General features: G+C 46.4%; 2 protein-coding genes and 2 long non-coding RNA genes across 8 annotated transcripts; 3 read left to right on the top strand and 1 right to left on the bottom strand.

Moving 5' to 3' along the window:
* The first annotated feature begins 6,769 nt into the window (after positions 1-6,769).
* On the top strand, positions 6,770-24,507 carry UBE2B (ubiquitin conjugating enzyme E2 B). Of its 2 annotated transcripts, none has more exons than XM_058848976.1 (6): positions 6,770-6,900; positions 9,931-10,011; positions 10,735-10,760; positions 11,786-11,875; positions 13,077-13,165; positions 24,218-24,507. In XM_058848976.1, the coding sequence occupies exons 1-6, from the start codon at positions 6,857-6,859 to the stop codon at positions 24,281-24,283; spliced, it is 396 nt and encodes a 131-aa protein (XP_058704959.1). In that variant the 5' UTR covers positions 6,770-6,856; the 3' UTR covers positions 24,284-24,507. The 2 variants fall into 2 exon arrangements, with proteins under 2 accessions (XP_058704959.1, XP_058704958.1); XM_058848975.1 differs by lacking the exon at positions 24,218-24,507 and adding an exon at positions 13,949-15,221.
* Positions 24,508-40,005: 15,498 nt separating this feature from the next.
* Positions 40,006-61,418, top strand: LOC131584150 (uncharacterized). 2 transcript variants are annotated; one of them, XR_009278666.1, is made up of 4 exons: positions 40,010-40,202; positions 42,244-42,404; positions 48,699-48,967; positions 56,282-61,418. It is a non-coding gene; the product is annotated as an uncharacterized LOC131584150 (long non-coding RNA). The 2 variants fall into 2 exon arrangements; XR_009278665.1 differs by lacking the exon at positions 56,282-61,418 and having other exon boundaries at positions 40,006-40,202; positions 48,699-54,328.
* On the bottom strand, positions 44,996-64,899 carry LOC131584151 (uncharacterized). Its single transcript, XR_009278667.1, has 3 exons — positions 63,220-64,899; positions 47,532-47,716; positions 44,996-45,877 (listed from the first exon to the last, which is right to left on the bottom strand). It is a non-coding gene; the product is annotated as an uncharacterized LOC131584151 (long non-coding RNA).
* Positions 61,866-133,693, top strand: JADE2 (jade family PHD finger 2). 3 transcript variants are annotated; one of them, XM_058848957.1, is made up of 13 exons: positions 61,866-62,253; positions 64,906-65,022; positions 68,600-68,657; positions 71,106-71,191; positions 82,560-82,717; positions 98,728-98,897; positions 107,834-108,045; positions 111,738-111,905; positions 112,407-112,523; positions 117,987-118,448; positions 122,890-123,007; positions 126,754-126,882; positions 129,126-133,693. In XM_058848957.1, exons 3-13 carry the CDS (start codon positions 68,600-68,602, stop codon positions 129,986-129,988), a joined length of 2,541 nt encoding a protein of 846 aa, XP_058704940.1. In that variant the 5' UTR covers positions 61,866-62,253; positions 64,906-65,022; the 3' UTR covers positions 129,989-133,693. The 3 variants fall into 3 exon arrangements, with proteins under 3 accessions (XP_058704940.1, XP_058704939.1, XP_058704942.1); XM_058848956.1 differs by lacking the exon at positions 64,906-65,022; XM_058848959.1 differs by lacking the exons at positions 64,906-65,022; positions 126,754-126,882.
* Positions 133,694-142,458: the final 8,765 nt, after the last annotated feature.

Genomic DNA, 142,458 nt, shown 5'->3' with positions numbered 1-142,458 from the left:
AGAGCCTGCTACTGGTGAAAGCTTCACTGGGTTTTCTTCAACAGAGCGCTTCACCCATTTTGTTTGAGTTTTTGTGGTGTTAATCAGTTATTAAAAATGTCTGGTATAACCACGAGCATTCTGGATTTGTAAAAAAGCTTTTTGCTTGTCATTTATTTTAAGACTTAATGAACAAGCTCTCTTTTTGGAAGAAGACATTTTAGGTATGTTCTTAAAAATGAAATAGAGCAAGCTAGTAAAAAAGAAAATGCATCTCAATTAGATTTTTCTTCCTCCATCTGTTCTCTCTAATCTTTTTATGGAAAGAAATTGCCTACTGGATTTTTGATTTTGCTTAATGGAAATGGCGAAACTTAAATCCATTCCCAATCTCACTGACATCAGGGGAAACAAAATTCTGTGTCTAAACAGAACACTTTTTTTAACCATTAGCATCTGCAACTGCATCTCAGTGAGTATGGTAATTATAACATCAGTGAATTTAAATTAACTGAAATACTTAGAAAACTGTGGACTGGCACTTGCACTTCTGAATCTCTTTGGCATTCCTGAAATTCCCAACTTCTCTAATTAACAATTTCTGGTATGCCACATTCTTCCTGTGTGGACAACCCAATTAAACCCTGTAAACTCCCCATATGACTTTGTGGCAACAGACAGTAACTGGATGGGATTTCTAATAGGAAGTGGGTTTTCTAATAGGAAATGGCATTTCCAGTAAGGCAGTGAGCTGGGGGGGAAAGGGGAAACCTTATCATTGCATTTTTTAGGATGCTGAACTTCAGGAAGTACCATCCCTGAAAATCCTGGGCTCTATAAAAACCTCCAAGGTTTTTTTGGAAGTATCCTATCCAGCAGCTTGACAAACAAGACATTACAAACAGACAATAAATCAGATGGTTAAAACAGATGTAAAGATTGCATACCATATTATTTTTTTTTGCATCCATGTGGGGATTGGTAGAATATGTTCCAAATCTCTAATCAAAAAGCCTACTATCTTCAAAAATGAAATGAATCCAAATATCCAACACTGCTGTGTTCCTCCCTGTGCTTCCTTTCAGAGAAGAAGGATATGTAAAAGCAGATCCTTTCTGCTGACTTATTCTGCTCTATAAATTGTATCTGAGGTTTGAGACTAAGGGAATTATCCTGGTTTGTCATTTACCTCCATGTTTATAGTTCAGCACTGCCAGAATAACTACTGCAGGGTACTGTTGTTATAACTATTACTACTACTACTACTACTACTACTACTAATCAATATCTAAAGCATGAGTGAGAGCATGACTTAGGACTTTTCTCTCCACAGTTCCAAACCTCTACAGAATTTCATAATAGTAGGTGGACAATACCAGAATTTTACAAAATGCAGAATAAAGTCTTTAGTGGAAATTAAGTACACACTGGGAAAAACTTCCAAGTCACCACGTTGTTAACCACGTGTGCTATGTCTCCAAAGTTCCATATTGTTGCTTCCTCACTTTTCCAGCATTTTCCCTTGCATTGCTCCATAGAAAGCCCTTGTTACTGATCATCCAGCGGCTCAGTGCCAGCACTGATGGATGTTTTTGGTATGGACAATATGGAAAACCGTCTGCAGGGCAAACAGGCACAGGTTACCTGGGAATACATAGATTACCATCTTCTACACATTTTTAAAACAACTCTGCTGTTTGGTTTATACCATAACAGTGCAATTTTTAAAGATAAACTTTGCACTGCTTTGACTAAACTGGAACCAGAACATAATGGTAACTCTGACCTTACATGTAGGCACACTACATGTCACCATTTTAATTCAGCTTTTATATGATTATTTTCTTTTTGCTAATGTGGAACTGTGCAGGAAACTGCTTTTTCTATATCAGTTGAATTAGAGGTGCCATCCCCCTCCAAAAACTCCACACATATATTTTTCATGCATAGGGACTTTTGAAATCAGTTAAGGAACTCTGTACCATTGTATAACCACATAACTTGTATAAACATCAGCGGGGCACCTCATGTTTAAGCAAAACTCAAATCAAAAGGTTTAGTAATTCCACTTTGTGTTAGCAAAATATTCTCAGATGAAATAATGGGGTAAAACAAAGGAAGGGGAAAAAAATAAAAAGGAAAAAAAAACCCAACAAAACCAAACAATACAGTTTAATAAGAAGCAGATTCTGTTTGTTTTAAAAGTACTCAAGGCATGAAAGCATGGACGGCAAAAACCCTCCTGCTACATCAGAACTGACTCCGAGGCACAGAACGCCCTCATTTCCCAAAGTCATCAATGTCCTAATCCTACTGCAATTAGCAACTGCTAATGTAGGTGATGAGCAAAAGAGAGCAGGATTTTGGCACAGTACAGTACAGACTTCAGCACAGTACACAACCCATCAGCAGCAGGACAAACCAAAAGTGATTAAAAGACGAGACAGAGTGAAGGAGAAGGACAATGTGGGAATGCAAAGTACTGAATACTTTTAGCTCTTCCGAATTTCAGAGAAGGGTCCAAATTCTCTGGAGTAGCTCTGCAGCTACTCAAGTTCTCCTTCAATCATCCAGTCCAATGTTCCAATTCTGCAGGTAATTTCATACCAGCTGGAAGCCTTAAACTACAAAACTAACCCTTGTTCTTAATAAAGAATTAACACAATTGATATCTGTATGACAAATCACAATAAAGAGAGGGTGTGCTCTAGAAGCAGTAACATTTTATTTATGATTAATCTTTCCATGATTTCTTTCATGATTGTTGTGAAGGTACTCAATTGCTTGTTCTAACTGGAAAAGGTATTTTTAAGCTCTCTGTTATCCAATCCATGGAAATAACACTGAAGCTCATCTAGAACTGCATGATTGATAAATTCCAGTACTAAGTGAAGTCTTTTCTTCCTGCTCAAATACATAAATCAGGTTAACAATAAGTTTATGATAAAATCATTGTTGGTAAAAGACGAAAAACACTTTCCACCATGGCTTTTTATTTCAGTTCATAGAGACTTCCTCTAAAAGGCTGATAACAAAAACTGTAATTTGCTTAACTAAAGATTGTCATTAATTTGAAAACACACTAAAAGTCTTTGTTCCTGCTCCCTCAGCCTTCCTCCAATATTCAAACACATTTACCACATTACTTCTCATGGTGCATCTTCAGGCTCTAAACCAACACTGCTGCACCAGGAATACAGCAAAGATAGGAGAAGCTCCTTTCATCAGCTTAAAAATACCCTTTTGAATGTGTTTCATTTAAGTTAATAAATAAAATAAAAATAAATAAAAAATTAATTAATTATAATAAATAAATAGATAAGAACTCCCTTATTAAAAGAACCACAGTAAAAACATACTTTTTCATATTGAGGTCCATTTACCAATTAATTTTTACATTATTAGTTGCTGATTATTTGAAGCAGTTTTAGGTTAACTACAAAGCTGGTTTTAACTCAATATAAAAGTATCTGTTATTTTAATTACCCTCCCTCCCCCCACCCCCTTTTTTTGGAGGGCTACACTCTTACTGGTGCCAGGTCTCCTTAGTGCCACCAAGAGCCAGGACATCAGTCTTTATTTAGAGGGAACTTGGAGGAAAGCTGAGGAACCCATATGGCAAAATGTGCCATTACCCCTAATTAAAAATTGGTAAGAACTTAATTTTTTTAAACATTTTAAACTGCGAAGAGTGGAAATGGGATGGATATAAAGTATAGAAGAAAGAATACAAACAAGAATCTAAATTTATAACCTTGTAATTTGACTACAACTTATTGTTTCTGTAATTTGCAGAAGTTCAGTTAAATCACAGTGAGCTGGTGTGTCTGGCAAGAAGAAAATCTAACCTGGCCTATGTCCAGACTAAAATTCTTGTGGACTTCTTACAAGCAGAGGTCTAAAAGCTCAAACTGAGCTTTTAGGGGAAATCTCTCTACTGCACCCCCACAATGCTGAAATGTCTTTGAGAGGAAATACTTGTGGATAATCCCCATTGTGTTTGGGGATGGCACAGAACAATAAATACATAATAATAAATACACTGCCCATTCCATGGCCAGTGTGCGCTGGGGATCTGGGGAGGGAGGCAGAGCCAAGTGATGCAATCCACTGCTGGCTAAAAGGCCACCTGGGGAAGCTGGGACAGGGCACTGTGAGCTCCAAGGACAGCCCAGGAATTGCAGAGCTGGGAGAAGCCTCTCAGCCAGCTCTGCTTTCCCTTTCCCATGGCCTGAGGGGGCTGAGCACAGGCAAGAGCTGTGGGATGGAAGCACCACAGAAACACCCAGGCAGGACACCAGGAACTCACCCAGCTCACACACATCATCTTCTGATGGATCAAAGTTACCTTAGAAGTAGTTTGGTTTTGTGAAATGCTGCATGAGCATCTAGTACTTACTCAACATTAATATGGAATGTGCTGTAAAATATTGCCTTTAACTTAATGCAATACCATATCAAATGGCATTTTTTTAAAAAATAGAAGAAAAATTGAACTTGAATCAGCTTTCTGATCAGGAGTTTGTTATATCCATCTCAGTATTATTCAAGAAGGAATGTATTACTTTCTGTTCTAGACCAAAGACTGTGTAAGGATTTTTTCCAAGTGTTTGAAGCACTGTTACAGTAGAGAGCTATAATGGTTGCACAGAAAAAAACCTCTCCAGGCAGCAAATGACAAAGTTAGTGTTGAAACTGTTGCTTCCACACATCTCTGGAAGTCAATGGGTTACAAATACATGAAAAATTGAAAACATTTGAACTAAAATGTCCATAGTGACATTATAATGGGAGTGATGCATTTAAGTTCATTAAGCAAGGGAAGTACTGGAAATAATTATCAGCAGATACAAATCTAAAGTGGATATTTAGTGCAGATTTCGTTTTGAGACATATTAAACTACCATTGCAAGGCCAGAGCCTCTCTTTTATTGTTAGTTGGGACTGATTTTTTTTGAAAGCAGCTTGGGATATATAAATTTTAAAACATGTATGTGCCATGCAATCAACAGAACAGAAATTGCATCTAGTTGTTCAGAGGAAAAAAATAAAAAGCTTTTCATTTATTATTAAACTACCAACTACACATTACTGCCAGGTAGGATTAAAATATTCCATTAGCTAACATCAATACTCTGTTCCCCGGTGGTGTCAGAGGACAAGAAATATTGTCCCTGATGAGATATTGCTGAAAAAGTTCCCAAGCCAGGTGGAAACAACAAAGGGTTTCAGATTCAGCTCCAGCTTGGTGCTGGTGTTTGGTTTTGTTGATTTCCCTGCACAGGCTGAGGGTGACTTGGGCTTCAAAGGGCAGAGAGCTGCCCTGGGGACAGCCTGGTCTGGGCTCTGAAGCAGTGCCCAGATATAATATAATACTGAATTAATATATAATACTGAATTAATTAATGTTGTTAAGCGACCTTCATTTTGTGTACAGGCCCAAGCTTGCATTGGTTTTTACAGATAGCTTTCTCCCTTCTGAGTTAGCAGGAGCTAAATGTAAGGTGGATAAAGGTAGAGAAGCAGCAGTGGAATGAAAAATGGAAACATGTGATGGAAGGAGGAAAAGGAAAGTCCAGAGGAGGGGATTGCTTGCCAGGAACTATTCCTCACTAGTGTGGTGAATAATGTTTTAGTGGCTGGGGTATTATAGTTTCCTATCACCAAGCCTTTTGGAAAAGCTTGCTCCCCTGCAGTACCAGGCCTTGTGTGAATTCCTCACTTTTGGCGTCTGACTGTTTTCACTAAGGGGGGAGACACTGGATTAAAGTGTTCTGAGTAAATCTTTGCAGAGCTAAATCCCACCCTGTGTGAAATACAAATTCTTCTTCTAAATAAGACAGTCAGTGGTGCTGCTGCAGCAGGGCCTGGCACCAACTTGGTGAGAAAGCAGTACTGAGCTTTGTGCTGTTAAACCCTGGGCTGATGCTGTTCCACCAGCCGGATGGCTGGAGGCAAAGGGAAAGGACAGGGGGAGCAGACAGTGTTTATTTCTGTCATTTCATTATGAGTCCCATGCTGTTTTGACCTCCTTAAATCATTGGAAAGAAAAGCAGGGAGGAACACGCAACCACACAAATCCTAGTTCAGGGATAACTTCCAAGACTCCATGTAAGAACTGGGTCACGACTTCAAGGAGACCTGCTCTGTCTGTTGGAGTAATGGGATTTTAAAAAAGGGCTGAGAAGAAATCAGTCTGTATTTACAGGGAACTTCAAGAGACGCTGAGGAACCCATATGGCAAAATGAACCATTATCGCTAATTAAAATTTGATAAGAACTAAATTTTTAAAACATCCATTTATTGCAGACTGGGAGTGGGCTGAATACACTGCATAGAAGAATCTGAATGCATAACCTTGTAGTCTGAGTAATTGTTTCTGTACTTCGCAGAAGTTCGCTTAAATCACAGTGAGCTGGTGTGTCTGGGAAGGAGAAAATCCCACCCGACCCAAAAATCCCACCTCACGAAAGCGTGAGGCAGCGCTGCTGTTTGCCCGGCCGGGCCCGGGGTGCGGCACTCCCGGGCTCTTTCCCGGCCGGATCCTGGGTGCGGCACTCCCGGGCTCTCTCCCGGTCGGATCCTGGGTGCGGCACTCCCGGGCTCTCTCCCGGTCTCTCTCCCGGGCTCTCTCCCGGGCTCTCTCCCGGGCCCTCTCCCGCCGCCTCTTCCCAAACTCCGCCGAGCGCGGATCCGCGCGCACGCCCCTCCCCGCGCCCCCCGCGCGGCAGGATGGTGCGATCCGGCCCCCCCTCCCCCGCGCGGTCGCGATGGTGCGCGCTGCGCCGGCCCCGCCCCGCGCACGGAGCCGCCATTGCGGGTTGTTTGTGCGGGCGCGCAGCGGGCGCGGGCGGGAGGCGGCGCCGCGGCTCCGCCATGTCCACCCCGGCGCGCCGCCGCCTGATGCGCGACTTCAAGAGGTGAGCGGGGCCCGGACCCACCGCTGCCCCGCGCCTTTGTGCCGGACCCGGGGCTGGCACTGAGCCCCCCGGGGCAGGGGCGCGCCCCGCGGGGAGCGGCGGTGCCGGGGGGAGCGGGGGCACCGCCGGCTTTGTTCGAGCCGCCTCGCCCGGGCGCCGACGGCTGGGGGCGTGTGAGGATAAAAGTTGGAGCGGTGGCCGCGGAGCGGGGCGGCTGGGAGTGCCCGCGGGGTCCCGGGGAGCCGGGTGGGGTGCGGGCGCGGCCGGGGGCCGGGTCCCGGCTGGCGGGGCCGGGGTCCGGCCCTCACCCCACCGCCGCCAGCTGCCTCCGGGACCCGCAGGCTCCTGCTTGAATAGCTCAGGCAGAGTTCACTGCTGTTCCGGGCTTGTTGGGTCGGAGGGTCGCTCTGAAAATAAGTTTTTTTTGTGATAGGCACCTGAAAAAGAAGCGCATAAAGTTAGCGAACGCTTGGTTTGTGTGTAATAAGAACCAAAATGGCCTTTAATGTTTTTATGCATGTGCTACTGTGTTTAAAGTTTGCAGTCGTGAGGAATCTTGTGTAATATATGCCAACTGCTAAAGGAGCAGTTATTAGTTGCACGCTTTTAAATGTTAATGGCTGAAGCACTGACTCTGGAATAAATGATTTCCACTCTGACACGTAAACACATTTAGAGTGTGGAAAAGGGTGGGGGGTTCCCTTGTAATATTTTCAGTAAGAGTTCTCCAGACTAGGTCGCTCAGGAGTAGTTGGGGGTGAGTCAGCTTTTATAATGTCACTTTTTTTAGCATAGCTATGTTATACTAGCCCCTGAAAACACATCAGTAAACACTTGACGTGTATTTTAGTTGCTTAACGTGGCTGCACGTAAAGCAACAGCGACGAAAGCCTGATTCGTGAATCTAGAAGCAGTAGGAGGTTTTTGGGAAGTGGAGCCCTCCCCTGCTGTTATGTGAGTGTTGGTGTTTGTTAAGTGGGTGTTGCTTGATTCCCATTCAAATCAAAACAGGATATTCAGACTTTTTATTGTATTTGGTTACACAGATGAACCAGTGAATTTTTTCAGGCTGACTAATTAATTTTTCAATATTGCAGTCAGATGTGGGTGTTATGCCTTTATATTCCTACAAGGACTGGTTTAATAATTTTGAAGTTAAGACTGGAGAGAAGACTCTAAAGCCGTGAAAAAATATAACCAAGTAGACAAAGTAAATCAAATCTGTTTCTCATATATATTGCAACTTTAATATTCCAAAATTTATGTAATTTTTTCATGTCAGTTTTTGTTTTGATATGCTCTTCTGTGGTGCAAGTTATATATTTATTTCTTATATTATTGTACTTCACACTGAAATAACAGACGGTGAGCTGTGAACTCTGATTCCCTTCATTAAATATAAACTGTTTTTGCATACTGTGATTGTCAGGAGCAATGAAGAGAGAACAGTTCAGCAGATTTCTTACCTCCTCCAGTTTGTTTGAATAAACCAAAATTAAAAAAAAAAGGTTATTTATTTATTTTGCTGATAAAAAGGGAGTACTAATACCTGCTGTTTAGGACTTTCAGGATTAGTCCTATTTCAGTCCTTGCCAGATCCTTTCTGTAGTTAGACCCTGTGACAAGTAGGGTGCACATGTGCTTTGAAGTTGGTCTAAAAACCAAAGTCATATCCCAGATGCATTTGTCAGGCTAATGCTCAGGTACTGCTGCTGGCCTGCAGCCTGGCTGTCACGTTGGAAGAAGTCCTGTTCCTGCTTTCCCTGACCAAAATAGTAGGTGGTTTATGCTGTTGATACTCAGCTGTCTGGACTGTGTGTGCTCAAAGAACAGAGATGTAAACACAGAGTTCAGAGAGGCTCTGAGCAGCTTCTGGGCTGCTCTGCAGGGCAGTGCCACTGCTCAGCATCCTTGGACAGCATGTGGTGTTACCCCAGGCTGAGGCAGTGCGAGTGCAGGGAGGATTGCCTGGCTGTGCTGCTGACAGTTCTCAATAAATCTGCATTTGCACATGGCATTTAGTTAGAACTTGTCCCTTGGTCTGCAGAGCTTGTTGTAGTGACTTGTTTATAAGTGTGCTGTGATATTATCAAACCTCATGGTAACATTCAAAATTTTTTTGTGAGACAAGGATAGTCACTGCATTTTCCTTATTCTTGCATAATTCTGGAGGTAAAATAGGTGAGGGGAGTAGGAGCTGTCACTGAGGGGGTTTAATCAGGTGCCCACCGGTGTACATTCTTCAGGGTCTTGTGATCCTTAATACGGATCCAATGATGGGCAGAGCAGGGCATTTGGATCCCGCCCTTTGGCTGCAGTACATATTTCTGGTTCCAGTTTGTGAAGCTTTGAGTAAGTAACATGCTTTTCCCTAGTCCAAGGATTAAGGAACTAAAAATAATGTAAAATGTTCCCATGATTGCTTTAGAGATAAACACATTTGTGGGACTGTAAGAGGGAGGACCAGCACACAGGTTTCCCCTTTGCTCCCTTTTGAAGCAATTAGCTTGTCAGTCAAAATAGCCTTATACCAATTCTAGCCACTTCTCACACACAGATCTGGGTGTGCAGGAAAAGCTTCACAGGCAGTCCCTTACCTTGAGTCCCAGCAAGATTGCTCTCTGTGTGTGTGTGTGTCACTGCTTGGATTTCAGCTCTTGGTTGTGGCTGCAGCTTGTTCTTCACTGTGGCTGCCAGAAGCAGTTGCTCTCTCATGGTTCAGTGTAGCACCATAAATCCCAGCTTTCCATGGTGCTATAAGTAATTCTTAAAGTTAGTCCTTTGCTCCCTGAACACTTAATTAGATCTGTTTTGCCCTTGTGTCTTGGTGTAAAACGTGAGAAAATCTTGATGTGCGTTGCCTTGTAGGTCTGTCTTTCAGAGCGTTGATAATCTGCATGTAATGCTTTCTGTGTTCTCTGATCTGGAATGAGAAAATATTTACAAAATGTGGATATTACTGATAAATTATATCTGCAGATGGAACTATTTCATATATATGACTTCTCATTCTATGTTTGTAATTCTTAGATTGCAAGAAGACCCTCCTGTGGGTGTCAGTGGTGCACCATCTGAGAATAATATAATGCAATGGAATGCAGTTATATTTGGGTAAGAGTTTTTGGTCACTATGAAATTCAGTATCAGAGGGCTAAATATAACAACCTGTTTGTTTTTACAGTTATTCTCTTGTTTCATATATGTAACACCTTAAACTTAAAAATTGGCTAAGTGTTACAGTAAACATCTCTTTTCCCAGATAACGGAGAATGGTTAGGAAGGCAAAAATTTAAACTTTAAATTTGTTCAGCTTTTTTATTGAATAAAGCTTGCATGTGGCTTAATGATTAGGTTATGCTGTGTTATAAGAAAGCAGGATTCCTCTTTAAAGTACATAAGTGCCACGTGTTCTCAGCCATTATATCCAGATGTATTAGTGATTGGATTGAATCCTAGTAGAACAAAGGTCCAGGATCTGTCTGGGAAGTACATTACATATCCTGTGGAAGAGGAAGTACCTTAGTATCCTGACATAAAACTAAAGTGTGCTTGCTAATTATCTAGTAATTTGTTCCAATCTAGTCACTTAAAGGCATACGTTAATGTTTGGGATGATGATAAAGTAGATATCCCCAATAGCAGAGTAACTATGGGAAGTGTCTGAGATACAACAAAGCTCTCAGAGGTTGCCTATGGATGTTTCTCTTAAGCATTTAAATTCTTGATTCTACCTATATCTTGGGGAGGATGAGAAGGAAGGTATACTTTTATTGTGCCTATGTGGAAGTAGGTAATGATCACTTTTAACTGGAGTTTGTTTTTAAAACCTTTCAGACCAGAAGGGACACCTTTTGAAGATGGTGAGTTGTGAACTTTTGTATCCTTTGTCATTCTAATAAATGTTGGCAGTACTAACATTGTTCTGCTTTTGAAAAATAATAGATGCTATCTGTGTGTCATTTGAAACAAACCAAGTAAGTGAAGGAGTAAGGCTTGTTGGCTGTAAAAATATGTATCATGATCTAAGCAGTGTCTTGTCACACTGGCTCATGGTTGGTTAGAAAGCTACAAAGCAATGCTTCTGTCAAGGCTTTTTCATACATACACACAAGAGCTTTTAGCAGAGGTTATTGGCCTGACACCACCAGGTGTGTTTGCACATCTCTAGCTGAGCTCAACAAAAGCTTTTCTCTTTCATCTTTTTTGCATGTTTGATTCATCACTGTTCTCCTAATGAAGAACAGGTGAAAAACGTTGAGTTGTTCTCAATATTGAACTCGGTGAGGTTGAGGGAATCCCAAATTTGTGCATAAACATGAAAGCTAGTGTGTAATGAGCTTCCCTTAGGCATATGAAGAATAATGAGTTTAATAATTATAGTATTATTGCAGTAATTGGCAGCAGATGGGTTTTTCTCTGTGTTAGGTTGGAGGAGTTACAGTAAATTATTCACTGATCCATAACAAAGGTTTTCAGTGAATCAGTTGTGAGCTCCATAGACTGAGATTGCAGATTATGAAATTCCAGTGTTTCTTTTCTGGCACCACAATACCTTCTTAAAGAAATGCCTTAAAGTCACTCAAGTCCATGGACCCAGCACACTGGGTCATGGAAAAGTGGGATAATGTTGGATATGGCTGCCTTTGCCATGTATACAGTGAGTCTCCAAGGTCCTACCCAACCTATGCTGCTGGGTTTATCACTCTAAACATAGTTCCCAAATCACTTGAAATATATGAAGAGCAATCAGATTCAGTGTTCTTTGTTTATATAATGGTGAGGAGAAATACTGATCATGGAGCACATAAATTAATTTGCTGTCTGTGTTTGTGGATATGTTCTTTTGTTATTGATTGTGTGATTATATTTATCTTTGTTTGGACAGGTACTTTTAAACTAGTAATAGAATTTTCTGAAGAATATCCAAATAAGCCTCCAACTGTTAGGTTTTTATCAAAAATGTTCCATCCAAATGGTGAGTAAACCATCTTTATTTAGCTGTAATACTCATTAAATACTACAGTGTGATCATGCATTCTCTGAAGCTCCAGAATACTTAATCTCTCTTCCCCTAAGCATTTCCATCCCCTATGTAGATGTCTAGGACAGGAACTGCTTGATGAAAAATTAAGAGTTATGATGCTATTAAGAAACAGCTATGTGCCTCTTACTAATCAATATGTAGCCTCAGTAGCAAAGCCTGTGAGTATTTTCAGCAGCAGCTGCACTTAGGTTGGTTTAAAGAGGCAGTTCTGGCTGCAGATTCCTGCCCCCTTCCATTTAACAGCAGCCGTGTCTTGCAGCCACGTGGTGAGCTGCAGGGAACTGATGGAGCCAAGTGTTACTTACTCCTGCCAGGTGAAAAGGTGAAAGTCCCTGCTTTCATCTGGTGCTGTGCCAGCCAGGACTAGCACAGGGAGGAAAATTCAGATGCTGTCATAGAGGAGGCATCTGACCCAAACTCAGTATGAGGGCAGCTATGAGTGTGCACTGTGCTTCCTCCCCCAGCACTGATAGGTTTTCCTGAGTACATGCATGCAGAAGAAACCCTGCCTGCTGCTTCTCTGTAGAAATTATGCTTCACATACTGTGCAGGCCACTTTGTCTCTGCCATATGGTTTGTAATTTGTTGGGAACAAGCTGGAGGACAAGGGTGTAGAAGTTTGAACAGTGAGTCTTGGGTTCATGTGAACTCCATTAAGACTGATAGGTATCCAGACAAAGGTAGGATTTCAGGCACTTTCCCATATATTTTACTGTCTGCCTTGGTGCCTCTCATAGTGAGTGTAAGATGTGTGAAAATGGGGCAGGAGCTGCTCAGGGTGTGATGGCTGTGAGTGGTTCCACTCCTGCAGTGAAGGCCTCACTGCTCTCTGGGAGACCTCTTCACTGTGACGAGATGGGTCAGTCACACTGGAGGAGCAGGACACCAAGTCTGCCCCTTCCTGTGCTAATGCCATAATCTTCAGACCTTCTTTGTTTCCCTCTTAGGTGTTCTGTTAATTTCAGTAATAAATCTTCAAAGTATATGTCAAGCCCCAGAAGCTGGTGAGACAAATGCTGTCCTCTTTCCTAAAGCATTAATCTAAGCACAGACTGAATTGGAACAATAAATCTGACTTGAATAGTGCCATCAATCTGACAGTTTCTAAGTGATATCTGTGTTGTATTTACAGTATATGCAGATGGCAGCATATGTTTAGATATTCTTCAGAATCGCTGGAGTCCAACATACGATGTTTCATCTATTTTAACTTCAATTCAGGTAACTTTGCATCTGTTTTACCAAATAATTTTGTTACTGTTGGTCTGTATTCCAGAATTCACAACTCAGTGATGGGGATAGCCAGGTATCTGTATCAAGGGGAACTTCAAATCCTTATGAGCTAAGCAGTTCGTTTTAGATCAAATAAAGGCAAAGGTGCTACATAATTACTAATTCTGAGCTACAAAACTGCCATTATATATTTTGCACAGGAAAGCAGTTACTGACTGGTTTGTGTTCATTTTTAACTGGTTTTATTCAGGATAGGATACCAGATGCAGAAATTTGCTTCACTGTTTGAAATATTTAACGTTACTGTGAAGCCCTCAAAGGGACAATATTGCTGAAACACACTACTTGGAATAAGTAAAAATGCCCTGGCACAGTGGAAATACACAATTCCTTTGCTCCTTGTGATTGCTCTAATTTTTCAACAGTGATGTTTTGTAGGAGACATCTTAAGCCCCTCTTCAGTCCTGAACAACAGTAGTAATGTAATTACCAAATAGTCAGTTAGCTCCATAGTGCTGGCTAGTGCAAACTGTCTCGGTTTGGTTTGTGAAGCTACAAGTATGTGCAGCACTGATGCTTAGGCAGGGTGTAATTTGAGGTTCAGCAGTATAATTAGGGGTGCCTAACCATGAGTTTAACTAGGTTTTTTTCAACTGAGCCATTCTGAGTTGTGTCTGCCTCTGAAACACATTTGACTTGAAAATAATTATTTTTTTTTTCCTGATTTAAATGTGTTGGTTTGTCTCACATTATGTTTTCCCCTTTTTCCAGTCTCTGCTTGATGAACCCAATCCAAACAGTCCAGCAAACAGTCAGGCAGCACAACTTTACCAGGAGAACAAACGTGAATATGAGAAAAGAGTTTCAGCTATTGTCGAACAAAGTTGGAATGATTCGTAACAGCGCTGTGTTACTCTCCATCCTCATAATCATTATGTACAATTTAACTCTCAATAGAAAGGCTACCAGAAATTTCAAGTGCCACAGTTCTATGAATTTGCATAAAAACTCATTTGCAAACAAAATTAAGCCCTCCAGTTTAGGGAAAGCTAAAAGCTTGTGTATCTCAATTAACATCCTTTTTATTGCATGGTAAGAACTAAGTTATTGCTACATAAATTTGTAATATATCCTGTTTGTATTTTTTTTTCCAAGTGTATGTTGGTGTGGAGTTTTCATGACAAGAATATACACATTTTGTAAATCTGTACTTTTTCAAATATTGAATGCCTTATTTTTGAATTCTTTAGATTTTTAAATTGGAGAAAAGCACTTAAAAAAGTTTTTATATATGAATATTTAATGTAAAACTGTTAAATACATAACCTTAGTGCAAGACATTCTGCTCTCACTCTATCTTTTTCCAAGGGCTCAATTTTTGTCCATGCTATTGATAGCCTGCACTTTACAAACAGAAAAGTTAATCCACAATGCAACTGTCTTCATGGCATGTCTTTGCTTCTGCACCACGGCTTGCCTTGATTCTGTGTGTCCTCAGTTGTATGAGGAAGAGACGTTTTGGTAGTTGTCAATTACAAATGGGGAAACAGATGTAATGATTTTGCTAAAAGTCCCACCTTAAACCAGCAGCAGACTTGCAAACATAACTTGGATGACCAGGCTTGGTGATAAAATTATCTTTATTTTTCTGAAATATTGTATTTTACCAACCTGGAAAATGTTGCCATCTAAATCTGTCCTATATTCACATAGTGCGACTGTAATATAGTTTTGAATATCTTCTAATAATTAAAGAAGGTTTCCCCTTAGTTTCCCTTGGGGGTAGGGAAAAAAATCACCAATAGAAGAAAACATCTACAGATCTAACGGAGTTCGACTGTGTACCGTGTGGTCTGGTCTCACGTCTGTATCACACAGGCTCCACATATTCTTAAACTGACAGCTTAAAGAACTTTGGCTTTGATTTTTAATTGTTGATTTGGTAATTTCTTACTGTATTCTGTAAACCACATTAGCTGACTAACAAAAATAATTAAGCCACTTTTTTTCTTCCAGCATTAAACTATTAACAACTTTGTCATAATTCCAGCCAGCATTACATATATATTAAATTCCCCAAATCCCATACCAAAATACAGCTCAGTGGAACCTAAAAGGCAATGGAAATTGATTTCACCTAGAAAAGAAAATGTTGTTTATTTGCAGCAGTCATTACTAAAAGTTACTCTCAATGCACTGGAAAAAGAATGTCAATTTATACCTCACACCTGCTTGTAAAGGTCTGTGGTTTCTAGGAGCAGTACTCAGGTTTAGAAATGGCACTCAGAGTACTGTCAAACCAGACTCAGTAGCTTCTGGAGTAAAACTACTCTGCCTTGGATAAGCATTAGTGTGCAAAGGCTCAGAAAACATCAATGCTATGTAATAACTTTGTTCTCATTAAGTCAGTTTGCTTTCCTTGAATGCTAAACTTGTGTTTAAGAATTTTTCAGTGTATGATTAATAACAGAAACTCCCAAGGATCCAATTTGCTTTTGGTTTCAGCGAAGTTACAGTAACACTGACAAAGTGGTGCTACGTGGCTTAAAACAACATCAATGCAAAGATTTTTTTGTTCATAAATATAAAATGGAAAAGCGTCCTTGTTCTAAGAATTAATCTAAACTTTGATGATTTTTTTTTTTAAATTTTCCCCCTCTTTCAGTATTTTTGTTCCTTTGACATGAGCATCAGCTGAGATTTGCTATTCATTAGCATTCACATTAATTTGATTATTCCTGAACAGCCAATTTGGCCCAGTTATAGATTGATGACAGTCAGAACATGTTTTTGTGTCTCTGGGATGGAGGCAGTGCATATGTAAGAAACAGAAGTGGAGCAGAAGGGGGTTTAATTAACGATGTGCCCTGCAGGCTGCCTGTGCTGGGACCCACATTGCTCAGGGACAGGTGTGTCTGAAGGTGCCTAAGAGCATTCTCTGTGGAGGGCACAACTTGAAGCCTACACTTAGTGCTACATCTGGCTGGAAAATGTCCTGCTGTCCCTCAGACAAAGGCAAGGTGCTGTATCCCAGGGTGTGGTGGGGAGGAACATTCCCTTGCAGACCAGGTTTCCCACTTAACACTGGGTGATGACTGCAGAGTGGGGAATGTGAGAATGCAGGCTCTGTGATGACCTGTGGGGAGACACTGGTGCTTCTGGAGGTGGGATCCTGGAGCAGCTGGGGGCTGCATGGTGCATCCCCAGGAGCTGTGGGGGAAAGGGTGACTTCTGTGAGCCCTCCACCAAAACACAAAAAACCAATCACAGAGCATAGGTTAAAATCTGCTAAAATTTTATAGAAAACCTTTATTACCAGGCCGAAGGAAGCACACCAGAGGTCATGGTGTAAAAGACACAATGTCCTGCTCATTCTGCCTGACGTGAGCTGTCAGCACTTGTCACGGTTTCAGAGACAGGCACACAACAGAATACACTGAGGTTTGTGCAACAACAGCCCGAGTTTATTGTTGGGCACCCCCTTTTATACAGACTTCAAATTTCTTGTACTTACAACTGTGGTTGGTTGGGTTCACAGCACCGCCCCAGTCCCTGGCCAGTGATATATCTGCATTCACAGTTCAATGGGATTGGCTGGGGTCCTGCATTTGAATTTGAATCCAACCTATCATTATCATACCCGGGTCCTTCTTTACTTTTAGGCTGGTTGAATTTGGTTCAGTTATGGCCAAGTCTATTTGTGCAGTTTCAGACTGGTTACAGCTGTCACAAACGCTCACTGGTGCAGCTCAGGGCCCATAGATTCCTCTTGCCACCTTCACATGCCTGTGTTCAGCATCTCCAATGGGTTTAGATGTACTGACTGTTCAGGCCTGTGTGTTCCTTACTACTCCCTGCTCCCACCACCCTCCTTTTGGGACCATCTGGTTCCCCAGGCTGAGCCCTGCAGGCTGCCTGAAAGCTGTGTATGGGTGCTGAAACAACAGGTCAGGAGTGTGGATAATGGACAGATAAAAGTCCTTTCCCTCTTTAAGCTGCAAAGAACAGGAGTGATGGCAAAGACAAAGGTTCAAGTGCACTGATTCACAAAAGCACTCAGTAGTCACAATAAACTTTGTGGCACAGTTACCTCATTGAATAGTATACAGGGATGCTTGATTTTTAATGTATTAGGAGATGTAATGCACTAAGTTTGCTAGGACAGTGGGATTAATTAAGGAAGGACTGATGTGTTGACAGTTTTGGATTTATAGCTTCTCAAGGGGCTTTCATTCATATTAAACAGCTCATAATCACTTCTTTTGATTTTGGTTATATGAAACATTGGTTTTATATAAAGATTGAAAATCACAGTGCGATGTCTTTAAATCATTCACCCCAGAGTTTTTGTCCTATATATCCATGTCACAGGTGGACAGACAGAGGCATCCAGTGTTCTTGTGTCAGTCAGGAAGCCAGTGGTGGGGCTGTGGGTGTGAATCATTCCTGGGCATTCCCCAGTCTGAGTTTCAGATACAAGAACACCTTTGCCTTCAGGTTTATCACACTAATATTATTCATAGAAACACTGCACTGCTGGTGCTGCTTTCTTCAGATCTCAGTTCCCTAAAGATGTCTCATCCAAATACAGTCCCAAGCCAGAACTACGGGACTTGGATCTTCACAAATGTGATTAACTTCCCTAGTGTGAGTCGTCCCATTGGGATTCTTCACCGTAGTACAGATAAATGTGTGTAATTGAAGAATCGAGGCCTTAGGCTGTGAGAAGTGAAATCAGAGCTTGAGGTACTATATTTGCAGCTTCTTTGTGGGAGGTTTTGTATTAATAGTCAATTAATTCAGTATGTCAAACAAATAAAGCTTTAAATATTTAGAGATTAGGATTAGCCTAATAAAAAATTTACAGGAAAAAAGGAAGATTCTCTGATCATTACAGCAGCATTGAGATATTCAAAATAAAATATATAGGATAGTAGACATACGTAGGATATGAAATATGTAGGGTAATGTGGACAGTTGAACACTTCACATTTAACATGTCAAGGGTCATGATAATAGCTTTTGATGTATATAAAAATGCACCAGGAGAGGAAGAGTCTTCCCATCCAGCCAGACTTCCCAACCTGTGTTTTTATTTAAGGTTTTTACTGTGTGTGGAAGCTGTCCCAGACAAATACTATGCCTTATTTGTTTGGAATTGTTTTCTGGAAGGAGAGAGGTGTAATCAGCAGGCAATCTGTTGTAATGTGTGAGTTGGCAAGGCAGGTTTTCCACCTCTGCTTTGGATGGGGCTCCATGGTGAGTAGCTGGCTGGACTGAAAGTGGGAAACAGTGACCAGAGACTCTGGGTGGTGAGTGGGCAGCATTTGTGTGAGCAATGCCAGCTCCAGCACTCTATTTAATTTGTTGTTTAAGTATTAAAACAATTATCTGACCTCCTCTCCCTGATTTTGTTAATCTTTCTAATGGAAGAGCTTCAGCAGAGTACAGAATGTGCGTGTCCTGTGTTGTTGCACTGACAATGGATCACAGACCCTCCTGAGCACACCCAACTTCCTTGGAAGCATAAACTGGTATAAAGCCCTGCATCCAGCCTTGAGCCATATGAACACCATGTAGCCAGAGCAGTGAGTGATTTAGGAGGCTTTCTTTTTATTTCATTAAAGTTTTGGGGAAAAAAACTGTCCAAAACTAGAAGACCAGGAAAGAATTATATGTTATTGCAGGCAAGAAGACAAATTTGTTGAACATGAATCTTCACAGGTAATCTTTGGAAATCTCTTCAAATTAATGACGGTGAAAGAGGTGAGAGGAAAAGGAGCTAAATCTAAACAATAATTAAATATGTAGAATCAATGAACAAATCCCATTAACAGAATGCTGCTCTGCTTCTGCTGTGCATTCAAAGGATATGAGTCTTCTAGAAAATAATGTGTCTCAGATTATGTGTGTGTATGTACACAGGACAGGGCTTTTTGAGCTGTTATAGAAACTTTAGGTAGTAATGTTTGAAAATAAATGGGCTTTAGGATTTGAGGAGCTTTTTTGCCAGGCATTGTTGCTGCATCTTGAGTTCATCTCATGGCTCAGCCACCATGAGCAGAGAACAAAAAATAGGCAGAACTTTTTAGACTTTCTGGTAATGACTGTAATTAGCATCACAAGCTATAGAAATAGTGATATTTCCTAAAGGTTTCTTGTCATTATCCCCTGTTTCTGCGCTGAAAAGATTGATTTTTAAGACAGGGTATCTTCTGTATTTGGTACTGTCCCACTAATGGTGACATTGAGCCTCTGTGAGGTGAGTCCATTCTTAATGCTTGTGTCTGCTGTGGTCTGTGTGAAGGCTGTATCCTGCCAGAAAACAAACATGCTTCTCTCAAACAGGGGATGTTTTTCAGTATCCAGAACGAACCCTTTTTCATGATGTGGTCAAAATACATAGCGTGGGATTTTCTGAGGTGATGCAAATGTTACTAGAAGAAAGTTTGTTTTAAACTCCCACTATGTCAGTGTTTCAATTGGAAGTTCAGTGAGGTCACAAAATAAATTATTTTTGCCCTTAAACAAGTGCCAGGGCTGGGTCACACTACTGCAATAAGGGAGACATGGTTTGATGGCGCTGATAACAGAGACCTGGCTGTAGAGGCTGTTAGTGGTGAAGGTGGGCAGATGTCCCTGCCCAAGCCTCCACCTGTAGCACAGGGTAGTCAGCCCTCATCCCCTAGAACTGAAAAGATCTTGTGTTTCTTCCCTTGTTTTTCAGTTTGGGTCATTAACCACCGTGTCTGATGCATTTCTAAGCTGAATAATTTTGACAGCTGCCAATTTGGTACACATACCATGGGCTGAGCTGGGAGCCACCAAGCTGGGGAGAATTCTGAAGCCTGAGCAGGGGCTCTACCTGGCACAGCAACAACCACAAGCATAAAGGGTGCTCTAAATACATATTCACTAGGGAACAAGTTGGTCAGAGAAAGGTCACCTCAAGCATCTGAGACCCACAGAAGTTTTTATTCTGGATAAACCTCTGCTTGCAAAAATCAGTGAATACATTCACATTGTTTTCAAAACCCTGTTGAACTTTTAACTGCTCAGTTTCAGTGTTAGATTTTTAATTACACTGTTCATTATCATCACCATTTATTTATTCTATTTTTTTATATTTTCTGGGTTTTTTTAATATTTCTGTCATATATTTGAAATTGATTTGGGTATGACTAGAAGGTTATGGGTTCAGAGGTTTGTCTAAAATTCTGCCAGACAACTGCAATGTCCAGTAAATGTAAATATTTTTATTTTATTGCTTCATGTTAGTGCTATCATGATGGAACTTGAAGGATTTCATTCTGAAATATGATACTTCACACAGGCTGAGGCAAATTGTCTTCAATGACTGACCAAAGTGGGAAGAAGGCAGAAATGCCATCTCCTCTGAATTAATTATGAGCCACACAGCTCTTGCTATTATCTGTTTACACATTATTGGCCTTGTGATGTGCTGGTGAGAGATTTTCTTTCACTGTCTGGTCCAAACGTACATTAAGTCCAATTTCACTAAGAAGGCTGCTCGCCTGCCTTGTTGAAAGGGTCATTGTGTTAGTTATTACAGTGTTTTCTTTGTGCTCACTTCCCCCAAATTCCAGTAACTGTTTTGTAGAAAAGTTTGAAAGTGAACTTTTGATGCCTGTGAAAGCTGCTTCATTGACTTTATTGACTTCAGATCCTGAGGTTCTTTATCCACAGAGATCTTTAAAAGGACACTAAAAAGTTTCAGCCAAAGCTTATAGAATTTGGTACTTATAGTTAAGTATTATACACCCAATGCTGTTCCCATGGAGATCTAAAGGAATTTTTCCATTGAATTAAGTGGTAGCAAAGCATACCCTTTATTAAGTGAGAAAAGGACTGGACTGGAGAACTCCATTTGTTGTTCCCAGTTTTGTTTGTGTGTTTGTTCTTCTGTATAAAATAGCAAAATTAAATGTTAGGTATTTTCAGTGAAATTTTAAGTATTTGCATTTTGATCATCTGCTTCAAGCTTGTGTTTGGGGATAAGGGGGTGTGTTGTTCTAGGGTGATAACCCATGAGGCAAAGGCAGAGCTCTCCTTTCACTCGCTGCTGGTGTCTTTTCCTGCACTCTGGGATGTGAAGAGAGTTTCAGTCTCCCACGTCCCCTGCTTGGGAGAGGTCAGAGGTCCAGCTGGTGCTGTTGGCAGGTGGTGCCAGGGCGTCTCTCTCGTGGGTTCTGTGCCACATATTCTTGAGGACACTTTTAATGTCAATTTGTGGGAACACCAACTTGTTAGAGCTGAAATTCCAATTACTTACTAATACTCAAAGAAATCCCAGGTAGACTGATTTAGAGTTTGGGATATTGCTCAAAGGGTTGTTGAAAGTCCCTGATGAGCTCTGCTCCAGCCATGGCTTTGAGTGAGGGCTCTGCTGCAGGCACATGGCCAGATCCTGCAGTTCTGGCATATAAACTTACAGAAAAAAATTAAATTGAGGCCTCAGATTGTACAGTACGGTGCTAAAAAGTGTTTTTGGTTTAAGCTGTGTCATTAAATCCTTGGCTATTGAAGTCAACAGATTTATGATTGATTTAACCAGAGTGAGGGTCTTGTCTATAATGAAGTCCTTTCATTTTGTCTCACTGAGATTCCTCTTGTTCTTTCTTAGTGCTTCATGACACATTCACTCCATCCTTGCCTCAAACAAAGAGAAATTATACTATCATGATCGCCCTTTAAATATTTTCTATTTGGGGACTTACTGAAAAGACTCCAGAGGCAAATTCTTGGTTTAGAAGTTGCTATTTATGTCTAGACACATCTGAATGTTGTTAGGCTTTGAATGTCCTGGATTGCTTGCTACTTTCTTTGTAGAGATGGATGAGTCAAGAGAGAAAGCACATTATTTTGAATTAACTTGAAATAAGCTTTATTAGGGTTCTATTTGTTGCAACTGGCTTCCTTGACAAAAATACATAACAAAGTAAGTGACACCACAAGGAAAATCCTTATTTACTGGTGTTTTAAAGCAAAATCAGGTTCTCAATACATGACATTGGATTCTGTTTGCATATTATAATTTGAATTATTATAATGTCTCAGACTCCTGGTCATGGCAAGGAGCCTAAATGGGCTCTACACAAACAAATCCACTGCCTTGTCTTTACGCCAAAGGGTTTCCAGCACAGCTGTAAGGCAAGCACAGGGAACAGTCAGGCACAGAAAGGAAGAAAATAACAAAATCACAATTAGTGCCAAGAGAACTACTGGTCTCTTTTTACTAATCAATTATCAAACATCATAATAAATCAATAGTTAAGCTTGGAAATTTATATATTTCATTAAAAATATGCACCTGAAGTAGAAAGCCAAATTGTCCTCAGTGTGTGTATTTCAGCTCCAAAAGCAGGTTACACAATTCTCATAAACCGAGTGATCTCCACCTCTGTTTTTCTGCAGTTCTGCATTTATATACCACCACATGTTAAATTGCTGCTTGTTTCTGTTCTTTCCTGCAAAGTGTATTTGCTTACCAAGCAGGTGAGAGTTATGAGGGTCAACATGAAGAGCAGTCTGGCTCTCCAGCTGTGCTGGTGCACATCCATCTAAAAAGGGATGGACTCACAGCCCTTACAATTACACCTTCCTTGCTCTTGTTTAAGTACTCATGTCACAGCATTCCTGGGTGACAAAATGCACAGTTCTCTAGGATTTTTGCTTTATGAGAAACAGTTCTTCTGGGTCAATCACAAGACTTCTTGTTTCTGGATTTGGTACAGAGAGGGCAGGACTCACTGCAATATTTGTAGGTAAAATGTTAGGCATGTACAGGTACAGACATAGAACAGAACCATAGAATCATTTAGGTTGGAAAACACCTTTAAAATCATTGAGTCAAATTGTTAAAATCTCCATATCTGCCCTGGACCTCAAGGGTGGAGCTGCACAAACACCGAGTGTCTGTGCTGGCTCTAGCATCCACACTTAGCTCAAGTGGAATGTTTGGGCAGCATCTTCAGCAATATTTCATCCTTGAAGCTGGCAAGATAGAGGTCAGATGGATACAGGAGAAGAGTGAAACTCTGGGTTTATATTGCTTGAAAGACCACAAAATATCATTAAATCTCTGTATATTAATTTATCCAGCTTAATTTTCTCACTGCTGACTGCATGCTGGGTTACATTCATTTTCAAAGGATGAAGCAAATATTTCAAACAAATGATCAAAAGAATATTTTACTCTTTTCACATTTTGAGTATGCAGTCTATGAAACATTTATTCAGGAAATGAAGTGTTAGGGCCTGACAGATATCTCTAGCGTCACTGAGTAAGCAGGTTATCTGGAGATTTCTAGTGCAAACAATCCCATACTTTGATGACTACATGAGTAATTGCCATTACAGGGGGTTGAAAGCAGTATTAGATTGAAGTTACAGTCATTTCAGTAATTACAAATAAACTCTGAAAATTAAGTAGATTATAATGAGAAATATCTTTCTTCCTCTGTGCATTTCTTAAGCAAAGAATAACAGAATTTTGCTTTAGAGGGTAAATAATAATATTTTTGTTGAGCAGGGGGCTGAATGTAAGGGAAATAGATTGATGCCTGGTGTCTTAGGGAATTCTGCAGGAGAATCTGTGAAATCCTGCAGTCCTACATGGTCATAGCTAATGTTTGTCCTTGATTTTGTGTATGACATTCGTCTGGGATTTTGACACTTTATTTTCACTCAGTGTTGTCATTTAAATGATGCAGACCCTCTCTGTTAACTTAAATGTTTAGGAGCTCTGAGTCCTTAAATTGTAATTACATTGCTTCAAATGTCAGGTTCTTCAACATCATATCACTGCTGGTGATAGAAAGCTAAGCAGCTTAGGTGATATAAACCTAAGGAGCTTAATAGCTTCACGATGCCATATAATGTATGGGGAATCTCCCTGCACAGGGAATCTGATAGGGGACATCTGAGTCACGGTGACAGCTTCAACAAGCAGGCAGGAGGGGAAGGCAGAGAGGGTGTGATGAGCTCAGAGGAGGTGAGCTGATGATTTGCTATTTATAGATGCATGAAGAGGCTCAGAGACAGGAACTCCAGGCAGGGCCACTCTTCTCTTCGCTACGAAAATGATTCCTCGTCAGAGCTGCAAGCAAAACACAATTTGTAGCTGGCAGAGTCTCAGGGTGCCTTGGTTGTATGAACACATGGGCACGCCACAGCAGCAGCTTTTAATGAGAGCCTGAAATACAGCACATTCTAGCAATTTGCTGCTAAATTTTATCTTTCTGTCCCTTGGTATGTTTTGCTTTTACAGGGAAAGAATAAAGTGATGCTGTGTATCCTCTACACCAAAAGCAGTCTCCTCTCATTATTTTAAACTGAAGGGGGGCCAATTTAGATTAAACATAAAGAAGTTGTTTTTTACAATGAGGGTGGTAAAATACTAGCACAGGATGCCCAGAGAAATGGTGGATCCATTGAAACATTTAAGGCAAGGTTGGACAGGCCTCTGAGCAACCCAATGTCATTGATGTCCCTGCTCACTGAGGGGGACTGGAAGACCTTTACAGGTCTCTTCCAATTCAGACTGTTCTATGATTATGATAGGGTGCTATTCAGGAATTAATTATTCCAGTTTATTAACTGGAAGACTCTCTTAGCCAGTTCTGGAAACCAGAGTTGTAGTACTTAAATCCAGTAATCTTCAGAAGAGACATTGATGGTTACAAAAACCAGTTGTATCTAACATCCCCATCACCTTCAATCAAAGCCAAAGAGACTGTATTTGTTTCAGTTACTTGGTAAAAGGATGTCATGGTTTAATTATTTCCTTTAAAATAAAGGGCAGAAAGGGCAGACTGAGCTCAGAGTTCCAGCTAGAAGCCTCACAATCATTGCTTGGAGACCGTAAGCTGTAGTTGTGACACTTTCCCGGACCATTCGTGTCCTAGACAGGGCTAAAGAGTAGTTTGGGCTATTTTCAAGCCATGGTTTGAGCATGCCTCCTCTGCACCAGGAATACTAAAGGTGACAGTGACCCTTTCCTAGCTACTTCCAGTTCCAGAGAGGCACCTTCTGTCCAGTCAGGGAGACACCCCCTTTTTTTCCTTGAGAAAGGAAAACATTTAAATAGATGAAGCTATAAACCAACAGACATGATAATTTTACAAACAGGTTGGAAGTTTTGTCATAAAGTATTTTCTCAAAACACATAGAATCATGAAATTATTTGGTTTGGCAAATATCTCATTTACTCCTCATCCCATTGTAATCCCCCTGCCATGGACAGGGACACCTTCCTCTAGACCAGGTGGCTCCAAACCCACTCTAACCTGGTCTTGGACACTGCCAGGGATGGGGCATGTCACGTACTGGGGCTGCAGGATCAAATCCAGGGAGGTTATGGATTCTGGTGACCAACATGGGACTCAACAAGATGGGCTTCTGCTTGGTTAATCTCAGGAAACCATTTATTCAACACAGGAACAAACTCAGCTTAAATCCAGAGACAGAAAGCCCAGAACAGAGGCTGGGTGGTGGGTTTTATGGGACAGAGCCAGGGTGGAGTGTAAGGTTGGGGACTAACAGGGGCACAGCAAGGGAGAAACCCCAGGGGTACAAACCAACCAGAACCCCTGGGCTGATACCCCAAGAGGGTCAGGTTGGGACAGGGACAATTCTTCCCGGGCTCACAGGACACATCCCCCGAGGCAGAGGGATGGAATTTACTCTTCCCGGGCTTTAAAGCCTCTCCTCTCACTTTAACAACGCTTATCTGAAACTAAATCTTTGCCTCCCTGGGCGGAGGCATCTCACAGCTTCTCTGGGGAACCTGTGGCAGGGCCTCGCCACTCTCACAGGGAAGAACATCTTCCTAACATCTAATCTAAATCTCTCCTCTTTTAGTTTAAAACTGTTCCCCCTTTTCCCATTACTGTCTGCCAGTATAAAAAATCCCTCTCCTTCCTTTTTATAAGCTCCTTTTATGTACTGGAAGGTGCTGTAAGATCTCCCTGGAGCCTTCTCTTCTCCAGTCTGAACAACCCCAACTCTCTCAACCTGTCTTTATAGGAGAGGTGCTCCAGCCCTCAGAGCATCTTCATGGCCCTCCTTTGGATCTGCTCTAATAGGATAATTTCTTCCTTTCTGCTGCAAGAAAAAAAACACTTCTCCCCCACGACTGAATGTAGCTCTGCTTCTGCTGTGCCGTAGACCCATCCAAGCCCAGGATCAATGTCATGCCTGTTTCCCAGATGCTGAACCAAGTGCTCAGGGCTGAGCTCAGAGCCTGCCCACTGTTCAATCCCGATGAGCTCAATGAGTGCAGGAGGAGCTCATCACCTCGGCGGATCAGGCGGATATTGAAGCCAGTGAAGCCCATGTCACATGCTTATAAAGGTCAGCCCCATATTTACAAAAGCCCATCAGAGTTGAATTGTGCCCTGATTGAGATTATACTGGAAGGAAGACCTGGCTGTGCTGATGTTGACATGATTTCCTGAGAAGGTAAAATTCAGGCATTTATTTCTGGTGGTTCTGTACAGCACAGAGCTCACAGCCTGATTTGTATTCAGCTGCTGCATATTAAAGCTGGTCATTGCTCTTGTAAATGGTAGATAGGAAGAATTGCTATACAGAGAAATATTTCCGCTGTTTTAGGGTAGATTTTAGCTGTAGCCCTCTGACTCCTGATAACCAAAGCCAGAGTGATGTGTCTGGCATTCTCTGCCCTGCACTCCTGGTTATTTATTCTGTGATGTGCAGGAAGGAAGGAGACGTGTGCAATCTCCATTCTTGTTACCAGGAATTGTGCACTTAATTCTCTGTGCATTGTACTGAAAATGAACTAGTAAGATGTGTTCTGCATCAGCAAAAAGGCTCCCTTATTCAGCTGGAATGAGAACATGCACACTTTAACTTGGGAGTAAAGAAAATCGCTGTAAACGATTTCTTTAAACAGAATCTGTTGGGTTTTGCCTTCAATTTTTGCTGAGAGCGAAGATTCTGCAGAGTTTTTTTTCTCCTTTTTCCTACCCAATTGCTAACCTTGCTGTTGCATGTGTTTCTGCTGCTTCTAGCACTTTTCATTCTGATGGCAGTTTTTCATCTCTTCACTAGCTTATGGCTAAAACAGTCCTTGTAACAGGAATTTCAGTTACTCACTCTCCAGAATAATTATTTCCATTTGTTCCAGCTCTGCTCCTGGGGCAAAGGGCTTCCTCGTGTCTTGCCTTGATGGATCTGTCCTCCCAGTTCCTCTGCTTTGTACAAATGTCTTTTCTGCAGGTGTTAACACCAGGTGACAGCACATCCCTGAGATGTATTTTAAGTCATTCTTAGCTAATATGTGGCCTTTACATATTAGGACTCATTACTAGGACTGGAATTTCCCAGCTGGCTACTCAATTAATAAAAATGTATTAGCATACACATGCACAATTATGGAAATGTGGATGATTCTATGACTTACTCAGTCTGAAAACTTTGCAGAACGCTTCACAGTCAGGCTGTGAAGTATCACTAATCACAGCGCAGACTCCAAACACACACAGGGAATGGAGTGGGTTCTCCTCACACTGTTACTCAACAAGTCCCTAAAATAACCAGGGAAACACATTCAAATCGGGATCTCCTCACCCACTCTTCTTTGTGATAGCTACTACCTAGTTCCAAGGTGTTGTTTCTGTAGCAAAAGATAGAATAGAAAATTTCAACTCAGAGTTTTTTACTGAAGCAAAGTCATTTGTATATTGTGATTGTCTAACAGCACAGACCTACTGCTTTGTATGGTGCCTAGAGCTTTTAAAATTACATCTATTAATGAATCTGAAGGATCTGAAGCAGATAAATATCAACTAATGAAAGAATCACTAAAATTAGAGAAAGAGTAGTGTCTTATCTGCTCCCTTCACCTAACAGCTGTACACTGTTCTGTACAATCTTTTTTCCCATCAAGGTGTGTAGGGTGAAGGTAAAACCACTGCAGTTCTGTAAAGGCAGATGTTGGGGTACAGCATGAGCACCTCCACACCAACCAAACAGCCACGGAAAGGACCAACATCTGGAGCACAGGACAAGGCACTGCAGGGATGGCAGAGAATCCCTCTGGAGACAGAGCTCCCTGTGCTGGCACCTCACTGTGCTGTCCTCAGCCACACAGCTCAGAGATCATCTGCAGGAGAAATCCACCTGCTACACCTAATCTCTAAATTTCAATCAACACAAGTTAGCATAAATTTTTCCTGGTTTGGTTGGGACCACATTTGACTAACCTATAATAAGCCACTTTATATGGAAATCAGTGTCAGTGCAGTCCTCGCTGCAGTTGAACTGTATCAGTTTATGGATTCACATTAAGTTCTGCAGCAATACAACTTTCTTCTGTAGCAAAGCCCTCGGAGAGTCATCAGCTTCCTATGGCATGAAGGCATGGAAATATAAAGTGAAGGCTTAGGACATTTCAGCTGTATCAAAGTTATGAATTCTGCCTGAATTCATGAGGCTGCTGTATTATTTGATGCCTCACTGTATAAAAACTCAGAGCTTTGTTTCAAAATGTATGTTGTCTGCTTCAGGTCTGAGCTTGAAGAGTTTTGAGAGGAACAACCCAGTGTCACTTACTGTAATGATCTGCTGGAGGGACATGAGGATGCTGACCTGGGCAAAAGGCAGAGGAAATCTGGGCTCTGCAGATTGACAGCAGTGGAAGAGCCCCAGCAGAAAGGAGTAAAGGCAGATGTGTACCTTAAGGGCTGTGAAGAGGGGATATATCTGGTGATGGGAGGAGTGGTTACAAACTGTAGGTGTAGAAGAAGGGATTACAGGTGATCCCACCCCTGGAAAATCACTGTTGTACTATTACCAAATTACCAAAGAAGAGGAACAGCCTTGCCCTTAATGCCCTTGCTGCTGTGACTAATAAAGATAAGTGTGATAAAAGGGGTGGGTTGGGTGGTGAGGGGGTACCTGGAAGAAGAGGATCTTCATGAAGTAGAGGAGCCCTGAGGAAGAAGGAATGATCCAGAGAGACATTAAGAAGAACTAAACAAGAGAGTTGCTGCTGTAGAAGATCTGCTGTGAGGTTAGTCTGGGTCTGATGGAGCTGCAGCCTGCTGTTGGAGCCTGCAGTCATAGTCGAGCTAGGTAAAACCCTGTGGTCAGAGTCTGCAAATTAATACTTGCAGACAGAGTCCAGCAGGAAATAACCAGCAGTCAGAGTCTGCAGTTGGACCCTACAGTAAGAGCTTGTTGTAATCAGAGTCAGGATGGCTAAGCTGTAAAGAAGAATAAACTGTGACCCTTTTCATGTTGTTAAATGAGAGTCTGTGTCTTGGCTCATTTCTACCCCTAACGAGAGGTCTGCTGCAACAACAAAGACATTGCAGGCAGGAATCGTGAAGCAGCCAGTGCCCACGAAGGCCAGGAGGCAAACGACAAAATTAAAGCAGAAACCAAGTGGTGATGTGGGTTCTGAAGGGCTTGGAATTGCCTGGAGATGTTTAATATGCCACTTAAATTTGTGTGCATGCTCAGCCTGTGAGTGAGTAAATGCCTTGTGAGCCTTTCTGCCTTCCTCTGAGAGCACTGTGCACAGCGCACTGGCTCGGGCTTTATTCCTCAATGGTTAAACTAGAAACTGAAGTACCCTTGACTCAGAGCTTAAGTGAGGGTGGTTTTGAGTATCCAGCAGTCTTATAGCAGCTGGAATGTGGAGTCTCATTCCTGAGCAGTAATACCCGTTCACAGAAACCACATCTGCAGAGACCCATTTACAGCAGCTCCTGGGTTTATGTTGGTTGTAAGCCCTCCAGTATTGATCAGAGGGGTTTCAAGGGTACTAACCTGCATAAAAGGAAAAGTGGTCTTTAAATACTAAATAAAATAGCTATTTAGAGTTTCACCACTATGAGGATTTTTTGCTTGCTGGGAGCAATGTCTTGGCACTCGTGGACTGCAGACCTGCTTGAGAAATGGACCACAATTGATTAGCACACACAAATAAAATACTGACCCCAGCTCAGAGCTTCTAAATTCTACCAAAATCCCTCTGGCTGGTGTTTCACACTGGTGAAAACACTATTTCACACTATTTGCTGAGAATAGGCACAGGGACCAGAGCAGACACTTCACTTTGAGAAGTAAGAAGAAAGACTTGACCCATTATGAGAAGTAACTATGTGAAGTCAGAACATTCCAAAATGCAGAGGCCTCCTTTGGCCATTTCCAGCCAATTAACATTGTGTAAGCCAGCACAGACATCTTGGGTGGGACATCTTCCTGGGATGCAGGAGCTGGGACACTGACCTCTCCACACCCATCAGGAGCCAGGGCTCCCCACAGCCTCAGAGCTCGCTTTGTATGGCCTCCATAAGACACTAATACAGAGGTACCCATAAAACTGTCTTTCAGGTTATATGCAGTGAAAGGATAGTTTTCCTTCACCCCCCAGGGTTTACAGTGGGGATTTACACACCTAGACTTGAGAACAGCAGGTTGTGTGGCCCTGTTCACTAGCACATCCACACATATGGGTTTGATTTCTTTATTTTTGGCTGCCTTGTAGCAATTTTTGTCATCAGTCTGGTGACTCTATCCTGCAAAGGAAGTGTATTTAGGGAGGTATGTCTATAGTTGCAGCCTTTTCATCATGTTCCCTTTCCCCTGTAAAAAAAATATTTAACTGCTACTGCTGGAATGATTCTCCAGTGGTTCACATTACTAATTATTGAACACCCATTGCAATTAAACTACACTCTTCTTTGCAACCCTGGGGATAAATTTTAGAGTATTAAGATTTATTTTCTTTTTTTCAAAACCAGTGCAAAGCTGAACTTTCTGTATTGCCCCTGGGTTTCACACTGCAAACTTGGTCAGTCAAGCATGCAAAAATCTGGTGAAATAAGCCCTGGAGACCAGGTTTTAAATGGCCTTTTCACCATCCAGAATTCTCTTCTGCTGAAAGTGGTTACCCAAACTCAGCACACAAGGTTTAATAATAATTACTCTAAGCCAGATAATGAGAAAAGTGGTATGGACAGACTCCATGGACACATACCGGTTGAAAGCATTAAATTTATTTTCTTCTGGTGCAAAACATCAGTAATCAAATTTCCATTACCCAGTGCTGGGTATGAATGGTCAAGAAGAATACTTAGTCAACAGAATTCCAATTAGAGATCTGTGAGTATCCTGTTTTAAATATGGCAGAGTAAGGAACTATTTTCCCAAGAGGATGGTCCTCTGATGAGTAAGTGTGGTTCCGAGTATTTCACTGTAGCAAGTATTTGGCAGGAACAAGATCAGTGAAACGAGCCTCTCTTAAGTGCCTGAAGAGAGAAGTGGTTTCCTTTGTAAATGAGTCAGTCCTGCACTGAAATTGTTCTATAAAACATGGAAAAGATTAAAATTATGGCGAGACTGTCTCCCAAATGTGACTTTTCATGCTGTATTTACAACACAATACTATTTATTCCATTTCTCCTGATTTGGAGGTACAGCTCAGCTTCACTTGTGCCAGGTGAAGGACGCTATGAGAAGCTACAGAGCACAATAATTCCTTGGGAAAACATGAGCAGCAATCCCTGCAGCTGGGGAGGAGGCAGGATTGGGTTTGGTCCCAAAGATGAAGGTGTCAGGGGAGGGGGAGTACTTCTGACTTCACCACAATCTTCATGTCTTTCACAATCATGTAACTGGGGTTTGCCTCAAAACTGTATGTCTTAGCTACATCACACATGACTTTGAGACATTATTAATATTAATAAAGCCCATTATGTAAAATTAGCCATAGACAGGAGAGTCTTTAAAAGGTGAAATCATAATAGTCATGATCGGAGTGTCTGTGTTGCTGGGAAACTGGGAGCTGTCCTGGGCTGCTCCTCAGTATTTGTCTTTCATTACAGATCTTTCCTCCCTACTTGTGGAAAAGGAGTTTTATAGGAGAGAAATGAAGATGACTACAAAGAAAAGTCTTCCTCTGAGCTTTGGGATTTTTTGCAGTTGGGTCTCAGGTATGGCAGGTAAAAGATGTGGAGATTCCTTAGCAATTGTGCCCTGCAAGGAAAGACAGCAGCAGCACAAGTGGCCGTAGGGCATGATGCTTGTTTGTTTGGAAGTATTTTTTGGGGATCCTCATTACTCATTTTTCCATTTTGTCTTCAGAAATTGGGGGTTGTTTCCCAATCAGCTGTTATGTCTGCAAATCCCTCCCTTTCCCAGCACAGACTTTGGCCATTGACCTGTGAACACGTCCTTCAGCCCCTCCAGTATCTGCAGATCTGCCATGACCATATAGGTGCAGCCTTCAAATAAAGCAGCTACACACTCCTGAAAAATCTGCAGCAAAAATACATAAGCTTAAAAATAATCACACAAGTGGAGTATTCAGCTAATCAGGAGTTCCGATTGTCTCGGCATTTCTGCGCACAAATCAGTTGTATTTCGGAGGCTGAAGCAGGGAGTCACCACTGGAGCCTGATTACATATTTTAAGTGCTGCCTGATTAAATTAAGCTTGGTGCTGTTTATGGCTGATTTTGAGCAAATGGGGAAAATCAGAGATGCAATTCAGGCACGTTAAACTGATCCAGATTTTGAGAATGAAAAATTCAGGACTCAGACCTAGATCCAAGTTTTATTCTGAGGCCCCTGTCCTCAGAGTGGACTGATTCAAAATCTTGCAAGGAAAGTCTCTGGGCTATTCCCCTGTAGTAGACTTATATTTGCTTAGAAATATGTGACTTAATTCTTAGGGACTCTGGGAGGCTTGTGTCCTCAGCACTGAGTTCACCATAACAAAGTGCTAAACCACTGAGTGGTTTACTTAGACAAAGAAATAGGCATCAGAAGGTATTTCATCAGTTCCTACTGTACAATCCAACCTTTGCAGGTTGGCACATGTATTCTCTTTCAGCTTTTTGATTAACTGCATAGTACCAAAACCATACATATTTATAGCCCACAGAATTAGATAAATTCTCCAGATGTGGCTTCCTTTTAGTTATGGTGAGATGACTGGAGATCAAAGCCTTTGATCTTTAGCCTGACTGAAACCTGCTGCTGATATAAGATGATAGAAAATGATGCAGTGAGGGGAACTGGCCACTCTCAACTTGCCCCAGAAGTATCTCAAACTAAATATATGGGAAGAAACTTTGTGAAGGGTATTTCTATACAAACCATTGAGTCTCTACTCCTGAAAGTACCAGGCAGATTTCAATGAACCTTTTACTTTTAACAACATATTTAAATAGATTGATTTTCAGTTCCAGCTCAGAAATTATTTAAGACTTTTCAGTGCATGTAGACCCTCTATGATACACAGAAGTGGCAGGAAATGTCATCATGAGCTAGTTTATAACCTCAATTAAGGCCGTTTCCATTGCTCCAGATGTGTAAAGCAGACTTACAGCTGAGTTCCTGGTATAGTGAACTCCCTGATGCATCCTTGGCTCAGCACTGCCAGTTCAATGATATCTCCTGACCCTTGGAAAAAATGATGATCCAGGGAATTGCAAATTCAGACTGAATTCTGGCAACATGAACACTTTATCCAAGTCTTAGCTGGTTAGGCAGATAGCACAGCTTGAAAACCCCCATCTGGTACCACAGGCTCTTCTAGCAACCCCAGCTGCAGAGCAATGCAAAGTTCTGCTGGCCACTTCTGTCTCTGCATCTTCATAAGCCACAGCAAGGCCATAAACCCTCAGCTCTTTGGCTGATACTGCCAAGAGAGTTCTGACACCCATGGCTGCTTTCATGAGCTGTTTGCTGTAAAAGAAGCTGATAACAAAACAAAGCACACACAGAATAAACCTCAACCAACCAACTACAACCAAAAAAAAAACCACTCAAAATCCTTCTTTCAGACTTCAATAAAATCAAAGAATGGACAAATTTTCATTGGAGAAAAAAGGCAGAAGTGTAATATTCTAGAGAGAACACAAAAAATGCAATTTATTTACTAAATCATAAATTCTTTTATCAACATCAGAAAGAAGACCTATTGTTGTTGTTTTGGGTTTTTGTTTTGTTTGTGGGGCTTGTTTTCTTGCTTTGTTTGTTTGTTTTTCCCTTTTTTTTCTGTAAGTCTGCTGTTCTCAACTGCTCTGTTACAAACTTACCTAATGGAGACCACTGGAAATGGGAAAGGGTGAGACTGTGGAGAATGAACAATCATCTTGTTTTTGAAATAAGTACAATGCAATAGTGTGGGGGAAGCAAAGATGAGAACAGTAGAAAGAGTCAGCAGTAATCAGAAAGATAAATGACAAATGCACAGCTTACAAGCCAAAATATGGCCCTCTGGAGCTGTGCAGAGAGAGTAATGGGCACTTGCACAAGGTATAATGTGTGGTGTGAGCCCTCTAACCTCTCTGGACTGCTCAGCTGAACTGAAGCCAAGAGCAAGAATGGTTTGTTGTCTTCTGCAGAGCTCAGGTACTGCCCTCAGACTGCTGTTCAGCCTCTGAATGGAGCAGACTTTGCCTGTCAGCCTTTATGTGATGTCCTGCTGTTGTGCCAGGCCCAGCAGCACACAATCACCTCCTGCAATTTTATCTCCCTATATATTTTTATGGCATCACCCTCCATCCCACTCCACCTGCCTGTCCTCATCTCTCTTGGCCTGCAGCTCTGGAGCACACAGCTGCCTCATCATTACCTCTACCTATAATGAAAAAAGTTTACAGTCTCAAAAAGCCCCAAACACATATGGTTCAACATCTGATTTCTTTCAAGTCACATAAGTCACAAGCTGAAAACCCTCCCTTGTGCATATGCCTAGGAGAGAGGGTGTGGATTTCTCCAGAAAAAAAGTCTCCTGTCTGCCTTTGAAGGGAGCAGCTTTGCCTTTGATGTAGCCATAAGTGAAGAGCTGGCCTTGTCTCACCGTGTGTTTCCTTCCCAGATACCTTGACTGTTGGGCATTATTTACAGTTCATATAGAAAACTGGAAGCAGAGCCTTACAATACACTGCTAACCCTGCCCAGGCTGGATTTAGTAACATCTGAAGCATGGTACAGATGCAGGTTTGGGTATTGTCATATTCAAGGCACAGATATTGTTACATATTCACTTCTAAGGAAAGTGAATGTTCTCACAGGCTCCAGGCTCAGATGTGGGCACAGACATTAATGACCTGGAGAAGCTGGGTCCTGTCAGCTGGGGACACCCCTCACCCTGTGCCCAGGAGCCTCCATCTGTCCCTGAGCTGTGTCAGGGAGTGCTGGGCTCCAGCTCAGCCACAGACTGTGCTGGCTGCACATCCCCTCCCTCTGCCTCAGGTCTGTGGACCTTCTGCCATGATGGACTTGGTGGGAATTGCTGGATGGTGTCTGACCTGGACTACCTTCACTGAATCTCACCCTGATCTGTCCTGTGAGCTGCCCCATCTCCACAAACTCACCTGATGTTGGCTCTTGGCTGAGCCTGGCTGTGACTCTGGGTCTGCTCTGCTCCCCTGGATAGGTACTGAGGGCTTTGCTGGCTGTGTTACCAGGCTGGGCTCCTGCCTTCAATCCCTAAAACCACTTTTAAACCTTAAATCTCTTTGTTTAAAGTTAAGTTCAGTAAAATTACTCGTGGCAGAGGCTGAAGAACTCAGTAAAACTCTTCCCCAGGACTACAGAGCTTGTGCTGAGGAGATGATGTTGTCCAGAGCCACCTTCTAGCTGGTAAAGTTTTATTTTTGGGTGTAGGTGGATTAGGTTTAGTACTGCAGTGTGGGGTATGGCATGCTGTTTTTTGGGTGCAGGAGGGCAATGGGAAGTTCAAAGGGATGTGGAGTGTTCAGATGTACCCACAGACTCCAGGTGACACAGGACCACCACATGTTCCCAGAGCCCTGTACTCCTGAAGTATTATGAACTTAAAGAAAGATAAAAATTATATTTATAGGCAATATGAATGGTTAAAAACACAGGTACTCCGTTTCTGGGTTGTCAGTTGGGAAGATGTTGCCTGACCCCCTGGCATCCCACCCAAAACTGAAACCCAGGGATGTTGATATTACTGGGAAAGGAGGAAGAGTCAGTAACATCTGTGAAACAGTCTGAATGTCTGACATTTTCATAAACAAGGCTACATGATATGAAAATGATGTATTTTATTCTGCTGGATAATTGAACTGATCAATCCAAATAACTGAGGGTTTATCCCAAACTGAAGTTGAATCTAATTTCTGACAGTTACTACTGCCCAAGGCTTGCTTTTATACTTTCAACCATTTCTGCTGCCTTTGCTCCCCTCCCAAATAGAGGCTTTCTCTGTGAGCACTGCAGGCCTGCACTGTTGTCTTGTGGTCAGTCAGTTGAGTGTTGCTCCCATCTTTCTGCACCTGGTACACACCCAGGATTTTGTCTGGATTCATCACGAGCTGTGAGTTACAGTCTTCTGCATCCTAACACTGGCACTGAGCTCTGGGGGGGTGGCAAACCTCTTTTCTGATTATTAAATTGTCTGTCTGAAGTTGAAGAGTGTGTTGCAGCTGAAATGCTAATAAAAGCACTAAATGTGGAGCTTGGTAAGACAAAGCTATAGCAGCAATTTAGCTCGTTATCAGTCAGTAAATAAGACTTACCTGCTATTCTTTGATCAACCTTTTTTCTGTTACAAACTGCATGTGTTGACAAATTATGTCACCAAAAAGAAATCCAAGTCTTTGATGAAATAACAGGAAACATGCATGTGCTGGAAGTTTAAAAATGCATTTAAATAAACTGCTTTAGGATTTTGGATAGTGGTGGTGGATTTGCTTAAGGTGCATGAGGAAGGGCTGGGCTGGACATGGGGGCCAGGATTAGCTGTAGTGGCCTCAAAGTCACCTTGAGCCCCACACAGGTTTTGAGCAGCATTTCCAGAACACTGGAACTGCAGCCACAGATGTGACTGATTCTGCTTTGTGTTTGTAACAATAAACTGGCAGTTTCTGTAAATGGGTGGAAATGGATGCCTCTTTAGGGGAAAGGTGCCTCAAAGAGTGCCACACTGTGCAGTACCTCATTGATAAGCAGCTCTTTAAGGGTAAGATTTGGATCCATGGCTCTGACATGTGAAATTTTATTATTAGAATGCTGACAGTGGTTCTTGAAGGGTCCAGTGGAGCTTAGACATGAGTCTTGGTCAAATTCCAGCCTTCTGAACCGTTTCCCAGAATATTAGATAGAACTGAAACCAATAGGTTTCCACGGCTGCTTCTTGAAAAACACGGCCAGAGAGCCAAGTGAAACAAGATACCACAACAAGGGAGAAGTGTGAAGTTGGAAAGCACAGATTTGGACCTGAACTCCCCCACAGTCTGGAGGCTTTTAGATACAAAATCTTCATTTACTCTATCCATGAATGTGAAGCTGCACCTTGCATCCTCCCTGCCTTGAATTCTTCCCAAGTGCAGGAGAGAGGCTGGGACTCTTTTGAGGTCAGTTTTTTCTGCTGTAATTGAACTCTGCAGTCAAAATCTCTAAAAGCTGATTCTTCCCTAACTATAGGCATGTGATTGAGATTGCCTTCTGTCAAGTGTGAAAGGTCTCAGACTGTACCAAGCTGGGGTCCAGCTGGCTCCTTACCCTGTCTCCAGCAGGCTCAGTCTCACCCTCTCTCAGAGGCTGCAGAAGAGGATCCAGGAGATGTGCTGGAGGCTGTGTGCACAAAAGCCTTTTCCCCAGGAATATTTTCTCCCCCCAAATATGTTAGACTACTACTTAGGGGGAATGGCTCAAAACTTGATCTTTTCCTAGGCTGTGGCTCTGGATATACAGTTATATTTACCCACACAGGACTTGGGGCTCTTCTTGTTTGTTGCTGATTTATGAAAATACAGGATTTCTTCCAGCAGATCTAACAGAATACATTATCAGTTTTGAATTCACCTCTTCACCTAAATGAACATTAATTGACCACTAGATCAGATATTAGGAAGAAATTCTTCCCTATGAGGTTGGTAAGGTGCAGAGAAACTTTGGCTGCCCCATCCCTGGAAGTGTTCAAGGCCACGTAGGAGCAACCAGATCTAAAAATAAGTGTGGCAGAGGGGTTGGAATAAGATGGGCTTTAAGGCCCTTTCTAGCCTAAACCTCTATCATGATTAATTAAATAATATTACAGTTAAATTATTCTTTATGTAGTAATATATTCAAATTAATAAGAATTAAACCCAGAGGAATTAAACAGGAATCTTTCACATATTTTTCCAGTGGTTCCAGCACTCATTGATCTGAGTTCTCACACCCTTCTACTGAACATTTCCCACATGAATGGGAGCTACTCTGCCAGAGTAGCACTTCAAATTGACCTTGTCCAGCACATTTTAACCATGGCTGCTTAGGAGTTAATTAATTTCTCCTTCCCCACTGACTGGCACATGCAGGATGGTCAGGTAGACCCTGCAATTAACAGGGAGAGAGTTACAATTCATTGTAATCTCTCTCACATATAGTGCTCAATAAATACATTTGATTGCAGCTTTGATGGAGCTGCTGGAGCTCCAGAGGGCTCATGAAATCAGTGTGTTCAGTCAATTTTTAACCTGCAGAAGCAACTAGTGAAAGGTGTAGATCCATTTGTTGGGAAAACAGCTGAATTGGAGAAATGAAACATCTCACCAGGAACAAATATTGTCTGACAAGGTCGGGGGCAGCAAATACTTTTCACGGTATTTTTCTGCCTGAGGCACCTCCCAGTTGCTGCCAAAATAACATACAGGAGGGATGATAGTAATAGTGGTGAGATGGGATTATTGACAGTTTTCCCCTGTTTTTTTCTTCTTTGCCTCTCATCACAGCCACCAGCACAGCATGGGGAAAAAACCCTCAATGAGAAGCTCTTTTGCTGCCTTTTTGCTAAATGAACCTGCACAAGGGTGATTGTCATGGAGGAGGAATGGGATTAGCCTTTCCAAACCCCTCTGATCCCCAGTTCTGCAGGAGTCTTGAGATTCCTCTGGAGATATTTTTCACTTGCAGTAAGTGCAGAGGCATCCATGGGCTCCTTCCAAAGGTCTGGGAAGGGTTACTAAGGAAAGCCAACTTCCTGCAGCCCCTTAGGGGAAATCCTGGGGGCTTCTAAAATGGAGAGGCTTCTGAACACCCCCTTGGAGTGGAGGTACAACCAGGTGGAGCTGTGCCCCTGTCTGAGCCTGCTGTCTCCTGCCTCCCAGCTCTGCACAGACTTGCCAGCTGTGGCTGCCCACAGAAACAGCCTCCATAACCTAAAGGGAGGTTTGTGATTCCAGACAAGCCTTGCTGCACCACCTGTGCTGGGGCAGGTCTTTCTCCTCCCCACTCCTTAGAATTCACCCATTTGTTTTGTCTGTCTGCTGGGTTTGGCAGGAGAGTCTCTGTAAGTCCGAGGAGCAGGTCACAGCTATGCAAGAACTGAACCTTTTTAATTTAGGAAAGGGCTGGAACTGCCATGGGAAGCCTGAGATGGATTTCTTCTAAAGTTTTTTTGTACCATTTGGGTGAAGTGAAGACAACTTGACATAACCTGACTTCATGAGAAAGCCAAGAGACCAGCCCAACAGTGGTAAAATGTCTGTGGTCTCCAAATCCGCCCTAATTTGAATTTGAAAGTGAGCTCCAAAGCCCTGCTGCTCACTTTTGAAACTACAACCTTCTCCTTCTGGAAGTGAAGTTCAAGCAGTCACCAGCTTGAAGGCTCTTAGATCCCCATCCCTGTAAAGAATAAATTCTGCCTTCCCACCACCCCGCTCTGCAGGGGAACATCAGTGCCTGTGGATGAAGCTCTGGGAGGATTTTTTTCAGCTTCCTGTAGTTATCTCAAACCTTCATCTCTAAAATGCAAAGGCTTTTATAGACTTTGTATTCTATTAGTGTAACACCGAATGCCCTCGTTCTTCAGGTATTTATAGCAACTTCTGCAACTCCCATAATAACTCTTCGTGGCTCAGCACCTCACAACATGATGTCTTGTTATCCCCATTTCACAGATGTGGAAATAGGGCACACGGAAATTAAGTGATTTCTGCAGGATCTCCTACAACCCACTGCAGTGCCTTGACTGTAACACCACCTTCATCTGAGTTTCAGCTCAGGTAGGATATTGTGGTGCTATTCTCTTTATTTTAGATTATATAAAGAGACATAAATACTAATTCTAGAGCAATGCCCTGATTTTCAGCAGTTCTGAAGTCTCTGGACTCAATGCAGACATCCAGGAACTCAGAAAATTAGGCTGGGTTTTAGTAGCTTAAATACTGGTGGTGTACTTGCTGGCAGAGCAGGGGATTAACAGGAGGTGGAAGGTTTGATTAATTCTCACACCTACCCTTGGTCTCAGTCAGGAATTGAGCTGCAGGGGAGTCAGAGCCAGGCCCTGCGAACCAGGGCAGACGTGGAGTGCTCCCCAGGAGCTGTGTGGGCACACATGGGATGGAGCAGCAAGGCTCTTCCCCCTGGCCTGATGAGGCTGCAGGATCCCAAACACATTGCTCTCCCTCCATGCCTCAGTTTCCCCACACACAAATTAAGCATGGTAATAGTTAACCAGCACATTGATGTGACATACAGCTGGATTATTTTCCAGTTTGGTTTTTGGGTCTTTGACTATGTAACGAGAGTGTGATGTTGAGGCTGGACTATTTGGATACTTGATAAGCATGATGTTGTTTTGCAAGGTAATATGGTGATGACACATTATGGATTAAGTTCTTTATTCCCTAATGATGGAGCAGCTTTGGAATGCATTGTGCATGCAGGCAGTGAAGGATGACTGTTGGGCAAAGGGCTGGTGTTGATACAGGAATCCTTCCCTAAGCTGATGGATAAACTGCTGCTGTGGGATGGTTTTATGCATCCAGAGAGTTTCCTTCTTTTGTTCTGCACAGCAGGCCATTGCAAAGCTTGTGCATCACCAAAGTCCCTGTTTCGTTTGTGCCATCAGGAACAACTCTGGCTAATCACAGAATCACAGAATGGTTTGGGTGGGAGGGATCTTAAGGATCATCCAACTTCAGCCCCCTGGTACTAGTCAGGGAGATTTACACTAGACCAGGTGAACAGTCTTGTGAATGGCACTGGGCAGAGCTAGACCAGCAGGTGTTCAGCATCAGTCCCCATCCTCCTCAAAAAAACATCCAAAGCTGAACCTTCAGCTTTTTTGAGGAGAGCTTGCCTTGTCCTGAGCCACACTGCACTGGAGACTACATGGGGAAATTCCAGGAAAATGGCTTCTCCTAATAAAGCTATATGAAGACAGCCATTCGTAAGGTTTTCATTAACCTTGCTCTGGGAATGTCTATTACTTCCAGCCATGGTGTCTGGTACTGCTTGGTACTGAACACACGTGGAACAAACCATTCCTGCCCCAAAAGAGCTGGTGGTGCAAAGCTGTGTCTGCTTTGGAGACGTTCACTGCGGCACAGGAACATCAAAGATCTGCAAAACCTTCCGTGTCAGTTACACAGATGGAATCCTGGAAAACTGGCAGGCACCAACACAGGACATTTTAAGAAGGATTATGTTTGGTGCAGAACAATAGTCCTTTATAGCCAGGGTCTTAATGTGCTGCTGGTTCACGATGGCAATTAGTTGGATTAAGTTGTACCAATATAAACAAAGTATTAATAAGACAGTTACAGTAAATGGAATGAGCAGCACTCATCCAGTGCCAGCTGCAGGGGCACTGTCAGGCATTTGGGATGCAAAGCCTTGGCTGTTTGTGGCACTGGGGAGGACATTCACAGCCAAGCCATGAACATCCACCTGCTGTGGTGGCCTCTGCTGCTAAATAGAGCAGAATGGAGAAGAGCAGCACTGCTGGCATCCCAGCAGGCAAGCTGGTTCCAACCCCCAAACAGGCAATGACAAATACTTCATCGTGGGAGAGATGAAGGGCTCAGAGGAAAAGGTGAAGCAGCAAAGCTAGAAGTAGGACATAAAATCAGATTACAGCTTTGCTGTGTTTGAATTGCATTGTTTAATTTCAGTTTCTACTGCTCTAAGACTAGACATCAAATAGACTGTTAAAATTATTCGAAACCAAGCTACAAGTCTTAACATCAGAATGCCTATTATACTTATCTGTGACCTTCTTACCATTAAAATCATCATATTATCATTATTGTACATTTTCAGATTATTATTAGGCTTCTGAACTCTGCTGCAGCTTGATTTATAGAAACTGCTTAGTCACTGGCAGCAGTGCTGTTCTGGGAGTGGGAGAGATGCTCGCTGGTGTTTCATCAGAGGCTCCTGCCAAGAAGCAGACACTGCCCTTGACAGATCATTGAGAGCTGGTGAGTGTTTCCCTCTCATGTAAAACTTCTGGAAGAGCTGCAAACCAAACCAACCTCCTTCTCTACCAAGAGCAGGAGTGAAAAAACTCAAGGCTCAATTAATGCATCCCGTCCAATCATTTTGGGCACATTTATGTTGCCCTTTGCATGGAAAGCAGCCTTCTGGTTTGCTGTGCACATTGCTGGGAGCACTGCTCTGGATTTTGGGGAGGTGGAGCTCCTGTGGAATTGGGGTTTAAGCTTTGGAAGGAGCCTTCTGATGGAACAGAAGTAGCAGCAATGTGGGAAGGAGCCAGGTTGGAATGGCAGGTGGGGGAGCTCAGCAGGTCCAGGCACCAGAGCACTGAAGAGCACATCCAAAATTAAACACAGGAATAGGGTGCCTGCTGCTTCATGACATTAATGAGGGTGATGGTTTCTGTGGCCCCACTCAAGCAGCAAATGCTCTGAACAGAACTTGCAGGACAGGCCATTACATGAAGGGTGCTTTCCCTGGGTTGTACATGCACCAGGGCATAGTAAATGCTAATAATTTACAACCCTCTGAACAAACCAAATTACAAACCTGTTTCTTTTAGTTATTTGCTGAGTAATGACTATGCTGAGCTCTTTATAAAGTGTAGACAAAAATCAGAGTCCTCAGCCCTGTATATCCTGAGCAGGTAGGGAGTGATGCTGTGTTCACCACTGCTTCAGTCAAACTGCATCATCCCCAGTGCTGGTGCTCCAGCAGCTGCAGGTCTGGCCCTCCAGAGCCCTTTGAAACCTGCAACTGAATTGAACTGAAAATAAAACAATAGTTATCAAACACTTCTATACTGATTTCTTTTGAGGAAATGTTTCAGCATTACTAATGAAGTGTGCCTGCTTGCAACATGCTGGTATCCTGGAGATTTAAATCCAGTACTTCAAAAGAACACACATTGGTTAAGTAGCTTAGTCTTTAGTTTTATTCACGCTGGAGTAAACCATTGCCAGATATTTTCAGGGAGCTAACTGGAAAGAAACAATAGCTCTATTTGGCAGAGTCCAGTGGATGAAAAGTATCAAAGTATGAAGTCCAAAACTGCTGAAAATAGTGAAAAATAATTGGATTTGTTCTCTCCTGACTCAATACCTTTATTCTTTTTGACATTTATTTTTTTTGTATTGCTTCTTCACTTCTAATGCTTTGTGGTAACTCCTGTGAAAGGTCTGTAATAATGTTTCATTGCTGTGAAGTCACCAGATAACCACTACTCCTGTTCAGGCCCGACACAGTCATGGATGTTTAGAACATAGCCAGAAATGGGCTGACATTAATAGAACAGGATAAAATAAGAGGTGGGAAGAGCATTTAAAAGCAGATATTGTGGAGTCACACACAGAGAAAAACATGATTTATATATCTGTTGTAAATTGGAAAGGACATGCAATAATGTGGGTGATACCCAGAGCTATTTCATGGGATAGCTGGTGCTACAGCAGCTCACTTCTCTCTTCCTCTTGTTCAAATAATTGAACTTGCTTGCAGATATAATGCTTGAGTCAATATTTTCAGGAACTTTGCAACTCACTTAGGCCCAGACCATATCTGGCACTTTTTGTTCTCTCAAAGAACAAGGCCCATTTCGTGTGACCCTGCAGATGTGCAGGGCTGTGCTGCAGCAGGGCTGAGCTGGGATGAGGCTCTGGAGAAGGGACCCATTGCTTGGTTCAGCCTTGGATTTGGTGTTCAGGAGGGAGGTGCCACCTCTGTGCCTAGTCCTGAGTTTTTTGGCTGGTTCAGATGCCGGGTGTTGCTGTAAGGAGCAAAGAGACCATGCCCAGGGACTGAACTTAGTTCCCTCTCTTAGCAGCAACATCTGAGGGCCACATTCCAAGTAGAGACATCATGGCTTTGCCTAATAATAAACCTATTGACTTAGGGAATTTGGGGACATGAATTCAATAAATTTGTGTTTTACTGAACATAGTGTTGGCCAAGTCCCTTCTAGCCAAAGGCCATCTCTTCTGAAGCAATCAGGGCCCTAAGTGCAGCAAAATAGAAAATTTAAAAAAAGGAGTGAGGAGTGCTGGTTTGACAATATTGCACAGTCCTGTCCCAGTCTGCATCCATTTCTCAGCTATTCTCTGCCTGCAGTCCAATAGTAAAGTCATATTTATTTTCTTGGCTCTGCTGTGTTAATGAAAAAGCCACTTAACAAAACAAATAGAAGGAAGGACATTTGCAACCAATTATGGTATTGCTGATCAGTCACATTGTGCTGGAAATTACATGCTGAAGTTCAGCCCAGGCAGCTGATCAATGACCTGGTAGCTTGGCACTGGTGCACGCTATCAACTTAATAAATCAATGTAATTCCAGCCCCTGTGCCAGCATACAGATATGTAGTCAATATGACATCAATATTATATAATGATGGTTAAAACTAATTGCCCAAACACCATGGTCTGTTATCTGCTGTGCAACCCCACCAGAGCCTGATGGTGCTCCAGCAAGCATGCTGGAATTTGGTACTGGCTGTTCCTTAAACATACCCCTTGGCATCATTTAAAATCATGGGTTTAATGCTTTTTTTTTTTTTTTTTTTGAAACCACAAGGGAAGTCAGCACTTCAGCATGTCATTGAGGGCTGACCAAGCTGCCAGCCAGCTCTCAGCCTCTGGGAGGACTTGGTGTGCATGCTGGCTCCTGGCACACGCTGCAGGAATGGGGTTTCTCCTTGGTGGCAGATGCACATCTTGGCTGCTTTATGCATGGCTTCCTCTTCTTAATTAGCTCTGACATTTTAGCTGTTGTAATATGGGTTTGGCTTAGGAGTTAAGGCTGAAAGCTCTGGGAGTTTTTTGTTGGAAACAAAGTTTGGTTTAAGTACAGGGCATCTGGGATGCTTCTAACTGTGTTTAAGGTTTATGATGGGCTGGACCAGGGAAATACAGGAGCTCCTGAGTGTGCTGGTGGTCACTTCCTTCCACACCTGTTACCACCAGTTTCAGTGCTCTCTGCTCTTGTATTTCACTCTTGCCAAAGAATCTACAAAGAACACAGAAACTACAGAAACTGCAGTTTCTACAGAAACTACATAGTTTGTACTTATAAAAATCCTGAAATTCATATTAACAATTTAGAAACAACTTTTTTGAGGGTACCTGGACACTGAAGACAACCTAATAGGATTTTTGTAGGTCCCAATCCACTCCAGCCAAGTGATTCACTCATCTCCCCACCTCTAATGTTTTATACACAATATTTTACCTGGAATCACAGCAACATCCACTTTGGCACATACTCCAAGCCTCTTACTTGGCCATGGCTTCAGCTTTCCTGGGAACATTCCTGGCCTTGTGCTCTGTAGGATCTGCAGCTTGCTGCACATCATGACAGCAGGAAAAGGGACATTTGGGCAGTATAGACAGACCTTGGCACAGTAACTTTGGTTGTGTCCTCACACATCAGCTCCATTACTCAGATTCATCATGTCCTGGAGTCACTGGAAAGATATGTGAGAGATTTCTATCTCATTACTCTGTGCTTAATTCTTATTAATGCAAGTGGTTTACTACATAAGGGATATTTTAACTGTAATATTCATTAATCAATCATCAATGAATCATGATAGAATGGTTTGGATTGGAAAGGACCTTAAAGCCCATCCTGTTTCAGCCCCCTGGAACATGGGCAGGGACACCTTCAAATCCCAGGTTGTTCTAAGCCCCATCCAGCCTGGCCTTGAACACTTCCAGGGATGGGGCAGCCACAGCTTCTCTGGGCAACCTGTGCCAGGGCCTCACTACTCTCACAGAGAAGAATTTCTTGTAATAACCAATCTCTTGTCAGTTTGAAGCCATTCCCCCTGGTCCTGACACTCCAGGCCCTTATCTGATCAGTCTGATCTCCTTTCCCCCTCTGCTCTGTGCCAGTGACTGCTGCAGCTCACTGGTGGTTCCCAGCTCTGATGCACCTTTCCTCCAGGGAATGCTGTTATCAGTACATGTTTATATTCTAGGAGCATGTACAGGAATTGAGCCATGGCTCTCCGAGGTGCTCTGCAAAAGTGGAGGGAAAAGGCAATCCCTGCCCCAAGTGTCTTATGTTCTGCAGGCACTAGGAGCCAGGGGGATTTATAGCACATGTACACACACAGAATATGTGTTTGTGTGTGTGTGTATAAATATAAATATAAATATAAATATAAATATAAATATAAATATAAATATAAATATAAATATAAATATAAATATAAATATAAATATAAATATAAATATAAATATAAATATAAATATAAATATAAATATAAATATAAATATAAATATAAATATAAATATAAATATAAATATAAGGCAATGTCCTTTCTTTGGTAGGATAAGTTGGTTTGGCTAATGCTTAGCTGAGAGCAGAGATAGGGAGCAAGGAAAGGAGGGAAGAAAATCCTGATTCATGTTGCCCAGCCACAGCTGAAGCTAAGTTTGGCTGGGTTTTTGGCAGAAATGAGTTGTAAGGATAGTTTTGAAGGAGGAGAAAGGAGTGGCTGTTCAGATTTTATCGGGAAGGTTTTCCCAGGCTTAAACGATAGCTGGGCAGAATGTGAGTCTGTGCTTTGGGAAGGAGCTGAGAGAAGGATTTAAAGCCTGGTGAGGTAAAGGTTGTGGGCTGGCCATACCTACCTGTAGGCAGGCTTTTGGTTCAGCCAGGTAAGAGGAGATGTGCAAAGGTAACAGGAATAAAGAGCAGAAGGCAAGAAGCTCGTAAATTATGCAACTGAAGGACTGGTGTGGTTGTGGAGTGAATTGATGTGGCCTTGAGGGTAGCTGCTAAAACTGAAGTTTGTAATAACTGATGTAAGAAGAGGGAGGATTAGAGGAGATTATTTTAAAAAATAAAGTTTTAGACATGATAAAAAGAGCAAATTTGAGACCCAGTTTCAAGAAATTCAGCCTGGTATCACTTGGGTATGAAGAAAATGGAGAAAAGAAGGAGGATGGCAGAAAACAACCTATTCCTGACTGTTTGAGGGATGGAAAGCACTGACTGGGGTGCTCTGTAGAGCTCTTGCAGTCTTTTTGAGTTATTTGGGTATTTCCCCAATTTTTTTTTTTTTGATTAATGGATTTTTTAAAATATCATTACTGATTCTGGTAACTTACCCACATTGGTGACTATGGGTGTACCCAGCCTGGTTCTTCCTCGTGGGACACCAGCTTCACACAAACTTGGTTTCTTTTGATATTTCCAAAAGTTTGTAGCAGAAAAGTACTCTGAGAAAATTTTGTTTTGTGGTGGCTTATCCTTTATAACTCTGGCCATCACTCAAATAAAAAATGGCAGAGGTCTGTGGAAAAAACCAAAAATAATTGAAAAATAGATTCTTACTTCTGTTTTTCCAAACCACCAGAGCAGTTTACTATTTCTGGGAAAAGATGCAAACAGGCAACATTTCCCTTAATGTAAAAATACAGAATAATGCTTAGATGAATTTTTCAAAGAAGACACTTTTATATTTGTCCTGTTAAATGGAGAAGATAATCAGCTTTATCTTTCTCTTACCTTAAATATTTACATCTAGAAATGTTAAGTAGATTTGTTTTTCTTCCTTAGTTTGCTTGGTTTGGGGAAAAAATGGGTTTTGGGGTTTTTTTTTTGTTTTTTGGGGATTTTGGGGTTTGTTTGTTTGGGGTTTTTGTTTGTTTGTTGTTTTTTTGTTTGTTTGTTTGTGTTGGTGTATAAAACCAGGATGTAGAACAGTTGGAAATGGGTTGGGGGATTTATCAGTTATACTTGGAGGGCATCATATCTCAGTATGGTACAGTGGGAAGAAAGTGTGAAATCCTGGATACAGTGGCATCAGTAGCAATTTCAGTTCTAATTACCTTTATTAGATACAAATAATATAATAATTTGTACTCTTTCAAGGTTTCTCCAAAATAAATGACTTATTTGTGATTCTCTTCAAATTGGAAGCCGCCTTACTCTATCTGAGTTCCCAACCACACCAGCAACACCTATTTCTATCTGGAGAAACCTTCATCACAACCTTGGCTCGGGGTTTGCTGGGTTTGCACAAGGAGATCCCAAATTCCTCAGGCAGATGGGTGGGATGAGGAGGAGCAGTGCTGCTCCTGGTCTCTGCCAGGTGCCATGGATCACACCTGAGCTCATGTGGCCTTGCTGAGGATGGAGCAGCTCTGTGTGCTTGAGGCATCTCCTCCTGAGAGCTCTCCCCGAGGCAGCTGTGCAGCCAGCAGCTCTCCTGAGGTTTGCAGGAGTCCCTGTACCTTTCCCCACCTCCTTTGACAGACATTCCCTCTCAACAGATGGCCGAAGTGGGAGTGATGAGGAAGGTGAAGTGATGCAGTCTCAAACTCTGGTCCCCACCAAAAGATGCAGCTCCCAAGGCTCCAGTTTGAGCAGTGAACGCACAGATCTGCAGGAGCACTGTGTGCTGAGAAACACGGCCCCAAAGGAGCCCTGTGGCTGTCCTTGGCCTCTTGGCAGCACAGATGGGCATCTCCAGCAGCCTGAATTCCAGCTCCTGGCTCTGCTATCCCAGTGACGGCAGCACATTTGCATAAGGAGCCACTGGGTGAGTAATACCTGCCTCTGCAGACAGCAAATCCTGCAAACACTTTGTGGTAAACCTGCTGCTGCTCTGGGCAGGGAGGATGCACTTTACTCTGAAAGCAGAGGATGAAAGACTCTGTGGCAACGGCTTCCTTTGAAAGGGCTGAGCCCAATCCTCTGCACAAGCAACTGTTTATTATCAGAATCTCTGATCTCCAGAGCACTTAATGCCCCTGCCTGCACAGAAGGCAGCCAGCACACACTGCAGCCTCACAGCCTTCAGTCTGACTCCAGCAATATCGCTGCTAATTGCAATAAAACAGCGGATTTAAGGCATTCACCTGTTTCAGTCACTTGTTCAGGCAGGCACAGGATGGTACACGGTGACAGTAACAACCTGAAATGGCTGTATTTGCACAATTCCCAAGCTACAGGTGTGCAGTGAGGCAGACCTGTGCCTGTCAGCACAGAACTGTCTAAGAATTAACCAGATTTGCACCTTGCCTATCTGTCTGCAGATAAGAGTGTTACCTCAGAGACAGGCAGTGGATATTTCTGACAGACTGAACCTGGGTGCTGACTTTGACCTTGGCCATTTATATCACTGGAGCAAAATTCTGCATGCTTCTGTTTGCTTACACAGAGATAAGGATACTGGTCTCTGGATTAAAAGTGTCACTAAGGAGGCACATTATGATTATAATTATTATTTTACAAGCTGAACAGTGTTCAGAAGCTGGCAGGGCTGCTTCTGAGGTTATTCAAGGAGTGTGTGCCTTTGCAAAAGGCTGGAAGAAACTGTACATACAGATTTATAAGCTGAGGAAAAGGATTATCTGCGAAACAGCCAACAGTTTTTATTTACTGTGAAAATCTGAGTCTCACTCTCAATTTCCCATCAAGATAGAATGCAGGCATTTGGTTAAAATGGTAACTTAATGCTCCAGAGGTTTAATTACCACCACTCTATAATCAAAATCAACACAGAGTGCAAGCTGTAGCTCCCAACTCCAACAAGAAATGCAGCTTCCCACAAAGCAGTCAATAAAAAGAAGATAGATAGCATGTGCTTGGATTTTGTGGTCCTTCCCACAGCTGAACTTGCAAATCTGCTATTGCTAATGGTTTTATTTCAAACCTCAGGTTCTCCCTTAGCTTTTATCAAACTCCAGAGCTCATTATTTCTACATTTTAACTTTCTTTGAGTATAATATCTATATACAAGGTACTGAATTAAGGGAGCTCACAGTGCTGGAAGCTAAATTTCAATTTTTTTTTTCCCTGTACCAACAGAAAGCACTGAAGTAATCTCAATAGATTAATAGTGGTTATTACTGAAACTTTACAAGGGCCTTGGTTGGAAAAAGTGTCATGAAAGCAGGAATGTCTTCTGGGCTGGGGCTGGTGTGATCCCTGGCATGGACCTCCAAAGATCAAATGATCCATCCATCTCCATTTCAGTTCCTGGTGCTTTTCTTTAAGGACTTCAGGACTTCTGGATCATAGGACCAGCTTGGGTTTTGGTTAGTACACTTTTCCGTCTGCAAGTCAAGATTTCTTTTCTCCAGTGCCTTCTCCCAGTGCATTTTCTGAACGAGGCCACTGTGCTGTGCCAAGTGATGATCCCTGTGAAAATTGCACATGCTCTTCATTTTGTCTGTTCCCTTGCAAGTCAGGTTTCTTGCGAGCAAAGCTTTTACCTGTCCTGCAGCCACGCCCCTGCCAGGCACCAGGGCAAAGGTGTCCAGCACAGGTACTGCTAACAGTGCAGTCCTCTGCCTCTGCCAAGGGCTGAGCCTTGAATTTATATCCTGGGATGCTCCCAGATGCTGCAGTAGCAAACACAGAAGCTGTTCTCCAAAAAACTTTGCTATGGTTTCTGCCCTCTAAGCAAGGGTTAATTTTCCTCCTCATCAGCCCCCTATAAAAAGCAGCACATTTTGTGACCTGCTCCTACTGACTTGTGGAAATAACAGATACCCTATTAGCAATACTTGTCCAAACAGTGTTGGACTGGTTAGTGCCAGCACTTTCCATCCAGCACTAGTATTTGTTTTTCCATGCTCTTAATCTTAGAAATTGAATTGAGTCTGATAAAAGTGACTTCCTGAATATTGCATAACAGTTTACGTCTGTCAGTGGGGAAGACAAACAGACCTGACCTTGAACTCAGAAAGTTTCCTCCCAGCAGGTAAAAGCTTCCAAAAGTCTGAGCAGGGGTTCCTTGTCTCCTCCCTGTCCTGGGACAGCAATGAGGATTCCCTGGCAGCCATTCTCTCCATAAAAAAGCTCTGTAAAATGCTTTGGATCCTCCTCTTGGACCTGAGAATCCCCCGGAAAGAGCTGCAGCAGGAAGGCAGCTTCATGTTCTTGCTCTGAAAAGGAGGCAGAGGAGAAATCCTGCCCATATCTGGCAGGGTTTAGCCTCCAGGGATTAATTAAAGGCTTTTCCAGTTTTTCTTTCAAACCTCACAACATTCATCCCCGCCTCACTGAATAGGGAAAAGGGAGAGGCATTTTCTCTGGTGAAGCACCAGCCTGTTTCAATTTTCAGTTTTACATTGCAGTAATATGCTTTTCCTAAGGGAATACCACAGGAAGGGCAAACTTTGGCTTCTCACCATTGGAGCATTACGTCATTAAAACGAGCTGGAAATCTGAGCAGCGGGCAAAACAAATTCCCTAAACTTAATAATTCCCCCTTTCCTTGGTGCTTCAGTCCCCTCTCCCCTGCCCACCTGCAAGGCAGGTTGAGGTGTTGGCAGAGCCAGCGTGGGATGGGGACCAGTGAACAAGGAGTGGGTGATGATGCTACAGCAGCAGGGAGCTGTCCTGCATCTTTTGAGCTGCTGGCACTGCTGGGGCTGGAACTAAAGGAGCTCTGGGGCAGCAAAATCCTTTCTTCTTTCACTCAGGCTTTAGGTGGTGGCTGCACTTGGGGGAGAAGGTACCACCTGGTTCTCAGGATTCCCTATGAAACATTTGGGGTCTTTTGCACAGCTTTCCCACTAACAGAAAAGTGCCCCCAACTACAGGGCTTGGGAGACTGGGTTTTGGGCAGCATCCTGAGGAAGCAGCACAGCTCCCAGCTCAACCCACCCTGAGTGTGTGAGTGGTGCCCTGCAGAGCCCCCGACTCTGCAGTGTTTGTTTTCTGACCCCATTACCTATTCCAGTTTGGTTTTCAGCTGCTTAGGCTTGATTATTTTAAACCACTCTATCTGATTATCAGCAGCGCAGCCAGGCCAGCTATGGGGATCCTGGGGTATCCCCAGCAGTGTTGTAGAAGGATAATTTGCCTCTTGTTCATGGTTCTGAGGGCATTGGTCAGCTGAGAGGGCAGGGGGAAGAGTTATAGGAGTATTCCAAATGGGGGGAAGGCAGCTCTCTGTGCACCCCGTGCCACAGCCTCACAAATCTCAAACTTTGCTGCAGGATGAAGTACCTTGCTGCCATGGGTGTGTGGAGAAATGTGTCCTGGCAGGCACCCAGCACCCCCAGGAGATCTCAGCAATGGGTCCCATGGCACACAGTAGCCCACGCTGGCACGGCAGGATGCTTCTGGAAGCAGAGCAGCCCAGGGACACACTGGCATGGCAGGGTGCAGCAGATTGGTACCCAAACCAGGCATCCCTGCCCAACCCTTCCAGAGCTGCCTTGCTCTTGCTTTTCAGTTTTCTATTGTTGTCCTAGAGCTGTTTTCCTCCTCCTCCCCCTAGCAGGCTGAAGAAGCCTCCAGCTGGCCTAGGAGGCTTATCAGCTCTGTCTGGCTGGGTGTTAACAGTTTATTTGCATAAGTACCTGTCCCCGTCATATGCAGCTTGCCTTTGTGACTCACTGGAGTTGTTTATTTTTCCTCCAGCAGCCAGGCTTGCAGCTGCTGCTCCCTGAGGTATGCCAGGGCAGATGCCACCACCCCAGGGCACTGCAGGATGCCTGGCACGCTGGGGGCAGGAGCTCACCCTCCCTGGCTCATCCGCTCCTCCTGCCCTGCGGGACCAGCTTGGAAATTAAATATGTAACTAGTCGGGTCCTGATTTCTCCTGGCTGTCAAGACAGAATTAAACAGAACCCTCCCACTTCACACCTCAGCAGCTGTCCCTGGCTGGGGAGAGCACAGCCTCACCTGGGACCAGTCTCAGCTCCTGGTGCAGGGAGGGTTGGTGCATCTGGGTTGAGGCCTGGGCGATGGGGTAGCTGCCTCCTCCCTCCTGATGGCACTCACAGAGTCAGAGAATGCCCTGGATTGGAAAGGACCCACACAGATCATCAAGTCCAGCTCCTGGCCCTGCACAGGACAACCTCAGAAATCCCAACATGTGCCTGAGGGTGTTGTCTTAAGGGAATTTGGACAAGCTCTTTCAGGCTTGGTGCTGTGACCTTTCCTGGGGAGTCTGTTCCTGTGTGAGACCACCCGCTGGGTGAAGAACCTTTATCTGATATCCTTATTTTAAGCAGCTGAGATCCTTAAAGCATTTTCTGGACTCAGGTCTCAGCTCCAAAGGCAGAGGCAGTGTAACCTGCCAGACCAACTCTTCAGGCTGTACTAAAGCAAACACTGTACAGCTCTACTCCAAGTGTTGGCCATGATGCCAGAGCCATCCCCTCAGCTAGTAGCCAAGTGATCTTGTTTCTGCTCATTAGCTCTGAAAGGTTTTGCCATCCATAATAAGAAAGTCATTAATGTTAAACTTCTGCTGCCAGGTAGGATTGATTTGAAGATTATAACCATTATAAAGGGGGGATGCACTGCATATAGAATGTGTTAAAGTCCTAGCAGGACTATGCAGGAATTGTTGCTTCAATGGTTCCCTGTCATCTGTGGAGCTCACCAAAGCTCACCCACGGAGCTCAGACAGACGTGGGGCTGCCTGGAAGGGCTAGTGAAGAGTGGCTACTTTCAAAGGGAAACAGTAAATTCAAATCAGCAGCATCCTCTGCAGAAGGGCTGTAATCCTATCTCAGGAGACGACAGAATTGGTGATCTAACATGTCTCCATGCTCTTGTTGCTGTGATATTTTACTAATATGGTGCGTAGGCTAGAGGTCCTCAGTGTCCACAGATGGGAAATGCTCAGTGTAGGACCCCCTCTCCAAGGAGCTACCAAGACTGACATACCTTCTCCTGAATGTGGCCCAAAAACCTGGGTGCTGTTGCGTGGTGTGTTCTGCTGATGTGTTCTGCCTCCTTTCCATGGATGATGTGCCAGTGAATCACCTGTCCATCCATTCAGGCACTTCTTGTATATGTAAGTTATTTCAGACGTATATTTTTGGTGTCATTCATTTGTTATCATTCATCACATAAAGTGCTTTTGACAGTTGAGCCATGCCAGGTGTGCTCTGCTCCTCTGACTGGGAGATGGGATGGATGGATGGATGGATGATGGATGGATGGATGGATGGATGGATGATGGATGGATGATGGATGGATGGATGATGGATGGATGGATGATGGATGGATGGATGGATGATGGATGGATGGATGGATGGATGGATGGATGGATGGATGGATGGATGGATGATGGATGGATGATGGATGATGGATGATGGATGATGGATGATGGATGGATGATGGATGGATGATGGATGGATGGATGGATGGATGATGGATGGATGGATGATGGATGGATGGATGATGGATGGATGATGGATGGATGGATGATGGATGGATGGATGATGGATGGATGGATGATGGATGATGGATGGATGATGGATGGATGGATGGATGGATGGATGGATGGATGGATGATGGATGATGGATGGATGATGGATGGATGGATGATGGATGGATGATGGATGGATGGATGGATGGATGGATGGATGATGGATGGATGGATGGATGGATGGATGGATGGATGGATGGATGATGGATGATGGATGGATGATGGATGGATGGATGATGGATGGATGGATGATGGATGGATGGATGATGGATGGATGGATGGATGGATGGATGGATGGATGGATGGATGGATGGATGATGGATGATGGATGGATGATGGATGGATGGATGATGGATGGATGATGGATGGATGGATGGATGGATGGATGGATGGATGGATGGATGGATGATGGATGGATGGATGATGGATGGATGATGGATGGATGGATGATGGATGGATGGATGGATGGATGGATGGATGGATGGATGGATGGATGGATGATGGATGGATGGATGGATGGATGGATGGATGGAGGAACTTGGTGAGAAGAATGGGGGATTTGGCTCAGCTCAGCACATCCAGCCTCAGCTCTGACTGTGTGATGTTACAGGGCAGACCAAAGTGTGAAAGAAGCGAGCATGGAAAGGCAGACAACCAGTAATTTGCTATGACTATGATCATTGAAGGGGATCAGTGGATTTGGTTTGTCCAAAGAAAAATGCAGAGAGAGCAAACAGAGAGAGAAAGAAGCAACCAATACAACATGTGAACAATTCAAAAAGTGGTTAAGGAGCAGAACCACAGAAAGATAAATTAATGAAACCAAGAGAGTGCTGCAGGAATCTCATTATAAATATCATGTTAAATTGTATATCAAGAAATCCCTGACTTTCCCCCTTTATCTCTTTTCCTTAAATGCATTAGCAGCTGACTTGTCCTTCTGGCTACTCTCAGGTCTTTCTGAGACATTGTTTCCCATTCCACGTGCTTCCCTCATTGAGGCTGGTTTGCTGCATGGGAACATTGATGGAGTGTCCATGTCAGCCCCCCTCTGGTTAAAACCAACCCTGTAAGCAAACCTTCATAATTTTATTTATGACTTTTGGATGAGATAATGGTTTTCCACTTTGAAAAGAAAGCTTGCTACTTCAACATTTATTTTCTATAAATGCCATGGCATTTATATTGCAACAGGAGACTATTCAGTGACATTATCTGATAAATATCGTGTTATACAGCTGCAATTTACAATGCATATATTTTTAACGGTGCTTCTAAGCTAAATTAAATGCTTCTAAAATACGGTACTTAAGGAAAACAAATGTCTGTTCTAGCAATTTTGTTTTTCAGGGTGCACTATTTTTTAAAAACCAGATACCATCTTCATCCTGTCAGGCAGTAAATTATGCACTTGCACTTTCATAAACTCTCCCCTTGGGAACTTAGTCAATGAAATGGAAATGTCTTTTTCACACCCTCCAACTCCAGAGAAATACAGGGAAATAGCCAACTTGGTTATAAACTGAATGTCTAGAGGGAATCCATATAAAATGTGGATTAATGCAGTCCTGATGCATGTATTGTTTAGCATATGTACCATTCACCCAAATGGTGCATTGAGTTGTGACTGGGATCATTAATATTTCCCTTTATTTTTTTTCATTGGGAGAGTAATTGCATGTTCTGTGGTGGGATCTGCACGTACGAAGACACACACTGGCACTGGACTGTGAACCTCCCTCCCAAACCAGGATACCTGCAGGAGGAGGAGAGCTCTGCTGGACTGCTCAGAGACAAAGCACGGCGGCATTTACACCTCGGTCGATCTTCCCTGTGCTGTGGGGTGGGAAATGGGCAGGACAAGGGCTCACAATGGTGTGTCCTGCCTGTGGGATAGCATGAGGGGGAGCAGAGCTACTGAGGCAGCTGAATTCCATGTTCCTTGCACATCCCTTCCAACTGAATTATTCTAAATCTATTTCTATTTTCACCATCCATCACCCAGAACCACAGAGTTTTGCCTGTAATAGTCAAATGTCTTCATCTGAAGCCCTGTGTGGTCCAAGGAGTTGTGTTATCCCTTCACCACACCGCATGTGGAAAGTGGGAAAGGGCAGCAAAGGAAAGGAAGCTGGAAGGGAGTCGCAGGAGAGTCTGCTGAGATGCCCAAGGATGGCTCAGAAGCAGGAGGAGCTACAGCAGCTCTCCTGTCCCAGGACGGGCACTGAAGCTGTTCACTTGACTACTGATGGTCCTTATTTCCCCCAATCTACCTTTAAGAGCCCTCTAAAAGTCCCAGCTCTTCCAGTCTGGGGAATGCATGAAATGTGAGATGTATTAGATGCATTCAGCAATAGCAGCAAACTTACAGGAAACAGGAGAATCAACAGCAACAACAACAAAAAGGAAATCTTGAAATTCCGCAGAAAAAATGCAGTGCAAACCCCACAAGAACACATCTTTGTACAAAGCCACTTACAGATGCATTCCTTAAAGGTAATCCCTTCAGACAGTGTGAGGCTGCCATTTCTTTGAAAGATAATAAAGCAGCTGTTGCTAGAATACAGAGAATTACTGAGCTATCTGTCAAAGGATGGACATTCGTACTGCTATATCTACTTTTTTTAAAAAAAAAATTACAGTTTATTTTGATACCAAATTTCCAGCTACTGAAGGTTAATTGAGACTGCAAACAAAATCTCACTATCCACTGATCTGCCAAATCAAATTTTTTCTCCTGTAAATATAGTGTTTTTCCTTAGCTTCAGAGAGGGAAAGAATTATGCAGAATGAATGAGAAAGAAAAGGGATTAGTTTATATAATGACCATAGCAGCCATCTCTCCCTTGATCTGTCGTAGTTCATTCTCAAAGATGCAAATGATTATTATTGTAATTTAGAACAGAGCTTGTTAATTTTCCTTCTGCTGTATCTGCTTACTACTCTCCAAATTAACACATATTTTAATAAAAACTAAATATCCTGACTATAGCTGGGATATTGGATGACTCCAGCTGAGATATGGATGTAGCAAGATTCTTACCATCTTTGTGTTGCCCTCCTGGACTGACTGTGCACTGCCCTGGTCCTCGAAAGGAATTAAAGTAGCCATGAGGCTATTTTGATGACTTCTGGCTACCAGAGGCCTCAAAAGAGGGCATCTAAGGCAGTAAATTAGCAGCTGTGTGTCTCCTGCGCTGTTTTCAAGTAGTGTGGTGTTTCTGAGGGATCTCTAGGAACTTTCTGTCCCTGGAGCAGCTCCCTGTTCCATGATGGTCCCAGCACCAGGGCTGCGTGGGTGGTGCAGTAGGAATGGGCTAGGAGAGTTGAGCTTTCCTCATGGTTTTTTCACTAGCTAATGCCAGAAATAGAATAATCCTAAAGATCTTCAAAATGACATTGGATTTTTGCTCTCTTTGGGGACTACTGGCACTCCCATAGACCGATCCTATCTGTCTGATTCTCCTGTACTATGGGAATCAAATTTAATGTCAACATGGCAACTGGGCTTTCCTCCTCTCTCTTGTCTGTTCTGAGATTTTCACTGGTCTCAACTCTTACTGAGAAGCTTTTTTAAATCAGTGTTGAAGATGAACTTTTTCATATGTTTATTCTCCCGAAGTTGCTTCAACACTTTTGTAGCTCTAAGGTGAGTCAATTCACCCCTAAAATCCAGGTATTCACACCTAATCATTCTAGCACGATGCTCCTCCAAGGTGGGAAAGCAGCCCTGAGGTTGACATGACAATGACAGCTCTGAAGCATTTTGAAGGACTCGGGGTAAAGTGATAAGATTTAACTGTGCAGAGCTCATACAAAACTCACGGAGACTCTGCCCTTCACTTCAAAACATCTGCTAATTCCACTTGCATGCTCATCATCGAAAGGCTGCCTATATTTCTCCTTTCAGGTTTGTGAAAATAAGCACTGGTGAATGAAGGTGAAAGAGAAACCTTGCTGGTTTCTTCCCTGGAGATCATATTTCTTACTTGTTGCATAACTGCTTATTTTAGCATCAATCAGCCAGGCCTTTGTTGTGCAGACAATTCTGTCCTTTTAAAGGATTTGTGCAGTATTGTTTCTTCCAAAATGCTTTTTTTTTGTTTTTATTATTAGATTTATTTCCTCTCTTAGCAAATGCCAACTGACAACACCCTACAACACCCTGTCAGAGCTCTTCATGAATGTTACATAAATGTCATACTATGTAAACTGAGTGTTGTATATAACATATACATGACCTTTCTGGAGAACCATCCATCAGGTGCTGTCTCTGTGTGTGTCATGTTTATGCATTTGTACACAAGCTGTGTTTAAGTGTGCATATATGGTAGCCAAAAATCTATTAAAGGGAGCATTCAAAAAGCAGAAATGTCCGAACTCTTGTCAGTGTAACTCATCTATACACTTTTTTTGAAGCAGAACAAGACTTTAATTGCATGTTCAGACACTCTTTTCCTTCTGCATCACTGTGTGTGCAGTGGGATGGTCAGCAAGGGGCTCAGCAATGCCTATTGTTCAGCACATGAGCCTAGCCAGAGCACATTATTCAGTGCATTATCCACATGTCTGACCACTTTTGGATTTCACAGCAATAGGAAATACAGCTCCAATCTTTCTCTGTGCAGTTTTCAAAGCAGAGCAAGGTGCCCATTTTCTGGATGGTAAAAATGTATTGAGGTTGCAACTAGGCATGCTGTGGACCCGCCATGCCGTGCTGTGACCTTCTTTAGAGGTGTACTCCAGAAATCCTGGAGAAATGGCCCACAGGGTGGTAAGGCTGTACAGGACCAGAGCAGGGACCTGCAGGTTCCTCAAAAGACAGAATTATTAATTTCCTCATGGCTTTTTCTGTAGCACTTTCCACTCTGCCTCAGTGCTTCAGCACCTTCATTAATCCTCCCCAAACACTCATTCTGAAGATGGGTCAGTGACACATGGATGGATTAAGGTCAGTTTTGACTAATTCAGGGTACTTCATCTGAAAAGCGTAACGTCTGCGTTTTCAGAACATTTAACATGATCCAGCACTTCATACATGCAAGCACAGCACCCACTGCTCCCAGCTGCACAAAGATGGATGCCAGCAATTCAGGCTAAAGGTTTCCAGCCATGCACCTGCAGTGTGGGCAATGCAGCCAGCAGCAGCTAAAAGTTTGGGTTAATGACTTGCAGTGTTACACAGCCTGTGGCAAGGGCACGGAAACAATCTGCTTCTTTGTGAGAGTTTTATCCTTTTGTCACAGTCTGTCTGTGTCTTGCAGCCCTTGCATTGCTCCCTGGGCAGCCTGGTTATGTAGATAAGATGAGGATCCGCCCAAAATTTGTTTTCTTTTTGATGTACAGAGCAGATCCGTGGTGTGCAGGTGTCAGAGAGAAATCAGATTGTGATCGTGTAACTAAGAACTGCATTAGAGTATGTGTGCACAAGAAAATCTCCAGAAATTGGTATGGAATGCCTCACTTTGGACACTTCTGATGTCCAGACAAGGTAACCCAGTCACCTTCACAATATTCTATAAGGCAGACTGTGCTATAGATAAGGTGGGATCTGTAGGTGAAGTCCTGTCATGGACTCGGAGGCTGTGCTGATGAATCCCATTGCTCTTGTAATCCCAGGAAATGCTTTTTAGCCAGTAGTCGATGTTTCTTGTCCCCTGGGGGGCTGCTGAGAGGGCTCTGAGCACCTGAAGCAGCAGGTGTCCCAAGAGCAGCATTTTGAGAGATTTCAGATGCCAGAACTGGGCATGTTTATTGCTGTGTAGTGAACTGCTCTTCAAAACCCAGTAACATGACTAATTTGGGTGGATTTATCTAAAAGACCATAAAGGCTGCTCCATGCCAAATTTCAAGACCCTATTTCCTATGCTAGTCCTAAGAACTACAGCAAGCCCAAGAATGACCAAAGTGATGCTCTTCTACTCTGCTTTCATCCTTGGAAGTGCCAAAGGACTTGAACGTTCAGAAAACATCCAGCACAGGCTGCCAAGGCAGAAAGTTACAGCCTAATTCATTCAAGTTTGGTAATTTATAAGGAGCCACAACAGGGATGTAAGTTGGGGAGCATCTGGCTATTGTGGCTCTAGTTCCTAATGGTTTATAATCGGTAATTCACAGTTTTAGGGCTGACCAGCTTAACGAGTTGTAAGAGATGATGGCAGATTGTCACTGAAAGAGTCTTTAACTTGAATTTTAATCTTCTCCAGCAATGGTTTAAAACAGTGCAAGCCAACTTCTGTAGGGCCCCTGGGAGTTGGGGAAGATGCATGCTGTACATCCAATTATTATTACTATTATTTTAATTTAAGAAGCCGTTTCTATCCCGACAGCACTGCTGTCGTTGTTTTTAATCCTGCGGAAAACAGCTGGCAACAGGCAGCCCTGAACCCTCCAGAGCCCACAACCCTCGTTTGGGGAGCGCACAGCAGGGTCCCCCCGCGCCGAGCTGGGCGGCAGCCGCACCGCTCCGCACCTCTCCGCGGAAACTCTGCCAAGTTTTTTGGGGGGAACACACGAACACAGACAGACACACACACACACACACACACACACACGCACGCACGGGTCGCGGGGGCTCTTCGGTTGCGGTCGCATCCCCAGCCCCGCCGTTCCTCGCCCCGCCGGAGCTGCCGCGGTGCCGGCGCGGAGGCTCCGCGTCCCCCCCGTCCCCCTGCGGTTCCCACGCCCCGCGGCCGCGGAACTTTGCTCCGCGGGTACGGGAGGGAGGCAGGGAGCAGCTCCGCACCGCGGCCCCCGCCCGCCCCGCGATGGGCAAGAGCCGTCTTTTTGACGCAGGAGAAATGGCAAATTTTAAGTACGTCATTAATATGGCGCCAAAAGCCTTTTTTTTTTTTTTTTTTTTTTAAGTATAAGCTTTTCTTTTTTTTTTTTTCTCTCTCTCCTTTTTTTTTTTTTTTTTTTTTTTTAGGGTTGGCGAAGCCGCCCCGTGTACGCGTGTGCACGGCGCGGAGAGGGGGAGCGGGCAGGGGGGCGGAGAGCGTGAGTGTGTGCGAGCGTGAGTGTGAGTGCGTGTGCAGGGCCGGGCTGCGGGGCTGCGGGGCGCTGGGGCTCCGGGCAGCGCCATGGGGCCCCGGCGGCCGGCGGGGGGGTGACGCGGGGCGGGCGGCGGCGGCGGCGGCGCGGCCCGCGATGGGACCCGCGCTGCCCGCACCTGGCCCTGCCGCGGCGCCCGGGGAGGGGAGAAGGCAAAGAAATTGAAGATTTGGGGCGGCCGAGGCGGGGGGGGGGTGGGGGGGTGGGGGGGGTGGAAGCACCGCCACCATTATCCGTCCCCGCTCCGAAAGTCGCTTCCCCGCCTCCCTGCCGGAGCCGGAGCCCGGGCGGCGGCGGGGCGCGGAGCGCCGGAGGAAGTGCGGGGTAAAAAAGAAAGAGAAACAAGCGGGCAGGGCTTGCCCGGCCGCGGCGGAGCGGCCATCTCGGCTGGGAGCGGGGCCGCATCCATGGAGTTACCGGGCGGGCGCTCCTAAGGAGGGCCCGAGCGGCGCGGCCCCGGCAATGACACCAGATTGAGCCGCCGAGGGGGCTCTCCCGGCCGGGTACTGCGGGAGCATCCCCCGCCCCCGCCTCCTCCCGCCTGTCACCCCTGAGACCGGCGCAACTCCGGGCGGACACTCCTGGCCAAGGTAAAGGCTCGGCGGGGTGGCGGCGGGAGCAGGCTGGGTTTGCAGCGGATGGTTATTTTGCAGCTCCCCCTGGTTTTGCTGTATTTATGTCTTTTTCTTTTCTTTTTTTTTTTTTTTTTAATTTCTTTTTTTCCCCCCCCCTTCCCTCCCCCGACTGCCGGGCGGGGGATGTGCAGCATTCCCGGGGCGGATGGCGCACGGTGGTCACTCTCCTTTGGAAGTGCGGGAGGGAGGCGGCGGGGACGTAAACAAGAACTTTTCAAGGCTCGGTTCGCCGCTTCGCCCCTTTATTCCCCGAATTAATGACTGCGGCAGCGGCCCCGCGCCCTGCCCTGCCCGCTGGGAGAGGAGGGTTCGGCGGGTGTCCCCGCGGGGCCGGGGCGGGCGGTGGGGGCCGTGCGGGCGCAGCGCGGGGCCGGGCAGCGCGGGCGGCAGCGGCGGGGCCGCGGGCGCGGAGCGCTGCGCGGGGCCGGGATGGCGGTGCCCGGGGGCGTGGCGGCTGCCGGCTCCCGCCTGCCCTCCCCTTCCTCCCCCCTTCCCTCTCCACCGCGGGGCTTTCCCCGCCGTCTTCCCCCCCCCCCCCACCCGACGCTGGGTCCCGGTGTTGCCGGGCCCGGAGGCACCGCCGCTCCCCCCACCCCCGCCACGGCATGAACCGCGCTCGGAAACATCCCGCGTTCCCCCCGGGCAGCCCCCCCTTCCTTCCCCGGCCACCTCCCCCTGCTCAGGCTCCCTCCTGCATCATTCGGGGAAGCCGGCGGCGCCCCCGCCGCGCTCTGCCCCTTCCCCACCTGCCGAGCCGCTTCCCGGGCGGGATGCAGGGCTGGGAGCACCCCCGGCTGCCCCGCGCCCGGGGTGGGAGCACCGAGCTGCAACTTGGGAAGCGCTGCAAAGGCGGGAGGCTGCTGAATTAATTGTCAACCTCGATCGCTATTAGGGGGGGAAAAAAATTATCTTTTTCCATACCTATACATTTCGAGCGCTTTTTGAGTGGGAAGAGAAGGATGCTATGGCATTCACAGGGAAAATTCTCAGTGCCTTCTGAGCCCCCACAGTGAAAATTGGTTGAGCAGGGACCCTCCGACCGCTTGGACATTTCTAAGAGGAGATTTTGCTTGGAGGGAAAAAAAATTATCTGATCTCAGCCTTCTCCCCAGGGGTAAGGAGCCCGGCTTTCAGGAATGGTTTTTGACCTTTAAGCATTTATTGGCTACTGGGGTTAAAATAAGCTTGAGATAGGAGTAAAAATAGCTTGCAGAAAGGTTAAATCGAAGGTTAAATTTGTTTTTCTTAGGAAAATTGAGGCTGATGTTCAAAAGTGTAGGCTTGGAGCAAAGGATGGAGGGTACACGTTAGGGGGTCTGTAGGCAAGGAGATGCAATTCTTTTAAAATATTGATGGCTGCTGAAGTGTTTGACACCCAAGTTCTGAAAGTTGGTGGGTGGGTGGTCCTTCAGATCAGGTCTGGTCTTTACCTTTCTGTGGGTTTTCATCTTTCACGAAGATTGGAGTGTCTGTGGCTCCTGTTGATTTCCTCAGAGTTTTTGATACTCAAGAGACCTGACCTGGAGGATGGGGCAGCCGGCTGTGGCCATGGAGCTGTGCCCGGTGTCCCTTCTCATGTCCTGTGTCCCTGCCTGCACCTTCCCCCACGAAGGCAGGGGTGGCCTCAGTGCCCTCAGTAACCTTTCTGATTACCTGTGCTCTGTCTGGGCTTGCCAAAGATAAAATAGAAAATTAGAAGGTAACGAGTCAGAAGAGGCATGTAAAGTTATGAATGTGAGTAGTAAAGCAAAAAAATCCCCTTGTAGATGTGGAGAAAGGCAAAGCACAGGAAGTAAACGAGGGCTTGTTTTGTTTTAAATTGAAATGAGATTAAATTTTGCCCTGGGGAGCCAAGACAGCAGAGTTTGTATGGAGGAGAGGAGGGATGGCTTGCTCCTCACCTGGGCACCTGAGCTTTTGCTGGAAAGCTGGGGCTGGCAGCTGCCTGTAGAGGAGGTGAGGGACAGACGAGCCCCGGCAGGCAGGGACAGGCTCCTGCTCCCCAGATGGTTGTTCTAGGTACCAGAATCCTGCCCTTTAGCATTTACACTTTGCAGGGCTACCAGGGATGTTAGGAAGAGCTTCCTCCCAGATGTAGGGGCTGAGTACCATGATTTGCTGCGGGTCTTGTTGGCCCTGCTGCTGTGCGTCCTTTGGTCCTAAAGTTTGTTCTTCTGTTACTATGAAATTGGGGCTGTGCCAATTTGGGGGGTGCTGCTGCTCTCTCAGAGCCTCCCGTGGCAGCACTTGGCTCCAGAATTTCTTCATGGGAAAAGGCAGTGGGACAAGGACAACACTCCCACGGGGTGCACACTGGGACGTTCCAGCCCTCCACCCTTTTTCTTACGCTTTCTAACAACTGTCTGGTGTTCTAGATGGAGGAAAAAACAGGTTTAAGGCGGAGGGGATCGCAGAGGGGATGCGCCGGGAGCACAGCCCCACGGCTCGGTGTCAGCCAGCGGGCACAGGCGCTGGCACGGGGCCGGGACGGGTCCCCGGCGCGGGGTCGGTGACCGGAGCCGTGTGCGTGCCGCTGGGGGCACTATGTTCTGTTTGTGTTCCTATTTCTGGGCTGGAAGAACAAACAGGGAAGTGGTTTTTCTGCAGTCTCATTGCAGCTCAAACAGAGCACATCATTCAGCCGGTGTTGCTCACAGCGTCAGAGGTGACAGCGCGGGGACCGAGCGCGGCGCATCCCTCAACCTGCGGGGAGGCTGGGAAGAGGTGACGACCAAATTTGTTTTTTCCCCCTGCAACTTACGCAGGTTTCTGTGCCTGTTCCCTGTGGAAGTGGGGAGCACAGGCATGTATGAATATCTCTATTTGCTTGCCACAATTCAGAATGGTTTTTCTTGGAAACAGTGGAAACAGCCTCTGCACAGGGTGCTGGGATGCTACTAAAATTCTCCAAACCCCACATGGACTTGATGTGCAGAAGAGTTTGCAGGGAGCTGGGAAACATCAGGGGGTTTCCCAGAGCACAGGGCTGGTGGAGGGGTCTGCAGAGAAAGATTTCTGTACTAGCTGAAGGCTGGATGAAGCATTTCAGTTTAGTGTGGATGGGAGTGGGTGCCTGTCTCTGGCAGTGTGCCCAGCTGAGCTCAGGATCTGGGCAGAGGCATCTCTGTGTTCCAGGAGTAGCTGCCTTCACCTCTCCGAGGTTGCATGGGCTGGGCAAAATTGCATTCCCAAGAGCTCCTCTCCAGCCTTCCCCTGCTGTGAAGCAGGCCAGCCTCAGGCCAGCATCTCCATTTTAACACCTATGGTGGTGCTAATTTGTCCAAGGACATAGTGATTTACATTTGTTTAGGCTGATGAAGGGCCATCATCTTCCTTGGTTTAGCATTTATCTGCCTTTCTCTGCTTGAACAATGGCAATGCTAAACATGTGTTAGTTTGCAAGCAGTTCAGTTTTTGGTTTCCAGGCTTAGCCAGGGCTATGCCTGTGGATTTGAGTTGCAGACACTTCAGGGGGATGTTCATTTGTTTATAAAAGAAACCCACATCTGTTTCTGTTTGAATTTTTTAAGCAAGCCTACATAGAAACCTTTCACTTGGTTTCTGGCTCTGTAAAAACTAGATTTTGGGCCAAGTTTGACCTAACAGTGACCTTTTCAAAGTATTACAAATTTTTTTGGTATTTGTTTATGACTTTATTAATGATGCCATGTGGGGAATGGGTCAGTTAAAGGTGAAATTAACTTTCAATGTAAACAAGAGATTAATTTTGGAGCAGAGGCCATATTTTGTGGGGACTTAAGTAGCTTACCAGCTGAATTGCTCCTGGAGCTCCAGCCCTGGGAGGGATGTGGGCAACCCCCTGCGGTTGCCAAAAAGGCACCATCAGCCACCATCAGACTTTATAACTCTGGGATACAGATGGGGAAATGGCCCAATTACCCTTCTACAGTAAATTCCTCTGTTAAGTGCCATGCGGTTTACTACTGTTTGGCTGCTCAAGATGAGTCCCTCAGAAAACAGCATCTTAGCACGGCCTGGAATGTAACCATTTTCTGGGATGGCCTGGTTTTAGCCAAAGCTTTTGCTCCCTTCAGGCACACTGTACCTTGTGTGCCATTCCCTGCCCAGCCTTTCAGTGCTGCTGTTCAGAGATGTCCATACTTCACTCAAGCCAAAATTTCATTCAGAAATTTAATGCAGTTTGGTTTGGAGGATGCCATCTTGCACCCTGCCAAACAGTGGCAAAATGATTTACTGAAGTACAGACACTATTTTTACCTGCAGTGTGAACCACTTCTGTATGTGAATATCAATTCATCTTGTTATGTAGTGGGTGTGTTAATTCTGCAGGCAGCTGTAGGACGGAAGCAGGATGCAGGGACCAAGTTCAGTTAGAGGGATGATGAGTGCATTGCCTCATATATATCAGCTGAAACCAGTGCCAGCCTCCTTCTACCTGTGCTGGGCATTGATTTGTAAAGCTTTTCCCCTGCCTTGGAAGGAGAGTGATGTCAGTGATGCTGTCTTGCTGTAAAAGCAAAGATGGGAAACCTGGGAAATGTTACTGGCTATCAGAAGCATTCCTTTGCTTCAGCTCAGGTGTCTATTTTCCTTCTCTTGGCTTTGGCTTATTTAATCTCTGTGATTTGGAATTCCAGAATCAATAAAAGCATTGCTTTGTGCTCCAAATGTCTGTTTGCCTCTTCAGACCAGTAGGAACCAGTTTAAAAGGTTGAAGTAGGATTTTCACTAAAAGTAAGTAAGCTGCAGTTAGAGCTATCTTAAATTTCATTTCCCTCAAGCAAAATCTAATGACTACTTGGAACAAGGCTGGTTTAATAATATCTGTTTCCCCTTGAATCATCAGGGGAAAAGTATTGATACTGCCATACTGTTTGAAGGTGTTTTAAGTCACATTTTGACAGGGCAATGCCATACCACAAAACTGGTAGTTAACATGTTCAGGTTATTTTGTAGTATTTTCCCTTATAATGCTGTGATAGCACGTATATTGTAAAATACAGCTATTACAAGGTTTTTATATGCTTATGTGGACCATTTTTTTGTTTGTGGGGAAATGTCATGCTCTAGCTTGCTATCCCAGTCTGTGTGCTGCTTGGATCTGCTGCAACCAAACAACACAAACCCAGTGTTTCATTATCATTCTCACATTTGTGGAAGCAATAGTGGGTATGACATATGAACACATTCAGATTCTTAGAAAATATCTCAGAAAGTACTAGGAAGATTTCCATGAGGTTAAGATTGTTTTCTGTGGATGTATTTTGGCTTGCAGCCTGTTGGATAGTTGTCTGGGCCACAGGTACCCCTTTCCACCCATAGCTGACCAAGCCCTGTATTAGCCATGTTGATCATCTACCAGCCACATTGGTAAAACTTGGATCTTCCAAAGTTAAAGTTAAAGAAGAAAGTACCTTTTTTTTTTTTTTTTTTTTCCTGAAGCATCTACTTTGAGTTCTGAGTGTTTGGTTCAGGAGAACCTGCACTCCTGTGGCTTGTTCAAAGTCTCAAAGCAAATCAATCAGCTGAGCTTGAAACAGGTCTCCTCCTCAGTGCAGTGGTGCCCACTGCTGTGATTTCAGCTCTGAGAGGATGGAGAAGTCATGGCAGCTGTACAGAAGCCATTTGCTCACCCTCAGGAGCTCTGGTGCCAGCCTGGGGGAGCTCCTGGCAGGGCAGTGTGCAGTGATGGGAAGTGCTTCAGGCTGGCCTGTGTGACAGATACTCCCAAAGTCTTCAAAGAAGTAGATACCAGCTGAATAGGAGGATGGGTCAGAGGGTAAAACCCCAGGCTTGAGGTACAGGGGGTTCTGTTCAGCTCCGGGATGCTCGTACTTCCCCCTGCAGACATACTGAGAGTGTGCAGTTTCCATTCTTCTGTCTTTACACTTCTCAACTTTGCACCTCAGACAGGTGGTTCACAGGACATCTTTTCTGCCATCCAACAGCACCACAGTCCCTGGTAGGGCATCCTTTGGTCCCTGTTGGAGCTTCCTCCCTTGGCAGTGCTCTTGCAGAGGAAGAGACATTTGAATGCAAATCCTGGGTAGACAAATTTCCATGCAAAGCTGAGTGATCCAGATGCAAACACTGTAACTACTGGGAGTGGGAAAAGCTGGTAGAAAGACAAAGTTTTTTTACAAATCCATGAGAATTGTTTCCTTCCGTTTTTTTTTAGCCTCTGTGTAGCCTCTGTCCTGAGGGTGAGGACTGACTGGTGCTGGGGTGAGAGGGTGGGCAGATATTAAGATAGCAGTGCTTTGGTGCTGAGATGAGTTTTCTGGACATGAAGTGTAACATTCAATTTCTTTTGTTACAGATGGAAGAAAAACGACGCAAGTACTCAATCAGCAGTGATAACTCAGACACCACTGACAGTAAGACCTTTAATTTAAAGCTTTGAACAAGATTCACCTCCAGCAGTCAAAATGCTTGAATAATTACTTTACAGAGAGTGGAGGAAACTGCATTTACTGGGAAGTCTCTGCACAATGGATAGTGTGCAGGGCTGGGTTTGTCAGAAATGCAGCAACAAGCTGATATCAATTTATTTAAACACTTGGCTGTGGCTGCTCTTAACTGATGAGAGTGTCTCCCTCATGTGAGGAGTCTGGGCAGGGAGAGCTGCTGATTGCAGATCTGCTAGTGAAGCAGCAAACACCCTCTGTAGATGAGTTGTCCTTTCCTGTGAGCTGCAGCCTGAGGCTAGTTTGCTCTTGGTTTGGGTTGTACCAGGGGAAAGGGGACTTTTTACTGGAGTCAGAGTAAAACTGGAGCCACGTTGTTCCCTTCTTGCAAACTGAAGAGTGATGTGGGAAAAGGGATAAGGCTCAAGCCTGCAAAACTTGCAAGCCCACGCTTGCTTTTCAACATCTACCTCACTTCATCCTCATTCAGGAAGGCACAGAAGCCTGTGTTCAACAACAAACATGTGCAAATGTGCTGAATTTTGACTATAAATAGAGCACTCTCCCACTTATCCCAGGGTTTCACCTGCTGCAGACATACTGCAGTGCCTTGGTGTTCAGTACCCTCAGGGCACCAGCCTAATCCCTTGTCTGGACTCTGGAGTTTCTTACTAGTTGCTCTTGGTTTCTTACAAATGTCACAGTAATTTCATCTGGGCCGTGCTGGGAATTTGCTCTCCACACTTTACAGGATCTGGCTGCTGGATATCCGAGAACGAAAGGGACTTTACTAAAGACACTGAACTTCTGGGCTTTTTCCTAACAGGATGATGGAGAGATTACAGGGGGTTATGGAAAGGCTGATCTTGCTGGGTTTGGCTGCTGTTCCCACAGCTTCAGCCAGAAAAATTGTCAGTGTGAGTGGGGTTTGCACCACAGCTCCCAACAGGAACCTGCTGTTTGGCTGCCAGCAGGGACCCCCATCCTGCTGGAGCCCTGGGGGACCAGGGGGCTGAGCTGTGCCTACAGAAAGGGTTTCAGGCTCTGTCAACACCATTCACTTCTCGTAAACTGAAACATCTCTGTCTCAGAAAGGGGTTTGTTTTGGAAGCCATGCTCCAAACTTCCCATCTCCTAATCCCCTGATGCTCAAAGGCTTATGGAGCCGAGCTGTGCTCACTGGCCTCACTGCCTTTTGGGGCTAAGGCATCTTTAATCATGGTATTAAACAACATGGCCTTATCTCTATGGGGCTTGGATATTTATGCTGCAGGTGATATCTAAGCTGTTGACAAATGCTCTCCTGCAGGATAGTTGTAAACAGAGGGGTGACCTTCTTTTTCATGCCTCTGCCAGGAAAGGGTCATTGTGGTGTGTTATCCAAGCCTGTATAGCTGTAGCATCACACTGTAGCTTGAGAAAAGGGGGAAAGGTGGAAATTAGTGGCTGATCTCTCCATAAAAGCTGTGGAGCTGTTGCTGCTGCACTGTTGGAGCAGCTTGCTGAATAAAGCAGAGTGTCCATGGTGCTCCAGCATAGGGATGTCTGCTCTGGGCTTTGTCTACACAGTCCTGTTACATTCTGAATTGTTATAAAGAATGTCATTTATATAGAACCCTCTTTAATAACATCTGGCCTGACACATCAAAAAACAAGCTGTCTTTTGGGAAACAGGTGATGCCCCCACATTTGGGTTTCATTTTGTGAAGTACTAGAAAGTGCACTGCAAATAAAGAATACAGGCTGAGCTGGTGCCTCTTCCCCTGCCAGGAAAAATAGGCATGTGAAATTTACCTGGGCCTGAGCTGGTGGAAGAACAGATGTTTCCAACTGCAGTGGTAGCACAGCCTGATCCCTGAGTCAGCTCAGCTCCTGGCCAGAGCCCTTCCCGAGGTAGGGAAGGTACATGTACATGACTCCATCATTTTTGGAAGTCACGTGCACAGTGATGTTTCCTCCTATTTAGCCCTCCAAGGATAAAGTCAGTGTTAAAGAGGCCAACTGTTAGTTATTTTGTTGCAATGTCACTGAAACATTTTTATATACTGGAATATGGAGGGGCTGTCCTATACAGAAGACTGAACTGTCATCATTATTACACAGAAATTCCAATAATCAATTTGTTATTTATTGTTAACAAATGCAGTCTTACATTTAAGTGATAATGACACAAATGGGCTGGAAATAAAAATCAGTGATGTGGTGGTTCCTGCACATTTCAGGCTTTAGCCACCCTTCCTTTTTGGTGGTGGCAGCAGTGGTGAGGATACTGTAAAAAAAGAAGCCATGTCAAGGTATTATTCCATCTTAGTGCTGACCCAAGGTGTTGGTTGATGCTGGAGCAGTGGGGCTGGTGACAAAGGTAAGGAAAAGCTTTGACTCTTTCCTGGGTAACCTGTCTTGGTTGCCTTGTTGCAGGTCACACCACATCCACCTCCAGATGCTCCAAAATTCCGAATACCAAATCCCCCTGGTCACGGCAGAAGGAGAAGAAGCCCTCTGAGGTACGTGTGCTTTTAGGCTTTTCCCTGAAGAGTTTTCCCATGGGACTGTACTGGCCCAGACATGGCAGGCAGTGTGCCCATGGCTGTCTGTGGGCAGTAGGTGCCAGGACAAGATATTCCTGAGAGCCCAGAGCCTGTGCTGCAGAGCCACGACTCCCAACAGCACTGTCAACCCCAGCTCTCCTGGGCAGGGAGCTGATGGGGATGCACCATGAGCATCTCTGGTGAAGGGTGGGGGTCCTTGTGCCCATTCCATCCCTATTGAAGTAAATTTTATTTGGAAGTTAAGTTTGGTGGGACTGGGAGGTCCTGCAGTACTGGGGTGTCTGCGTGCCAAGATCTCCTGGTTTGGGTGCCCTCCTGGGTGCCCTTTTATTAATGGCACAGGTCACAGCACTGATGGCAGGGGAGGGTGATGTGAGACTCCTCCCATGAGCAAGTGGGAGGCATGGAGAGCTGAAATGAGAGACAGCACAGCTGAGTTGCAGATTGTGTTGTGTTGTTTTCCCCCTGTCACGGGGCTCAAGGACATTAAGCTGAGGCCATCGGTGTCTGACCTTGCTGCAGGGTTTCCCCTTGCTGGTGCGGGCAGTGCTGCCCATTCTGGGGACACTGCCCAGGTTCACCTGCTGGTTCTGTAGTGCAGGGTCTGGGCCTTGGGTGGGAGGAGCTGTTTGTCCCCAGGACTGTGCTGGAAGAGGTGGTGCTATCTCCTGTTTTCCTTACGTGCCTCAGATACATTTCCACTAGCCATGGAAACTATACCAGGCATGAGCTGCTGTTGTAGCAACTGCAGTGTTTGGCAGTGGTCATCTTCATTTCAGCAGCGGTGTGAGCAAAGCCAGAGGGATATTGTTCTCACATTCCCTTCCCTCTTGACTGAGGTCTGGAGTCAAGCAGTGCTAAGTTTAGAAGCAGATGATGAAGCTGGCATGGCTCATGTGAACTCACCAAGTCCTCCCCATTTCACCTCTCCTCATGCTGTGGCCTGGTGAGCACAAAGCTCTGTAACATCCTTCTTTTGCATCAAGCTGAGTCGAGATTTTGAGGTTTTCCTGTGGTCACTGCCTGAATTACAGCTGCACTTGGTTCTTACTGCTCTGACAGGTTTACATTGATGTATCTGCTGGCAAAGGGCACAGACTGAAAAAGTCGAAGTTATTTGTGTCTTGGATAAAGAGAGGGACTGGAAAGCTGTTACTACCAGCTGAGTTAGTTGGAAATACTCCAGAGAACAAGAACCAGGGGTGCAGGTGTCACTGACTGCTAACAAGGCTATTGGAAAATTGAGTATTAGCGCTGGTAATGTTGGGTTTTGGCTGTAGATGTGTCTCTCAGTGTGGGTGAGGGAGATTTCTGTGAGCTGAATCCTCCTTTGGAAAGTGAAGCATTTTGGGCATCTCCTCCTGTGGCACCATTACCCCTCTCAGAAATAACTGCCCATCCCTGAGCTTGATGTGTCCATAAAGGCTTTGGGTGAGCCCTTTAGGTGCTGTCAGGAGTCCCTGCCACAGAGATGCCTCATGTTAGATGTGAGAGGATGTCACTCATGTCACAACAATGTCATATAGGTACCACCCTGCTGCTGCCCACTAAAGTCCCACTCCAAGAGTGGGGCATCTTTCTGCCTCACTGGTGCAGACACATTTTTGTCTTTAATATGAGTTAGTTTAATCAGCCATCCAGGATTTTTCCTGACTCTTACTGAATGTAAGTCCAAGATCCCAAGTGCAAATGCTTCTGGACTTGATGGTAAGACCTGGATCCAAGTTGCTGCTCTACAACAGCTGGAGTGAAAACTAGATCTTAGCCCATGGCACCTGGGGAGACATCAGATGCCTGCAGAGGGCTCATACCACCAAGTAGGGTTCTCAGTGAAATGTAGCTGTGGAACAAATAAAGTGGAACAAAAGTTGAACAGTGCCCAGCTTAGCAACAGTTGGGACAGAAAGTGAACCTCTGTGGCTTATCTGAACTGAAACTCCAGGGGAATTTGGGGAGGTGATGTCTGGTTACTCCAGCTGGAGTTTGGCCAGGATGAGCAAGCTGACAAACTGTTTTTTACCAAAGCATGGTGGGCACACAAGCAGATGGAGCAGTCCAGATCTCAGCTGTGCTCCCCTCACCATGCATTGCCCCTGCACTTGCTGGTGTCTACATCTGCTGGAAGCCAGTGCCAGCTGGAACTCAGGGGTCAGGAGATTGTTGGAGGTTGGATGTAGTATCACCCCAAGACCTGCAGCAGTACAGGGAGATGGTTTGGAGGTCACTCTAGTATGAATTTCCTCTCCAACAGCGTCTTCCAAACTTTTCCATGAGTGACCGAACTTCTGCTGTTCCTGTGAGCTTCCACGAACCCGTCTGGTCTGTGTGTGGGATCTGCTGCTTGTCATCTGTGAAGCACTGTGGGGTTTGGCAAATCCTCCCAGGAACACTGGGGGATTTCAGGCATGGACTGGGACAGGCATCATGTCCTGTTGGAGCAAGTACTGAGAAATGTAAAACACAAACTACACCATTATCAAACTACTTCACATGAAATAGTGTATCACCTTTTCCTTTGTCCATCCTGCTGAGGATGGGATCCACAGGAGAATAATGGGGAGAGTAGGAAAAATATATTAGCAGATATTGAACCCCCTGCTAGTTTGGGTGTGGACACATATATTCACACAGTAACTCGGACTCCAGGTTTACACATGGCTTGTAGCTTTATCAAGAGCTGCAGTGGGTGGATGTCCTGAGGATGGCCATGCTGGTGGATGGGCTGGGGAAACAGGGGGTCCATATGTGTGTGGACCCACCAACCTTTGCTGCCCTCCAAGTCACATCCCTGCTTTTCTGGGAGCTGCTGTCCCAGAGAAACATGCATTCCTCCTGACAATCCTGGCAGGAGAAAAATATCAAAAGCATTAGTGTTACATAGTTATTAGTCAGGTCAGGGGGTGATGTTTATTATGAAAGACTCTGTGAGACGGGATTAACTATACACATTAAAAACCATCCAATACAAGGCATCTGGAAAAACAAGCTTCTTAACATGGAAAAGTACTGAGCTGTTTGTAAACATCCGCGAAGGGGCCATTGCCAGGGAGGGTGATTATATTTATCTGTGCTTGTCACGGGGCTCTGCCCGGGCTCTTTCCTGACTGTCCCAGGCACCAGGCCTCTGTCTTGGCTCTCTCACTTGCAGAGGTGACAGTTGTCCTCCCCTGTTCCTTGCCTGTGCAGCAGAGCCTTCGGGGCTAAAACCTGATGCTGATGTGCCCTGGGCATGGCTCTGCTCCACTGTGTTGCCTGAATGCAGAGGATGAACGTTGGCAGCTGCCAACAGCTTCTTGCATCTGCAGTGATAGCAGTACCAATCTGGTGATTTTAATTAATCTCATTAGTGCTTGTTTGTCTCTTAACTTGTCTGCAAATGGAGCGTGGTGGCTGGTACCCATCTCCCCGGGTCCCTGCAAGGAGCTGCTGGTCATGCTCCCCACCCTGGGAGCTGGGAGGAGGGAATGCTCTCTTAGGTTATCCCTGCCATGGATCTGAATCTGCAGCAGGGAATCAGATATGCCTGAAGGATGGATTTCTGCTTCTGTTAGTGGCACATTAGTGCAATCCTGCCCCCGGCTCTAGAACTACTGGGGATGTGAGCACGAGCCTTGCTGGTTTGACTGCAGTCATCAAGCCTCGCTCCTGTTTCTGACAGGGAACAGTTGTCAGTGTCTAAGGAGAGACTCTAAGAACAAGGCAAGGGTGTAATGATAGTCGCTGGCTCTCTCTGCCAGCTCCTGGCCATCAGCAGCCCGGGGACTCCCTTGGATGCTGCCTCTGAGTCACTGCCTTAGCTGCTATGTTAGTCATTCCCTCCAGAGCTATTTGAGATCCACAGTGCTCACCTGCTCTGCTGGAATACATTTTGGAGGGACAAAAGCCTGCTTTTTCTGTGCAGAACACCTGCTTGCCAGCCCCCCAGCCGTCCTTTCTCAGCTGAAGAGCCCTGCACAGTCTCAGCTGTGCTGTGCAGGTGCTCTCATCTCACCGGACATCCTTGTTGCCCTTCTCCCTCTCTCCAGACCTTTGGGAGGCAAGGGGACTGCAGCTGCAGGCAGGGCTCAGGATGAAGGGGAAGCCACAAATTTATACAATTTATATTATTTTCTGCTTGCCTTGTTTAGATACTACTTCCGTGTTTTGAAAGACACCTTTTTGTATCTCTTTAAAAGGATTTAACTCTTTTCTATTCCAAAAAGGAGTTCTTACTGCATTGGATCATGTTTTTTTCCTCCTCCATTAGGTATATAATGACCAGTGCAACGTGAATTTAGTTCCTGCACTCTTCCATGCTTGGAGAAGAGCTTTAATGGATGTGGCCAAGCAAGACTGGACATGCTTTTATGGGGCTGGATGGGGAGAAAATCCCTCTCTGTTGAAAGGTTTGACTGCAGTTTGGCTTTGACTGCAGTTTGGCTTTGTCAGTTTTCCCTTGCCAGCATGGGGATAACAGATTAAAACCACTGTCTTCTGAATGCTGAGATGGGCTGGACAAAAATGCTCCTTATTCCTATTTTGAGTTCTGTTGTTCATTTAACATCCAGCAGTTCATGAGGAAACAAGACTAGATGAAGAGATAGGAGGCTGGCTCCCAAATGGACATGGGAGTTCAGAATTTCTTTCCTCACAGGCAGGTAATACCTGGTTGCCCACACACTCTTGGCATAGCCACATTTCAAAACCTTGCTACTGAGTATCGACACTCCTCTCATTTGGAAAGGGCTGGAAAAACGTGATAGAACAGCAGGGATAGAACAGAGGGGAAGTGGGGTGAGGCAGCCAGGGCTGCACTTGCAGAGGTGCCATCTCAAGCTGATATCAAGACAGTTTGTACAACCAAAACCTATTCTCAGGGGTCCCATTGTTCCCGTTGTTTTTTCTCTCTCTAAAAATCCTTGTGACTCATGAGCTATAACAAACAATTTTATGCTTGAGAGAGTGAAGGGCTAACAGAGCTGGCTGAAATGAGGAGGGAGTCCTGCAAATGAGGCAGCTGGAGACTTCCCTGGTCCCAGTGTGGACGGAGGAAGGTGGTTATGGCTGGGGGTATGCGGGAGTCAGCTGCCAGGACTGCAGTCAGGGAGTGTTGTAGTGGAGAGAAGAAAGTGTTGAGCCAAAACCTGAAGAAAACTTGTTATCTCAGTGTCAGGAAGCAGCCCCACACCCTGCCTGGAGTGACCTGCTGCTGCCCCTGCTTGGGAGCAGCGCTCGGAGCACCCACCGCCTCTGCTTGCTGTGGAGGGGACATCACTGTGAGATTGTGTGTGGTGCTGTGTGTGTGAGGGTCATCACTGTCAGGTACCACGTGGGTGTGAGGACATCAGGGAGGATTACAGGTCTGTTGAGTGATGGAGGGAGTAAATTCAAAGGTGAGATCTCGGATGCAGGCTGTGACCATGCTTTCTCACCTCTCCTGTCCACCCTCACCCTAGTGAGCATGGAGTTTTCTGCATGCACTTCATTTTGAGCTCTTCTCTTCTCTTCTCTTCTCTTCTCTTCTCTTCTCTTCTCTTCTCTTCTCTTCTCTTCTCTTCTCTTCTCTTCTCTTCTCTTCTCTTCTCTTCTCTTCTCTTCTCTTCTCTTCTCTTCTCTTCTCTTCTCTTCTCTTCTCTTCTCTTCTCTTCTCTTCTCTTCTCTTCTCTTCTCTTCTCTTCTCTTCTCTTCTCTTCTCTTCTCTTCTCTTCTCTTCTCTTCTCTTCTCTTCTCTTCTCTTCTCTTCTCTTCTCTTCTCTTCTCTTCTCTTCTCTTCTCTTCTCTTCTCTTCTCTTCTCTTCTCCATTGTGTACCACTGCTTTGCAGTGTGGAGTGCTTTGGAAGGAGTTCTTTTCACTAAAACTTTTTAGTTTTTTAACTTTTAGGGACAGAGATATTACTGTGTATTAAAAAAACGGCATCCCATCCTGGGACTTCAAGGAGGAGGGACTGAGCTTATTCCTCTGCCCCAGGAGCAAGGTCTGAAAGCTCCAAAGTCAGATGGGTGCAGATGCAGGGGAAAATGTGTAACAGAATTCCTGCCAGCTCAGTAAGCCTGGTGTGCAGAGACCTGGCCTGCTGGAGCCCATCTGTGTTGGGCTGAGCCACCTGGTCCCTCTGGATGTGTTTTCTCCTGGACTGGTTTGCAGCAGGAGCCTGGAGTGCCCGTGCTGGGGGACGCCGAGGCCACGCCACCTCGCCAGGCGTGATCGGCTGTGCTGGATCTGGCACAGCAGTCCCTGGGCTGGCTGCTGCTTTAAAAGCTAATTAAACCCAGTGCTAGACGAGTGTTTCTTTTCATTTCGATTTAAAGCCTAAAACAGATCCAGCTCATTGGCTCTCACCCAGGAGCTGGTTTCGTACAAGTGGAAAGTCATTACCACGGGATCCACGTTTGGTGTTTTTGGGTGGGTTATTTGGGGCAAAGGGGATATTTGGCAGGCTCAGGCCTACAGTACAGTCACTGGAAAAGCCAAGTCCTTGACAGAGCACATGGAGTGGGAACTGGATGTCAGGGAGATCGCTGGCCATTTATAAGGGTTTGTGAGTGAATCACAGAGCCTAGAAATTGATGTGAGAATTGCATGGAAAGGTGGTAGAGAGGCTCTCAGAGGGGCTGGATGGTGATGGGGCAGAGGCAGAGAAGGAGGAGAATGCTGGAAAGCAGCACAGCCTGGGAGTCCTTAGCTAAGGGAGGGATAGGGAGCAGCATTTCTGATGCCTCATGGCAATGTCCATTGTCCTTCCTGTTGTGGCGAGGCACTGTGTGCCTTGGCATCTCCCAGGGGTGTTTTTTCTGAGGTTGTCCAGCTGTTGGACAAATTGATGCTGGTCCATGGAGAGCTCACAGAGATGACTCACAGCTGTCACAGGGCACAGGGAGAGGCTGCAGGGCTGTGTCCAGTGGGAGAAGTAGCAGATCCTCGCCAGGGTGGAGCAGCTGATGTATAAGGTACCAGGGGCTCAAGGAAGAGCCAAATCCAATCCTTGCCTTGCTGGTTTCTGCCATACCCACAGGAGCGTCCTTCCAGTGCCAGCCAGATTCACGTGACACATCGGGATGTGAACATCAGGGGATGTGAACATCTGAGGATGTTACATTTAATTAGCTCAGGGATTTTTTTTATATTTTTGAGGAGTAAAAGCAGTTCAGCTTTTGCTTCAAAATAGCAAATTACAGGAACTGCAAAAATACCGACATATTGTTGGGGAGCACCATGGCTGTGGTGTCCCAGGGACTCCTCATGTTGCCAGACTGCCAGGACTGGCTGTACTGGTGAGTCGATAGGCTGGTGGGCTGCAAGGATGGGGAAGTAGTGGGGTGGGTAATGCAGGCCTGCCTGGCATGTGAGATACAAGAGACATGAAGGATTTCTCCATGTTCCTTTCTTTGCTTGGAGTCTTAGGCTCCACAGCCACACCGACCTGGTGTGGACTCCATGTCGGTTTCATTTGGAAATATGAAGGAAAAATACCTTGGGATTTTGAAATTTCATGTTCTTTTCCCCCATTTTTAAAGCTGACAATAACAAAGGGAGAGGCTGGCCCTGGGCACTGGTGTGATGCATCTCTGAGCATCACTAAACCTCCATGAGGTTCCTGAGCAAGCAGATGTAATAAAGGAATGTCTTGGTTTGGCCTTTATCCTTAATGGCAGATTGATAAACAGTAACTCAGATTCCATTCAGGGCTGAAAGGGAAGGACAGAGCCTGGCCAGGGCTGTGGTGGTGGTGGGGGGAGTGGGTGCAGGGCAGCAGACAATCTGTCAGCTCCCACGGCCCAGGAGAAACAGTAAACACTCCTATTGAGGGAAAATTGCTTGTTTTCTGGTACCCAACTTTCTCTTCATCGCCAGGTCCTCAGTTCATCAGTGCCCAATTTATCCTTTATTTGGTTTTCATAAATAATTCAGAAGAGTTTGAGTAGAATAATTGAGTCTTTTCCCAACCCTAATCCCAGACAATTCAAAACAAAAAGACATTTAGATTACAATTTGAGCATATTAGCTGTTGGGAGATTTCCAGACAACTGATCTGCTTTCCTTTACAATTTCTGTGCTGTTCTATCATTTCTAAAGTGTTCTGCTTTGATAGTTAATAATTTGAGCATATCCAGTTCTTCATGAAAAGACAGAGGCGTCGCTGTGATAAAGTAGGGGCGCGTGTGCTGCCGTCGGATGGGTGAGCTTATCTGTTTTCCAAGAAGGACTAAATAAATGAAGTAGTGAGATTGCAAATCCAGCCTGTGATGCGCCTTATCTTCAGGGAAATAGATACAATCGTGCTTATTTGGCTTAAAATTAAAACTCAGCTTCTATGCTGATGCGAGCTGAAAAGCCAGAAGGGATGAATTTGGGGGAGACTTAATGCAGGAGAACACGAGCCTGGGATCTGCACCGTGCAGAGGGGAGAAATTGTACCAAGGGCTGGTCCCATTGCTGTGCAGGCTCCTCTGTCTCCCTCTTCATCAGTAGGTGGAGAGTGTTGGGCCAGGGTTTTGACACTGTTCCATGGGTTCCCAGCCCTGGTGTTACTCCAAAGAGACAGGGCTTGTCACCTCACTGCTGTCACCTGCTGCTGACCTAGTGAAAGAAAATGGGGATCCTTTGCTTGGGGTGCAGCTCTGGGAAGGCCACAGCTGCTATGGGTGCCTGGGGAGGCCTCAGGGCAGGGTGATGATGTGTCTGGACCCTCCCAATGGTTGGTTGTCCTGGAAAGGGCAGTCTCATGTTCTCCTCTGCTCTGGAGGTGGCTGCCAGATCTGTGCACTGAGGTGAAAGCAGGAGCATGGTGCTATGCTGTCCTGCACTGCCAGCACTGCCCTGAGCAGCTTCCTGGCAGAATTGGGTGTATTTGCCTGCATGAAAGGGGGATACAATGCTCCTGCACCTCACAGCATCAAAGGAGGTGTCCTCAGGAGGGAGCTGGGCTGGCACAAAGCAGGGAGGGCACTCACATATCAGCAGGATCCAGTGCAGGCCATTCAGAAAAGCTTTTGGGTGCCATGCATCTTTGGAAACCATTCCTGCTTGGCTTTGTCCACAAACCTCAAGGGCATGTAGTGTTTCTTTGAAACAGTACTTTCTCTAACAGTATTGTGCTGTTGCCAGGGGAAGGCTAGATTGAATATTAGGAAAAAGTTTTTCACTGTAAGGGTGGTTAAACACTGCCACAGGTTGCCACGGGCAGTGGTGGAATCACCATTCCTGGAGGGAGTTAGAAAGACATATGGATTTGGCTCTTGGGGACATGGTTTAGTGCTGAACTTGGCAGTGCTGGGTTGACAGTTGGACTTGATGATCTTGTAGGGCTTTTCCAACTTTAATAATTATGTAGTTCAATAATTGTATGGTGTTGTTGGCCAAGCAGGGAGATGGCACTGCCCCCCATGGTGGCCTCAGCCCTGTGTGGTTCAGGCACAGGGGAGCTCTGAGGAGTGAGGGATTAGCCAGGTTCATGTTATCCTCACTGGAGCTGGGCACTGAAACTGGGTTAAGGGGATGTTGTTGACCCAGGCTGTGGCCTGTCAGTGCAGGGCTGTCAAGAGCAGTGTGTATTTCTACCCTTTATTTTAGAATACACACTACAGTGAGATTCCTGTGCTTGTTTGGATACACAGACCCACACTACTGGGGGGACTATGATGTCTCACATACCCTTCTCAGGTTTAATTAATGCCTGTCTTAATATTTTTTTTTTTATTTCCCACACTGGCAGTGTGTTAAAAGGTTACTGTGGTGTCTGTTACCATGTCTTTGTAGCCCACAGAGACTTTAAGGACACTGATCTTTCCAAACTGAGCTGCCTGTAATATATAGGCTGTTAATTATTGTTTGTTGAGGGCTGTTCCAAGACTGTGTCTGACCAGCTCAAATCAGGTTGATACAGACATAGTCAAAGATGTCTCCAAGCAGCTGCATCAGGAGGAAAGTACCAGTAAAATTCAGAGGTCCCAACATAGCAAAGGTTGTTTATATATTGTATTTAACTCTAATTGGGTTAGCAGCTGAGACTCTGAGGATTAAACAAACTGACCTAAATACTGGTCTCAGTGGTCTTAGTTAATGTCTAGTTTCCTGCATTTCAGTTGCTCTGGGTTCACAAATACTCTCCAAAGCGTGTTATCTTTGTATCAAAAAATGTAAAACTCTACTGTATTATTTCTTGTGATTCTGACAAAGCAATTCTTATTTGAAGAACAGACTATGAAGAGATTAAATAATATCAGAAGAAAACACCTGATCCATCCCAGCCTTGTGGAAGGAATGCAGAAGTAGCAGGGATGGAGTGAGATGGTGTCCAGGCAGGATTGCTGGCACTGGCAGTTATTATTCCAGCTAATAGCAGATGGTACAGAGGAGAAATCATCCATTTTCATTTACAATTTATTTTTATGCTGCAAGAGGCAGGATTGCTCGAATCATTGCTGTCAGGCAACCCTCTGGAAGGAAAACCTTACTTACCGTGAGGGATATTTTTAGAATGAGTTTTTAATCCTTGTGTATTGGGAGAAGATGCTGCAGGGCCAGGAGTGAGATGGAGAATGAGACCATTCACTGACTGAAGGACTGGAGGATTTTCCTACAGGAGGGGACCAGGTTGGTCTCACAAGGGGTTTAGTGAGTCAGGAAGAATCTGTGTTTGTGGATGTATAAGCAGCATCTAGATCACATTTTAGCTGGATAATTTCTGTCTTCAGCTTTTGCCTGTCCCTGTTCAGAACAATGAGGTGATGTGATGGAGACATGAAGGTGCTTGGGGCAGTGAGGTGACCTGAAGGGGACACAAAGGTGCTCAGGATGGTGAGGTGACATGAGGAGGATATGAAGGGGCATTTTTCTGGGGCAAATGGCTCTGTGTTTCTTCATTCATGTCAAGAACATCATTTTCTCATGGACTGTGAAGGCCAAATGTGGAAAAGCCCAGTTGCTGTACATCCCTTGTCATTTGGAGTAGATTTGTGTGGCTGTGCTGAAACCATCAATCCCCTAAGATAAAGCAGCCTGTTTCTTCAGTTTAAAACTAATTTTTGGTCTGCATCTTGTCCAAGCTCACACCCTGTAGCTGGATTTCCTGACTGCCCAGTATAGGGGACCTTGAAGGGGTTGCAGCTGCAGGGCTTGGGCTCTTGGCACTGCCTGGCTGGAGGGGAGTCCCTGCCATGTTCTCCTGCCCAAAACTTAGCCTGCAGGGGCTTAATTTGACACCCTGAAGCCACTCCACTGGTGATGCAGACGCCCCCTGTGCTGTCCCTTGGGGGCAGTTTCCCAAGGACACCCTCCCTCAGCATGTGTGCCCCAGCCTCTGCTAGACCCTTGCACTCAGTTTGGGTTTTTTCCTGGTGCAGGTTTTCCGGACGGATCTGATAACAGCAATGAAGATCCCTGACTCCTTCCAGCTGAGTCCTGATGAGTACTATGTCCTGGCTGATCCCTGGAGGCAGGAGTGGGAGAAGGGTGTCCAGGTGCCAGCGAGTGCCGAGGCCATCCCTGAGCCTGTGGTCAGGTAAGTCAGCAGCATCTCCTCCATCTGCTTCTGTCCATGGGGCCCCCTCTGCCTGGTGTCCTCTCTGTGGGCTTCCCTCTGCCTTGGTGGGGTGCACACCATCTCAGAGAGCACATAAAGGTGATGCTCAGCATTCTGGGCTTGCATAGGGATGCACAGGGACCTCCCACCACATCCTGAAAGGTCCCTCTCGTGAGTGGCTTTTTTTGGGCAGTGGCCATCTGGGACAGCTCCTTGTTTGCTCTTGTCAAGATCTGATAAAATCAAAGGAAGGATAAAAAAATAACAACAGAAAACTGTGCAGAATGCCAGCCTCTGCCTGGCTGCTTGATGCTTCTCTGTTGAGGAGCACGTGGTTGTACTGCTGGTATTTTATGGTAGGGGAACAGGAATTGGCCCTTAAATTAAAAACTTCCCTCTTTACCATGTTTGTGCTGGAGACGTGCTGGGCATGCTGAGATTCAGGGCTTGGGAAAAGGAGCCCAGCAAACAGAGAAGCATCTCCCAGACCTTGTAGAGGTGACGTCTGTCAGCAGAGATCAGGGCTCATTAGCTATTTTAAAATAGGGAACTGAGTTTTAAAATAGACACTTAAACAGCTGCTCAGGCGAGAAGGAAACATGGGGGAGCTGCTACTCCCTTGACGTGTGCGGGGGATTATCCCAGGGCAGTGGCCAAAGCTGCGGGGGAAAGGTTGGTGCTGCCAGTGGGGGAATGGAAAAGGCTGGGAAGGGACCCCAGAACTTGCAGGGTCAGACCTGAAAACTTTCAGGATCAGACCCAAAACTCTCCCCCAGGGTTTACAGGAGCTCTGCATCTCTCGTGTGTTCCCTTTGTGATGTGTGACACCATGTGTGCATCCTGCAGAAACACGAAGATCATGCCAGGATGATGCTGGGGCTGCTCCTGGGAGCAGGGTGGCTGCAGGGGGATGTGTTTTGCCAAACGATTTGGGCACGGAGCAGAGGCTGGTGGAGGCTCTGCTTGTCCCACAGCAACAGCAGCTGCTGCTGCTGCAGCTGCCGACCCCGCTTCTGAAATAAACTTTTGTGTACGCTCCCCTTCCTCCCCCGGGGAAAACAGAGAAAGAAATGAAACTTTAATGAGTCTGAACACATCAAAAGGGAAGTTGTAAAGGGGGCTGTTGAGTTGATTTAATCCTTGGGAAAAAAAAAAAAAGCAACAAAAAAAGGAGAAGGGAAAAAAAAAAGCCTGTATGTGAAATATCTTTTTTTAGTTGTCTTTGATAGCTAACCACAGGCTGGCCTCACCAGTGCTCTGCTTCCCAGCTGAGGGCTCGTGCCGTGGCTATTTCCAGCTGAAAAGTGATAGCTTGGCACTGCCTGGGCTGGCAGTGCCCATGCAGAGCCGGCAGTGCTGCTTTCCAGCAGTGGGATTTGGCATCCCAGACCTCACAGCCAGGGGCTTCTGGAGTGCTGGAAATGTGCCTCTGTGCTTGTCTCCAAGCCCTTGGATTTGGGGGTCCTGCATGTTTTCATACATGGATATTCCTAGATCAACACCTGGAACAGGTCATTCCCTCCCAGGTCCCCATCCCACTCTGTCCTGCTCTGGCACCCCATCACTACAGTGATGTGGGTGCTGTTCCCCTTTGGTTTCTGGAGAGAGACATCCTGGTGCTGCCCACTCACCTTGAGTGTGAAGTTTCACTTCCAGTGTCAGGTTATCCTCTGAAGAGTTTCCTAATTCTTGGGATTATTTTGCTTGTTTGATTATTCTCAAAATTGGCACTTTTCCATAATCCTTGATGAATTGCCTTCTGAAATAGCTCCAGCTCTTTCTTCAGTACCTCACCATTGTTTTGGGTTCAAGCCTTGCTCTACAAAGAGTTTTATTTTTAAAGCAAGAGATATTAGAAAGAAATTCTTCCCTGTGAGGGTGGTGAGGTGCTGGCACAGGTTGCCCAGAGAAGCTGTGGCTGCATCTCTGGGAGAATGGCCAGGCTAGACAGGGCTTTGAGCAATCTGGTCTAGTGGAAGGTGTCCCTACCCATGGCAGGGTACTGGAACTAGATAACCCCTTTAAGGTCCTTTGCAATGCAAGCCAGTCCATAATTCTGAAATCTGAGCCATTTTCTATGACCTCTCAGAGATACTCATTGCTGACTCCATCACTGCCAGCTAATCCCAGGTGGATTTCTGCAGCCCCTCTAGTTTGTGTCATGCCCTGCTCATTGCAGGCTGCTCCTGGGCTGCTTTGAGGTTGTGCTGCTTGCACACAGCTTCAGCTTCCTCTTCTTGCTTCTCCTGGTGCTCTGTCTTGCACTGTGTCTCAATTGCCTGAACATCTCTCTTTGCAAGCTGGACAGCAGGCATGGCCTGGAGGGCTTTGTCCTCGGGTAGACGCCTGTTTGGGATGTTTTGCTTCCCCCAGTGTGATGGGAGTGAAATGAAGAGCTCATTTTACAGCAGTGTTAATGGCTACACCTGGTTTGTAGCTGTGATGCACATCCCAGGGGGACAGGCAGTCAGACTGCCAGATTTTTTTTTAATCAGGACAGCATGCACACCAGAAGGCACAGCAGAGATGGTGTGCTCCTGCTGAGCAGCTCTCCCTACCAAAGCATCCCTGCCCTCAAGGTTTTCCCACTTGGGCCACTGATGTGAGAAGGGGAGGTGGAAAGGGCAGCATGGGAGGTGGAAAGGGCAGTGTTGGACTGCCAGGGACAGTGCAGACTGCAGTCATTTTGCTGTCTCCAGGGTTAGACAGCTTCTTGCATCTTGCCCTGTTCTGGAGAAATGTCAAATGTTTTTTCAGAAGAGATGACTCTATCTCATCTGCCTTAAGAGAGCAGCCTTGAAAGTCCTTGCAACTCCATTTACCTGCCCTGTTTTATTACTTTAATTCACCCCAGTCTCCATCTCAGGAGCAGGCACCTTGCTGGTCCTGCCTGAGCTGCTTTGCCCCCCACCCTGTGGCTGCTGCTCCATGGGCTCGGCATTGCTTTCCTCCTTTGCTTCCAAACTTTCCTTTTACCATACGCAAAAAATTTCATCTAAACCAAACATCCTGTCTGTGTTGGGTATAGACTGTCCAAATTCCTTTAATCTGCTGAAAAAAGTCCCAGCATTGATGTTTTTTGTAGACTGGGAATGTGGAGCCCAGCGGCTGACGCTCTTTCTCGCTGTCAGCGCTCTGCTTTCCCCCTTCTCAGAGGTGTAACAGAGCATCCTGCCCTTAGGGAGGGATGCCTGTGCTGATCCAGTCCTGATGTTGTCACTTCTGACAGCCACTTCCATGTGAAATTCCTAGGGGGAGGTGGGGGGGCTGGGGAGAAGACACTAGAGCTCCGGGAGCTGGCAAGCAGACAAGCACTGCCTGCAAAATAATAGCCAGCCCATGGTGCTGCTGCTCAGGAGTTGGCTCCTGGGCTGAGCCATCAGCAGCCAGTGGATTGTGCTGTGGGGTGTGCAGGAGCTGCTGCCCACTCCAGGGATGGATCTTGTCCTCCAAAGGGTGCCGTGCATGCAGCCGCTGCTGCTCTTTTCATCTCCTGCCTGGCTGCTTGGAAACCGGCTCCCCCTGCCCATGCCCTGCCTCTAGGTTTTGTGCCTCCAAAGCTGAAAATTAGATTTTTAAAACATTTTGTTTTACTGGAGCTGTAAAATGCCAAAAGCTGGGGGTGAGGCAGGAGGCAAGAGCTGTATTTTAAGGAATGCCTTCCCCAGAAAGCAGCTGTCTCAAAATGCCTCTGCTAAGAGCCACCTTAAACTCGAGGGTCCTTTCTGGGTTAGCACAAATTGCCATGCAGTTGTGAGGAAAGCAGGGAGGGAAGAGGTGCAGCATATCTTGGCTTGCTGTCCCAGGAGGATGCTGCTGGCAGCCACCTGGATGCTGGGGTCATCAGAGGCAGCGCAGGAGATCAGCTGTTTCCTCTCCACAATCACTTCTGGCTCATGGCTATTTAAAAGAGTTTTATTTTGTATCCGACACAACTGAGAATTGCCTGGAGCTTGAGGGGCTCCAGTGTGGCCATAAAAGCCACTTCCAGTCAGATGGGAGCTATCAGAGGAGTAAGGCCAGTTTTCCCTTCCAACAGGCAGGCTGGCATCCCCTGCCCATGTGTCTCCTGCTCACCCACCTGTGATGCGGGTGGTGGTGACACTGCATCCCAGTGGTACCGTGTATTCCACCTCTGCTAGAGCCCATAGTGCAAGGATCTCCACTGGCTTTCTTGAACCAGAGCTGAGCCTAACAGAGCCCCCGTGTGAGCTCTGCAGTTATTTTACAGTTGTGTCAACAGAGGCACAGAGATTCCCAGCATGAGGAGAGACAGATTCGAGGTCCCACTCTGGTGTGGGCTGCATTTGGGTGTTGGATGCAAAGTTGGCTCATCTCAGTACAGCTTCAGGATTAATCAAGGTGAAGTAAGGGTAAGTTATCAGCAGTTTGGGAGCATCAGGGCTTTGGGTACTTCTCCTGTTGTAAATGGGAAGATGTTTCAGGTGAGTTTCATATTCCCAGAGTCACACCATAATAAACTCCAAGGAACATGGACTTTGTTAGTTGATATGGGTAGGAGGCTGTGAAGCCATTTTTGAGCAGTGGATGTGCCAGGACCTGACCTGGGCTTGTCCTTTCCTGCTGGTGGCGGTGCTGGCAGCGTGTTGAGCTTGCACAGTGGAGCATCACTTTGTAAAGCAGTGGCACCTATGTGGGATTTTATGCACCTGTGCAGGTTTTATTTCCTCCTTTATTTAATGATTTAATGTTCTTGGCATGTGGCTCCTTCCCCAGGCTGACAGGGATGCAAGCAGGATGTCAAGGTGGCTCTTGGATCTCACATTAGGCCACATTAGTGTGTGCTGTAGATTCTGTTTCCTGTGAATTTGCACACAGCGGGAGGACGAGCAGGAAGGCTGCTTCTTGCTGGCAGGCTTCCCAGATATTCTTGGCATTGCAGATCTATACTTGCATCGTCGCTGTGGCCCTGTTTTAACAGAAAACAGAAAGTGCTGTGGTAACAGGAAGGCACAACCTTGGTGAGTACCAGCTCGGCGATGGCGGCAGCACCAGCGCAAACGCCGTCTGCCACTTCAGCACGGGGGCTGTGTCCCTGTCCTGTCCTGTCCTGTCCTGTCCTGTCCTGTCCTGTCCTCCCTCAGTCCCCTCTGCCCTTCCCTAATGGCTACAGGCACAGGTCAAGCAGCTCCTTGCTGTGCTCATGGGAACACATCCAGCTGGTGCAGGGCTGGCTGGGTCCTGGTGGTGTGGTGCTGCCCAGCCTGTGTTCATCTCCTCTGAGCTGTGTTGTTCTTTACTGGATTGCCATGAGGAGCTGCCCCCATGTCTCCAGGAGTTCCAGCAGCTCTTTCCAAGGATATGTAGTTGCTGGCAGGTCGTGGCTTTGTGATACCAGTGCAGTTGGAAGAGGAGGCAGGCAGAGCAGGTCTGTCTGTGGGAAGCAGTGCTGGAGATGAGTGTACTGAGGCGGGGAGAAGAATGAACTGGAGCACCAGTAGTGGGTGTAGGACTGGGACACATCCCTGCCCCCACCTTGCAGTGAAAAGACATCACAGCTCCTCCTCACGGGGCTGGGTGCTGCACCCAGAACACCCAGCACTGTGAGAGAGCAGTTCCAGCAAAGGGAGAAAATCCCTCCAGGAGCAGTCTCTGCTGCAATGTGGAGCACGGTAGCCTGAGGAAAGGTGGCCAGGCTGGCCTGGCAGCAGGGTGGCATGGTGCAGATGTCCCAGCTATGCCTGGACGTCACCTCTCCCTGTCCCTGGGGAGTGCTGGCTGGCAGCCAGGCTGAATCCTTGCAGCTCCCAGCCCAGGGAGGGCTTCCCGAGGCTGTGTTCTCAGTGTGTACTCGATGAACCAGCACACTTTGTTCTCGAGTGGTGAGATTGGACTTCCTTTCTTCGGTCGGCGACGCAGGCTGGCTGTTGACTCATCAGCTGCTTCCCTTGGGCTTTGCTGCAGAAGGGGCAGGCAGGATTCTGCAGCAGTTTGAGTAGCTTCTGGAGCAGAGCTTTTTTTTTTTTTTGTAACATAATCCTTTTTTTTTTTTTTTCTTATTTTTCCCTGTTTTTTTTTTTTTCCTTCCCTCCAGCTCATCATGAAAAATGTGTGAGTTTGGAGCTTGCAGATGGCATGCTGGCGATTTTACAGAGGGCTATTTCTTGGGTTGGTTATCCCCATTCTGTGGCTGCCTGCCCTTAAGTATGCCTGTGTTCTGGTATGCTCCAGAAATACATGTACACTTCCCTCAGAGACTGTGCTCTGATCAAAAGAAGTGAAGATCCCAGTTGCCCTCGACTTAAATGTTTTGATCACAAGCCCTGGGCCATGTGTGGGGAGAGGAAGGCTCCCTGCCTGCCCATTCCTGGGGACCCTCACAGCTGGCTGTGGTGAGCATGGGCTGGCCAGTGGCATTGATCCAGGACTGCAAAATAATCCTAGTGATGTGACATCAGTGAGTTTTGTCTCCAGTTTTGCCAGTGGGAGCGGAAGGTTTCCAGTCAGATCTGCTCAGGCAGCCCTTGTCTCTGGGGAGGGATGGGCTGTGCACAGGGTGGTCTGTCCTGCCAGTGCTTCAGGTACCTGCTTTGGGATGGGATGAATCAGAGGCAGCAGAGGGTCTGGGCCATGCAGAAGGTGGTGCTGGTGCTGCAGAAGGTGGTGCTGGTGCTGCAGAAGGTTGTTGGCTCGCGCCCACTGCCTGCGCCTGCTTTGCAAAGGAGTAAGTGTGATTTACTCTGCCTGTTACTTGTCATCATTTCTGGTTTACTCTCTGCTTGACAAGTTCTTGTGTGGGCTTTCAGCAAGTCCTCACCTTTATTAGTTTGCTATGGGAAATGTGTTAATCCAGACTGTTCTTACCTCATTCTGAGCCACTTGGACTTTTATTTTGAATGTTTGCTAATCCTCCCAGTGGATGCCTGTGGTTTATACTGGATCAAGCACACAGAAAGTCAAGTGTACTTCAGCAGCAAATGTATAGAATGAGAGAGCTTTATTTCCTGCTGCTCTGTAACAAGGTTTACAGCTCTTGGGACTGACTCTGGTTTGGTAGAGCCTTGGGAGCCTCCCCATCTCACTCCATTGCCTCTGCTCTCCATCCAGAACCATGCATTTAGTGTGTAGCCAGGCAAATCCAAGCAGCTCTGATTGCTGGGCTTGCAACCGCAGCACTAATGAAATCATCTCTTAGTGATTTAGTGCACCTTGGGTCCCCTTTGAACAATGCAAGGAACTATTACTTCTGAGTGCTCTCCAGAGTGATGGGAGGAGCGGGATAGCCCAGCAGCAGGAATAGCTGCTCAGTTCTTGGTGTTGCTATGGGTAATCCCGTTGAATTTAGGTGAAGTGTTGCTGGAAAGTGAGCATCACTATGTTGCCAGGACCTTGGGGAGGTGGAAGAGAGCTGGTGGGTGGTTTCTTTCAGTGCACTTGGAGAAGATCTAGAAAATCTGATCTAGTTGAAGGTGTTCCTGCTGGTGGCATGGGGCTTGGATTAGGTGACCTTTAAAAGTCCCTTCCAATTCAAACCATTCTGGGGTTTCATGAAGTGCACCCAAACAAGCCTAGCTGCACGTGGATGGTGAAAGAGGCAGATGGATCCCTCCTTGTTTTCTGGGATGGGCTGTGTGCTGCCTTGAGTGATTCAGTGTCAGAACTCTTCTCACGTGTTTCAGGATTCAGCGTTACTTCAGTGATCCAGAACACATTAAAAGAGTCTGGATGCTGCCTTTTCAAATTCCTCAAAGCCTTACTTTCACTGGGCTGGATTTCTTTAAGGAGACCCATGCAAAGACACTGTGCTGGTGGATGGGAATTGTCATCTTGTGCCTGTGTCTGTGTTTTGAGCTTTCCCATACTCAGCTCTGTAAGTGTCAGGAGGATTTGTCCAGTTCTTGATCTGCCATGGCTCATGCTAAGAGCATGGCAGGTGCAGAGCTGCCACCGTTGCTCATGTCTTCTGTTTCTGGTTTCCATCAGTAGGTGGATACAAAGGCAAGTGGAGCTGTTTGCATTACTGAAGCAATTATGGAAACATTATCTGGCTGGGAAAATTAATTCCAGATGCTTTAATGTTAGTAGCTTGGCTTAAGTTACATAAAGAAGCAACATATTTTTTGTCTTTTTATATCCAGAAAACACACACTCAAGTGTCCGTGGCTTCTCTAGTAGCAATTCCAAGACATATATTGCTTAAATGGAAATGAGCAGAATACTGGCAGCCTGCAGGCGGGGTTTGGAGAAGGTTGCTGTGTGACATGGGTCCCTGAAGGGCCACCAGGTGGGTCAGTGATGCTCTGGAACAAGGGGGAAAGCAACACCTATGGCTGCTGGGGCTGGCTCTGCCCTGCTTGCCTTCAGGGACAAGGTGCTGTGTGAGCATCCTCTGCAGCTGCCCTGGAACTGGAGGCTCCTGCATTTTGTTGTGTTTCAGAGCCAGAAGAGCAGCACAGTCTGTGTCCCCTCCCATCAGCAGTCCCCCTGCTGCCTTCAGCACCACTTCTGCAGCTGAATAGCACAGAGAGAAAAGGGGGAAAGGAATATGGAGAAGATCCTTGCACAGCATCAGAAATTATGTGTGTATTTTGCTCTCAGCCCAGACACTGCTTTTGTCTAGTCAACCAGAAAAACATCTGCGTTTTGTTGTTCCAATCAGCCCACCAGCAAACCACTGCCCAGCCATTGCTGTGTCCCTGCAGCTGTGGTTTTCCTCTGACAGAAGTTGTGGAGATGAACCCAGCTGTGCTATGGTGCTCTCGTCTGCCTTGGGAAAGCAGTCACTGCTCTGCACCTGAATTCTTCTGTAGCAGGTCCCTACTCCCATCTACATCAAAATGATTCTCTGGGCACTGAATCAGAGTTGCAACTTAAATAATTCATTTGTTGAGCTAAATCTCTGTGAGATTTAGGCTGGAATATAAACATGAGAAAGACAGGGACATCAGCATTGGTCTTTCTCTAGTCTGCTGGGTATCAGGCTTTTTATGTGGTGATAAACAGCTCAGAAATGGAATTGGAAAAGCTGTCTGGGTTTCACAAGATGGCTGTTTAGTGCCTCCTGTTCACTTGTTTTCCTCTTTTTATCACATCAAAGAAGAGTGAATCACTTTCTCCTTAGAGGATTATGTTATTCCAGGGGCCTGGATGGACCCACTATGGTTACAGGTTGTTACAGAAAGAGATTTCAGATGGAGGGGGAACAACTAAGCATTTTTCTTCCTGCACCTGGTAATTGTAGTTGGGAGCCTCAGCTGTATTTCTGTAAAACTTCCAGAACCTGCCTATGTAAATCCTAAACTACCATCAGCTCAGGAGGGGCCACTCTACTCCATCCTTAATGTTCTGCACAGAAATGGGATTGTCACAGGGGGATTTCCAAGCCCAAAGAGAGAGCCCTTGGATGGTCCAGGAGCTGGAAGGAGTTTGATGTGCTGGCAGCGAGGCTGTGCCCTGCAGAGCTGTGCTGCTCACAGATCAGACACTCCCGATGCCTGGGGATGTGTTAAAAGCTGATAATGAAAATTTCTAATATTCACTGAACAGCACTGAGTGTCAGAATTCAGCTGGGAGGGACAATGGCGGCAGCTGAAGGGATGGTGGGCGTAGCTGTGCCGCTCTGTCCGGGGCTGGTCCCTGCCTGGCAGAGCACAGCAGAATCCCCGAGACTCGCCGAGGTCCCTGACGCATCCTGTGGTCCCTGACGCATCTCCAGCGCAGGAGGATGGGGAGTGCAGCCTGCACAGCCACCCAGGCATTACGTCACCTGGAGCTGCACTCACTGGCTGCTGGTACCCGAGGGCAGGACGCTGCTGCAAGCAGCATTAACCCCTTCCTGAACAGCCTGAGTGCCACAAAGGCACCTCCGCAGAGCTGAGCATCAGCCACCGATGTCTGTGCAGGCAGGACGGGTGTCTTGGGCACAGCTGCTCCTGTTACCAGAGCTTGGTGGATCCTTCTGGGGCCAAATTCAGCTGCTCTGTTCTCTCAGTACAGCGGCAAAAAGCGAGATGGAGCTTCATGGCTGAAGTACACATGTGACTGCCTGTGCAGGTTTTTGGGACGAGCACTTAAAGGAAGGTTTAGGTTATAGCAAAGGGCAGTGCCAGCCCAGCCACCCACTGTGGCAGTGGGGACAAACTGCACGGTGGCACTGAGCTGCTTGCTCAAGCATGGATGTACACAGGAGGGGTTGATGTTAAGTTCCCTCCATCAACCATTTTTGCTAGGAATGTGTTTGTTACAGCCCCTGCCGTGAAGATAGCCTACAAATGGTGCAAAATGGGTGGCAGACCAGGCCATCAGCCATCACAGATTCCTCTTCCTGTGGCTGCTCTGTTGATGTATGTATGATGAATTTTCATGGATTTTCAGAAGCTGTTGCCAAATCTTGAGGGGGTTTTGGCTCCAGCAGCCAATAAGGAAATACTGCAAATCGTTTATTTTCTGCACAAAGTGGTCCCAGCGGTGCCATCTCATTCTGCTCAGGTTCTTGTTTGTTTTAAAATAAAAGGGTTTGGTGACAGTGGCCTGTTGAGATACACTGTCACTGCTCTCCTCCCTCTCTGGGACCAGCTGCCTCCAGCCCTCTCTTCTCCATCCACAGGAGGGTGTGTTGGCAGACCCTGAGTACCTGTGGTCCTCCCTGCAGGGTCCAGGGGCTCTGGTCTCAGGTGGCTTATGCCAGGGGTGACAGCAGGGTGCCCATAGGGCTCTGAACTCTCTGTGCTGGTGACCAGGGTTCTCCAGATGTTACCTGGAGTATCTTCAGCAAGGAGAGGAGGGGTGAAGTGTACAGGTACCTGTTAGCACCAACACCTGGATCCTAAAGACACTTCTAGGCTCATCCAGCTGGTCAGGCCAGCTTGCTCACAGGTCTGAACATCAGGCCAGTTAATTTAAAACCTAAACATATATTATCTTCTTGGCATTCTCTTTCATCTTTGAACCCTGCTTTGGGAGTACAGTGTTTGGCTCATGGTTTTATAGCCTTTACTAGAAGCCATAAAAATGCAAGAAGTAGGAGTAACATGGTCAGTAAATCTGGGTGTGGGTATGCTGAGGGTCACAAACCCTTGTGTGTGGGTTGTGGCTCATTATTGTGACCATCCACCACTAGCTCCAACCCCATCCTTCACCCTTATACCCCCAGGCACTTATTCTAACTTAAATTCTGCTCTGCTGTTGAGAGGCAATAGCATCTATAAAATCTGTTAGCTTAAGTTCATAAGAAAAGGGGTCCAAATGGCCTGCTAGATGCTATTTTAATAAACAGAAAGTGAAAATCATCCCTTTAAATTGCCCTTTTAAAGCTGTTGTGTGCCACAGGAGAATTCCCACGTAAGCAGAGCTGGCAGTAGGAGCAGTATCAGCACTGACTGAAGGTTGCTGGCAGAGCTATCTTTCCACTGACTTTCCTAAGCTGACTTACTTATGGACATTAGACAAGACTAATTTAGACTAGAATGGAGGTAAAGAAAAGATGACTGACTACAGCCTTTGTTGTAATAAAATTAAGTATTTTTAAATGAGAAACACTATGCAGGATTAATTATTTCTATCTGATATATTAAATGGGAGCATATAGAAAAAAATGCCTTCTCCCTTCAGCCAAGTGAAGCATTCAGTTTACAGAGATGAATTACCATGGGAATTTGCTGAGTGTATTTTATTACTGTGTAATCTTCTCCAGGGATAGATGTGATCCTCAAGAGTGTTGGGGTCCACTTACTCCTTTTCTTCAAGTGCCCTTGAGACACACTTTCAGACTAATGGCCTCAGGTTTGTTGTGATTTTCAGGTTGATCCAAGTTTTCAGCCCTTTGTTTAAATGAGCTTTTGACTGATACAGGATTTTAAAAAAATGTGGTGTCTCTGGCTGGCTGGATAAATAAAGGAGTAAATGCTCCCCCTGTGTAATTGAGCTTCTGTGAATGGTCTGGCTCTTGGTGGAGGCTTTGCCTCTGTGGTTCTTTGCCATGATGGTGCAGGGAATTTGGGTGGGTTGGTGGCTCGTGTGCAGACTCCTCATCACCCAGCCTGGGTATTTCTTTGTCTACTGAGCAGCTGTTTGGAAGTATGGTTTCACAATGGATTAAGACTTGTCCCTGAGCAAAAGGGGAGCCTTGATGATGTCCCCAGCTCTAGGAGCCCAGCAGGAGATGGATAGACACTGGTGAGGGCAGCCTCTGTGCTTTATTCCCTTTTTCTTGCTATGTCTCCACTGCAGTGTTTGGACAGCACAAGGCTTGCAGCTTTTTGGGCTCCAGTTTCTTGAAGCTGTTGGAGATGAGGAAGGGTGCCCAGCTTTCTGTATTGCTGTGAGGCAGGGCATGGTGCTTCTCAAGGGAGTGCTCTCGTCTTAAACTGTAGGATCTCCTCCTTCCAAAGTTCCTCTTAGCCTAAGGCACTGTTTCTGTAGTCACTGATCTTTATATCTCAACACCAGGAAGCCCTTTGCAGGTGTGTTAGCATGTGTCAGGAAGGAGTGGGCTGCTTTTTAGGAACGTGATTTTATCCACCAAAGCAAATCCAGGAGTCAGGGGGAGGCTCTGCACCTCTGGGCATTTCATCCTGCTTGGTCTTCCCAGAAGCTTGGGATGCCCCATGTGAGTCTCAGCATCTGGCAGCCTCCAGATCCCCTCAGGGTGGGAGGAATGTTCATGGGAACTGGCACAGGCTGTCTTAGGGTTTGCTGAATTGTTTTCAAGCCATAAAACCCTTGTGTTTAACTGAGTGCTCCAGATGAGTCAGGGTGTTTATCTGGACCAGGCTTCCAGCAGGTCTTCATAGGGTTATACAAGCTTCTCACTGTATAAAAAATAATTTAGCAGCTATTTCAGTTTCTTCATTTCTGACCTTTTCAGTTTTCTGGTATTTGAAATGGTGAGAAAATGGCACGAACATGTCCCAGCATCCCAAGCCTGAATTAACTCCAGGGGATCCCAGCCCATGCTGCCAGATCACCATGGGGTTACGGGGAGGAAACTCAAAGTTTAGTGATCCTCTTAAGAAGATACTTTCCATATTAATACTTATTCCTTGTAGAAAAGTGGCTGCTGAGTGCTGCAGCACCTGATCATCCCCCCTGATCCCTGTATTCCCAGATGGGGAGAGGCACCTGCCAGCACTGCACTGGCATGTTTCAAACCTTTTAACAGAGTGATGGTGAGCTTGTTAAATGTTTGTATCTTCATTACCTTGATCTTCATCGTCAGTGGCATGGTCAGAGGCAAAATATCACTCTGTAAGTGCCAGTTCCCATTAAACTAAATCAAGCTGCAGTTAATTACAGTGTCAGAAAAAGCTGGACAGGGATGCTGGTGGAGCTGTTAACATCCATGAGTCCCCAAGCTCCCTGTGATCTCTGCATCACCAGGGACTGTGCAAAGCCAGGACCTGAGAGTCTAAACATGCATCCAGGTTTTGGGGGGGCAGGGGGGAGGGTTTGGGAGCATGGCTGGCTGGGGAGGCAAACTCAGGGGGAGAGTCACTTGTCTCCTGTCTCTGAGCATCAGGTTCAGCAAAACTTCTCCATAAGATGTCTGCAGAAAGGAGGTGGAGGCTGTGTGCCCAGGCTCAGGCAGGTGCTGTGTCCCACACACCACTCTGGGTGGGCAGTATCATATGCACTGTGTGAGACAGATAACCCCAAGGGATTGCTCCAGTCACGTCAGCATCCTTATCACACCCAGTGCATTTCAGTGCTGTCAATACAGTAAATGACCCGTTCAGGATACTCCTTTGATACATACACAGAGCGTAAATCTTTGCAATTTTATGCTGGGGTAAAAATAGCAGCTCTTTCCTCCTGCCATCCTGAGCATCCATGGCTGCCTCGGTGTCAGAGCATCACCTGTTGCAGGGACTGTGCAGTGAGCATCTTGTGTAATTCAGCTTTATGAAGGCTTATGGCCCTGACCTCATGCCTGCTCAGGCAGCTCTTCCCAACAGAAGCATTCATTTCAGGTGGAGGATTGGTTTTTTTTCTCTCCCATAACAAGGCTGTGCCCAGCCTGGCTGCTCCCACACCAAGGTTCTCTTTCTGTGCAGGGATGATCTGGACTTGGGCTCATGGGAAGAAGAGGTTCAGTCTGACATGAACCAATGCACATTGCAGCAGCAGCTCCTGCTTTTTTTTTTGTTACTGGCATCTTCCAGTGGCTAAAGGGGTTACAAGAAAGGCTGGACAGGGACTTCTAGATGGGTATGTAGTGACTAGACAGGAGGGAGTAGCTTTGAACTGACAGAGAGCAGATTTAGATTAGATATTAGGGAGAAATTCTTCCCTGTGAGAGTGATGAGGCCCTGCACAGGTTGCCCAGAGAAGCTGTTGACTGCTCCGTCCCTGGAAGTGTCCAGGGCCAGGCTGGATGGGGCTTGGAGCAATCTGGGATAGTGGAAATTGTCCCAGCCCATTGCAGGGAGGGTTGGAACTGGATGATCTTTAAGACTCCCTCCAAACCCATCTATTCTGCGATTCTCTGATTTTAGGGGTTTGGGAGCTCCTTAGGTGCCAGTCCTGAAGCTGTGGCTGGAGCATGCCTAGTTTCAGTGTTAATTACTGCTGTCTGCATTAAAGAAGTCAGTGAATCCCCAAGTCTTGTCCTAGATTACAGTGAGATTGTTTTAAAATGTGGGAACTGAGAGCTGTCCTTCCATGTAGACACTTTTTAGTTCTTGACCTTAAATTTGGAGATGTACTCGGGACATTGGGTCACACCTTTATTTGCAATTTACTGGTGGGGAAAGTAAAGCAAAAGAGATAATAAGAACCCATTTCTTGATGTTTCCCTCTCTGAGCTATAAATTGTTGTTTCTCCTGCTGGTGGCTCTGGAGGTACCTCCAGTGTTTGTAACTACAGAGGAAAGCAATTAAACTACTTGTCTGGGTCTGTAGAAACTCCAGGTTCATTTTCTTACCCTGCCACAGATTTCCTTCCTGACCTTGGGCAAGGCAGGTAGGGTCTCATTCCCAAGGACAGCTGGGCTCAAGTGTCTCTCCTTGGCACACACAGACCCTGGAGCATCTGGTGCCACAATTCATCTGGTTATGTGATGGACACTGTGGCTTTGCCCCAGACACATCACAGAGCACAAGGCACTCAGTGCTCTGACATTAGCTTACATAGCAGGACAGAAGGCAGATAAAAGTCTTCCAGAGATCAGCAGCCTTCCCAGCTGGCACTGGTGCAAGAGCAGGGCTGGGTCCTCCAGCTTTGCATGGGAAGAAGCTATTTGGAAGGGGCTGATGTGCTGCAGAGAGTTAATGTTTGGTTGCTGTTACTTTGCAGCACCTTTCTGGCTTGATATCTGTGCCAGGAGGTGGATTCCAGGGGAGGAAATGTGAGCTGTGCAAATACTGCAGCAAGTTCCAGTTCCCAACTTCGCTGAGATCTGTCAGCTGGCACCACAGGCTGCTTCTCATTTCCAGCTTGTCCTCTGCTTGCATGTCATTAGGCATGACACTGTTGACATGTGCATGGCAAGTATGCATATTGCTGCAGAGTTGCCAAGGAAAGGCAGAAGAGCTGACAGCCAGAGCCTGGTCGCTCTCTCTGCGGGGAGTTTGCAGCAGATGAGGCAGCTCCTCTCTCCATCCCTGTGGCTGTGATTAGAGAGCACTGAGAACAAATCTCACAGGCCATCGTGGGTTGTTCTCCAGTGCCAAGTGTGCCAAAGTGCTGCCCAGCATGGTGTGGATGTGGCACTGCAGTGTACAGCACACTGGAGGTGTTGATGGAGGGGTTAATGGCTGGGGGGCCTGTTATCAGTACCTGGATCATCATCTCCATTGCACCTCGTTTTTCTCATGTAAAGAGTTCACTTCTGTAGATGGATGGGAACACTGATGCTGTAGGTGCTCTGCTGGGGCCGTCTGTTAGTGCTGGCCCATGGGCTGACTTCAGGGGCAGTGGCTTTGCTTTCCTTCACAGACTCGACTACCCAGTGTGGTCTCACCCTCTGGCAAGAAACAGAATATTTTTCTGAGTTGTAGCTCTTTCTTAACCTCCCCTTCTTTTCTTCCAGGATCATCCCCCAGCTGGAGAACTCACTTTCACAGGTTTCACCAAGCAGCCTGCCTGGCTCTGATATTTCAGAAGCTACAAGGACTTACTTGCAAGGAATGAGCCGCTATGACTTGGACGAGCTCGATACCTGCTGGTTGGAACTTGTTAACATGGAGCTTAAGGAGATGGGTAAGTACTGCTGGTTTTTCTTTTCTTTCTGGCACGGGTGTCCCACAGTGGGCATTCAGGCTTTTTGAGTAAACATGTGGAACTAAAGGCTTGAAGAAGAAATGTCAGAAATGCTGGTCCTTATTGTTTTGTGTTCCAGGCATCTCTAGATACCACAGCATAACACTGCCTGCATCACTGCTGTTATATCACATTACATTCTTCAGATCCTCTAGTGATTTTGGTCAAATCCAAGTACCTGAGCTTGGAATTTGACCATTGGCACTAGTGCTTAACATGGTCTGCTGGGCAAATTTGTTGGCACAGACCTGTGGGTGTGTAGTCCTGCCTGACTGTGGAGGGATTTTCCAGTCCTTGTTAGGGAAGGGTTGCTTCCTTATCTCTGCAGGTAAGAATAAGACCTCAATAAAGCATTCAGCTTGTGAGGTCAGCTTGTAGGCTCAAGGGTGCCTACATGAAGGGTTAGTCCTGGTGACAAAGGCCTTTCAAGAGTGGGAAAAAGGATTTTACCAGGTGCTTGAGCAGATGGGATAGTGCACTGCTGAACAGGGGGGTTGTGCTGGCTCTCACAGGCATCTGGTTGAGGGCTGCAGCAGGCTTTAGGATGAGGTCAGAAAGATTCAGTTCTATGAGCTTGCATGGAGCACAAGCGAGCTCAGAAGTTGGCCGTGACATTGACTGATCTTGGTTTTGGAAGATCTGTCCTTCTGGTGTACTCATGACTTACAAGGAAGTTTTGTTACCATGCTTTTGAGAAAGTTGTAGAAGCTGTCTTCACAGTTTGTCTGATTATCTGGTATAGTATTTTATACACATATATATATGCATATTGGATTTCCCATGATCTCAACACTGTGGAGCCTATAGCATCACAGAGAAATCACAAGCCACTTTTGCCCTCATTAGCTGGTCCTGCATTAGCAGCCTCAGCTCTGTCATTAGCACATGCAGGTTTTGAGGTACTGGCAGCTACAGTGAAGTCCTTGGGCAGAACAGAGGGTGCTGCTAGATAAAGCCAAGTGTCTCAGTTCTGCTCAAGTACCTTGCAGAGCATCCACTCTTCCTCACCCTGCACAGCTGCTGCTGCTGCATCAAGAAACCACCTTCTACCACACTGGGCATGATTCTGACCTCACTGTGCCTTCACTGTATTCCCTGCTACATTTCCCCTGCCATCTCAACCACTGCATGGCCATCAGAAGTGTCTCTGGGCTCCAGAGAAGGGTTGTCTCTATTTCCATTTCCCCTTGTGTGTATTTCATAAGTCTCTGGAAATGAAGTGGGCAGAGATTTGTCTTCTTCAGCTCAGTTGGATTAAACTTGCCTTACTTTATTATTTCTTCAAAGTATTAGGTTCCAAATGCAGTTCAAATAATGTGGATACAGCTTCAGCCCAATAGATTCTGGTATCTTGCACCCTCCCCCAGTCCTCCCAACTTCTGTAGCAGTGCAAGGGCTAGTACATTTTTTCCAGTGACTTGGAAAGGAAAAGATGTGGCTTTAATTAGTAGCCCATCCCTGATGCTGTGGGGAGCTGGGGGTGTGGCAGGATGGGAGCTGGTGCTCCTGGCTGCAGGACCACGGTCACATCACCCGTGGCAGCTGTGGAGGCTGGAAGTCATCGGGCTTCCTTGAGGGGATGCATCTTCCCCCCCGTGGAAGTGATGGGGTTTGGGTGCTCATAGAGGAAAGCTGTTGTAGCAAATCCATTACTGCTCCCATCCTAGGCTGGGCCAGAGCAGGGGCTCTGCTCCCTCTGCTTCCCACATGGGAAAAGCCAGGGTTGGATTTGGGTGCCCTTCACCACCCAAGGCAGAGGATTGCTGCTGCCTGGGCTGGTCCAAAGGCACTCCATAAATAGCACTTTCTCCTTGACATTAATGACACTGCTAATGACTCGCTGAGATTTCCAAACCTGCTTTGCTAATCTCCAAGATCATTAACATGACTTAACTAGAGAACAGGCAGCTTCTCCTCCCATTCAGAGGAGTCAGGAGTTATCTTCCAGCATTAATTTGGGAGGTAGGCAGAAGTTTAAATTCCTCATGGGTGTTTGGCTGAACTGTTGTCACTGGGCTGTCCAGGGGCACAATATGTCATTCCCAAAATATTTAATGACAAAGAAGGATCCTGATCTCTGACTGGCTCCTGAGGATGTGCAGGGAGGAGAGCTGGAAAACACCTATGAGATCATCCAGCTTGCCTTTCATGGGTCCACTGTAGCACACAGCACATGCCTTTTCCAGTCCTTTTTAGGTCACCCCAGGGATGGAATTTTATCACCAAGATCAGATAAACCTCCAGATAGCTCCAACTCTCTGCATTCTGCCTGCTGACTCCTCTGCCAATTAATTGGAATTGCTCCAGAAAGCAAAGGTTTTACATGAAAAGCAAAAGTTTTAAACATAAAGCAGCTTTAAATAGCTTTAAACCCCCCAGTAAGATGCCTCAGTAGCTGTTGTTGTACTCGATGGAAATGTGCTGTTTAAAGAACCTTTGTGTGCTAGAGATGAAGTCAGTATTTAGGCATGCCTAAGTGTTTTATTTGTTACTGCTGCAATATGAGATTGTAAAAGAAGTGGATCTGAAGAAGACTGAATGAAGCCTGGAGCCAGATTAATGTCCATGCCACTCCAGGCAGCACAGGCCTGTCCTTTTAGACAGGAACCATGCCATAAGTCTTCATTTTTATATTAACATTTTATGCTGTATTTTATGATCTCCACTAAATCCGAAGCTATTGTAAGAGTGGAGCTAGAGAGACTTCAAAGACCAAGGCTGAAAGATCCTTTTGCAGTGATCGGCACTTAATAAACATATGGAAAATCCTCAAGAAATTGCTAAAATTGTTGTCGGAATCAATTTTGCTGAAGGCAGAGTCGAAGTTTCTAAGTATTCCCTTGACTTAATCCATATGGTGTATTCTGCTCACATATGCCCACCACAGCTTCTATCTTGGGAGCTGGAGGTGTTCCTGGTATTTTATGGCAGGAACATGCAAAGGTCACATGGATTGCTTTTGAAGCTCCGGGGGGAATTCATCGCTGCATACTTGAGATATGTCTGTGTACTAATGAGATGAAACCTCCCTCAGCAGAGGTGAGATTGGTCAAGTAGATGTGAAATACGCTGGAGTCAGTGGAGTACCCCGGGCAAGATGTGCTCAGTGGAGCAGAGGCTGCTGTCAGTCCTGCTCCTCACAGAGTGGCTGCTTCCCTCCTTGACACTCCTGGGTGTCGCACTCTGAGGCTGCTCCCATTCCACTGCATCCTTGTGGGATTCTAGGAGCCCCTTTTCCACCCTGAGGCAGCGAGTTGGCACTCCCCAGCAGAGCCCATTTCCAAGCAGCTGCCACCCACCAGCGTGTGTCCATGTCCTGCTGTGCAGGGCCACCCCAGGATAGAATTGTAGAATGGTTTGGTTTGGGAGGGACCTTAAAGTTCATCACATTCCAAACCCCCTGCCATGGGCAGGGACACCTTCCACTATCCCAGGTTTCTCCAAGCCCATCCAACCTGACATTGGACACTTCCAGGAAAGGGACGACCACAGCTTCTCTGGGCAACCTGTGCCAGGGCCTGCCCACCCTTGCAGGGAGGATTTTCTTCCTAATAGCCAATCTCACTCTGCCCTCTGTCAGTCTGAAGCTATTCCCCTCTGTAAAACACCACAAGCCTCTGGAACAGACCTTATTTAGCTCCTTAGAGATACAGATAATCAATACCGTGTGTAAATGAATGTATTAATTGTTTGTATGTGATGTATTAATGTATAAATTGTCAGGGCTGGAGATCAGTGGTAGGCTCTTTAGACACTTTGCCTTCACATTTTCAGCACAATCAGTTTTTACATCAAGTCGCTGTTTTGCTGTTTCCATAAATTCCTGGCAGTAATTGTGGTAGTTTCCAGCACTACTCCAGTTTTGCTGCTGATGGGGTGAGGAGGCTTTCATCAGGAGTGCTCTAGGACAGCCCTGTCAGAGCCAAGCATCACTTCAGAGAGGCAGCAGCTTCTAAAGTGGCTTCTGAAACATTTTGTCATCATCTTAAATTCGAGCAATAATTGATATCAGTGGGTGGCAGAAAGGGTGATAATTGGTTCCTGTAAATCTTTTAAGTGCATTAGCAGGCTTTGTTTGTAACAAAATGTCTGGAGGTTTCACTGTGGATGCTCAGTTCACTGTTTGTGTACTGGTCACACTTTACATGCAGGGTCTGTTTATAAATAACATTGATAAATGATTAATGTACAATTGCTGCATCTTCCAAGGGCTGTGTCTGTAGGTGGTGGGCTGGAGGTGGCTGTGGGACTCCCAGGTGGTCTGGTGTGGTGTTCAGGTGGTTGGCTGTCCCTGAAGGATGCCCAGGGGGGCACTCAGCCCAGGGCAGGCTGGCTGGTGTCCCCATGAGTGCCAAAGCAGGCAAGTTTGAAGTGGCTTGCCTGGGGCGAGCTGGAGGGCCACTGAGCTGGAAGGAGATCTCTGGAGTCTGTGGTCCCTGTACCATGTGTGAACACCCCATCCCCTCAGGGACCTGTCATTCTTTCACCTCAGGTTTTCAAAGATAGTCAGAGAGAAGCCTACATCATTTCACAATTGCTTTCCATTTTTTAATTATAATTGTAAAAAGCAGTAAATTTTGCTTGTTTATATATATATATATAAACACACACACACATATATATTTCCTGAAAAGTAGACTCCCAGTTTATAGTCTGTGAATGAGTGGATGGCACAGCCTGCAGTCCTGATAGCTGTTTGTTCATGAGCTGTTTCTATCTCCAGGTATTCTCCACAGGGGGAAAGGATTGATTGTTTCAGTAAATTGATATTAGTGGAGCACAGTTCAGTCAGAAATAGGTTTCTGTTTTGTGAAAGGTGGCTCTCCAGCTACTTTTTTCCTCCCCTTGCAATGAGTTGGCTCACACCACGACAAGTAGTAGCTGAGAATTCATTTAGCAGAAGAATATTGCTCCTTCATGCCACATAAATTACGATATTACAGGAATAATTATAACGGAGGGTGATGTTGTGTAAAGGAATGTGCCTGGTACTTCTCCCAGGCGCGGCGCTGTGGCTGCAGTGCCAGCCCAGTAATCCCAGTTCCTTTGGGGTGGAATGTTAAAATTCTGTGTTTCAGGTGCTGAATGAGCAGCTGTAAGGGCTGAGTTGTGTGGAGTTGGGCTGGGACCCTTGGGAGCCCCCTGGGATGATGGGGATGCTGGGTGGCTGTGGAGCTGCAGGGGTCGTGGCAGACCCTGATATAGACACACAGGGAAGACTTTCTTGCTTGAAGCAAAGTTCCTTCTGGGTTTCTTTTCATGAATCAGATCTGGAGACTCCTGTAGTGCATCATTATCTGTCACCTCTTCTCCTCCATATCTGAAGCAAGTCCCATTTTCTGGTGCTTCCTTTAGCTGGGAATGCGCTACCCCCAGCATCCTGCCCTGTGCAAAGAGGGGACAGGGCACACATCTGAGATGCTGTGGGAGGCAGCATTCCCTGGATTACAGCCCTTCCCACTGTGGGGGGATACCAGGGTGTTCCAGGGAGGCTGGGTGGCCACATCAAAACCCATCATCATTAATGCACTTGGTGTTAATGGGGAAAGGGTGTGGGTGGCCTCCTGGAAGGGTGATGGGACATACTCCTCCTGTGTTGGTGTTTTGAATGTGGCTCCGAATAGCTGGGGATTATATTGGCACAGGATTGAAGCCTCAGCTCTCCCTGTGTCCCTCCACACAGAAATTCTCAAGAAGTTTATGGTTATCACTGCCGTTCTCCGTGGAGGCTCAGGAAAGCTTTGTTTTCTTGCCTAAGACCTTGGCACACCTTAACCAGGTGAAAATACTGTTCTCTTGGTCAGCAGGTAGAGTCTGCTGACCTGATCATGGTCCCAAATGTGGACATCACTGGATTTGTTCATTGTAGCCAAGATCAGTTGTCTGCATCTTTACTTTCCTTCTCTGGGAACAATAATAGTGTCACTTGTGCATGTACTCAGGAAGTCTTTTGGTGGAGAAATTTTTGTTTGCTGTTCAGCTGGCCACAATCAATAAATAGAGAGTTTTTGCAGCCAAAAAGATGACAATTTTATGAATGGAGTTTAGTAGCACAAACTTTATATGATACAGAAGGAGATAAATGGAACACAAATGGAAAAAGCACTTCACCCCCAGGCCCCATTGTTTAGAGTTTCATAAACGATTAATCACTTCATCCCCATCAAGTGCAATTGTCAATTCAATAAGCTCCAAGGTATTTGGGATGATGCTTGGCAAATGCATTCCTAATGTAATTACACCTAAATGGAGTGTGAGAGCGCGTGTGTGTGTGCGGGAGGGATGGATCTATATTCCCATGCAATGCTGGAGCAGCTGCATGGCACACAGGCTGATAAGGGAACCCCGCCGAGCTGCTGCTCTCCCTCTGGCTCTGCCTTTCCTCTGGCACAGGAGTTTTGGGGTCAGCGTGAACTTTCTTCCCAGGGTCAAACAGGTGATGGAAAATTCGGGAGGTGGGATGGGTGCTGGTTCTTTCCACTTGAGGTGAAGTGGAACGGTGGCAGTTCTGACCCTGGGCAAGGTCAGGTTCGTGATTCCTGTGGAAAACCCCCTCCCTTTCCTTCCTCATGCTGCTTGCTCTCTGCCTGCCCTCTCCTATGAGCACAGGGCAGCTCTGGAAAGTGTGTGGGGAAAAGCACTGGGAACACCTTGATCACTGTTTTGCTTTCTAGAGGATCAGAGCCTGAAATGTTGGGAGGAATGGAGTAGCTCCAGACTGGCACTCCGGTGCCTAGGCTCATAGTAACAGGTGAGGAGTTGAAACCCTGATCAAGAGGAGGATATTCTTGCTGGACTGGTTTAATACTCACATAAAGTCATGTTGAGCAAGTGCAGCTCAGGTGGTGTGTTTGTAAAAGGACTCAATTAAGGCAAAAATAATGCTCTGGCTTTCTCTGTGACATGCATGCAATTAAAGATCATGGGGGGGTGGCTTTGAGTTGAAAGAGGATCGATTTAGATTACATATTGGGAAGAAATTTTTCCCTGTGAGGGGGGGGAGGCACTGGCACAGGTTACCCAGAGAAGCTGTGGCTGCACTGTCCCTGGAAGCATTCAAGGGAACACTTGGATGGGGCTTGGAGCAGCCTGGGATAGTTGTCCCTGCCCATGGCAGAGGGGTTGGAATGGGAAGATCTTTAAGGTCCCTTCCAACCCAACCCATTCCATGTTTCCATGACATCCAACCAGAACTATGCCAAGAGCAAGATGATGGCTCTACCCCAGCCCTGGTGCTCAGAACTCACTGTGCTAGTGCGGGATGCTTCACATTGCAGAGCTCCAGAGGCGCAGGCAGCCTGTGCCAGCCTGGGGCTGAGATCCCGCGCCCATTGCCGGGGCTGCTCCGGAATCAAACAGGTATCAGCAGGTTCCTTGGCATGTTGCAGCACAGCAGCCCGAGCTCTTGAAAGGGCTGTGATAGGGAACAGTGTTGTCTGTCTTAGATGGTATCTCAGACTTGACATAGACGTGTAAAATGCCAGGCTGGATGTTTGCAGAGACTTGTCAAGCCAAGGGAAATTGTGCCAGTGAAACATTGGGGAAGAGCTTAAAAAGACAGACAATGGTGTGTTTGCTTGCCGAGCTCGCCTACGTGATGCTTTCCCCCTTGACAGAGTTTTTTCAGTTGATCAGTGGCTATGGGGAAAAAGATGCAGCCTTTGCCAGCCCCATCCAGCCAGAGGTGCTGGGACCCCTGCAACCCCATCCCTGGGGGCTTTAGAGTAGCCCAGTGTTCAGCCCAGAGCAGGGACATCACACTGTGGCTTGAGACATGACCAGGATACCAAATTTTTCACTGAACAGTTAGTAACTGTTCCTTATGGGTTCTTCCTCAAGCCTTTTTTCTCTGTCTCTGCTCATAAATGAGGTATTTTCTTCCATTGCTTTGCATCAAGGAAGGGGACAGCAGTTTGGGTCAGGTTCCTCCACTGTCTGGCCAGTGTGTGGATATTCACACTAATGAACTACAAAGTCTAATTGTTTTGTATTGCGTCCTGCTGGTACTTCTGTTGTCTCTATGCCTTCTCCTCTGATGGCACAGTGCTCGTCAGGAGGCAGGGTGTGATGGGAGCTTAACTCTGCCTCTACCCCTTCACAGAGAACTTCACTCCTGCTCCTCACAGATTTTTCTCCTTGCCTGGAGCGACCTCACATTTCATTTGTGGCACCATTTTGGGGCTGCTGAGCTCCTGGCAGCACCATGCCCCATCTAAAGGCAGCTGGGTATCCCACTTCTAGAGGTTGCTGCACTAAGAAACCTCTCCCGGTTATTAACCTTGTATTCCTGGTTGTCTCTGTGGAGAAAGCTCTGGTAAAGCATCTCTGCCACCTCTCTCCATTAAAGATACTGGTATGGGGGGAATAAAAGACCCACCTGGGTCTGACCTCCTGATCTCACTAAACCCAAACACAAAAAAACCCTCATATAGCCTCAGTTTCTGCCTTTGGCTTCAGTTTTACATTTCCGTTTAATTGGCCATAAAATGGTCAATTTTCAGTCTTAACAATTAAAGCACTGATTTTGTGTTGCCAAAGCTTGTCTGAGCCCTCACTGTGGAAAGCATCTTTGCAAAACTTGTTTCCTTGAACATTTAAACTGTCAGCCCCAATTATCCGCATTGCTTCAGCTGAATGGGTTTCCTTCCTCTCAGCCAGCAGCAATATTTTGTTACTGTCTATGAAACATAGACTGCATCCCAAGTTAGGAGCAGCCGTTTTCCGAATCGCCGCTTTTACCGTTGCTGTGGATTTGCCTCTTGAGTTGCCATCTGAAATGCTCAGCCCCTGGCAAAACGCTCCCTGAAGGTGGGTGGGCGCCTGTGCCGGAGCTGCATCAGTGGCTTTGCCTTCATGCTCTGCCTTCTGCCTTGCAGAAAAGCCTGAGCTGGATGAGATCACCCTGGAGCGAGTGCTGGAGGAGCTGGAGACCATGTGCTACGAGAACATGAATATCGCCATCGAGACCGAGGAGGGCTTGGGCATCGAGTACGACGAGGATGTGGTGTGTGACGTGTGCCGCTCGCCAGAGGGGGAGGATGGCAATGAGATGGTGTTTTGTGACAAGTGCAACGTCTGCGTGCACCAGGTGAGCCCCTGAGGGCAGGGTGGCAGCGCTTGGCTCTGCTCATCACGCTCGGGTACCCTCCTCCTCTGCCTTCCTCCCATCCCCACCCATCCCTTCCTCTGGGCTGCTGGATCCTCTGAGCTTTCCTCATGGATCCCAAGTGCAGCTCCAGAGGTGTGGGGATAGCAGTGGGGTCTTGGATAGCTGGCAGACAGCAAACTTGCTTTTCTTACCTTTTTAGCCCCAACCATCTATAACTGCCCACAGAAACACACAACCAGAGGTTGAAGTGCCCCTTCCTCCTCATTCTCTGGTATCTGTGATATTTTATTTTATGTCTCCCTCATCCTTTAATATGCTTACTTCTCTTTACCGCATTTATTATCCAGTGGGATCTTCAGCACCCTCAGGTGACCAGCAGTGTGTGCAAGACTTAGCTGTTGGCTGGGTGGGATGTGGGTCTGCAGTCCTGTGCTTGCACAGACCCCCACAGCTTCCTCCTCATCCTCTGCTTTATCTGGGGAGTGGTTGGACCTTCCAGCTCCAGCACTGCAGTCTCACATGGTGAGGTTTCTGTCCTAGCTTCCCCACTGTGTGAGCGTGGGATTTCATTTTATTTTGCTGCCTGGAGGAAAATAAATTTTATTTTTAGAATTGAATGCAAATGCTTCAGGCTCTTGCTGGGGGGAGTCTATGGGCCTCCTGCTTTTGGGGTAACCTTGACAAGGGGAAGGCAGCCACATGAGGGTGTCCTGGGTCCCTTGTGGACCCAGGGAGGTTTTAGTGGCCGTGCTTCAAGGGGAAGCGCTGTGTAAGCCCAGGTGCTGGCAGTAGCAGCACCTGGGCTTCAGCCTCTGTGTGAACAGTTTTGGGTTTTTTTAGTTCTAACAAGAGCCATTTGCTCATCTTTTGGGCAGCTTTTCCATCAGTGCTTCCTGGAGGTGGGAGAGCACTGGAAATATCTGTAGGAGGTGGGTGTTTTGAATGGTTTCCATCAGTGAATCAGATTCCACAAAATACCAGAATGATTCAGGGTTGTGTTCAGGGTATTTTGTATGTCTTGGGTTCTTTTTTAACAAGCCCAAGTGGCAATGTCAGGCTGTGAGCTGGCATGAGCCACAGCAGGGACTCAGGGGGAGCCGTGGCACTGTGTGTTCTCCACTTTAAGCAGCAACCCCACTGCTGCAGAAGGGGACACAGCAGTCTGGATTTCAAGGCTGTTGAAAGAAAAGAGGGATTTTTAGTTGTTTTCAGGGAGTAAAGTCCAGCCCTAAGCCCTATGCCAGCCCATAAGATGCCCATGATTTAATCTCTGCCCCGATTTACACCCTAAGCCTCAAAGTCCAGAGGCACAGTGCAGGGTGTTACATGGCATCGTGGTTATCTAACCTGCACTGTGCCTTTGCCAGCACCACATCCCAAACCTGCTGGGAATGATGCTTTCCTGCGAGCATATGGGTGCTGGTGCCATGGGCTTCACCAGAGCCATGCCTTGTCCTCCTGCATGCCATCAGGAAGGGGCTCAAGGCACTCAGTGGTGGGTTATGGTGCCAGGTGATATCGTTGTGCTCACTTCATATGCATAACACAAGCCATGAGGCTTGCTATTAATTCCTAAAGTCAAGCTTTTAGAAAGCACGTGCAGTTGTCCTTTTAAAATTGTCAGCGAGGTGGAACCGTGTTACCCGCTGTTAAATCACAGTTCATTGCTCTCACAGTGACAACATCACATTTCTGTTTAGCATGGGAATGATCCACCTTCAGTTTCCAGCCACCATGCCATGGGCCTGTCATCACTGAATTCCCTTTCCCTGGTGTGGGCACACAGCTGAACCTGCCCTCTTTTCCATGGACCACACCAAGCTTGTCTATGGCTTGGCATCCTTGCTGGATTTTTGGCATCTTGTTCTCAGTGATGTTGCACCCCAGATAGATGCAGCAATAAAAATAGCTGTGCTGCTCCTACTCAGCATTCCTCTGGCTTCATGTTTCTGGAGCACCTTCTGCCTCTGGTGCTGCACTTGGAAGAGTGTGTTTAGCTGATAATGCACCTTGTTTCTAGAGCTGTACCTTGTCTGGGACAGAAGCCCTGTATTTTCTTCTCAGGAGCAGAATTGCACCTTCAGCTGCTCTAAAATCACTAGGAATAAATAACCAAGATCTAAGAGTCTGCTAGAGATGGGCACCTGGTCATAATTCCTGCTTTCCCCTGGATTTTGAGATGAGTCTGCCAGTTCATTCTGCTGCTAGTACATATCAGGCTGATTCTTGACTGGTACTAAATCACATGTTTTATAAAACATGTTCCAGAAATGATTTATCTGTCAGATTTGGAGGCACTATGAAACACAGTAAGTCTCCTTTGAACTGTGTAGACTTGAAGCAATAATATTTCCTCTCTTAATTCCTTGTTATCCCAATAATCTGTTCACAAAGTGGCTTCTTCCACTTGCAAACCACTATCAGTCAATTTGTGATTTGGGGCAACCTAAAATCGTGTTGTAGTCTGTTCTGGGCCAGTAAAGACTGATGGCTGACTTTTGCCATGCTCACACATCTCCATGTGTCCCCTCTGTTCCAGTTTCCCATCCACAGCACTGTCACTTGCAGTGACAATGACATGCAGCAGGAGAAAAAGCTATTCTTTTTGAGGGGTAAACTTCAAGAAGTGGAGCTGATGAATGCCCAGGCTCAATTTGCAGCCACCAGTGCTGGGAGTCCATGTCAGCACTGGCTGCTTACCTTCTGTAGGGATGTCAGAGCAGCCAGATGTAGAATTAATTACATCTCCTCACTTTAAATAGGGACACAGCCCTGTGTTAATGCCCAAGGCAGTGTGTCGCCCTCTGAAAACCCTTTAAGTGGGAGTTATCAGGACCTGACAGTTAAAAACCGTCTGGTTTTAGTAGTAGCTGTTTAATACAGTCATAAATTATGGTTGAAGTGGAAAGTATTTATCATTATGTGATACGGCTTATCATTTGGCTCTTCCCCAAGTACAGAAGAGAAATATTTATGAAACACTTTGGCTTCTTGGTGTCCTGTGTTACCACAGCAGGTCAGGGAGCTCCATGGGCAGCCCAGGCCCTTCAGTTCTCACTCGCTTGTCTGGAGACTTGTCTGTGCCCCCTTTATATGTGTCATCCTTAAGACTTACTATCCTTTTTGGTTCCTCCCATCTCATTTACATTCATGACTCTTGGCTTCCCTTTTTTACCTTTCTGTAGTTATTTTTGCTTCCCCTTTGGGCTGTGCTGGGCCTGTAACCAGTGCGGTCGAATTTCTCAATCATGGGCTTGTGGCTTTTCAGCCCTCAGTGACCTCAGAAGATTTCTCTGCATAGCATTTCTTACTTTTCCAAGTCATTGTGGGTCAGGAACAGGCAGGATATGAGCGGGCAGATGTCTGCACCACAGAGCTGCTGCTGGTGGAGGCCCTGCCCCGCCAGGCCTGGAGCCAGGCAGGTGCTTGGCAAGAGGCACAGCAGCTTTTTATACTTAGCTTTTACTTAAAGCCCAGGACACACTGATCCACCATGAGCATGCATGTGAAAACAAGGAAGGCAGTAAGGAAGGACTTCAGCTCCCTGTCCTTGCTGCGTTGAGTCTCGTGTTTGTTGGGATGCAGTGAGAAAGTTGGGAGTGATGGAGGCAGTCTGGGAGGATGTCCATCCTGGGCTGCTGGGTTAACCCTCGTCCCTCATGTCTCCACAGGCGTGCTATGGCATCCTGAAGGTCCCCATTGGGAGCTGGCTGTGCCGGACCTGCGCCCTCGGTGTTCAGCCCAAGTGTCTGCTGTGCCCCAAGAGGGGGGGAGCGCTCAAACCCACCCGCAGCGGGACGAAATGGGTCCACGTTAGCTGTGCCTTATGGATACCTGAAGTAAGACATTTTCCAGCCTCCTCCTGACACATGGGTGGGCACAGCCCTGGTTTCAGGTCTTGGCCCAAGGGTGTTGATTAACAGTGTAAATAACAAATACAGTTTGGCTTATCAAGCTATGCCAGAGCCGCAATGCCAGGCAGTTATCACGCCGTGTGTTTAATTAGCAGCCAAGGGGCACCCTGTTAAGGGAGGGCAGAGAATTGGAGTGCAAAGCCACGGAGGTGGGGAGCATACCTTTGAGCAGAGTAAAGCTAATTTCATATGCCCATCTGAGATACACCTCAGATGAGGAATTAATGTAGAGGAAAAACCAACATACATTTTTCCTTCTGTGACATCCAGATTTGTTTCTGGTTTTGGGTTTTTTTCCAAATTACAACTGACCCTGAAGAATAAGAAATGTAATCCATCCTTCATTCAGACTGCCACAGACACCCCCTTGGAGGAGATTTGGGACCGTAGCTGATATTTACAACTTGTCTTCTCTCTTGTGGCCAGGTTAGCATTGGATGTCCTGAAAAGATGGAACCCATTACGAAGATCTCACATATCCCAGCAAGCAGATGGGCTTTGTCCTGCAGCCTCTGCAAGGAGTGCACTGGGACATGCATTCAGGTATGTAACTTGGCACTGAAGAAACTCTGACCTCGGGGATTGTGCCTGTATTAGCCACTGGAGTCTTGAGATGCTGAAGGACATGGTCTGAATGACTCTTACTTCTGTTCTGAGTAAACTTAATGACAAGAGCCTATCAGGCATCATCAGATGTTGTTTGCAATCATTTAATGCACTGAGTGCTAGAACTCTAGATTAACTTTCTTTGCATAACACAGTGGTGTTGCTGTAGTGACACTAATTACTAGGACTGCAAATGACCTTGGTTTAGATCAGAAGCCTCCAGGAGAAGGGCTTTTTGAGGCTGCCAGGAAAGTGAGATGCTCATGGGATATATAACACAAGTATTTCACAGAACTGAGGGGGGGGGGGTCAGCCTTTCAGTTTTGGGGAAATCAGGGTGCACAAGGGTTGGATAGTCCTCACTGACTTGCTGCCTCAGAAAATAAAGTACTTACCATGTATGACATTTCCACATTTTCTATTTTGCCACACCTAAGGAAACCACTGCAGATACCTGATTGCCTGCCCTCCCCACAGCAGGAGAGACAGACATTCTCTTTTCAGATAGAAAGCAGGATTCTCCAGGTTTTATTATGACAGAAGTGGGACATAGCTTCCCACACCATGATCTCTGTTCTTGGGGAGCAGAGCAGAAGCTCCCATACAAAATACAGCACTCTTGGTGTGAGGGCATTTGGGGAGCCCTGCTGAACCCCATGATTCCCCCTCCTTCCACCTGCTTGGCCAGTGTGATGTCCTGGTGGTCCCAAAGCCATTAAGCTTTGTAAAATTGAGAGAAATTTAGGGATGTGTCCTGATCCCAAGTGATCAGCTTCAGTACCTCAGCAAGAGCTGCATGGTGGAGGTTGGTGTTTGCAGCAGTGACCATGGACCACAAGCTGCTGGATGGTGGCAGAAGGACAGCAGGGATAGGAGCTCTGCAGGCTCTGCTGTGTTTGTGCTGTTGTCTTGGGTTTAATACTTTAAAGGCAGCTATTTAAAAGTAATCCCCATAGTTTGAAATGAAATCTCACAATACTTCTTTAAATCTGTCACATTGACTCATTTTTTTTTTGATGGCTCTGGGTGCTTATTCACCCTGCCAGATGGAGATACTATGTCAGAATGGCAACTGCTTTCAAAGAACAGAGCGGCAGGGAAGGAAGCAAACAGGCTTGGCAGCATCAAAAAGAATTCAGTGTCTCTCAGGCTTCATCCTCTTAGTGCCATCATGACATGGGAGCTGTGAGATCCCGGGGACTGAATGGATTTGCATTAAAGGTCACCTGAGATGGAACAGGAGCCTTGCTGTCCTGGAAGCTTATGGTTTATAAGTCTTCATGAGATTGCCACTGGAGCATTTACCGAGGCCACCCTGCTGTGTGCAGGATGGTTTTGATTCAAGGAAAAGGGGGAGAAGTGGAAAAAAAAAGCAGCCAGTGCCTTTATTTAAGGATTTATGGGGTAAATTAACACCCATAGGTAAATAAATACGCTCTGTACTCATCCATGGTACAGAGCTCTGTTTCAAAAACTTGTGTTTATGGAGCATATTTTATGGAGCATATTTTTGCGAGAACCTGTTTATACAGGTGGAATCTACCCTTGTCAGCGTTTTGGGTTTGTGACCCAGCTCTGAAAGGGGGATGTTGTTTTCTGCAAAAGCACTGGATGTTTGCTCCTGGCAGCAGCAATCAGGTGCTGGAGGTGGGCAGGTCTGCAGAAGGAAGGAAGTTGCTTCCAGGAGGGGGTTTTCCAAGAGGGTTTTATGAGGCAGAAATCTGGGAGGCAGGCTGGAGGAGTAGAAGACTGTCATCCCAGCAGAGCATCTCAGAGGCACCACTGCAGCTTGAGAAAGCACCCACCTCAGACACATTTGCAGAGACACACACAAGAAGTCTTTGTAGGGACCTCTGTGTATGGGGGTGTTTTTCCCCATCCAAATTTGACCATCAAAAGGGAAAGAAACTGAGAAAAGCCCAAGGAAGGGCTCCCCACTGCTGTCCATGTCTTTGCCCTTGCTGCTGCATGTAACTCAACCCCTGCTTTCTGGTGCAGAGCTGTGAGCCCAGTGTAACCTGGTGTGACCATAACCAAGCCTAAACTGCCTGATGCTGTGCAGAGATGCAGCTCTGGAGACACCCTTTGCCTGACTCCTGTTAAGGGGAAGTCATTACTTCATGGTGGTTCTTGTGGTCAGACATCAGGAGATGCCAGACAGCTCAGAATGCAGGAGGAATTTTCTTGTTTGCATTTCTGAGATGGAAAAGAGAGTGCCAGGAGCCAGGCTCTGGTGCAGCCTGAGTCCTGACCATGCTTTTTTGGGACTCCACTCCCTCCTCCTCACATGTCACAGCGGCTGGAAGAGCTCATTGAGGCAGCACAGAACGCCAGGGCTCTCGGTTGCTGGCAAGCTTCTCCAAAGGGCACAATCTTCTGCAGTTGTCATCTTCCAGCTTTCTTTTTGTTGTCATATTTTGCCCTTGGAAATGTCCTCCATCTCTCCCCCATTCATCATCACTTCTCTGCTCACTGCCACCCACTCCCATTAAGCAAGCAGTGCCACTCGTCCTCATCCACTGGGATAACTGGTGGTTCCCAAAGCTGTCTTCTGCCTGTGGTCCTGAAAAGGCAGCGTGTGGCATCGGGGATAAGAGCAGAGTGTGTTGCCCATGCTGCCCCAGTCCCATCCATCTTCTGCCCTGCATACTCTGAGGAGTCTGTGAGGCTGAAATTGCCTAAAAATTGGAATCAGTTAAGCTCTACCAGGCTCCAGACCATATGTGGTCATGAAAAATCACATGGTAGTTTTTTAAGGATGCAGAAGTGTTGTGTCTGATGGCTTGGCCAGTGTTCAGCACCGGTAATTAATTATTCCTTCCTGAGCTCCCTCTCAGGTCTGTTGGAGGAGCCACTTCCTTCCCCTCAGACCCAAACTGCACCACCACGGCAAGCAGCTAAACTTCTGTTTGAATGTCCTTGGTAACTAAAATCACCTCTCTGTTTCTTCCCATTAAGAATGATTTTAGAACTAATTAAGAGCCCATGTTTAACCTCTGGAGCAGTTTTCTCTCAGAATTTTGTTTGGGAATGGATTTGCCTGAAATCCTTGAATGAAAGGTGCTGTAAGATAATGAAGCACAATCGATAACAAAGTGGGTACTGCTCCAATCTTTTGAGCCTGGTTTATTCTGTGTGGCAGATCCCTCCCTCCCGCCACAAGTGGCTTCATTCCAGTGCCATTCTGGGATGGATCAATATATTTTTATTGTTAGCTTGTCCAGGGTCCCTCAGTGGCTGTGGTTGACCAGGTATCTTTGTCGCCCTGTCAGCTGAGCTGCCTAATTATTTTCTGTTTGCATTTTGGGCACGGTTTCTGACAAGTGTTGCTTGCCATCTGTTGGAGTAGAGAGATCCAGGATGAGTGTCACTGGATTTGCTTTATTCCTAAGGTGGAGTGATGGTCATTCCTGTTAACAGGACTCTGTCCTGGCAGAAGACATGGGCGTGTTGTTAATGCTGTTTTTAGCACTGATGGCAGAAACAGAAGGGAAGGGACAGCACTGTGTGCACTTTAAAAGCCAGTGTGTGATATACTGCCTGCCTTGAGTAAATCTGGAAGCTGCAGTTCAGGCTGGGCTCCCTCTGTCCCTCCTACGTTGCCAAAAATAAATACTTGAGAATGGAGCTGGTGCTTCAGCTACATATGTGGCTGTGACAGGGCTTGTCCCAGGGGATGGCCAGGGTAGCAGGGCAGGCATCCTGTGCCCGCTGTGCTGGTGAGTGCCCTGGGCTGGCACAGGGAGCATCAGTGGGTGCCTCACAGTGCCAGGCTCCAAGCCAGTGCCAGCAGCACATCATAAGGAGTTGAGTTTTGCAAGTTACCAGATATTTTTGTGAACGATTTCAGACTGAAATTAGGACCAAATGGCCATTTTTAAACAGGATAAAAATGGTGTTGGAGTTCATAATCCACTTGCTTGTGGTGCCTGCAGGAGTTAGTGCCCAGCATTGCTGCTCAGAGCCATGCTGATACAGCCAGAGCTGTGTCCAGCTCTTCCCACTGCTCTCTGAGGCTTTGCAGTAGGGCCTGGAGAGCTCTGGAAGTGAAGGATTTGGACAATGCTTGCGTATGCTTTTCTTGGTCCTGGCAGCTTCTTGAGGACCAGCAGACTCATAAAAAAAGTCAAAGGAAAATATCTAAAAGCAGCAATGTCAAAAGTTCACCCCCGAGTGCCTGGGCAGGATTCAGGGCTGATGGATGGGATGATGATAAAAAGCTGTAAAACTTCTGTTCCTCAACTCCTACCAGAATATATTTTTCTTTTTGAGAATTAAGGTGCAGCAGAGCTCCAGTAAAACTAAATGGTTTGTCATCAACATTTAGGAAATTTCACATGCCTCCACCTGGTCATTCAGGGCACAAGTGCATCGTCATCCCCCACAAGAGCAATTCTTCCATTAATGCCAAAGTAGCGCCTACAGTAATAACCCACTTAAAATGTCTCATTATTGCAGTTTAACTGGTCATTAGCAGCTGGAATAGACTGATTTCTTATGGGTTATGGTTGAAATAATTACCTTACACTTTGAGCCATTAAAAACAGTTAATGCATAGAGGGGGAGAAGGTGCTGACATGGACACAGGCACAGTGCTGGCTTGTGGGAGTTCCTCTGTGGGACACCAGGCTGAGATTTCTTGCCTGTGGGATTCAAAGTAATTTAAGCCTGAGGTAAGTTAGGGAAATCATTAAAAAAAATGATTTGATGCAAGTTTGACAACATTGTAGCCACTGTACAAGTTCTAAAGCATTCATTTTGTGATGTTTTGCTCCAGTTGCATTTTTCTTTCTTTTTTAAATGGAGCAAGTTGGAGGCTGTGTAATTTCCTGAGGAGGAAGGCATTTAGGAGCATTGGCTGCTTAGATCCCATGTTCACTCCTAAACCCTGCCATGTTCTATGTGCTTCCAGCAAAAATGGCATATTGGCTTTAGATGTGGTAACAGAGGGGGAATAGCTTGAGGGTGAAATACAGGTGAGCATTTCTCCATCAGGAGAAATCCACTGACAGTCCTGATCATCCCATTGGCCTGTGCTGTTCTTTGGCTTTTGACATGTCTCGTTGGAAGAACCGTTGGAAGCTTCTGGTTATGGTAGGTGAGAGATGAGCAGGGCCCATGACAGAGGTGGATTAAAGAAGGTCAGGTGGCAAAATGCCACCTCTTGAACCCTGGGGCTCTTCTGCTTGTGTTTGTGGTGTTGGGCCCCTGGGTCTCTGCAACTGGGGCAGTGTAGAGGTTCCTCCATCAGGAACTCCCGTTGTGGAGCATCCATCACTTCATGGCAGGTGTCACCCTGATGGTCTCCCTGGGTTTGTGGCATGTCCTTGTTGCCTGTTGTGTTGGTGAGTGTCCCCTCAGCGATGGTGCCTTGCCCTGAGCCCTGTCCTTGTCCTGCAGTGCTCCATGCCAGCCTGTGTCACCGCATTCCACGTCACCTGCGCCTTCGACCACAACCTCGACATGCGGACTATCCTTGCAGACAATGATGAAGTGAAATTCAAGTCCTTCTGCCTTGAGCACAGCACTGGGGCCACCAAGTTGCCTGAGGAGACACGGACAGAGCCCGACCAAGCCCAGCTGGACTTGGAGAAGGTCACGCTGCGGAAGCAGAAGCTCCAGCAGCTGGAGGAGGACTTCTATGAGCTCGTGAAGCCTTCAGAGGTGGCAGAGAACCTTGACTTAAGTGAATCGCTGGTGGATTTTGTCTACCAGTACTGGAAACTGAAGAGGAAAGCAAACTCCAACAAACCGCTGCTGACACCAAAAACGGATGAAGTGGACAACTTGGCTCAGCAAGAGCAGGATGTTCTCTACCGACGCTTAAAGCTCTTCATGCACCTCAGGCAAGACCTGGAGAGGGTGAGTACAGCTTCTCCTTCAGTTGTGTGTCCATGTGCTCCATCAGGGCTGCTGGCACCCACAGACAGCACAAGCCCTATTCCCCCTGACTCAGTCTGTCTCCCCTGACAGTTTTGTTCTTTGATCCTCATTCAGAAATACAGCAGTGCTCGGTGTGTGTACATCATCCCTGCCAAAACACTGACATTGATGGAGTAAGTTAGTATGGGTCTCAGCTGGGGGTTCAGAAAGAAAAAATGTCTGCAGGGAGAGGTGCCTTGGCAGGGCTGGGTGGATGGGGGGCAGATGATGCTGCAGCTTATGTCCACTATTCCTAAGTAGTTTCACACCACAAAATTATCCTGTGTTGCCCCTCAGATGCTTTCCAGCAGCAAATCTTGGGAACACACTGTTATTTGCTTCCATTAAGCATCAAAGATGGGTGCAAGGCAGAGTGAGAGCAGGCCTGGTGGGACTGGGCATCCCCTGCCCTGCTGCAGCCAAAAGTGGGTCAGCTCCTCAGGGAGCTGCTGGTGGAGGCAGAGCTGGGCCAGAGGATGCAGATGGAGGATGCAGGCACCTGCAGCTCCCAGTGGTGCAGGACATCCTTGAATCCCCCCAGCCACAGCAGAGGAAGCAGCAGCCTCCAGAGCAGCTTTCTGGGTGAGAGGGAGCATGGGCCCACGTGGTGCCAGAGCTCCCTGGGCTGGGCTTGCTGCCACACCGTGCAGCTGCCTGTGGATTTGGCTGTATGGCTGCTTGCAGGGCAGGAGCAGGGAGGGCAGAGGCCGAGGAGGAAGGGCAGCCATGAAGGTGAGAAGCAGCAAGGGGAAGAAGCACAGGGGAAGAAGAAGCACACACAGAACCTGTGGTGAGATGGCAGAGAGGGGAAGGCCCAGTAGTGCTGCTGCTGGGGAGGTACATGGGCGCAGCACACGGCAGCAGTGGGGCAGGGACAGGCAGGGCAGGGATGCCAAGCTTGGCATGCACAGCCCAAGCTCCTTCTCCTCCTTAAGACCCAAGGCCTGCCTGGTCCCCCCTCTTCTGTCACCTCTCTCCTGCCAGAGGGGTGAATCCATTTCCCTTGCCCAGGGCCCTGTTAGACCACCCACTCATGGTGCAAAAGCCATGGAAGGGCTTAGGGAATCTCTAGGAACAAAGAGGAAGGAAAGCAGGAAAATAGCATTGCTTTGACCAGATGGATGTGGTGCTGTGGTTCCCTGAGCAGGGGCTGAGGGTGCTGTAAGTGACATGCTGTTCCCTAGGAGGTGAAAGTGGTGGGGATGCTGCCCCCTGCATGTCTGAACCCTCCCTTCAAGCTGCTGTGGGTCTGTGGCATAACAGAACCCATGGGGAGAAAGGCAGTGTGGGTGGGAACTGTGTTCCTGTCCAGGTAGAGGTTCAGCTTTGGACCAGCCCTCCCTGGTCCCTTGCTGCACCCACCTCCCCTGTGGAGCCTGGAGCCCGAGAGCCTTCTTCTGTCTAAAAATAGTTGGGTTTGAACCTATTGGTCTCTTTCCTGTGATCCTGTGGGCCTTCATCCCTGTGGTCATCATTGCCATCCTTCTGCCAGTCTGTCCCCACTTTGTTCCTGCCTTTAGTTACCAAATTTCCATCTCTGTGTTAGGCTGGGCTGGTGCCACCATTAGTGGGTCTCCAGCAACAGGCTGCATCTGCCTGATCTGAGGGTGACAAGTTCAACTCACTTTTTCCCCTCATCTGCTCCATATTGTAAATCTAAGCCAGTCTCCTTTGCCTCCTGCTGCTTCCTCTTGTTCCCAGCTTGGCTTTTCCAGCTGCACTGAACCACCATGCATCCCTGGGTACCATCTTTGCTCAAGGCAGCTTCTCTTTGATTTCTTTGTGTCAAAACTATGTGTTTTACCAGATTTCTCATTTTCCAGAGTTGCCTCCAGGCTTTGTGGGGTGTGCCCATAAGCATTCAGCCTCTGCTTAGCAGCTCCCTGCCAGGTTTCACTGCCTGGCCCTGGAAGAGCTGTTTGTTTGTTCTGCTTCCAAGAGTGGAACAATAAACACCAGCTGGATCAAAGTCCAGTGCTCAGATGGGTGATATGGATTTAAATCCAATTGTGGGCAGAGCATCCCAGGTATCTGGTCCTGCACCTGGCAGGTTACAGCCCCCCTGTTTCACTTGCAAATAGTGAGGAATCACATGAACTTGGGATCAGAGCTGGAAGCCTCTGAAGGTTTTCAGAGGGTGTTCACAGGATGTCATGTTGGATTTTAGCAATTTCAGCAATTAATCTGGCAGAAGTGATTTTGGGGCTGATAATGTTGTAGGGATCCAGGAGCTGGGGAGGCAGAAGCAGAGAGCAGATGACATGGGGACAGGCAGAGTGATGGTGGTTCCCTCTGTCATTTCTTAATCCCTGACATTTCTGCATTTCAGTGTCAGCAAATTAAAGTTATTTCCTGGGAATCCTAATACAGTCCCCCCATTTTATCTAGGGCCTTTTTTAACCCTCGTTGCCTTTTTTAAAATGCTTTTTCCAAGGACTGGGTGTTCAAATTAGCTTTAACAAAAAGCTGTGGTTTCCAGGCTTTCACACCAGTATCTAAACTTGGCTTGAGGAAGCAGCACTGGGTGGTGTTGAGCTGTGTAAGTGTGGGTAAATACCAGCAGTCTCTAAGCAAAGCTAATGTTTTTTTCCAGGAATATAAAATCATAGAGAAGAGATACGGCCAAACTCTTGGAGATTCAGGTTGCCAGAAGCAGTTGTTTTCTTCATAAAGCAATAGTTTGATGTTTTCTCCAATCCAAAAAGAAAAAAAGAGAACATAGTAAAATATGCTATATAACTCCCTGCCTTGTATTTACATCTAGGGGATTCAACAACAACAACAAAAAAAGAGCAGCTTTTTCTCCTTTTTTTCTAAACATTCCTAAATTGTATTTAAGTGACAAGTGAGACATGTAAGTATGAGGGGTTGGCTGCAGTTGTCCTGCTGCCCTCACAGCCTTTGGTGGCAGATACCAGGTAAGCGTGGGATGATGTCCTGGCTTGCTCTGTCATTGTGAGACTTTCAGAGGCTCTTGGCCACATTGGGACAATCCCCCATGCCTGGAAATACTCTCTGCAGAGAAGAGTGTGAGCATGAGGAGGGGAGGGAATTGAAGGCATCAGGGTCACATGAGTGTGGACATACCCATGTGCATGTTCCTCTATTCAGGCCACCTCCTCCTTACCTTCTTACAGGAATCTTTGCTCTTTCAAAGCATCAGAAAGCTGAGTAAATGCTGTCAAATCCTGTTAGCTGCCAGCATTTTCTGCTCTGCAGCTGAAAGCCTCTGCTTGCTCTAAAAGCCTTGATGTCCATTGTGGCAGCAGTGCCAGAGCCTGGCTGTCCAGGCACCGTTCCATGGGGCTGGCAAAAGCGTGGCACTGAAACTCATCAAGGGCCAGGTGCCAGGAGTTATATAGCTCTGTCATCTTGTGCTGCTGGGGGTGTTTATCAGCAGCAGGGTTTAGCTGCTGCTGCTGCACTGGCTCACGTGAGCAGTTATATTTTGTGCTTTGCTGTTTGTATTTAGAGCTTCAGATAATTACAGAATGGGTTGGGTTGGAAGGGACCTTAAAAAAAATCATCTTCTTCCAACCCCACTGCCATGGTTAATGAGAGTTCTTGAACTGGAACAAAAGGAAAAAAGGCACCAGTGACTTGCAGGTAGATGTGGAGCAAGTGTGAATAACCATATGGAGGGGCCAGATTTGAGGTAGGAGCTGCTCCAGCTGCTGACCTGGGTCAGCACCACCAGGGAATTTTGCTGTATTTTCTATGTTTTTTCCTGGTATCTGCTTTAGGGCAGTTCTGTGAGGCTCTGGCATCCCCATCCCAGCTTAGCCCCTTCCCTGCACTGGCTGTGGGAAGAGGGTTTATCCCTCTCTACAAAAGGTGCAATTTGTGGATGAGAACCTGTGCATTTCTCAGGGCACCAAGCTGCTTCATAGAATTTAGCATTTTTTGTGCAGGTGGCCATGTCATGTGTGACAGGACATGTACATGATGCAGCTGCTGGGCCAAGCACTCAGCACAATGCTCAGATGATTGGTGCTGGACTTTTGCATGTTATAATGCTCCTTTTGCAGCATCTTCCCTTCCCAGACTTCCAGTGCCCGTGCTGGAGAAGCCAGCCAGCCTTCCTTGCCTGCCATGGGGTCCTGGCTGTTGGAGCCAGGACAGAGACATTTAGGTTTGAGATGATTCACTGCATGGTGTCTCACATATGTATCACACCTTTGAATAACAGTTTGGATCAAGAGCCCTCACTGCTAGCCCTGGCTTACCCAAAGGCCGTGGTAGGAGTGCAGCAGATGATGGTGAGGTGAAAAGGATGGAATCCCAGGGAGTGGGGATTTCCCTGGGCAACAGGAGCAACACAACTTGAGGGGACCTGCTTTGACCCTGCCTAAACGAGACACTGTTTCTTGTGTTTCTGTAGGTTAGAAATCTCTGTTACATGGTGACCAGACGGGAGAAAATGAAACACACCATTTGTAAACTGCAGGAGCAGATCTTCCATCTCCAGATGAAGCTTATTGAGAAAGATCTTTACCCAGGTCAGTACCACAGAGCTCGTTCTCACAGACACTGTCCCCACTGAAGCCAAGTTGTGTGCCCCAGCTCCCTTCACCAGGGAAGCCAGAGCTGCCCCCTTCCCTGATATGTTATTTTGGCACAGTTCATACATTGACTCAGAAACACCCAATAAAGCCAGACTCTGGGTGACTGGAGTGCTGGAGCTATTTGTTTTCACAGATCCCTCTTGGTCCTCCCCTTCCTGGAAATCAGTCAGGACCATGCATTTGCTTAGGTGGGGATGCTAAGACAGTATTTTGTGACCTGGGACTGCTTGGGAGGAGATGGCACATCCTGGGCATGGGCTGCTCTGCACCTGGCTCCCTGGTACAGGGTGGAAGCCCTGCTTCAGGCTCTTTGCAGATGCCTTTGAGCATTCTGTCAAGAGTCAAGGGATAAGCTGTTGGTGGGGGTTCTGTGGCTCCAGGAGACCAGCTCCTTTAGCTCTGGTCGGCTGCAGCTCCCTGCTTCACATATCCATTAGCAGAGATCATGCTGTTGACTGCAAAGCTGCTGCCAACTTCTATTAAGAAGCTGAAGTAAAGCTGGTTTCCTTTTGTCCTACTTCTTTTTCCTTTTGCACAAGCAGTCCCAGAGCCCACAGCTTCTGCTCCCTCCTCCTTCTCCTCCTTTGCCTCCGGTGGCAGGGCAGACCAGAGCCCGTGGCTGCAGAACAGTTTTTCCAGCAGCAGCGTCTGGTGCTTTGGCAGCTGCTTCTGACGGTTGTTGTGTTTGTGGCTTTGGAGTTGTGTTTGAAGCCATCACATGGTTGGGGTTTCTTCAGGAACTGTCTGGGCTGAGCTTTCCTTGACAAAAGTCTCCTTTGACTGAAGTTTTGGAGGCTGAGGAATGTGTGTGTTGAGATGTCTGTGACTCAAGCCCATGCAAATTCCTCTTGATAGCCAAAGCCAGGTAGTGCTGGAGCAGCTGGGACCCCAGGGTCTGCTCTGGGTTGATGTGGGTCCTGTAAATCCCAGTCCCTGTCATACTCTGTGTTGCTCCACACATCTTTGCTGGACTGGAGGTACAGCTCACCAGCCTGAACACACACAAATGGTGTTCCCACCAACTGGAGACCCCACATTGCACATCCATGCCCTGGCACCCAGATTATTGTGTGCATGTTACTCCTGAGCTGGACTCCCACCTCACCACCCCAGCCAGCAGTGTCCTTGCCAGGATCTCCTTGCCAGGAGCACCACCTGCCATGGGCTGTCACTGACAGGTTCTGTGGGTTTTGGAGGCATCACAGGGGACTTAAGGATGCTCTTCAGTTCAGCTGGGCAAACCCAGCCCAGCATTTGGTGTTCTCAGAAGGAGATAGGCACAGGGTAGTTTGCCAGGATGTGTTTTTAAGCTCACCTCTCATGTAGACAAGGTGTTAGATAGCTGGAAATGCCCTTGGGGACCTGTGTTCCCCAAAATGCCTTAGAGGTACGTGTCTCTCTGATGTAGCAGTGGGATGGGAGCCGGCAATTCCTCCCAGGGAGAGCTGGAGTAGGTGAGCTAGGAGCTTCACCAGTGGGGTGCAGGTGCCAGCCAGTGATGGGGAGCTGTGTTGAGGCTCTGCTGGTGGTGTTTTGGGGTTGTCTGCACAGCCCAGTGCTGGTGCTTTGCAATTGCCCTTCCCAAAAATGTTATGAGTGTTCTTGAGAAAAGCATGGCTGCTGTTCCCATGATGTTTCTTCTGCCTAAAGGTGAGTGATCAGAGACAAACCCACAGTGGGAGGGTGGCTTGGGTGGGGATTGGTGTGCAGGGATCACTTCAGACCTTGTGATGCAGATTCTCTTCTTTCCTGCCCTACCTGGCTGGTGCTTGCACTTTCCTTTTCCACTCTGAACCGACTGAGCTGAGCTGCTTTTCTCTCCTGGGATGGACTTACTGGTTGAGTCTGAGCAGGGACTGACTGCTTCCTCTGGGACCCAGCTCCTGTCAGTCCCTGCTGCCAGGGAAACAGCCCAACTCCAGGAATTTGGTCCTGGCATCTAAAGGCGGTTTGGGCATCTGGGTCCTTCCCGTGCCAGGGGGACATGAGGGACTCGAGTGCCTTTCAACATCAGTCTGTAGAGTGTCCTGAGCTCAGGAGGAGTTCCCTTGCCAAGTGACCACACCAGGAGCTGCAGATACTCAGCATCCAATGGAACCAAGGCTTTGGATAACTCACTGCTGCCTTTTCCAGCATTACAAAGCACTTACTGGTTTGGAAGTGGGGAATGGTTCTGTTAGCATCCTCCCCCAAAGCTCTGGACCAGATGCTCTCCATACCTGGGGTTCCTAGGAGGAAGGAAAATGTCTCCATTATTTCACCAGGATGAGGCCAGTTTTTATCTGCTGTTACAGTAGCCATTGACCAAGATCTGCTGGGGTTGTTCCAAAGATGGTTTTGGCACAAAGGTTTTTTTGGACCAGCTCCCACACAAAACTCAGAACAGGAGGGGTTTATTTTTCCTGCTGTCAAATGATCATTTAAGCAGGAGATTCTTAATAAAATCAGTGAGAACTGCCCGTGTAACATGAACCTTCATCTCTTCCCTGTATTTTTCTTGCACAGAGTGGAAAGCAAACACTGTCTGGCTTTGAAACATGGCTACTATTTTGACAGGTTCCTCTTCAAAAAGTGCTGCTCGGGTTTCTCTTTAGCCCCGTTGTGCTGTCTAAACAAAGTTAGATTTTGATTTTGTAAGCGAAGTGAAAAATGTGTCTGCCTTCCTCCCATTACTTGGCAGGAACATAGCAAATACCAAATTTGCTTTTGCATTTCTTTCTTCCTGTAAGTTCTTTGGTCAGGAGGGGTTCCTGGCTGGCAACTCCAGGACTGTAAATCCTCTGTTAATTCAGGCTCAGGCAGGTGCAATGCAAATTCTCTCCCCTGCTTACCTGGTACATTTCCACTGCTGCCACAGGGGGAGAGCTGAGGTTATTCCCTCTGACCTGTCCACCTCATGGCCTCTCTGCTGAGGATTTGCTGCTGGCTGACACAGTAAACAGATTTCTTCCTTAAGATCATTGTTTAGCCTATGGGCCAGACTCCGAAAAACTACTTGTCTCACCTCCACTTCTATGAACCACTCACATTTTGGTTTAAGGGCAATATCCTTCCCTCTCTGAAAATCAATAGAAGTTTTAGCATGGACTTCTGGGGGAGAATGGACTAATGGAGTAAGTAAAAACTGTTGGAAGTATTTTACTTGGCAATACAAGTTGTACTTTTATATGGTATTTGTCTGTTTACCCAAGAGGAATAAATCCAGTAGAAGTTCAAAGCCATTTAGGAAATGCTAATTTTTAGCTGAATGTCTGTATAGCTAAGAGTTAGATCCCTAAATTTCCACAGGCAATCCTAGTCATCTTTTCTACTTCGTGTACCTGTATCACATTGGGGTTGCTCCCTAGTGGGTCATCACCCCAAAGTCCTGGCCCAGGTCTGTGGCTGTAGAGTCTCCAGCAAATCACCTGCCTTCAGTGGGGCTGCTCCTGTGGTCATTCCTCTCCAAGGCTAAAATCTCCTTTTTTTGTAACCTACAGATTTCAGATTTTCTTAACATGTAGAGACCTGAGCCCACAGCTGGCCAAAGAATGGCCTTTGTTCTCCCTTTGGCTTGGAGTTGTTTGCTGGTTTGCTGCAGGTCTCCACTGCAGGGGTGTGCCCCAGGGGAACGTGCTCACCACAGCATCCCTGATGCCTCGTCTCACATGGCGTTTTCCTTTTTTTCTAAAAAATGCCAGAACAAACTGGGAAGAAGACAAGGGGTAAGAAAAGTGACCCAAGAAGGAAAGGAAGAGATGGTAGAAAAAATAGTCCTGAGAAGACAGAGAAAAGGAAATCGGTCAACGAAACTGTTTTGGGACAACTGGGTAAGTCTGATTTTATGGCGCAGCGTTGACCCGCGATGCTGGAGGCTCCCTGTTTTGGGGAGCAGGGTTAAGAGTCCCAGCCCCTGATCCCTCCTGCATGGAACATGGTGGAGTTACACCTTCCATCTCTCCTTTGTGGGAATCAACCTGAATTATCCAGGTCCTGCTAGAGAGACTGGGTCAGGAACATGTTCACTGGAAGGGCAGGGTAGTGAAAATTCCCCCCTGTAGCTCCAGGATTGGAAGAATGTGTTAACAAAACCTGTGATGTGCTGCTGGAGCGGGATTTCGCTTTCAGGTGATAAAATCAGACTTACCCATCCCATGGTAGGGCTGCTCCCCCCTGCCTTCTGTGCTGTGCAGTGTCAGTGAGTACAGCACGTGGGCTCTGAGGTTTCATGTCCTGTCCATGGCACATCTGGCCATGCTGGTTGTGCCACTGGTGCAGGAACATCCAGGAGTCAGGCACAAAGTGCATCCATCTCTTGAATTTGCTCAAGGGGGAGGAGCCTGGCCCCACAGATGCTTCAGCCACCTCCAGTTCATCCCCATCAGCTACAGCAGCAGGCAGGGCTGGGGGAAGAAAAGGAAACAGAACAAAAAAGGTTGTTTTGGACAAGGTCCTTGACAAACTGCATATGGTTCTTACATGGAATTGGGTTGTTGTTTGACTTCCTCTGGTGCTGCCACCTCTACCAGCAGAGGCAGAAGGTGATGAGTTTGTGTGTGCCTAGCTGCCACACAGGGGAGCACTGGTACTGTGAGGCTCTCAGGTAGTCTGGAGATGCTGCAAAACCCTCCAAGGGGTACAAAGCATTTCTGTGGGAGGTCTGGCAGTCTGGACCCTACCCTGCCTTGCTCTGCTTTGCACATTGCTCACCTGACTACGCTGCTTTCTGGTTATCTCAGAGCTGTTGGGTTTTAGGACCTTTGGAAATGGGGTATTTGCACTCATTCTGTCTCTGTTCTGTTCTTTGTTAAAGAAGTTTTGGATTTACTGGGGCAAATTCCAGCAAACAAGAGAGGCTGGAGATTCTCAGAGAAAATCTGAATGGCTATGAGCTTGGGAAACCAGGCAGCTTGACCCAAAGCTTCACCAAGTTCTTGTAACCTCCTGAATTTTGTGAAGGGTTTGAAGCATCCCTTAGGGCGGCTGTCATCAGAGAAGAGCTGGGGAGGGTGAGCTGGGCAGTGCCCTTGCCCACAAAACTTGGACTTTTCAGTATTTGGGTGCCACACAATGCCCTAAGTTCATCCTTGCTTCTGCTTCACCTTCTGTGCCTTGGGCTGGTGACAGGGTGGGGTGCTTTCTTCTCCAGAAAGGGCCATGGTGAGGTGCAGGGTCACAGCCTGTGTTGCTGCTCACAGGTGAGAGTGATGTAAAGCTGTCACTGCTACCAGCAAACATTGTGGGCATGACTCACCTTGCCCAAGCCACTACTCTTTCTCTCTCTGTTGCTAGACTGACTGTTTCAAAGGAAAGCTCTTCCTGAAATCCAAAATCAAACCTCATTTTTCATGCATCCATAAAACCAACTCAGATGTTGAGCCTGTGGGTTTCTGTTTCAGAGATTAAAACTCTCTGTGTAGGTGTGCACCTTTCCCATTGCTACTTGGACCCAATTAGTCCAGCCCAAAGTGCTCTCTCTTGCTCTCAATGATCATTATCAGGAAATTCTTCAGCTTTTCCCATTCCAACCTTTATCTCTGCTCCTCTTCTTCAGTTTCCACACCTTTTGAGGTGTTCTCAGACCTGCAGATGTAGCAGTGGTCCCATCACCATGCTGGCTGCTTGGCTCTGGTAGTGGCCTGGCAGCAGCTGCTTCCTGGGGAACCTGTCATCCCTTGTTTGGGCACAAGTCCTTCTCTGTCACCATATTTTTTAACTTACACTTCAATAGTTTGTCTTCTGCCATTGCACGAGAATGTTTCCACCTGTGCTGGGATGTGTCATTCATTGCTTGTCATCTTCACCGAAGGAAAAAGCTTGTTTTGGATTCAGGGAGGTTTGTGGAGAGTTGGATATGAGGGACTGCTTGGGTATTTGTACTGTGACCTCAGTGAACCCCAAGTTCAGCACTAGTGCTGGAGTAAACCCTGCTCTGTGTGGTGTGGTGTGTTACAGTTGCTCTTTCAAGTGTTCCTCCAGTGCCAGGGAGTTTTGGTGGAGTTGGTGATGGTGACAGAGGGCAGCATGGCTGTTCCTGGCTTCTGAGGCAATCTTCCACTCTTGTTTTTCCCAGGCTTGTCAACCTCCTTCCCCATCGACGGGACCTTCTTCAACAGCTGGTTGGCACAGTCGGTGCAGATCACCGCGGAGAACATGGCAATGAGCGAGTGGTCACTCAACAACGCCCACCATGAGGACAGCACCCCTGGCCTCTCCGAGGAGCTTCTCCAGGATGAGGAGACCTTGCTGAGCTTCATGATGGACCATTCCCTCAGGTCCCCATTCAGGCAGAGTGAGACCACAAAGAAAGTGAAAAGCAGAACGAGAACGAACACTAAGAAAAAGCTGCCAAGGAGCAACCCCTCTGCAGTGGGTGGGGGCCACCCCGAGGGCTCAGAGCCCTGGACTAACAATGCCAGCAGCTTGTCGGATGATCCCGCCAAGCCCTTCGCTCTGGATTCCAGACCGAGCAAGTTGGAAAAAGGGGCAGCAAAGCTTCCCACAGACCGCAAAGGGACGGGAGAGGCCAAAAAGGTGGCCAGGAAGGGCTCTCTCCAGAAAGCCAGCGAGCCTCATCCCCCCACTGGGACACGGGGCTGCGTCAGCAAGGATGAGGATGAGGATGAGGAGACGCCGCGCTGCGCTCAGACGGAGCCCAGCCCCGCAGCCAAAGTGCCTGACTCCATAGGTAGCCCCAAAACCATCGTGCGGTTTAAATTACCAAAGGAGAGCCGGGGGACGCGGCGCTCGCAGCCCCCCAAGGCCGATGGCGCTGGCGGAGCTCCCTTGCGTCGCTTCGACGCCGACACGGACGGATACTTCTCCGACGCCGAGATGAGCGACTCGGACGGGGAGTCCCGCGGCGGCCGGGCGCAGCGGGGCCAGCTGGACGCGGCCGGCGAGGACATTGTCAGGATGAGCATCCTGGCATCCTAACTCCTCTGATCACGCTGGCTCGATGAGGCCTCAACCCAGTTCCAACTGCCATGTCCGATTTCTGCCTGGTATCACAGCGAGGGGGGTTTTTAATATGTGTATATAGTTGGAAATTCTGCACTGTTGTCTTTCTCTTCTCGATACGCCTGAGATACAGCTTCAGCTTCACCGACATCGATGACTGTGACAGCAGTGGTCCCTCCCCGGCTCCCTGCCAGACCCCACTTCCCGGGAACGTGAGCCGGCACCTGCCAGGACCGATGTCAAGGGTGCAGAGAGGGTGGTGGGTGCCGGTACCCGCGCTTTCTGCAGGGATGACAGTTCAATTAATGGGCATTATTTAATGAGGGGCAGATTTCTGCCTGGGACGGTTGCCCTCAGAGCAGGGAGTGAGTAGAGGGTCCGGCAGTGGCCAGCCGTGGGAGGGGAAATTCCCACCTGTGTGTGCAGAGAGAAGGAGGTGAAATAAGCGATTCTAAAATAAATAATGACTAAAGCACAAAAAGCTTGTTGGAGGAAAACGCTTTGGGGTGGAAGAGAGAAATGTTATATTTCTGGTTTTTGGGAAAAAAAACAACCCTTGGTCATTATTTTTCCCATCATCTTTCCATCTGGTTGGGATCCATTCAGGGGCCAGGATGCAGGAGTCCTCCCCGTCCATGCCCCCACTGAGGTTCTTAGAAACACTGAAGTGATTTACTCAGGTGAATGGATCAGCAAGTGGAAAATGGAAATGTGGGGCAGGATGGAAGAGGAAAGTGTCCTTTATAACCACTGTGGGGAGTGAGGGTTGGTGTAACCTGGGAGGTTGAGCAATTTTTTGCCCATGTTTCTCTCCAATGCTGCCGTGGTCCCACCATGCCAGGGCAGCACATATGAAATCCCCCTTGCAAACCAAAACTATGGCCCCAAGGCCAAATGTGCCATCACTGAGGGGAAATAGCAACCCTTGCCACCACCACTAAATGCTACAATGGAAATGGTGAATTTATTCCTCTCCATCTTTTGTTTTGGTTTGTGGTTTGGTTTATTTTTTATTACCTTAAATCCTGGTTACAAGCTGTTGACTCGTTGTGGAGGGGTGATTCACAGAAGCTGACATAAATATTACAATAATTTAATGCATAAAATGTCCCCAGTAAGCCTTAAATGTTGTTTAAAAGCCCATGTTACCTATAAGTCAGGCGAATTTCCATGTTTGCACTTAATTGCACCATTACTTCGGTTTTGGCTTCAAAGGTCACAGTTAAGTCATGCTACGTGTTTTATTGGAGTGACCCCAGTGTGAGCTCAGGGAACAAAAACAAAAAAGGAATTCACTGAAACTTTTGTTGTTGTTGTTTTTTAAAAATAAAAAATGTTTAAAAAAAAAACTAAAAAAAAAAACCACAAAACCAACCCAAACCTGGGACACTTCTGCAACCGGTTAAAACCCATCACTGAACAAAAAAACCTTGCAATTGTCAAACCAATCAGTCAAAGAATTTTGTGGATGCCAAAGAAATATTTTGACAGTCAAGCAGCACAGAAACCGGAAACTTGTCATTATGAAAAAAAAATTGGAAGTTATTTAGCAACCAAGGACTAAAGACACACTCATACCACACTGCTGCGGCGTTAGGTTCCAAGCTTGCTCCGAGGGATGCTGCTGCTCCAAGACCGCATCCTGCCATTTTGGTTTCCAATGCTTTTTGCTCATTTCACTGTGAGCTTTCTTTTTTGAAACTCTGAGACTATTTTGATTCATGTTTTAGAGTAGATCATCATCTTTATCAGCCTTCCAAAGTCCTTATTATTGATAAAATTGCAGCAAAGATCAGCGATGACAGCCCAGCTGATCCCAGACACGGCAACTGGTGGGGCCTTTGGGTGGGATGCCCAGCCCTGCCTAAGCCAAACACTCACCTGGCTGAGACTGACTGTGCCTGGGAAGGAATCTTCCTCAGATGGGAAAAATGTGACAATGTTTTATTAGTGAAAAAAAAAAAAAAAAAAAAAAAAAAGAAGAAGAAAACAAAAAACAGCAAAATACCAACAAAACAGGAACCACCTTTGTTATAAATTAGCATAATCCATTGAGGTTGGAAATGAAAATCTGCTCATTAATTAAGGCTCAGTATGTTCAGATAATGTTAAATACAGTAAATAGGACTTAGTTTATCTTATCAGGCTTGCTAGCTTTAGCTCCAGTATCCTAGTATACGAGTCATAACAATAATCAATATGCTGCCTTTTAATGAGTCTTGCTTCCGTGTGCTTCACTCAATTATGGTTATAAAAAAAGGAATCCACAAATTTCACTGTACACAGTTCCATTCATCAGCTTCTGCACTACTTGTTTTCTCAGTACAGGAAAGCAAAAAGGGGGAAACTTTAAAGAACAACTGACCTGGCACCTCCAGCACTGGGCACAGTTGAAACACTCCCAAAACATCAGGCATCATGTTTTGCATGAGGAGATGGGGGAAAAGCTAAGGGAGCTGGTGGGGCGCAGGGAGAAGAATGGGATGGCAGGAATAGAAAGGAGGAAACAGGCTCATTGGAGAGCTGTGGGGCTGAGCAAGGGCTGGACCATGGCAGGACAGCTGCAGCCACCCCAGAGCATCCTCTGCCTGGAGCATCCTTGGAGCAGGAGAGTCTGGTGTTCTGGAGAGAAAATGCACAAGGAAAATATTTTTGATGTTAATGTAAATGTATTTTGAAATGAATAGAAAGAGAAGAAAAAAAAAAGGTTTATTTTAGTACAGAAATGTTATCTTTTAAGATGTATAAACTGCAGGAATCTACATTTGCACTGTTAGAGCACCTGTTTCCTTGGAGGAACAGCCACTGTTGCGATGAGGATGCGGAAAGCATCATTCCCTGATGGAGCACGGCCCCACACCAGCCCCAACCATGATGGTTGAGGGACTTTCCCCAGGACAGCTCCCATTCCACACTCCCATTTTCCCTACACCCATATTTTGATATTTTTTTAATTATTATTATTATTATTATTATTTGGTTTGGGTTTTTTTTTTCACTTGCACCTATTTTATGGGGTTAGGATGCCTGCTGTCCCATGGAGCTCGCCCCAAGGCTGGATGCAGAATGGAGCCAGGATGGATGCAGGCTGCAGGAAGATGCTGCTACAGTGCAGGGCATGAGGTTTGGTTGTTCTTTAAGGAAATCCCTTGCAGTTTGCAGCATTCCACATTCAAAACAACCCACTTCACATCAGTTACAGGAAATGATATGAATGTCACAGGAGGAGAAACCCTTCTGTTTTCTTTGTTTCAAAGAACGTGATGTGCCATTTGTTAATACAAAAGAGAAATATTGAAAATATATTGAAAAGAGCAATTTTAAATTATTTTTGGCTTATGTTGCAATATTTATTTTCTTGTATTAGAAATTCCTTTGTAGAGAAAAAAAAATGTATTTTTCATTAATGCAAAAACCTATTTCTCCTTTTTGTACATTTTCCATGTTAGTTAATTCTTAAAGCAATATAATGTTATCAAACTTGTTCTGTGTGAGACTGTATTATGCATGCTATTTGTGTTGCCTTGGAATAGCTCTGTCTGCCATTATTTTCATCCTGTTTAGATACAGTGTATGCTTTAATACACATTGGGACCATGGCCCATTGCTTATGAAAAAAAAACCCTTTGCATTCCTCAATGTGTTGGCAAATGCAGTCAATAAAGCAGTGTTTTCTGTGTACCTCGTGTTGGTGTAGTGAGAGAAAACTCATCCCAGGGATGCAGCTCTGTGGGGATGCAGGGCTGGTCCAGCCCTCCTGATGCAGCCACTCTGCCTGTGAGTAGCACATTATTGAACTTCCATTGCATTTCCATTGCCAAATCTTAGCCAGCTCTTGGGAAACACAGCTGGAGATGTTTGTCACAGCTGGAAGGGCATGCCCAAGCAAGAGGATGTTCACAAAGTTCCCCATGCCTGAAAATTTCTGTAATTCAAGGTAGCCGCCTTTCTCGTGGAGATTTAAGTCTTGTTTTGCAAATTTGGAGCAAAGCCCACAGAGGAAGTCCTGCTGTGAGACAGGATGCTCAGAGGAACAGCTTCTTGCACCAGGAACTAGTTTAACAGGCAGGGAAATACACTGCTAGATTTGCTATTCATGGAAGCAAAAGCAAGCTGTGAAATCCAAAATACTCCAGCAACGTGTTCCTGTTTGTAAGACACTCCTTGTACCCTGCTGATACCAACCAGCAACCTATGTAGTGAGTGGCCATGGAACTAAATGGTCTCTAAGGTCACTTCCATTCTGTGATTGCTGATACAGAATTGTTGTTGATGGCCTGACCCTCCACAGGGCTCATCACACAGCTTTAAAAACTTGAATGGGATCCACATCTTGTGCATGCTTGGCTGGTTTGCAGGCCACAGGCAAGGGTGCTGCCTTGCTTCAGTAAATATTTGACTCATCAAGCAATGGCTCTTCTACCTTTTTTGGCCATTACTGGCACATTTTTCTTCTGTAAAATTGCCCAAGTGTCCAAGCTGCTGAAGGAAAATGAGCTATTTAGTAGACGTACTTTGTTCAATTTGTTGCTGAAGTGATTAATCAGGTCATGGGGCACAGTAAAGACAGAGCAAACCCATTCATCTGAGATGGGTCTTCTGGGGGATGGAGACAACTACCATGGCCTTACATTTAGCTCTTCAATGAAAAGGCAAAGCATTGGTTTATTGCAAAGTAAGGATTTTTTACTGGGCTGTGTTCTTGCTCACAGCTCTGCAGGCACGCCAGTGATGAACTCAAACTCCAGTCTAGTCCCCAGAGCCCCTTCGTGCAGGTGTGATGCCCACAGCAATGTGCATGAACCTGTCAAAAAGCCAGTTCAAGGCTTCCCTTCTCTAGCAAATTTTTCACCTGTTCTAGGCAGGGAGATACTCGGGAGTTCAATTCCATAAAGCAGGGAGCAAGGCCAGCCTGACTGTTATTGTTTAACCTGAAACAGCAACCCCTTTCCCAGCCCCAGAATGTCCAAGGGGATGATGCCAAGCCCAGATGGATCTCAGAGATCTTATGCTGGGGAACATGAGGCAACATCTTTACAAGCTGGCAAGGATTTTGTCTCAAAAATATTTACGGCTCATGGAAGAGAGAGCTAGCCAAATTCCTGGGAAGATGCATCCCTGCCTGCTGGCACCTACATTAGACCAGAGATGGCTGGGGTGGTCTAGCTGGATGTATCATAGAAGTGGGCATGGGGAATGGAACAGAAATGCCTGCAAGCAAAGGAAGAGAGAATTTTGGGCTGCAAAAAAGGACTACATCACCTCTGTATGTCACCTCATCTCCCAAAGACCCCATTAAATAGATATAATGTATCTGTTTCATTAAGCTGACAACAAAACCAATTCACCAAGAACAGCCCAGCAGCTCATATCTGACTTCTGACAGGCACCTTCTAAACACCAAGCTGTCTTTTGAAGGAGTGGGGTGCAGGAGGGAGTTCCACAAGGCCAGGACCCAAACCCTGAGTACCAAACCCAGGCAGCAACCCCGCTGCCCATCACCATCACCAGAAGAGAGCCACCAGCCATGAGGGGCACTGCTGACAGAGCAGGGACAGGCACTGGGGCTCCACCAGCAGCACCACACTGTCCTACAGCCCAACCTGGGAAAAGATTCCTCAAAAATGTTACAGAAAGCTAATATTAAACATATATTTACAGGCAGTTAGAGCACACAGGGCTTTGCTGTGGTGCTCAGTCAGGGCTTGCCTAAGTATCCTCATCACAGATGGTGCCAAATGCCTCAGTTTATAGTGAGTAGCCAAAGAATCATTTCAATTTAATTGCAAAATAAATGTTAGGCTAGTGCCTATATGTTTTGCATATGGATTGCAAGTGCCACCATAAATACTAATGGGTCAAATACACCCCAGTGTCAGTAAATCATCAGCAAAGGATGTGGAAAGTAATTAATTTTCCTTCAGCTTATCCTGAAAGAATTGCAGTAAGAACTTGTTTTATTGTGTTTGATTAAGCGCTGGTGGTATAACATAATTTCCCATAACCCTGAAAACTGCTGGTGCTGTGCTTCTGCATACATGCCTCTAATGTGATGAGACCATATTTAATATTTACTCTTCCAAAGTTAATACATTTAGAGGAGACATTTTGTGCACTAAAAATAGCTCTTTGGTCTTGGATTTCCATGTAGGGCTGTGAAATGATGTGTCTGCTGTGATTGCAACAGATGAATAAGAAAAAACATCTCTAAAAAAATAAACAAACCTATGACTAACCCACAAAACAAGGGAAAAATCCCACTGCAGGCAGTGTCGACCCTGGCTGATCCAGAGAGTTTCACAAACAGTGCCTCTGCCGTCTTGCCCATCCCAAACTTTATTTGACAAACTCATTCCCTGTTTGTTTAATGCACAGGTGAAAACTAGACTTGTGGAGGGTATAACTAGACATTTTTTTGTGGAGGGTTTAACCAGGTACATTTTCCCCTGGCAACTTAGTTTGGGGATGAGTTGGGACTGGTATTGGTTGCAGGCAGTTCTTCCTTTTCCTGAGACAGCCAAATATGCTGGAGATCCACCATGAAGTGATGGTGAGGAGGTTCCCAGCCCCCAGCCAAGTTTTGGGGGCACAGGGTGAGCCCACAACTTTGCCCATACCCATCCCTTATCCATGAGAGGGTGCTATGGGCACAGATCCTGGACCTTGTCTGCCATCAGGTATAAATCGTGCAAACAGCAAGTTTACAGGGGAATGAGGTGGTAAGAGGAATGCAGCTCCCTTCCAAAATCAGAAGTCAGATGCTGGTGGTACTGTTTGTGCTGTGGGTGTCCTGAGAAACAAGACCTGGGGCAGCCTGAGCTCTGCTGCTGTGTGCAGTTCTGGGATGGAGTTTCCCAAAGTGGTTGGATTTTGGCATTTCTTGAAGTGCTGGGATGGTGTTTCCCAGCTAAACCCACTCTACTGAGTATCAGATGCAGTGTTTTTCCTCAGGAGTAGCTGCTGTACATTCAGATGTAATAAAGACTAAAATAATTGACTGCCTGTGTTTATATTTTAAGTGGTACTTTATAATGTTGACACTGAGCACAAGGAGAAAATGAAGAGGTTAAAATATTGCTGTTACACCTGGTCATTAGCAGCCCTGCAATGAGCTCCAAATGGTCAGATCAATGAAATGGAGTTTTTCCAGGGAAAACAACAGCAGGTCAAGAAAGCAAAATAACATCTGCAGCCATAACTCCTAGGAAAATTATTCTCAGGAGAGAGAGGCTGAGGACACCAGCCATCCATGTGGGAATGACCTGACACGTGCCCTGCCTCCATCCAAATATCTCCCTGTGCAGGCTGGAGTGCAGTACCCTGCAAGAGAGAAAATTCCCTGCAGAAAACAAGGTACCAAAACCCCTTCCAAGAATGCTCAGCTATAAATAGGTGTTTGTTGTATGGGATACCACAAATAACACTGACACTCCACAGAGCAACTGTCAGGCGGGGGATGAATTCCTGCCCTTAATAAGAAAGCAGGGTAAATAAAGCATTTCTAAAAGAGGGAAATCAGCACTTTTTGCAGCTCCAGCTTTAAAATGAGTAAGTTTGGGGGATAAAGCACAGCAGCAGGGATGCCAGCCCATGTGCCCTGCATTCCCAAAGCCAGCTTGAGCCAGGTGCCATGCTGGGGGACACAGGAGTCCTCAGCACACAGAGAGACCAAGACACAGACCTGGCATGGTCCAGCCCCCCTGAAGGGCTGTTCTGGAGAGCCATGGGGAACAAGCTGTTTCCAATCAGGTTTTTTTAGTCCACCACACAGGCAGCAGCTCTGGAGCAGCACAGGGCCAAGCAGCATCACTGTGTGGCCAGAGGCAGGTTGGGGACACTCATCCCTGTGCCACGAGCATCACCTCCTTGGCACCAGCTCCTTCCTAGCAGCAGAAGGACCCATGGCTGATATTTTAGGCTGAGTCACAAGGATGCCAAGGCACAGTCAGCCACAAGGCACATTTATTGGCACAGCAAAAGCCAGATGTCTGCTGAGCCATGAGGACTTAGGTCACTGCTCTGATCTGAAGCCTGCAAACTTCCCAGTCCTCTGTGTGTGGTGCACAACAGCTCCAAAACCAGCTCATACAAACACACCAGGAGGAAGAAGGAGTATAAATAAAGGAGTATAAATAGCTGAGCTCCTGGAGCACAGGCTGGGAGCAGCAAGGGCATGGCATAGCACTGGCACAACCAGAGCAGAGAGTGTGCCAAGAGTGGCCACTCCTCCCCCACTCCATCAACAGCCAGAGCTCCCACCCAGCATCCCACCAGCCCCCCTGACAGGCACCTGCAGTGTTTTCCATCCCAAGCATTAGAGGATATTCGGTGGTTATGAAGTAACAGGTGCACCTGACACCAAGGGAGATGTCAGTGGCTCACAGCTGCCTGTTGGAAAACATGACCTGGGAACTGAAACACAGTGTAATTCTCTGCTTCCTGATGGGGGAACATAGGATGCCATTACTGGCTTCTGAGACTGCTCGCTGGCTTTTTTATGTAGTTTTATAAAGTCTTTGGCTTAGCTAAGGGTTTTCACCTCTTGATAATTGAGTGTCCAACAGCTGCTTCAGCAAAAAGAATTACCTTACACTAAGGCAGGTGTCAGCACTGTCTGATAGCCAGAGGAGCCACACTAGGGCCCTCACAGAAATCACATTTCAGCTGATTTTCTAGTCTGAGGGTGGTGTTTGCTGGCTGCTGGAGAGCTGCAATGCTGGTGGCTGGCAGGAGTGAAATTGTCATGCATATACAAACTCATTTTGCCTTTTGGTTTCTGTAATGTATCAATGAAAGCAGTTTGTTGGAAATGAGGAAATCAGGGGAAGGGTTTGTGGACCTGGAGGGCTGTACTGATGGGGTGAATAAGCAAGGAATTGGCTCATTACTGAATGACTGGAAAGAACCAGGAGTCTGTTTGCAGCAACAACTGCAGCATCTTCCAGACTCAGCTGTAGGCTAAACCCAGCTGGAATGTGCATGTGAAGCCCTCAGAAGGGAAACTACAAAAACAGGGGTTTTGCTCACAAAATATCCCCATCCCCTTCTCTTCATTTTGTGCCTCTTTATCTTTCCCAGAGAGACTGTGTGGGGCTGTGACTATGTTCCCCTTCAGGACATGACACTCAGAGCAGGGCTGTCCCCCCCGAGGGTGCTCCTGTGATCTGGTACAAGTGGAAAGCCAGCCACAGGCAGCAATTTCGTTTACATTTTGCTCTTCGAGTTTGACTGATGCCAGAGTGAAAGTCAACCCTGAACTCTTGGGGTGGGGGAAGGAATGACACCTGAAACACCGAAAGCCAGGAGAGGCATCTACCCACACCGGGAGCCAAAGGCAGAGGGCAAGCTGCCAGCAGCTCACTGCCTGCACCTCTGACTGCCAGACCTCTGCTCCCAAGCCTGGCCTCCCAGGAGTGCTGCAGCCCCTTTTATGATGCTCTTAGCCCCCTTGTGAGCAAGAGGACTGACAGGCTCAGATCTTCCACAGACAAATTTGTTTCACAATCAAATATAAACGGAAAGAAAAGCCCAGACTGAAACACCTCTGGCCCCCGCCCAGCCCCAGCTGTGTTCCTCTCATCACTAGCCCCCAGCTAGCTTTGATCCCTCTCCCTGAGCACCCCACACAGCTGAGCTCTGGTGCAGCTCAGTGCAGTTCAGCAGCACTGGGGGATGCCCAGTTCCTACTCCAGTATGAGTAATTGTGCCCCCAAATCATCAAAGCAGGGAACATAACTCCCTCCTAAGGAAGAAGAGGAGCTGTGGTGCTGCCAGTCCCATGCAGGGCTCAACCCCTGCCTTGCCATTCCCCAGAGCCCTCAATGCAGTTTTCATAGTCACAGTTTGAATTGGGTTGGAAGGAACCCTAAAGCTCATTTACAACCTCCTGCCATGGGCAGGGACACCTTCCAGTACAGCAGGTTGCTCCAAGCCCCATCCAGCCTGGCCTTGAACACTTCCAGGGATGGGGAAGATGTAGCTTCTATGAGAAACCTATACCAGTGCCCCACCACTCTCACAGGGAAGCATTTCCTTTTAATATTGAATATAAATCCATCCTCATTCAGCTTAAAGCCATTCCCATTTCTTCTGTCACTCCATGCCCTTGTAAAAAGCCCCTCTCCAGCATTATTGCAGCCCCTTTAGGTACTGGAAAACTTTTGGCACTTTCACCTGGGGAGGGGAGGAAGGCAAAGGCATCACTTGGTGACGTGTAGAGCATCATCTTTGCTGTGAAACACATGAGTCATCTCCGCAGCAGCAGCCGGTGTCGGCCTGAGCCGCAGGATCCCACATGCTGCCGGGGAGAGCCGGCCAAACCAAGCGCGTTTGGCTCCCCTTCTTCCTTCCTTCCTTCCTGCCCCCGCCACCACCTCACAGCCACCAGCTCTGCTCGAGGCTTTGCTGCTTTTCGGAAGGCTGGGGGTTTTTTTGCGGTCTGTCTTGGCCAGCTGGCTTCAGGAAGACAAAGCAGGGATGATGTCCCCTCCCTGAGGCAGGGAGCAGTTTGTGTTGGCTCTGCTGCAGTGCAGAGGGGCTTTGCTCCAGGAGAGCTTCCCCTCACTGCTGCTGCCCTGGCAGCCCTGCTGAGCACCTTCCCACTCCAGCAGAGGACACGGACAGGGAGGGGAGCAGGAACAGGGACATGGACCCTGAGGCATGCCAGGATGCTCAGCACTACTGCAGCCTGAGGACCACCAGCTCCTTAAGCTCTGCGCATGCAGAGTTTTTGCTTAGTGATGTTAATAGTGTGAGGATGTTACCACAATTATTTTATTACTTTTCAAGTCTAGTTTGATGGCAAATTTGCACTCCAGCCCCATGGACAGGTGATTATGCTGCAGAACACACCAGAGCCATTGCTGCTCCTTCAAATGACACTAGGCTGTCCCCATGTGCCTGTCCTGGTGGCTCATCACCCAGCAAGCTGGTGGGTGGGAGCTAGGCTGGACCTGGCAAAATAAATCCATAAATAAATAAAACTCTCATAAAGGAGGAACACTCAGCCTGCTGCAGACAGGGTTTTCCCCAGCCCACTCCAACTCTCCCAGACCAGTCTCTGGAGCAGGGAGCAGAAGTGACCCAGAGTGACGCAGGGCTGTGCATGAAGGAACAGCTTTTGTGGTAGCAGCACGTGGGAACTGCTCTTTTCTGCAGGAATATGAAGGCCCAGCAAGGCCTCTGCCAATATCCTGATGATGAACACCCACTTGTTCATGCTCCTGTCTGGACACTGCTGACTCCAGGCAGGCATCCCAGTGCTAGGGAAAGCGTTTTTGGGAGTGCAGTGCCACTGGGCTGGTTTGAGTTGCCACATGGACCACACCGAGCGCCTGCAGCGTGATTTCATCCCCTAGGATAGCCTAGGAGCAGCTGAGGAAACTGTCCTACTGCCTGCAGTGGCACTTGCCCGTGGAGGGACAACTCTGCTATGGCTCCCAGGTTTGGCACATTTTGTGAGCTCCACATGAAGCACTAGAGCAGCAAACAATGCAGCAAAGCCACAGGGGAAGGGTGAAATTGTGGGCTTTTCTCAGGTACAAACACTGTTTGGCTTTACAGCAGATACTTCCTGTCACACTATATTAGTAACAGCGAAGTATGACACTGACTCTCTTAGCTGGGTTGCCCAAGAGAGCGAGTTTTATTCTTCCAGATCTTCTTTTATAGACAGTTCCAAGAAGGTCTGAGAGGTAAAACTCTCATTGGTCATTAAACCAACACATCAGTATTATTGGACAATTAGGAACTACACCCTTTGACTGTTTCTTGCAAGTAAACAACAAGGATCCAAACAACACTTGCAAAGGTTGTTGTCCTTCTCCAAGGACTGTTTGGATTCCTCTTTATGCTTTCTCAGGCCCAGAGTGAGAACATTGTGTGACTTAGCTTCACACAGGCTCTGTGCTCCCTGCCTGCTTTCAGCATCCATAACTTCCCATCTGGTTAATGCAAAGAAATGGTGAAAATAAATAAAAGCAGAATTTTCTGTAGTGATGGAGCAGAATCCACCTGATGGAGACAGAACCCCCATTTCAACTGCCCAGAAGCTGCTGCATCTCCAGCTCAGAGTCAAAAAGTACTTGAAGATTTTTTTTGGATAAAGGCATGGACTGCTTGAGCCAGAGGGGAATGGGTGAACTTCTTCTGGAAGTAATTGCAGGCTCTTGGTGTGTCGGATCAGCAGGACAGGTGGAGACTGGGAATAATAGATCAGAGCCCAGCCTGGTCAGGATAGGCTGAGAGGGACAAACTGTAAATGTCCCTCACTCACCTGCAATTCCTCTCTGGGTTTTCCCAAGGCAGATGTGAATCCCAATATGAAACACCTTTAAAACACAAACATGGCCTAACACCTGTCCTAACATTTCCTACCCTGCTCTTGCTGAGAGAAGAACAACCAAACCAGGCTGGATGGCACCAGCAACTACCAAGGAGCAAATCTG

The sequence above is a fragment of the Poecile atricapillus genome, chromosome 13, assembly GCF_030490865.1.
Source record: "Poecile atricapillus isolate bPoeAtr1 chromosome 13, bPoeAtr1.hap1, whole genome shotgun sequence".
In the NCBI taxonomy this organism is placed as follows: domain Eukaryota; kingdom Metazoa; phylum Chordata; class Aves; order Passeriformes; family Paridae; genus Poecile; species Poecile atricapillus.
The sequence above is the reverse complement of the archived record's forward strand: the minus strand, read 5'-3'. Positions and strand labels throughout refer to the sequence as shown.

Coding starts and splice junctions, on each gene's coding strand:
- UBE2B (XM_058848975.1), top strand. CDS start 6,857: ATGTCCACCCCGGCGCGCCGCCGCCTGATGCGCGACTTCAAGAG. Junction 6,901..9,930: donor CTGATGCGCGACTTCAAGAG/GTGAGCGGGGCC, acceptor TGTAATTCTTAG/ATTGCAAGAAGACCCTCCTG. Junction 10,761..11,785: donor AGGGACACCTTTTGAAGATG/GTGAGTTGTGAA, acceptor TTGTTTGGACAG/GTACTTTTAAACTAGTAATA.
- JADE2 (XM_058848956.1), top strand. CDS start 68,600: ATGGAAGAAAAACGACGCAAGTACTCAATCAGCAGTGATAACTCAGAC. Junction 108,046..111,737: donor GCAACGTCTGCGTGCACCAG/GTGAGCCCCTGA, acceptor ATGTCTCCACAG/GCGTGCTATGGCATCCTGAA. Junction 111,906..112,406: donor GTGCCTTATGGATACCTGAA/GTAAGACATTTT, acceptor TCTTGTGGCCAG/GTTAGCATTGGATGTCCTGA.